The following is a 142,269-nucleotide window of genomic DNA, read 5'->3' as shown; positions in this document are numbered from 1 at the left end:
GCCGTACCTTGATTGTTTTACTGTTGATGATATCTGGAAACGTTCATAGATGACCAGCATGGTCTAATAATAATAATAATCACAGTGGTTGTAGAGGGTGCAACAGGTCAGCACCTCAGGAGTAAATGTCAGTTGGCTTTTCCATAGCCAATCATTCAGAGTTAGAGAGAGAGTCGAAAACAGCCGGTCCGGGACAAGGTAGCACGTTCGGTGAACAGGTCAGTGTTCCATAGCCGCAGGCAGAACAGTTGAAACTGGAGCAGCAGCATGACCAGGTGGACAGGAGGCCAGGTAGTCCTGAGGCATGGTCCTAGGACTCAGGTTCCTCCGAGAGAAGAGGGAGCATACTTAAATTCACACAGGACACTGGATAAGTCAGGAGAAATACTTCAGCTATAACAGACTGACCCTAGCCCCCCGACACAAACTATTGCAGCATAAATACTGGAGGCTGAGACAGAAAGGGTCGGGAGACGCTGTGACCCCGTTCGACGATACCCCCGGACAGGGCCAACCAGGCAGGAAAACCCTCTTAGGCCTCACACCCCCTATCTGAGATATCTACTGCAGCCCTCGTCCTCCACACACAACACCCGTTCTGCCAGTCAGATTCTGTTAAAGGTCCCCAAAGTGCATACACCCCTGGGTCACTCCTCTTTTCAGTTTGCTGCATTGCCCTTGATTCTAAGCAATATTGTGCTGCTATTTTTATTGACTTGGCCTAAGCTTTTGATACGGTAGACCATTCCATTCTTGTGGGCCGACTAAGGAGTATTGGTGTCTCTGAGGGGCCTTTGGGCTGGTTAGCCAACTACCTCTCTCAAAGAGTGCAGTGTATAAAGTCAGAAAATCTGCTGTCTCGGTCAATGACTGTCTCCAAGGGAGTACCCCAAGGCTCGATCCTAGGCCCCACACTCTTCTCAATTTACATCAACTACATAACTCAGGCAGTAGGAAGCTCTCTCATCCATTTATATGCAGATGATACAGTCTTATACTCAGCTGGCCCCTCCCTGAATTTTGTGTTAAATGCTCTACAACAACGCTTTCATAGTGTCCAACAAGCTTTCTCTACCCTTAACCTTGTTCTGAACACCTCCAAAACAAAGGTCATGTGGTTTGGTAAGAAGAATGCCCCTCTACCCACAGGTGTTATTACTACCTCTGAAGGTTTAGAGCTTGAGGTAGTCACCTCATACAAGTACTTGTGAGTATGGCTAGACAGTACACTGTCCTTCTCTCAGCACATATCAAAACTGCAAGCTATTGTTAAATCTAGACTTGGTTTCCTCTATCGTAATCGCTCCTCTTTCACCCCAGCTGCCAAACTAACCCTGATTCAGATGAACATCCTACCCATTCTAGAATACGGAGACATCGTTTATAGATCAGCAGCTAAGGGTGGGTGCTCTCGGGTGCTCTCGAGCGGCTAGATGTTCTTTAACATTCGGCCATCAGATTTGCCACCAATGCCCCTTATAGGACACATCACTGCACTCTATACTCCTCTGGTATCTCTGTTTGGTCATCTCTGTTTACCCATCGCAAGACTCACTGGTTGATGCTTATTTATAAAACCCTCTTAGGCCTCACTCCCCCCTATCTGAGATATCTACTGCAGCCCTCATCCTCCACATACAACACCCGTTCTGCCAGCCACATTCTGTTAAAGGTCCCCAATGCACACACGTCCCTGGGTCGCTCCTCTTTTCAGTTCGCTGCAGCTAGCGACTGGAACGAGCTGCAACAAACACTCAAACTGGACAGTTTATCTCCATCTCTTCATTCAAAGACTCAATCATGGACACTCTTACTGACAGTTGTGGCTGCTTTTTGTGTGATGTATTGTTGTCTCTACCTGCTTGACCTTTGTGCTGTTGACTTTGCCCAATAATGTTTGTACCATGTTTTGTGCTGCTACCATGTTGTGTTGCTACCATGTTGTGTTGTTATGTGTTGTTGTTGTCTTAGGTCTCTCTTTATGTAGTGTTGTCTCTCTTGTTGTGATGTGTGTTTTGTCCTATATTTATATTGTATTTATTTATTTTCAATCCTAGGCCCCCGTCCCCGCAGGAGGCCTTTTGGTAGGCCGTCATTGTAAATAAGAATTTGTTCTTAACTGACTTGCCTAGTTAAATAAAGGTTCAATAAATAAAAAAATGCAAAAAAGTACACCTTCACGCACACACTGTCACGATCGTCGTATAGAACAGACCAAGGTGCAGCGTGTTGAGCGTGGTACATTTTCCTTTATGTCGCCAACAAAACAATAATACAACAAAAACGACCGCGACGCTCCATAAGGCTAAACATGCACAAACGAAGACAACTACCCACAAATAACAAAAGGAAAAAGGCTGCCTATGTATGATTCCCAATCAGAGACAACGATAGACAGCTGTCCCTGATGGAGAACCATACCCGGCCAAAACATAGAAACAAACAACCTAGAATGCCCACCCCAAATTACACCCTGACCCAACCAAATAGAGAAATAAAACTGCTCTCTAAGTTCAGGGCGTGATACACACACACACACACACACACACACACACACACAGACAGGCGCATTTATGCCACACGCACATCACTACTGCTGCTACCAGTCTCTTATTATTATTGCTAAAACTGCACACTTGCCTCCCAATTCCCCTTCCCAGAAAATATTGGACTGTAAATTGTACCTTCTTGTTTTATACTTTATTTTAACATGTTTATTCTACTGAGTCATTTGCTTTATGTACCTATTCTTATGTTTTATTATTTCTTTTTGTTGTTGTTGCAATGTTGAGAATAACCTGCAAGCATTTCATTGGACAATTTACTGTACATTTTATTTACATGTTAGTAATTTATCAGACTCTTTTGTCCAGAGCCACTTACAGGACCAGTTAGGGTTAAGTGCCTTGCTCAGAGGCACATCTACAGATTGTTCACCTAGTCGGCTCTAACATTCAGTTACTGGCCCAATGCTCTTAACCGCTAGACTACTTACATACGACTAATACAACTTTAAACTTGAATTTCACATCAACAATGATCTGATCAGTCAATGCAGGGCTGCATTGCGAATAACCTTTCTCATCTCCACCTGTTGTCTGCAACCTCTCCTCCTCCTGTTGTCTGCAACCTCTCCTCTCCTCCTGTTGTCTGCAACCTCTCCTCCTCCTGTTGTCTGCAACCTCTCTTCTCCTCCTGTTGTCTACAACCTCTCCTCTCCTCCTGTTGTCTGCAACCTCTCCTCTCCTCCTGTTGTCTGCATCCTCCTCTCCTCCTGTTGTCTGCAACCTCTCCTCGCCTCCTGTTGTCTGCAATCTCTCCTCTCCTCCTGTTGTCTGCATCCTTTCCTCTCCTCCTGTTGTCTGCAACCTCTCCTCTCCTCCTGTTGTCTGCATCCTCCTCTCCTCCTGTTGTCTGCAACCTCTCCTCGCCTCCTGTTGTCTGCAACCTCTCCTCTCCTCCTGTTGTCTGCATCGTCCTCTCCTCCTGTTGTCTGCAACCTCTCCTCGCCTCCTGTTGTCTGCAATCTCTCCTCTCCTCCTGTTGTCTGCAACCTCTCCTCTCTTCCTGTTGTCTGCAACCTCTCCTCTCCTCCTGTTGTCTGCAACCTCTCCTCTCCTCCTGTTGTCTGCAACCTCTCCTCTCCTCCTGTTGTCTGCAACCTCTCCTCTCCTCCTCCTGTTGTCTGCAACCTCTCCTCTCCTCCTGTTGTCTGCAACCTCTCCTCGCCTCCTGTTGTCTGCATCCTCTCCTCTCCTCCTGTTGTCTGCAACCTCTCCTCTCCTCCTGTTGTCTGCAACCTCTCCTCTCCTCCTGTTGTCTGCAAACTCTCCTCTCCTCCTGTTGTCTGCAACCTCTCCTCTCCTCCTGTTGTCTGCAACCTCTCCTCTCCTCCTGTTGTCTGCATCCTCTCCTCTCCTCCTGTTGTCTGCATCCTCTCCTCTCCTCCTGTTGTCTGCATCCTCTCCTCTCCTCCTGTTGTCTGCATCCTCTCCTCTCCTCCTGTTGTCTGCAACCTCTCCTCTCCTCCTGTTGTCTGCAACCTCTCCTCTCCTCCTGTTGTCTGCAACCTCTCCTCTCCTCCTCCTGTTGTCTGCAACCTCTCCTCGCCTCCTGTTGTCTGCATCCTCTCCTCTCCTCCTGTTGTCTGCAACCTCTCCTCTCCTCCTGTTGTCTGCAACCTCTCCTCTCCTCCTGTTGTCTGCAACCTCTCCTCTCCTCCTCCTGTTGTCTGCAACCTCTCCTCTCCTCCTGTTGTCTGCAACCTCTCCTCGCCTCCTGTTGTCTGCATCCTCTCCTCTCCTCCTGTTGTCTGCAACCTCTCCTCTCCTCCTGTTGTCTGCAACCTCTCCTCTCCTCCTGTTGTCTGCAACCTCTCCTCTCCTCCTGTTGTCTGCATCCTCTCCTCTCCTCCTGTTGTCTGCATCCTCTCCCCTCCTCCTGTTGTCTGCATCCTCTCCTCTCCTCCTGTTGTCTGCATCCTCTCCTCTCCTCCTGTTGTCTGCAACCTCTCCTCTCTTCCTGTTGTCTGCACCCTCTCCTCTCCTCCTGTTGTCTGCAACCTCTCCTCTCCTCCTGTTGTCTGCATCCTCTCCTTTCCTCCTGTTGTCTGCAACCTCTCCTCTCCTCCTGTTGTCTGCATCCTCCTCTCCTCCTGTTGTCTGCATCCTCCTCTCCTCCTGTTGTCTGCAACCTCTCCTCTCCTCCTGTTGTCTGCAACCTCTCCTTCTGTTGTCTGCAACCTCTCCTCTCCTCCTGTTGTCTACAACCTCTCCTCTCCTCCTGTTGTCTGAAACCTCTCATCTCCTCCTGTTGTCTGCAACCTCTCCTCGCCTCCTGTTGTCTGCATCCTCTCCTCTCCTCCTGTTGTCTGCAACCTCTCTCCTTTCCTCTGTCTTTTGCTCTCCTCTCCTCACCCCTCCTCTTCTCATTTCCTCCCTTCCCCTCTCCTCTCATCTTCCCCTCTCCTCATCTTTCTCTCTCTCCTTCTCTGAGGGGTATTGCCCAGGGGGGGAGGAGGGTATAATTTGAATCCTCACAGCATTAATTAAAACATCAGTCTGGCTACCAGGGATTAAGTGCGCAGAAGTCTGAGTCAGCCAATGAAAAACACACAGAGTCAATCTTTCACTGTGGTTTTCACTGGCTACCTGTCTAAAACCTAATCTCGCTTTCTTTCTACCCCTCCCTCTTGCTCTCTCTTTATCGCTCGTTCTCTTTTCTTCTCTCCATCTCGTTCTCTCTTCTCCCAGGGAATTGATGAAACGTCCAGACAAGACAAGTGAGTTATCTTAATTTGGCCCAGTAGTTGTTAATGGGTTACTCTGTGTGTGTGTGTAGTGTAGTCATTGGCCCAGTATATATTATTGGGTTGCTGACTCTTTCTGTCTGGTCTGGTCTGGTCTGGTCTGTCTTGTCTAGCCGTTGTTCCCAGGAGGCCCTGAACCCTGAGGATGAGGTGGATGAGTTTCTGGGCCGAGCCATTGACGCCCGCAGCATAGACCAACTCCGTAAAGACCACGTCAAGAAGTTCCTCCTCACCTTCCAGACAAAAGACCTGGAGAACAAGGTGGGAGGAGATAGGGTGGTGATTCATTGGCTGTGTCTCAAAGCATTACTGGGTGTTAAATCCTTGTTTCCTCAATTCCAAAACCTCCCACTCAAATCTCATTGGAGGAGGAGGCTCCAATCCAAACCTCCTCAAATGAGCTTTGAAGTAAGGATTTGACAGCTAGAGATGTTTTTGGGACATTATATGCAGAGTGTTGTGTGTTGTGTTGAGTTTGCTGCTCTTCTCCTCATTGTGTTTTTAGTTCTCCAAGAAGGTGGATGATCGTTTCGGAGGCTACGTGGCCTGTGCTCTGTTAGTCTTCTGCTTCATCTGTTTCATTCAGATCATCATCTTCCCACAGTAAGTACTTCTCTTAAACCTCCACCTGTCTGTAACCGTATGGAACTAACCAGGCTGCTAGTTGGTCAGGCTGAACCGACACAGGGTACCCAGCTCCAAGGACCAAATAGGGGACAGCCTTTTTAACCGATCATAGAAAATGTACTGAGTAGTGACCTGTGAGGATTGATTGTGGTGCAGTTGTGACTTGAGTCAGTTCCTCTCCACAGCACACCTCTCATGCTGGGTGTCTACATCATCATCTTCATCATCCTCGTCAACATCCTCTTCATCTGTGCCATTTACTCCTGCGTCAAGGTAAAGGACAGACTCCTCCATCATTTTTGAAATCATACAAGCACCTTTTATAGAGATGTACCCAAAAGTTAACATTTGTTTGAATTTACATTTTCATGTATAACAAAATTAATAATATCCCCTCTCTCTCTCGCTCTCCCCCCTCCCCCTCTCTCTCCTCCTCCCAGCTCTTCCCAGTTGCCTTGCAGACAGTGACTACGAATATAGTCCAGTCTCGTACCAACAGTACCCTGGTGGGAGTTCTCACCATCCTACTTCTCTTCATGTCTGCCTTTGTTAACATGGTAGGCATGACAATTCTCCCAATAGTGCCTGCAAATGCACTACGAAAATGTCTGCACTCACTACTGTAAGAGTGTCTGCTAACTGACTAACACGTGTGTGTGTGTGTGTGTGTGTGTGTGTGTGTGTGTGTGTGTGTGTGTGTGTGTGTGTGTGTGTGTGTGTGTGTGTGTGTGTGTGTGTGTGTGTGTGTGTAGTAGTAGTTCAGTTTGCCATCTGTTCAGTTTGCCATCTGTTCAGTTGGCTTCTCTGTTCAGTTGGCTTCTCTGTTCAGTTGGCTTCTCTGTTCAGTTGGCTTCTCTGTTGGTTGACGTGTGATTTAAGACTGTGTCTCTCTCTAGTTGACCTGTGACAGAGAGGGCCTGGTGGACTGTGTGGTGCGTGAGAGGAACCTGTCCTCCAGCTTGGTGACCCTGTGTCTACTACACAACCTGAGCCAGTCAGCACAGGACGGACTGACCCTGTGCCCCAGCCAGCCCACACCATGCCACTTCCCTGAGGTGAGCCCAGCTGGGACGCTACTGTGTGTGTGGTGTGACTATTGTCTGTGTTTATTAACATTGTTATAACTTGCTATGCCCCCCCTTCCAGTATTTCTGCTACAGTGTTCTCCTGACCCTGCTGGCCTGCAGTGTGTTCCTCCACATCAGCAGTATAGGCAAGCTGGCCCTCATGGTGCTGATCCAGGTCACCTTCCTGCTGCTGGTGGAGTGGCCCCAGGTGGCCCTGTTCGACAACGCTGACCTGCTGCTCACCGCCAGCACCCTGTGAGTTAACACACACAGACACACACCACACACACACACCCTGTGAGTCACTAACTGTAGCCTACTGCCCACCCGCCCACCCTAACCCTAGCCCACCCTAACCCTAGCCCACCCTAACCCTATCCCACCTGAAATAGTATTTGTTCAAGTAGTACTTGTTTTCGTTCAAATACTTAAGCTGTGCAAAGCACAAAGGTCTTGTCAGGTGTTGAAACTATTTGATAAATGTGTGTGTTATTTTTTCCCTAGGATTCCTAGTTTCAATAAAACAACTACAGAGACATGGTACGTTCATTTCTGTCTTTAGGTCTTATAGTGTCAGTGTTCTGAGTCCATCCTCCCTGTCTCCTCTCAACTCAATGTTCTGTTACCATGTCTACTCCTAGACTGAGTCCATCCTCTCCCTGTCTCCTCTCAGCTCAATGTTCTGTTACCATGTCTACTCCTAGACTGAGTCCATCCTCCCTGTCTCCTCTCAACTCAATGTTCTGTTACCATGTCTACTCCTAGACTGAGTCCATCCTCTCCCCGTCTCCTCTCCTCTCAACTCAATGTTCTGTTACCATGTCTACTCCTAGACTGAGTCTATCTTCCCTGTCTCCTCTCAACTCAATGTTCTGTTACCATGTCTACTCCTAGACTGAGTCCATTCTCCCCCTGTCTCCTCTCAGCTCAATGTTCTGTTACCATGTCTACTCCTAGACTGAGTCCATCCTCTCCCTGTCTCCTCTCAGCTCAATGTTCTGTTACCATGTCTACTCCTAGACTGAGTCCATCCTCTCCCTGTCTCCTCTCAGCTCAATGTTCTGTTACCATGTCTACTCCTAGACTGAGTCCATCCTCTCCCTGTCTCCTCTCAACTCAATGTTCTGTTACCATGTCTACTCCTAGACTGAGTCCATCCTCTCCCCATCTCCTCTCCTCTCAACTCAATGTTCTGTTACCATGTCTACTCCTAGACTGAGTCTATCCTCCCTGTCTCCTCTCAACTCAATGTTATGTTACCATGTCTACTCCTAGACTGAGTCCATTCTCCCCGTCTCCTCTCAACTCAATGTGCTGTTACCATGTCTACTCCTAGACTGAGTCCATCCTCTCCCTGTCTCCTCTCAACTCAATGTTCTGTTACCATGTGTACTCCTAGACTGAGTCCATTCTCCCCCTGTCTCCTCTTGGCCAGGAGTGTGATTGGTTGATTGATTGATTGTGGTCCTGTCTCCTCTCAGCCAGGAGTGTGATTGATTGATTGGTTGGTTGGTTGGTTGGTTGGTTGATTGTGGTTCTGTTTCCTCCATCCAGCCAGGAGACTGTGACCAAGGTGTCCCTAAAGGTCATGACCCCTGTCATCCTTACGGTGTTCGTCCTGGCTCTGTACCTACATGCTCAGCAGGTGGAGTCCACCGCACGCCTCGACTTCCTGTGGAAGTTGCAGGTAGGACCCGGCCTCACACACACTGGTCCAGCAGGTGGAGTCCACCTCACGCCCCATTTGTTGTATCTGGTGACATCACTAAGATTGCAGGGCTCATTCTTTCTCCATTTATCAAACGGAGTGACATTACTCTCACCTCTGGTCGAACTTTACTGTACCAAAAACCAATCAGCATTCTGAGTTCCTCTCAAAACCTACAGACAGACAGTGGTTGACCCATTCCCCTGTCTGTCCTCTCCAGGCCACAGGCCTTTTAACAAACCGTATCCCCATTCCCCTGTCTGTCCTCTCCAGGCCACAGGCCTTTTAACAAACCTTATCCCCATTCCCCTGTCTGTCCTCTCCAGGCCACAGGCCTTTTAACAAACCTTATCCCCATTCCCCTGTCTGTCCTCTCCAGGCCACAGGACTTTTAACAAACCTTATCCCCATTCCCCTGTCTGTCCTCTCCAGGCCACAGGCCTTTTAACAAACCTTATCCCCATTCCCCTGTCTGTCCTCTCCAGGCCACAAGCCTTTTAACAAACCGTATCCCCATTCCCCTGTCTGTCCTCTCCAGGCCACAGGCCTTTTAACAAACCGTATCCCCATTCCCCTGTCTGTCCTCTCCAGGCCACAAGCCTTTTAACAAACCTTATCCCCATTCCCCTGTCTGTCCTCTCCAGGCCACAGGACTTTTAACAAACCGTATCCCCATTCCCCTGTCTGTCCTCTCCAGGCCACAGGCCTTTTAACAAACCTTATCCCCATTCCCCTGTCTGTCCTCTCCAGGCCACAGGCCTTTTAACAAACCTTATCCCCATTCCCCTGTCTGTCCTCTCCAGGCCACAGGCCTTTTAACAAACCGTATCCCCATTCCCCTGTCTGTCCTCTCCAGGCCACAGGCCTTTTAACAAACCGTATCCCCATTCCCCTGTCTGTCCTCTCCAGGCCACAGGCCTTTTAACAAACCTTATCCCCATTCCCCTGTCTGTCCTCTCCAGGCCACAGGCCTTTTAACAAACCGTATCCCCATTCCCCTGTCTGTCCTCTCCAGGCCACAGGCCTTTTAACAAACCGTATCCCCATTCCCCTGTCTGTCCTCTCCAGGCCACAGGCCTTTTAACAAACCGTATCCCCATTCCCCTGTCTGTCCTCTCCAGGCCACAGGCCTTTTAACAAACCTTATCCCCATTCCCCTGTCTGTCCTCTCCAGGCCACAGGCCTTTTAACAAACCTTATCCCCATTCCCCTGTCTGTCCTCTCCAGGCCACAGGACTTTTAATAAACCTTATCCCCATTCCCCTGTCTGTCCTCTCCAGGCCACAAGCCTTTTAACAAACCGTATCCCCATTCCCCTGTCTGTCCTCTCCAGGCCACAGGCCTTTTAACAAACCTTATCCCCATTCCCCTGTCTGTCCTCTCCAGGCCACAAGCCTTTTAACAAACCGTATCCCCATTCCCCTGTCTGTCCTCTCCAGGCCACAGAGGAGAAAGAGGAGATGGAGGAGCTTCAGGCCTACAACCGCCGGCTCCTCCACAACATCCTGCCTAAAGACGTGGCCGCCCACTTCCTGACGCGGGAGAGGCGAAACGACGAGCTCTACTACCAGTCCTGTGAGTGTGTGGCCGTCATGTTCGCCTCCATCTCCAACTTCTCTGAGTTCTACGTAGAGCTGGAGGCCAACAACGAGGGAGTGGAGTGTCTCCGGCTGCTCAACGAGATCATTGCAGACTTTGACGAGGTTTGTTTCTCTGAATGTACTTCTTTTAATCACCCAAGAGCCAATGAGGAGGGAGGGGAGGAGGATGGGGAGGACTGAGGGAAGGTGGAGGAGTGGCGGGAGATCGTAAGTCGCTTAGGAATAGTCTGTAATGAAAGCCACAAATCAGCAATGGAGGGAACAGTAACAGTAGTCTATGCATGATGACATGTTCTGTGTCTACGAAAGAAGAAAAAGAAGACTGTAGTTCGTAATGCTCTTCCTTTCCGCTGATGACAATCCTTTAACTACATTTTTACATTACATATTAGTCATTTAGCAGATGCTCTTATCCAGCTAGGTGGGACAACCACATATGTCAGTCATAGGAAGTACATTTTTCCTCAATAAAGTAGCTATGAGCGAAGTCAGTGTGAGTAGGGGGATGGGAGTGTTAGTTCATGAAAGGCTATTTTTTTATTTTTTTGACTTGATTTTCCCTTCTGAAAAATGTATCAACCCCTACAAAAATGTCCATTAATTATAATCCACAGAATAATTGAACTTTCCTGTTGCTGCAGGATTTTTTTTCCCTGCTGTAGCAAACTGTCTCAAATGAAGATCCTACGTCTGTTCCTCCCCCCAGATCATCAGTGAAGACCAGTTCCGCCAGCTGGAAAAGATAAAGACCATCGGTAGCACTTATATGGCAGCCTCTGGCCTCAACGACTCTACCTACGACCGTGAGGGACGATCACACATCCTGGCTCTGGCAGACTACGCTATGAGACTCAAAGAACAGATGAAGTACATCAATGAACACTCCTTCAATAACTTCCAGATGAAAATAGGTGAGTCCCTGGAACTATAGTAGAGATAAGGTAGGGTGGTATAGTAGTAGCAGGAGGAGTAGCAGGAGTCGTAGGTGTCGGAGGAGTAGTAGGAGGAGGAGGAGTAGGAGTCGTAGTAGGGGGAGGAGGAGTATTGGGAGGAGTAGTAGGGGGAGGAGTAGGAGAATTAGGAGGAGGAGGAGTAGCAGCAGCAGGAGGAGTAGCAGGAGGAGGAGGATGAGGAGGAGGAGTAGGAGGATGAGGAGGAGTAGGAGGATGAGGAGGAGTAGTAGTAGGAGGATGAGTAGTAGGAGGAGGAGTAGTAGTAGGAGGAGTAGTAGCAGGAGGAGGAGGAGTAGAAGTAGTAGGAGGAGGAGGCGTAGGAGGAGGAGTAGTAGTAGGAGGAGGAGTATTAGGAGGAGTAGTAGGGGGAGGAGGAGGAGGAGGAGTATTAGGAGTAGGAGTAGCAGCAAGAGGAGGAGTAGCAGCAGCATGAGTAATAGCAGCAGTAGGAGGAGGAGGAGTAGGAGGATGAGTAGTAGTAGTAGTCGGAGGAGGAGGAGCAGGAGGAGTAGGAGGAGGAGTAGCAGTCGCAGGAGGAGTAGCAGCAGGAGGAGGAGGTAGTAGGAGGAGGTAGAGGAGGAGGAGGAGTAGAAGCAGGAGGAGTAGCAGCAGCAGGAGGAGGAGGAGGTAGTAGTAGGAGGAGGAGGTAGTAGTAGTAGAAGGAGGAGTAGCAGGAGGAGTAGTAGGAGTAGTAGCAGGAGTAGTAGTAGTAGGAGGAGGAGTAAGAGGAGTATTAGGAGTAGTAGATGTAGTAGTAGTAGTAGTAGGAAGAGGAGTAGGAGTAGGATGTATGTAGGATGTGTAGGAGTAGTAGTAGGAGGAGGAGGAGTAGGAGGAACAAGAGGAGGAGTAGTAGGAAGAGGATGGGGAGGAGCAGGAGAAGGAGGAGTAGTAGTAGGAGGAGGAGGAGGAGGAGGAGGATGAGTAGGATGAGTAGGAGTAGTAGTAGTAGGAAGAGTAGGAGTAGCAGGAGGAGTAGTAGGAGTAAGAGGATTATTAGGAGTAGTAGATGTAGTAGTATGAAGAGGAGTAGGAGGTGTAGGAGTAGGATGTGTAGGAGTAGTAGTAGGAGGAGAAGGAGTAGGAGGAACAGGAGGAGGAGTAAGAGGAGTATTAGGAGTAGTAGATGTAGTAGTAGTAGTAGTAGTAGGAAGAGGAGTAGGAGTAGGATGTATAGGAGTAGGATGTGTAGGAGTAGTAGTAGGAGGAGGAGGAGTAGGAGGAACAAGAGGAGGAGTAGTAGGAAGAGGATGGGGAGGAGCAGGAGAAGGAGGAGTAGTAGTAGGAGGAGTAGGAGTAGTAGTAGGAGGAGGTGTAGGAGGAGGTGTAGGAGGAGGAGGATGAGTAGGATGAGTAGGAGTAAGAGGAGTATTAGGAGTAGTAGATGTAGAAGTAGTAGAAAGAGGAGTAGGATGTGTAGGAGTAGGGTGTGTAGGAGGAGGAGGAGGAAGAAGAGTAGTAGTAGTAGTAGGAGGAGGAGGAGGAGGAATAGGAGGTGTAGGAGGAACAGTAGTAGTAGGAAGAGGAGGATGAGTAGGATGAGGAGGATGAGGAGGAGGAGTAGTAGTAGGAGGAGGAGTAGGAGGAGTAGTAGGAGTAGTAGGAGGAGGAGGAGTAGTAGGAGTAGTAGTAGTAGGAGTAGTAGTAGGAGGAGGAGTAGTAGTAGGAGGAAGAGGAGTAGTGGCCGTCATGAGACAGAGAACAGATGAAGTACATCAACGAACAGTCTTTCAATAACTTCACGTTTCTGTTGAGGTGTCCCTTTGTGAAGTCTACGCACTGAGAGTGTGGATCAACCCTGGTCTTGGAGGGCGACAGTAGTCAACCATTAGTTGAGGTGTATTAGTGTTGGGCTGGAACAAAAGCCTGCGGGTGTTGCAGCGCTCTAGGACAACATTGGGAATCCCTAGCCATTGATAATGATTATATTACACATAAGAGTCATTGAACGAAGGCGTCTTCTGTACGGGGGAGTTTTGTTAAGAGCCAGTGCTCGGTCTGAACATTAACAGGCATTTCTTGAGGTACGGTTTTATAAGCATGAAGACATTATCTTTCATATCAGCAAGATTTTTTAAGGTGAAATTGATACACACCATATTTCAATGTTACAGCGCTTTTTTTATGGGAAACAGATGGAAGAAAGAGTGCTAATTCGCTATCTGCGTATCCGAACAGTTGTGTGTAAACGAAAGACAGGCACAAAAGTGTCACTGAGAAATACTGTCGGCTGCAGCTAAGTTAAAACAGTGTACAGTAAGTGTGTATTTTGCGTTTGTGAAATAATTTTTGATGTAATATGAAAGTAGAAGGATTTATGTTTCTAGAACCATACTGTAATTAAGAATCCATTCACGTTTAGAAGGAGTATTTGGCTGTCTTGTCTTCCAGAGCCAAATTCACCTGGAAAACATAACGTGTGATGTCCTCGGGACTATAAGAAGTAAGGTTAGGCTCCATTATTGGGCTAGGGTTTAGTTAAGAGGTAGGTAGAGTGACGTGGTGTGAGGCAGGGAGGCAGGTTGACTGTGGTCTCCTCATGCAGGTCTCAACATGGGTCCGGTGGTGGCTGGGGTGATCGGGGCCAGGAAGCCCCAGTATGACATCTGGGGGAACACTGTCAACGTAGCCAGTCGAATGGACAGCACCGGAGTCCCAGACTGCATACAGGTACATACACCTACTTATATATGTCATTGAGTCCTACAGCTTTCACTTTTAACACTTATTGAAATGCAATATTAATTAGTCAATGAATTGAATGGATAATAAACAGATGATGAGCTTGAACTCAATATACAGTAGATTCAGTGTCCCCTGTTCTTCATGACCAGTGCTTCCACCTGCTGTACATAAAACCCTACTGCAGCTCATGAGAAGGGCTCACCAAGAAAAACTTTCCAAAGGGACTAATTTGAGGCAGAAAGGAGTTGGAGCACTTAACAAAAGAGGCAGAGATTCATTTATTTGAATCCATTATTCAGGATGAGTACAGGTGACTGACGTTTAGACGTCAAGCTTGACATCTTCCTTAAGAGTATTTTGCGACCATGAGTTTTTACAAGGAAGGAACAATAGCTGTAACTAGATACCAAGTGTTCCACTTCAACTAGATCTACACTTTCCATCATATACTCTTCCTTCCGCTGTGTAGTGCCTTGAACATTATAGAATAGAACAGAACACAATTGAATTCCAGCCGGTGTCTATTCCACAAGTTACCACCAGCTAAATCTATGACATTAAAATGCCTATTTACTCTGTTCCATCTGACGGCGCAATCCACTATCTCATCAGCCCAGCCAAGCAATTTATAAACGTGATCTCCATTATAAAAATCATCTAGACATTATCTCACATTTCTTTTAGACTAACATTTAGTTTTATACAGCGGAGATTTGTATAAACCTTGCTGTCGGTCTCTCTGACATTTGCAATATTGTTTCAATATTCAAATTCGATCTCCAGCTGTCCCATAGTAATGAATGTGTCAGGAGTCTGGACGAGACAGACCGGCAGGCAGCTTTTCTCAGTCGGTCCAAATCATGAAAGCTGGCATCATTGTTATGGATATATACAAACAAATGTCAATTGGAAAAAGGTCAAACGAAACGTTTGGAGGGTATATTGGCATGGGTGTTGTTTGGCCCGAGACCGTGCCAATATCCTCCAAAACACTGTATCACTTTAATACAACGGGTTACCAACATATTCAAATAATGATTGATATTTTTACATAAAAAACATTATTTTGATGAATTTATTCATACTATTTCTTCCTTCCACAACATATATAGTCCTGACACAAATCTAGGGTTGCTACCCAAGCCGGCTGGTCGTACGTTCTCTCGGTTCAGTTGCCAGAGACGTGACCCAGTCGTTCAGTCTTTTTGTTCTGTATCTATGGACACGACCCAGTCGTTCGTTCTAAATGTGACGTTCTTATCCCTTGCTTGCTAGCTAGTCAACCATGGCTAACTTAGTCACGTCAAACAGTGGAGCCAGAATAACAACAGTAGTTGTATTTGCTTAAGCTGTTTTCTAGTGACATTTATATAGACACATATACCAATGAGCTAATGAGGTGTGATTTAGCCTGGCATAGAAAATGTGCTCTCTCGTCAGGACACTGTTGTTCAGAGGAGCTAGCCAACAACACAGATAACACAATCACTTCAAGCTGGAAAGACTGCAAACAAGCTGCGCTTTGTTCCGTTTTACCTTTTCAGTCAACATTTCTTTGTAAATATCCATAAAATTGTGGGGGCGGCAGGTAGCCTAGTGGTTAGAGTATTGGGTCGGTAACCGAAAGGTTGCAAGATCGAATCAACGAGCTGACAAGGTAAAAATCTGTCGTTCTGCCCCTGAACAAGGCAGTAACCCACTGTTCCTAGGCCATTATTGAAAATAAGAATTTGTTCTTAACTGACTTGCCTAGTTCAATAAAGGTAAAAACATTTTTTAAATAAAATAAATGATGCCAGCTGATTCATGATTTCAACTGACTGAGAAACGCTGCCTCTCTGTCTGTCTCGTCCAGGCTCCCGACACGTTTATTACTATGGGACAGCTGGAGATCCAATTTGAATATTGTCACGATCGTCGTAAGAAGCAGACCAAAGTGCAACGTGGTGTGAATGCATCATTTAATAGATGACGAAAAACACGAAATAAACTGTACAAAAACAATAAACAAATAACGACCGTGAAGCTATCATAAGAACTGTGCTGACACAAGCAACTAACATAGACAATCACCCACAAACAATGAAAACAGTGAAACCCAGGCTACCTAAGTATGATTCTCAATCAGAGACAACTAATGACACCTGCCTCTGATTGAGAACCATACTAGGCCGAAACATAGAAATCCCAAAATCATAGAAAAACAAACATAGACTGCCCACCCCAACTCACGCCCTGACCATACTAAATAATGACAAAAACAACAGAAATAAAGGTCAGAACGTGACAAATATTGACATTTTTTTTGCTGATGTCGGAGAGACAGACAGCAAGGTTTATACAAGTCTCTGCTGTTTAAAACTAAATGTTAGTCTAAAAGAAATGTGAGATAATGTCTAGATGCTTTTTATAATGGAGATCACGTTTATAAATTGCCTGGCTGGGCTGATGAGACAGTGGATTGAGCAGTCAGAAGGAACATAGTAAATTGGCAATGACACACACACACACATACACACACTTAAGTGTTCTTGTGTTGTCTTGTCCCAGGTGACCACAGACCTGTACCACGTCCTGGTACAAAAGGGCTACCAGCTGGACCACAGAGGCCTGGTTAAGGTGAAGGGGAAGGGAGAGATGACCACATACTTTCTTACCAGTGGTCCCAATGGTCCCTAGGGCAGTCAACCACCGACGGTCATGGGATTACCGCTGGCTGCTAATGCATGAAGAAAAGAGAGATGAGAGGGGGGGGGGGGGGGGGGGGGGAGTGAGTTAGTGAAAGAGGGAGAATGGGGGGAAGAAGTTGGAAGAGAGAGGGGGGGGGTGAGTTAGTGAAAGGGGGAGAATGGGGGGAAGAAGTTGGAAGAGAGAGAGGGGGGGTGAGTTAGGGAGAATGGGGGAAGAAGTTGGAAGAGAAGGGGGGAGTGAATGAGTTAAGGAAAGAGGGAGAATGGGGGGGGGACGTGAGTGAGTGAGTGAGTGAGTTAGGGAAAGAGGGAGAGTGGGGGGGAAGAAGTGAGAAGAGAGAGGGGGGAGTGAGTGAGTGAGTGAGTGAGTGAGTTAGGGAAAGAGGGAGAGTGGGGTGGGGGAGGGGGAGTGAGAAGAGAGGGGGAGAGTGAGGCGAGACCGAGAGAGCAAGAAAGAGAGAGAGACAAACGGCTAATGAACACTGGAACAAAATGAAAAAAACAGTTCAGCTCCATGATGGACAGGTGTTTGTGTGTGACCATGTATTCTGCTGCACACAACTTTAGAGTTGCGTCTCAAATGCCACCCTATTCCCTATATAGGGGCCCTGGTCAAAATTTGTGCACTATATAGGGAATAGGGTGTCGTATGGAACGCACCCACATACTTTTTTTTCTTACTTCAACACTTTTTCGACAAAGCTACTTGAAAGATATAAAGAAATAATTATAATGAAGACCTGTTGCCTTAGAGAACAAAAGGCTATATTTGTTTTGTTGTGAGCTACACTACAAGTAGTTCACGTCCGGAGTCATTATTTATTTTTCACTGAAATGGATAGTTTTTTGTTGTCGTGACGACCTTGGAACATAAACTATATATGTATTATATGAAATATGCAAGGACAAGAAGAAAAGGATGAAAACGACCAAAGAACACGTTTGATTACGAGAGACTGACTCTACATACATCTACCAATTTCAGTTTGAAATGAATGCAGAATGAACAACTGAAATGATTGACAACAAAGGCCACAGAAATCAACGTAAAGTTCTTTGATAGCGGCGAACACTTACAGTATATTGATAATATGAAGGAGAACTGAGAAATCTGTCTTTGGTTGTGCACAGCGAATAAAGAGAGAGACCACACACACACACACAGGTTACAGTTACTAGTTACTTGTCCAAAATGTAGATTACCCCAACTCAGTAAAGTAATCGGATTACTTTCCGTTACTTTTGGATTACTTCCCCTTAAGAGGCGTACGAAGAAGACTAAAAGGATCCATCAAACGCATTTGGTGTGACATCACAGTGGTCTCTGACATCATAGTGGTCTCTGACATCATAGTGGTCTCTGACTTGTGGTCAGACTCAGTCAGTTGGAACAAACTTAAATTTGCGCCTTTTTTCAAGGCTGAATTGAATGTCATTGATAATACAGGTGTCGTAATATTTTTTTTTGGTCAAACAGCCTTTCTGAATTTATAAGTAATCCAATAAATAATCTCCTTTTTGAAAAGTTTCTGTAATCTGATTACAATATTTTTGCTGGTAACGTAACTGATTACTGTTCGTTTTTGTGTGTGTGTGTGTAATCCGATTACATATAACGCATTACATGTAACCCTAAACACACACACACACACACACACCAGTCTTTGGTTGGATTTCTGTGTTCTTTTCAGGGCCTCTATTGTGTGCAGGCTAACAAACCCACAGAAGGTTGTTTTCTCTTTGCTAGGTATGATCAATTACTTTCTCTCTAGATGTATTTTTTGGTACAAGCCAAAACAGAAACTTTAGTGAAGGACAAACAAACAACTGCATTGGTGCCATGGTACTGGAGAGAGTTTTAACTGCTCTGAGATGTTTTCTATGGAGTGAGTGTGTGAGTGTGTGTGTGTGTGTGTGTGTGTGTGAGAGGGGGTAACTGTATGTTCTCTTTAAAGGGGCACAACTTTTCACTGTGAGGTTTTTAAAGATACGGTATGACAAATGGAGTGTACCCAAATGGCACCCTATTCCCTATATAGTGTACTACTTTAGACCACAGCCCTATGGACCCTATTCCCTATATAGTGCACTACTTGTGACCAGACACCTATACACCCTATTCCCTATATAGTGTAATACTTTAGACCAGAGCCTTATGCACCCTATTCCCTATATAGTGCACTACTTTAGACCAGAGCCCTATGCACCCTATTCCCAATATAGTGTACTACTTTTGACCTGAGCCCTGTGGGTCCTGGTAGTGCGCTATATATGGAATAGGATGCCATTTGGGATGTAGAAATACTTTCTTGCCAAAATGATTGCATGTGTGTTGTTATTATATCTTTACTTTGGAGTTGTGTTCATTCCTGATTTTATTTGTATTTTTTAAATCACCTTTACTTCATGTATTTCATTAAAATGTTCTGTGATTATGATTGCAATTCCATTCCAACCCTAAATGTATAAAAACACTCATTGATTTTGGATTGTATTAAAACATATGGGCAGGAGGTGGTTGTCTACACATAGTAGGCCTACAGTACAATGTAATCGGAGAATGTTACCTTGAAATAAGGGTTACATCTATAGTAGTATCTGTACTACATAGTATTTAACGCTATCTGATTTGGCAAGTAGAAGACGTTCGCATGACTGTAAATTGGATAAAAATCATCTGCTAAATGGCATATTATTATTATTATTATTATACAGTATAATAGTCTCTTTACCCCCAAAGAAGTACTGTATTTTGAAACTGTTATTTTATGAATGTACGTAAATCACTAAAGATATTGTATGTCTATGGTGACACTACTCCTACTACTACTCATTATTTTCGCAGTACTAACATTCTCTACCTTGTATTGAAAGAAATGACCAGAAAGCCCAATGCGGGCTCCCAGGTCAGGACAGGGATGTGACCTGTTCTTTTGCACCAACATGGCAAAAGGGTTGAGGGAGAGGAAGAGCTACTGCTGTGTTTATACTCTATGCCACTCTCTTCCCTGAGACTCTGAGTCTCACCATACTGTATATCAGGGGAGGAGATTATATAGGGCCTACCATGGTGACTTGGGTTCTCTGTCTATCTATCTTCTCCCTCAACCATTAGACATGAAAGAATAAAGAGTGGAATAAAGAGTGGACATGCCCAATAAGAAATTACTTGTTTTCGTTTTCCAACGCAAAACGTTTAGCTACTGTTTGCCCTAATGAACACGAATGAGCCTGCTGATCCCCTGAGCAGCCTGTGTGTAGGAGGGAATGGATATCTGATTGATTGAAGTTGATTTGTTTCCCCCTTTTATTTGGTCTTTTTTCCCCATTAGTCTCTTATTGTATTTGAGTTGAAAGGTCAACAAAATAATGTTGGTTTGTTTTTCCATTCCAAAAATAACACTATACCAGAATTGAAGAAATGCAATGGTATTCTCGTTTGATTTCCCCTTGATACAAAATCAATAAATGGCTGTTTTGTATTATTGATGATTGTCATTCAGTTATTATTCTGTTATTATTCAATCAATGTCTGCCCCTAATCAATGTGCTATGTTAACCTATGTGTTTTGCTGCGGTTTCATTGCAATGCACATTTTAGTCAAATAATAAGTTAGTGAAGTTATTGGTAATGTTATGTTCATAATAATGGGTAACACGTTACCTTAAGTTTTACATTTTGATCATTTAGCAGATGCTCTGATCCAGAGCGATTTGGGGTTAAGTACCTTGCTCAAGGGCACATCGACAGATTTTTCACCTAGTCGGCTCAGGGATTCGAACCAGCAACCTTTCGGCTCTTAACCGCTGGGCTACCTGCCACTAGTTGCTACTATACCCCCTGTCAACTAAACATTAATAATAACTGTAGTAACAACACTGTAGTCACATAGGAATTGCTACGTAACTACATGGTTTCTAGAATGGGAGTTAGCCTCGTTGCACCATCCTGATCCAGCCAGCTAACATAACATTAGGCGCAGCGGTTTAAGGCACTGCATCTCAGTGCTAGAGGCATCACTACAGACCCTGGTTCGATTCCAGGCTGTATCACAACTGGCCGTGATTGGGAGTCCCATAGGGGCGCCGCACAGTTGGCCCAGCGTCGTCGGGGTAGGCTGTCATTGTAAATAAGAATTTGTTCTTAACTGACTTGACTAGTTAAATAAAGGTTAAATAAAGGTTAAATAAAGGTTACAATTTTTAAAGTCAGTTTTGCTATGCGGATTAAGTGAAACTAAACCAGAGCACAGCGGTAAGGATGGTGGATTAGGATGCGGCTAGCAGGGTTGGGATCAATTCATTTAAATTCCAGTCAATTCAGGAAGTACACTGAAAAGTCCAATTCCAATTCTCTTCAATGCTTGTCAATGAGTGACATTTGTAATTGTAATTAAGAGTTGCTTTTTGAATTGAGCCCAACTCTGGAGGCTAGATGGGAGCAGGTCTGAAGGGAAAGTGTAGGCCTAGGTAGGGTTTTATTTCTCAACACACCACACAGAAAGGAATAGCTAGTACCACTGGAGGGCAATGTAAGACCTCCCATACTTTCACTCTTCTGCCTTATTCACCAGTCAACTGATAGAACTAAATCAGTTTGATTATCCAATAATTGTATTTTGACCAATAAGCAATTAGTTGAACAATTTTATTTACTGCAATAGATGGAATTCCTATGCCGTATCATTCAATCTCAACTCTGGACCTCGAAGCGGGTTCCACTGCATTTTTTCATTGTTCCCCTTTAATCAGGGACTGACTTAGACCTGGGACATCAGGTGTGTGCAATTAATTATCAGCAGGCCCCAGACCTCATAGGGTAAGAATTAAATACCCCTGCCCTATATATAGTGCACAAATGTTGACCAGGGTCCTATGGGGACACACCATGGTTTTGGTAGACTATCGTGTTGGTGGAATGTCAGAGTTGTAACGGTTTTCTTTAGGTGAAGGAGAGGCGGACCAAAATGCAGCGTGGTTGTTATTCATGGTATTTAATGAAGAAAACTATACATGAATAAACTAACAAAACAATAAATGTGAGAAAACCTAAACAGCCTATTTTTTGTTTTTATGATGTTCATAGCATATTTGATTGATGTTCACGCAATATACATTTTACAGCCCTATCTTAAAAATATAATATTATAAAAAATCATTTATTACCTTCAATACCATTCATTCTTTACAACTCATCATTTTCATACATACTCCAACAATGGTATTTTAATTTAACTAAACAAAAACCCCAAACAAAACCTCAGGGGAGCATCTTCCCTCCCCGTCACCCTACAAACTACCTTTCCCTATCTCCCCGTCCCTAATCTATCCCCTTACAAATCTAAATGACACCCAGCCCTAAACCCCCCTTCCACCTCTCCCGGGCAGCATGCTGCCCCCACTTCCTCTCCTCCCTCTTCAACCTCCCCCTCAAATCTCCTTCCACCCTCCTCACTATCCCTTCCACCCCCCAATCTCTCCCTGTCTTCACCATGTTCTGCCTGGCTTCCCACAGCCCCCATTTAAAGCGACTCATGAGAAGCCAGAGCAGAAACCTGTCCCTATCCGTCCCTCTCGCTCTCCCTACACCTCTCTCTAACCTGGCCCATGTCAATACAAAATCCCCCCTTACCAAACCTAACAACACCCGTGCCCTAGCCCATACTACTCCGGCAAAGGCACAGTCCCAAAATACATGGCGCACAGTCTCCTCCCTGCCACAAGAGGATCATGGACAGGTGGGGGATTGCACCAAACTATACCGGTACATGATGGAACGTACCGGCAAGCACTTATGGAGGCTCAACCAATTCAGGTCCTTGAGCCTGTTGTCCAGACCCCGCGCCTGCACTCCCTCCCAGACCACTTCCGAGATGCCCACTACAGGCGCCGGACTCCCTGCCTTTCTGACCTCCTCGTACAGGTGCCTGTGATCTAAACCTACTCGCACCTCAGGGTGCGCACGCAGCCACTTGGCTGCATGACCAAAGTGCCATGGCAGCTGTTCCGCCCGAGAACCCGTGTTAGACCACACCATTACGCTTCTCGCCTGATACGAGAAGAACACCCGTAGGAGGTAACCGGACGGGTGTATCACTGGATGAGCAAGCTCCGTTAACAAGAAAGAAACAAAAATTGCGTCCAGCTTGAGGGGGAAATGTGGTACCCCCCTACCTCCCTCCCCGATGGGACAGAGCATGCGTGCCCTGGCGACCCACTCGCACCTGCCACTCCACATGAACTGAAACACAAGCCTCACTAGAGGCCTCCTCAGACAAGCCGGCAATGGGTACATGTACGCCAAATACAAAAGAGACGGCAACACATCCACCTTTAGGACCAGGACTTTGCCCATAAAAGACAAATACCTAGCCTTCCACATTGCTAGCTTCCTCTGTACCACTGCGATACGCATGTTCCAGTTTAGCGTCGCTGAGCCGGAGGTCTCAAAATGGACCCCGAGAATCCTCAGGGCCCCCTAACAGAGAGATAACCCCCCGGGCACATCCGTTCTACCGCGCCATCTTCCGAAAAACTTGACGGAAGACTTTGCATGGTTCAGAACCGCTGCCGACGCTCGGGTGAAATCCCCAAAGATGGCAAGGGACCTTGTCAGGCACGAGTCCTTGCACAGCAGCAAGGAAGTGTCGTCGGAGTACTGCGTCATCTTAACACGCAGCCCACCACTTCCAGGGATCAACAAGCCTTCCACCCCTGTGTCTGCCCTAATGGCAGCCCCCAGAGGCTCCATGTACAGAATGAAGAGGAGAGCTGAGAGTGGGCACCCCTGCCTGACCCCAGACGATAGGTCAAAAACGTCACCCAAGTGACTATTTACACTAACTCGGCACCCCGCTCCGACATATAATGTACAAATCCATCCTATGAACTTCTCCCCAAATCCTAATCGACCTAACACTCTGAATAAAAAGGATCTATTCACGCGATCAAATGCTTTCGCCTGATCTAGCGCTGCTACCATTAAAGGCAGTCCTCTATCTTCAACCCAAGTGATGGAGTCCCTGATTAACTGTAGGTTCCATCTAATAGAGCGGCCCTCTACCCCGCACGTCTGATCCTCATGGACTACGTAGGGAAGGGCTGTGCGCAACCGGTCTGCTAAAACCTTTGCAAGTAGCTTGTAATCTACACACAGCATGGTCAACGGCCGCCAGTTGCCAAGGTCTGTTACTTCCCCCTTCTTATATAAAAGTGACAGCACACCAACAGCCATTGATGCCCCCGGGATGTAGTAATATGGGGGGAGTTTTATATGTTATAAGTTCTAAACCCATTAGATGGCAATTTGGTGCTGTCTGATTCTCTCCGATCTGCAAACACCAAAGGGTTAAGAGGATGGCCTTCAAGACTTCGAGGACCACTGGTCCAAGTATACCCCAAATCTTGAGATAAAACTCAGCCGGCAGCTCATCCATCCCAGGCACCTTCCCTTTTCCCATCCTCCTAGGAGCGCTCTCAACCTCTTCTAGTGAGATCTGGGCCTCCATCCCTTCTCTAATGTCCTCCGGCAACCGCCTGGACAAGTGTTCTAAAAACACATTTCCCTGCTCTACATCTACTTCCCTTTCCTTAAATAAACCTTGGAAATGATCAGTTGATTAGACCACTAATCTAAATTTACAATCCCTTATCGTGACATCCACCCCTATAACCCTCCCCTGCATCACCACAAAAGAACCCTCCACTTTTATCTCCCTGTGCCCACACAAAATCCCTACCCCCGATGAGTGCACCCCCCCAATACCCCAAACCGACTCCCCCTTGTCCCACTCCCTCTTAAACCTACTAACATCCCATCCATCCCTCAGGTGAACCTCCTGTAAAAAACAAAAATCAAACCCCACACCCTCCAAATAACTAAAAACCGCCCTCCTCTTAACAAAATCCCTTAAACCCCTTACATTTAAACTAACAAAAGTAAAATTAGACCCCATGAAAGAATAAAATAAAAACATGTAATACACTCAAATACTAAACCCAGACAGAAAAAAACAAAAACAGGAGACTCACCCGATGCTCCCCTGCTCCATATCTACTTATGAAAACACCATCCGTACTCCCGACATCCCCCCCTCTTCCTCCATCTCACCAACCCAGGATGCAGGAATAGTGTTTGGCTCCGGGGTGCCCTGCACCCTGGGTCTACCCCCACACTCCTCCCCAGTGCTGCAGCTGGTTTGGAAAAAAATAGGGGAGGCTGAGTCCCCAAACAAAAAACTCCCCACCTCCTCCTGTACCCAGTCCTGAGTCTTGTTAGGTGTGACCCCACCCAACAGAAGTTGAGGGCCTGGGGAAACCAGCAGCAACCAAGAGGTTTCTCCCACCCCCATCACTCTTGACCATCCCCTCCCTCTCACTGTCGGCCAATCGCACCCTCCTCTTCATTCTCTTCTTTGGTGATGGCGGCAGTGGAGAGCTACCACCCTCCCCCCCGCCAGCTCCTCCACCATACCCCTCATCTCTTCCACCAGGGCACTTTCCCCCCACTCCACTTGCTCTTCCACCATCTCCTTCTCCACCACTCCTCCCTCGCTTTCTTCTCTCTCATGCTCCTCCACTTGCTTGCCTTCTTCCGCAGCTTTTCCTGGTTCTCCTACTCCCGTGCCTTCCGTTTCCTTCTCTCTTCCATCCGCCGCTTCTTGCTCCTCCTCCTTCCTTGCGACCCTCCCCTCTGGACCTGTACTCTGGTCATGAGGCATGCTTCCTTCCCCTCCTCTTCTTCCCCCATCCCCCGCTCCTGCTCCCCCCCCCAGCCACAGACATGTATGACCTCTGACGAGCCGGGCACCCCCGCTACAGGTGTGCTAACGAGCCACACCCATGGCACTCCTTAGGCTCGTCACAATCCTTCGCCTCGTGCTCCCCAGATCCACAAAATCTGCATTTTCTTGCGCTGCACGAGGCGAAGATGTGGCCATAGGCCATACAGCGCCTGCAAAATGGAGGCTGACGTGCATAAAACAACATCCCCCTGTCAGCCCCCAGGGAGAACATAGCAGGAGGATGGAGGTAGCCACCATGTCCCTTTGGGTCCTCCCTGAGGAGGGCCTGGAAGCCTCTCCTCCCATTCCAAAACCCAAGGGAGTCTTTGAGGTGCCTTGCTGAGGAGACGTTATCCATGTATCTCCCCAGAAAGGCCCTCACCTCTTCGTCCTTAACGTATGGGTTGTAAATGTTGACAGTTACAACCCTAAAGTTGTTCCTCGCCACGTCGTATGCTCCCTCCAACGAGTTGCCTTGGAAACAAAACACGTCCTTCACCGTCAGCTTTAGAATCCCCATCAATATAGTCCTTCCAAAAGTTTCCCGTCCTAAAGGCTCCAACTCCTTTTCCTTCCAAGCAAACCAAATCGTGTTGGCCAGCCCAATCCCAGGGACCGACCGTGTTGATGGATTTAGCACCATATCCGCAAGGAGAATGGCACACCCGGCTCATCTTCTCTTCTCTTCTCTTCTCTAACAAGGAAAAAATAAAAAAAACAAAGTGACTGAGCCTATCTTGTGACAACAGAGACAGGACCAATCACCCAGGAAACACTCAAAGAATATGGCTGCCTAAATATGGTTCCCAATCAGAGACAATGATAAACACCTGCCTCTGATTGAGAACCACTCCAGACAGCCATAGACTATGCTAGAAACCCCTACTATAATACAAACCCAATACCTAACAAAAACCCCAAGACAAAACACACCACACACACAAAACCCATGTCACACCCTGGCCTGACCAAATTAATAAAGAAAACACAAAATACTAAGACCAGGGCGTGACAAGAGTTCCACAAGCAATGTCAATCAACTGTCTGCGATCAAGATTTAGACCTTGTGCATTAAGCTGAGAGATGGAGGCAAGCAAGTGGCTTCTCAATGTCTGAAGTTAAATCCCAAATGGCATCCTATTACCTATACAGTGCAGTACTTTGAACCAGAACCCTATTGGCCTTGGTCAAAATTAGTGCAATAGGGAATAGGGTGCCATTTGGAACAAAACAGAATAAATCAGTCTACAGTTTCAAGACGGCAGTAGTGGAGATGGTATTTAATAGCTTTGACATGAATAATGTAACTATGTTGAAGTAATGGCTGTGTTAACTTAGACCACAGCTTTCTATGCTGAGCATTAATTAAACAATGTGTCACGCCCTGACCATAGAGAGCCCTCTGTTCTCTATGGTGTTTAGATCAGAACGTGACTGGGGGGGTTATGTAGTTTATAGATTTCTAGGTTGGTGGTTTGTGTGGTTCCCAATTAGAGGCAGCTGGTAATCGTTGCCTCTAATTGGGGATCATATTTAGGTAGGCTTTTTCCCCACCAGCATTTGTGGGATATTGTTTGTGTTAGTGTGTTTGAGCACTACGTCGTCACGGTCTTTGTCAATTTTTGTTTCACTTTGTAATTAAAGATGTGGAACTCAATTCACGCTGCGCCTTGGTCCGATCATTTTCAAGAACGTGACACAATGTGAATTATTTTTCCAGCTGCCAAATGGCTAATCTAATCGTTTTGAAAATCAGAGTGGTTTTGATGTAGAATAAATTCATCTAGGCTTCAGGTGTTTTAAAGTTGTATTCCTGGTTGCAAAGTAACGGTAGACAAGCCCATAGACATGACGGACCGTCACAGTCCGCTCTGTGTCAGTGACGTGGAGTTAGTTTTCTTTAGGACCCTGCAGACGGCAGTTCATCATTTCAACGAATGGCACCTGTTCGGTTCAAAGGGGAAATCGGGAGGCCACGGTGTTGGTGCTAGTGTATCCTTTTCGCGCTGAGTAAAATAAACTTTTAAAATGAATACCTACGTCTATCTTATTTGCAATACTAAATAAAGAGCGTCGCAAAGCTGTCTCTTCAAATTTGTGAACAGTTTCCAAGGTAAGAAAGAAAGCTCTCCGGGAGACAACGCATCATTGCATATGTCTTGTATCGTACTATGAACGGTTTTTTCCCTTATGCACCAGAACGGCTACATTTGTATTGCAATAAAGTTATGTTACTGTATGTAATTTCCTGTGAGACACTTATACAACAAGAAACGATAGGGATAGTGGCTGCTTATGTTATTTTATCCTATGTCATACATTTAGTTATTTTGTTGTTTGTGTAAATCACAAAGGGAAAGCTTACTTTTTAAAACTAGCTCTAGTCATATTTTATACGCTATAGTCAAATACTTCCTGATCATTTTGTCACAACCAATTTCCTGCTTCTAGCATCATCTTACAACGACGAGCTGGAACAGATCTTAGATGAGGCAACGTGTTTAAAAACCACTCAAATTTACTTGGGAATTAAATGAGTTCAGTTTAGGGCTTACAGTGCCTTCAATAATTCTATGGTTATTTACTTTCAAAAGTCTATTTGGTATAGTAGTGTAACAATGTTGCAGTTTCATGTTCACGTGGTGTCTATAGTATCTAGCCGTAGTATGGATGGTATACATCACTCCTCACCGCTGTTGCCAACCCTTTGTACTGTTTCCGGTATGTAAATGACTGGTTAACCAGATTTATGGGTGGTCTTCCTATTCTCACTGCATAGTGCTATTTGGATAATACACAATTTATATAGTGCTTTACAACAGTAGAAACTAAACATAAAAAGGAGATTAAAACAAAACACCAGACTAACATCAGAAAGAAACAGAGAAGATGGAGGGCATGAGTGAATGAGTAGGTGTTGTGTGTCAGAGGGGGAGTGTGTGTGTGGGGGGGGGGGGGTTAAGCTTAGGCCATGGTGAACAGGTGAGGCTTTAAGAGGGACTGGAAGATGGTGATGGTCTCAGTCATGGTTGGAGCAACCCGGGAAAAGGCCCTGTCACCAAAACACTGGACCTTGGACCTGGGAAGCAGCAAGGTGGCCTGCTGTGGTGGAACAGAGCTAGTTGGAGCTTATGGAGGGAGCTTGAGTTGCATTTGTCGAGATGGGAGATGAACGCGTGGATCAGGTTTTCAGCAGCAGGACAGGAAAGGGAGGACCTGACTGCTGAGGTGGAAGAATGAGGTTTTGACAGTCTGTCGGGATATGGTGGACGAAGGAGAGGGTGGAGTCCAGGATTATGCCAAGGTTGCATGTGTGTGGAGAGGGAGAGACAATGGTATCATCAATGGTTTCCAACTTTGCTGAGTGTGGTTTTGGTTCCTATGAGGAAGTTCGGTTTTTGTCACTGTTTAGCTTGAGGAAGTTGTGTTGCATTCAGGTTTGTATTTCAGAGGCAGTATTCAATGTGGGTCAGAGGTGGGTTGAGGAAGGACTTGGTGCTGAGGTAGCTCTGGGTGGCGTTGGCATAACAAAGGAAGTCAAGGTTGAATGGCAGAGGATCTGACCGGGGGGGGGGGGCGACCCAGCACAGAGCCCTGTTACGGCCCTTCCAAACAGTGCAGATTATATCAAAATAATATCAAAATACACGATGAGTAACAATAACTTTATATACACAAAGTACCAGTACAGAGTTGATGTGCAGTGGTACGAGTGCCCCCAACACCCAGGCCCTTCACCAGGTAGTTGAGGTAGATAAACTCAGCAAAAAAAGAAACGTCCCTTTTTCAGGACCCTGTCTTTCAAAGTTAATTTGTAAAAATCCTAATAACTTCAGATCTTCATTGTGAAGGGTTTAAACATTGTTCCCCATGCTTGTTCAATGAACCATAAACAATTAATGAAAATGCACCTGTGGAACGGTCGTGAAGACATTAACAGCGTACAGAAGGTAGGCAATTAAGGTCACAGTTATGAAAACTTAGGACATTGAAGAGGCCTTTCTACTGACTCTGAAAAACACAAAAAGAAAGATGCCCAGGGTCCCTGCTCATCTGCGTGAACTTGCCTTAGGCATGCTGCAAGGAGGCATGAGGACTGCAGATGTGGCCAGGGCAATAAAGTGCTATGTCCGTACTGTGAGGCGCCTAAGACATAGCTACAGGGAGACAGGACGGACAGCTGATCACCCTCGCAGTGGCAGACCACGTGTAACAACATCTGCACAGGATTGGTACATCCGAACATCACACCTGCGGGACAGATACAGGATGACAACAACAACTGCCCGAGTTACACCAGGAACGCACAATCCCTCCATCAGTGCTCAGACTGTCTGCAATAGGCTGAGAGAGGCTGGACTGAGGGCTTGTAAGCCTGGTTTAAGGCACGTCCTCACCAGACTCCACCGGCAACAACGTCGCCTATGGGCACAAACCCACCGTCGCTGGACCAGACAGGACTGGCAGAAAGTGCTCTTCACTGACGAGTCGCGGTTTTGTCTCACCAGGGGTGATGGTCGGATTCGCGTTTATCGTCGAAGGAATGAGCGTTACACCGAGGCCTGTACTCTGGAGCGGGATCGATTTTGGAGGTGGGTCACAGCATCTTCGGACTGAGCTTGTTGTCATTGCAGGCAATCTCAACGCTGTACTCTGGCCTTCTTTAAGATGGGGGTGACTGCAGCTGTTTTGTAGTCTGACGACACAGCTCCATGGGTGAGGGCGAGGTTGATGTACAGTAGGTAAGATCTGGACAGAGAGCAGGCAGGCAGGCTTCAATGAGAACTGTGGGTAGAGGATCCAGGGAGCAGGTTGTAATCTTCGATGGCATGACGAGTTTTGACATCTAGGGAGAGTCAATGGGGGGAGAATGTGGAGAGTCGGTTTCAGAGGTGACTGTTGGGAGGTTGACGGGGAGGGGCAGCAGAGGCAGATTGATCGGTCAGTGATGTTTATTTTGGTGATCTTGACAAACTAAAGGAAGGAGTTGCAGAGTTCAGTGGAGGGAGAAGAGAAAGTGTCATCACGGCCTGAAGTAGTTTGCTTACTTATATTTGGCCTAGCATTCACTGATAGTCATACAATGATGGCTTTGAAGTACAGTATTGTTATAGTACAAATTCAGTTTATTATTTGTTAATAAAAAAGTTGTCCAAGAACTTTGTAACAAAATATTAACATTTTGACATCTGGATTGTTATTTGTTTTACGGTTCAAACATTAATGACATTTTATTGGAAGGGCAAACTTTATATTAGAAGTTGTTCTGAACACATTTTCCATACTACATAGTAGAACTAGAAAGAGTCCTCTTTCTTCACATGGCATGTAACTGACGTCCAGCATAAAAACAAGCCAAACAGACTGTTAACATTCCACATTCGAGTCAGTAGTGCTCTGTGTGGCCAATGTTGGGCACTTGAACCACGAGAGTGTATTGAATCAATGATGGAAGTAGGTTTTCTTTGAGAGGACTGGCTTAAATGAATGAGAGTTTTTAAGAGGTCCTAAGCCGTGTTCACCGAAGCCTGTCATTGTTGTGATTGATAGCCCCTCATAAAGCAGGATGTGTTGAATAGCCTGAGTCCAATATCTGTTTGTGTGGTCTTGCCAGTTCCATTGAATGACTAATGGATTTGTCACGACAGCACAAACCAAGCCATATTCACTAGGAACGATTCAAAATCAAATGTTTTTTGTCACATGCACCGAATACAGCCGTTGTAGACCTTACAGTGAAATGTTTACTTACAAGCCGTTAAACAACAATGCAATTTTAAGAAAAATCATTGCTAAAAGTATTTACTGAAATAAACTGAAGTAAAAAATTACAAATAAAATAGAAAAATAACAAATAATTAATGGCTAGTTGTGGAGCTGAATTTATCCAGGTGTGTTTGTCATTAGTCGTGTGTGCGTGTGTGTGTTATGTGAGGCGTCATTCATTAATGTGTGTGGGAGCTGCTCAGTCAGCCGACAGGTGAAGGCCCACAAGGTGACACGCACATCCGGGAGGGGGAGGGGAGGGTATGACCGGTGTTTACTTGGACAGGTGTGTTCTTGGCTGGAGCAGGTGAGTGCAGGCAGGTATAATTTTGAATTTAAAGTGGACACATTTGAAATACATAGTTGCTTCAGCCAAGTGAAATCAACAATAAAATGGTAAAAATGATTGAAGACAACAGACATATTGTGGTTCTCAGGTGTTAATAAGTCCAGGGGTGTTCTCTGGCTGGAGCAGGTGTTAATAGGTCACTCTCTTCTCTCTACTCACGCCGCGTGTGTGTTGTGTATGTGTGTGTGGCTATTCCTCTGGGACTCCTCGTCCACCCAGGAAAGAGAAAGCGAGAGAGAGAGAGTAGCTATGACAGTGGATGAGTGCTATGAGAGTTGCTAGGTACACGCATAGTACAGGCTGGTTAAGAAGAGCTGACTGGTCCACATCTTTTGACATTTGGCAGGTAGTTATTATAGACATCTGTTTTGGGGTAGAACTACATTTTAAAACTGCAATAGATTCACCTTGGTAATGAAAATATTTAAGAAAATTGCAGATATTCTTGAATAGCTCTTTGCTGCCATTACTAAATAATACCTCCAGTTTTAAATTAACTATCTATTTTCTCCCCCCTCTTTCCAGCAGCGGCCATTTTGCATTGACCCACCACCATGCGTCTGTTCCTGCGTCGGCGCTTGTCCCTCCTGAAGCTGGCCCTGGCTGGGGGGACTCTGTTTATGGTTGTCCTTGTCATCCTCCAGAAAGACGTGGGTATCAGCTCCAACTCTGTCCAGGACCCCTGGTTCCAAGACCTGGTGGAACGCAAGGAGAGAGTGCTGGTGATGGTCCGAGGAGCAGTCAACAACCTGGGCTTCCAGGTACCTTTATGAGTCCTTTTGGTGGGGGGGGCTAGAGTAGTACAGTGGGTGGGCTTTTGTTTTATTTTTCTTGCATTATATAATAATTTAAATAAAATGAAGAAAACAAATAATAACCTGGGCTTCCAGATTGGAGCTCCCCAGCCTCCACCAGTAGAGGAGCAGCAGGCCACCTCAGACCGCAACTGTCCTCCAGGTCACTACAGCCAAGCAGAGTTGAAGCCAGTCCTGGAGAGGCCCCAACAGGACCCCCAGGGGCCCGGGGCAGATGGGACAGGCTATGAGAAAGACAAGATGACACCAGAGGAGGAGAAAGAGAAGGAAGATGGGATGACTGTTAACTGTTTCAACCAGTTCTCCTCCGACAGGATCTCCCTCAGCCGTAGCCTAGGAGACGACACCCGGCCACCAGAGTAAGACTATGTCCCAATTATCTCTCCTTCTTGTTCACTTCCCTTCACTGATTTGGAAGGACATGGCTTGTGTAATAAATGTGGTAGAAGCTCCCATTAGCCCATGTCTCCTCCAATCCAATGCTTTTAGACTGACTGTTTTTTCCTAAAAGCTTTCAAGTTATATTTCAATCACTTTGGTTATACTACCGGTCAAAAGTTTTAGGACACCTACTCATTCAAGGGTTTGTCTTTATTTTTTACTCTTTTCAACATTGTAGAATAATGGTGAAGACATCAAAACTATGAAATAACACATATGGAATCATGTAGTAACCCAAAAAGTGTTAAAAAAATCAAAATATATTTCATATTTGAGATTCTTCAAATGGCCACCCTTTGCCTTGATGACAGCTTTGCACACTCTTGGCATTCTCTCAACCAACTTCATGAGGTAGTCACGTGGAATGCATTTCAATTAACAGGTGTGCCTTTTTTTAAAGTTAATTTGTGGAATGCAAATTAATGCATTTGATGCCAATCAGTGGTGTTGTGACAGGTCTGAAACCAACAGGACCCTAAACAGCTTCTACCCCCAAGCCATAAGACTACAAAGTAGTTTGTTAAATAATTCATCAATAGCTACCCAGACTATCTACAATGACCTATTTTTGACAATAACTCTTTTGACTCATCCCATACGCTGCAGCTACTGTTTTGTCTATCCTGTTGCCTAGTCACTTTACCTAAATCTATATATCTACCTCGTACCACTGCACATCAACTCGGTACTGGTACTCTGTATATATAGCCAAGTTATCGTTACTCATTGTGGATTTATTCCTTGTGTTATTATTTAAAACATGTTCTCTCTAAATTGTAGGGAAGGGCCAATAATTAAGCAGTTCACTGTTAGTCTAAATCTGTTTGCGACGCATGTGACAAATACAATTTGGTTTGATTTGACACAGTCTTGCCCTTTCTTTTCTTCCCAGGTGTGTGGAGCGTAAGTTCCGCCGCTGCCCTCCTCTCCCCACCACCAGTGTAATCATAGTGTTCCACAACGAGGCCTGGTCCACCCTGCTGCGTACAGTCTACAGTGTCCTCCACACCTCCCCTGCTGCCCTGCTCACTGAGATCATCATGGTGGACGACGCCAGCACTGCAGGTTGGAATCTTTCAGGGCTTTACAGTTGCCTAGCTACAGTCCTCTTAATGACATGGGGCAAAACTTAGGGCAGTGATAATTGATCAATTTGTATAATTGATTAGTGGACCATGCCAGCACCACAGGTGGGCATGAGGGCTCAAGAACTGGAGCCTGACACCATGGGTGGACTAAGAGTAGGAGATAGATAGGCCTTGGTTTAGAGCTTGACGCCACTAGGCCTTGCTTGACACCACCGGCTCTTAGAGTAAAACATACTGCGGGGCCTGGGTCGTTCATTAGGACACATCTTATCCAAGCATTTTGCCATAGATAATTAAATTAATTCCTTGTTTCTGAGCGCGTTCTTCGATTTCTTGTCTATGGATCACAACTCCGTTTCAGAGCAAAGCATGTGTGACTTCCTTTACCCAAGCAGCTCAATTCAGATCTTTTTCACTTATTGGTCTTTTGACCAATTGGATCTGAAAAATATCTGATGTGAAAACATCTGATGAGATTGGTCAAAAGACCAATGAGTGGGGAAAATATTGCTGCCTGTGTAAACGCAGCCTACTATTATTATTAGACTGTTAACGTGTCAATGACTGTGATCATCTCATTCTGAAACTGGGTGTTCCCTTATGAACAGGAAGTGACTTTGGCATAGCGTCAGTAATAAAGACTAAAAGAGGAGGGTTGGTTAACTACAGTATAACTGCTCCTGGACCTTGGAACCGCATTCTATCTCCTCCCGTCTGTATCGGTTCAGTTTAATCTCCCTGTTTTAACGACCGTCTTTTCTAAATATGACTGGATGTGGTCGCATGTGGTAACATTCCTATGCCATCACATTTAGACAGCATGTGGTTACAGTCCTATGCCATCACATTTAGACAGCATGTGGTAACATTCCTATGCCATCACATTTAGACAGCATGTGGTAACATTCCTATGCCATCACATTTAGACAGCATGTGGTAACATTCCTATGCCATCACATTTAGACAGCATGTGGTAACATTCCTATGCCATCACATTTAGACAGCATGTGGTAACATTCCTATGCCATCACATTTAGACAGCATGTGGTAACATTCCTATGCCATCACATTTAGACAGCATGTGGTAACATTCCTATGCCATCACATTTAGACAGCATGTGGTAACATTCCTATGCCATCACATTTAGACAGCATGTGGTAACATTCCTATGCCATCACATTTAGACAGCATGTGGTAACATTCCTATGCCATCACATTTAGACAGCATGTGGTTACAGTCCTATGCCATCACATTTAGACAGCATGTGGTAACAGTCCTATGCCATCACATTTAGACAGCATGTGGTTACAGTCCTATGCCATCACATTTAGACAGCATGTGGTAACAGGCCTATGCCATCACATTTAGACAGCATGTGGTAACAGGCCTATGCCATCACATTTAGACAGCATGTGGTAACAGTCCTATGCCATCACATTAAGACAGCATGTGGTTACAGTCCTATGCCATCACATTTAGACAGCATGTGGTAACAGTCCTATGCCATCACATTTAGACAGCATGTGGTTACAGTCCTATGCCATCACATTTAGACAGCATGTGGTTACAGTCCTATGCCATCACATTTAGACAGCATGTGGTTACAGTCCTATGCCATCACATTTAGACAGCATGTGGTTACAGTCCTATGCCATCACATTTTGACAGCATGTGGTTACAGTCCTATGCCATCACATTTAGACAGCATGTGGTTACAGTCCTATGCCATCACATTTAGACAGCATGTGGTTACAGTCCTATGCCATCACATTTAGACAGCATGTGGTAACAGTCCTATGCCATCACATTTAGACAGCATGTGGTTACAGTCCTATGCCATCACATTTAGACAACATGTGGTTACAGTCCTATGCCATCACATTTAGACAGCATGTGGTTACAGTCCTATGCCATCACATTTTGACAGCATGTGGTTACAGTCCTATGCCATCACATTTAGACAGCATGTGGTTACAGTCCTATGCCATCACATTTAGACAGCATGTGGTTACAGTCCTATGCCATCACATTTAGACAGCATGTGGTTACAGTCCTATGCCATCACATTTTGACAGCATGTGGTTACAGTCCTATGCCATCACATTTAGACAGCATGTGGTTACAGTCCTATGCCATCACATTTTGACAGCATGTGGTTACAGTCCTATGCCATCACATTTAGACAGCATGTGGTTACAGTCCTATGCCATCACATTTAGACAGCATGTGGTTACAGTCCTATGAACACACCCCTGCTCTCTGTCAGTTCCCTAGAGATGTTGTTCTAATGCTGTGTTCATAACATCTTGTAAATACAAGTATACGACCGGGAAAATTTCACTTGAATGCCCCTCTAACCCGTGGAAAATACGTCTATCATGGCTGAGCTCAGATTTCTCCCACATGCTGAACTCAGACGTCACATACAGTACTAAGGAAATTACCTCCAAAAGCGTTTTCGGCAATAAACAACAACAAAACATTATAACATGATCTATTAATATGGTTTTTCAACACTATCATTTGTTTACGAGCATGATAGCTGTACTTTTAGTTTATGGTTGACGCAGCTTGCTTGCCATTTCGCCAATAGGCGTTTTATGAACGCAGCATTAACCTTCTGTCATTAAGCCCCATGCTCCAGACCACCTGAAGAAAATAATTTAATATCAGGTATGTGTTTCCTTCTTCCTACCAGAGCACCTAGGGACTCGGCTGGATGAGTATGTGAAACAGCTGAATATAGTGAAGGTGGTGAGACAGCAGGAGAGGAAGGGCCTGATCACAGCCAGGCTCCTGGGGGCCAGAGGGGCACTGGGACAGACACTCACCTTCCTGGACGCACACTGTGAGTAGTGATGGTTGGATGAAAGAATGAATTCTGGGTGGCCCATTGAGAGAGTCTCACCTTCCTGGACGCACACTGTGAGTAGTGATGGGTGGATGAATGAATTAATGAATACTGGCCCAGGGAATGGGAGGCCCAGGGACAGACACTCTCCTTCCTGGATGCACACTGTGACTAGCTACTGTATATGCAAGAGTTGGTATGGTTTCAAATCAAGCCACGACCTCCTCATCCTACCTAGGTGGAGGGGGTAAAATGGAAGGATAGGGGGAGGGGTCAAATGGAAAGATAGGTGGAGGGGTCAAATGGAAGGATAGGTGGAGGGGGTCAAATGGAAGGATAGGTGGAGGGGGTCAAATGGAAGGATTGGTGGAGGGGTCAAATGGTAAGATAGGTGGAGGGGGTCAAATGGAAAGATAGGTGGAGGGGGTCAAATGGAAGGATTGGTGGAGGGGGTCAAATGGAAGGATTGGTGGAGGGGGTCAAATGGAAGGATAGGTAGAGGGGGTCAAATGGAAGGATAGGGGGAGGGGGTCAAATGGAAGGATAGGTGGAGGGGTCAAATGGAAAGATAGGTGGAGGGGGTCAAATGGAAGGATAGGTGGAGGGGGTCAAATGGAAGGATAGGTGGAGGGGGTCAAATGGAAGGATTGGTGGAGGGGGTCAAATGGAAGGATTGGTGGAGGGGGTCAAATGGAAGGATTGGTGGAGGGGGTCAAATGGAAGGATAGGTAGAGGGGGTCAAATGGAAGGATAGGTGGAGGGGTCAAATGGTAAGATAGGTGGAGGGGGTCAAATGGAAAGATAGGTGGAGGGGGTCAAATGGAAGGATTGGTGGAGGGGGTCAAATGGAAGGATTGGTGGAGGGGGTCAAATGGAAGGATTGGTGGAGGGGGTCAAATGGAAGGATAGGTAGAGGGGGTCAAATGGAAGGATAGGTGGAGGGGTCAAATGGTAAGATAGGTGGAGGGGGTCAAATGGAAAGATAGGTGGAGGGGGTCAAATGGAAGGATAGGTGGAGGGGGTCAAATGGAAGGATAGGTGGAGGGGGTCAAATGGAAAGATAGGTGGAGGGGGTCAAATGGAAGGATAGGTGGAGGGGGTCAAATGGAAGGATAGGTGGAGGGGGTCAAATGGAAGGATTGGTGGAGGGGGTCAAATGGAAGGATAGGTAGAGGGGGTCAAATGGAAGGATAGGTGGAGGGGTCAAATGGAAAGATAGGTGGAGGGGGTCAAATGGAAGGATAGGTGGAGGGGGTCAAATGGAAGGATAGGTGGAGGGGGTCAAATCTGGTCCTTCTGCCCCTGAACAGGCAGTTAACCCACTGTTCCTAGGCCGTCATTGAAAATAAGAATGTGTTCTTAACTGAAAAAAAAAATGGAAGGATAGGTGGAGGGGGTCAAATGGTTCCCATGAGATCAATCCATTTACAACCATTGTGCTACATCTGTATTTTTTTATAATGTTTAGTACAGATGAACTACCTATAATCTAATAACTGAGTTTATAAACTACTTTTAAACCCTTTATAAATCATTTTATGTATATATTATTGTAAAGTGTTAAAGGTATGTGGTAGATTTTCTAATGTGTTAATGTTTGTACCAAGAAGTTTCCCTGCTGTCTGCCTGTGATATTTATATTGAGTTCTTTAAAGCAGTGTTTCCTGGTCCTGGTCCTCGGGACTCAAAGGGGTGGACATTAGAGTTGTTGCCCTCGCACCTCATACACCTGATTGAGATCATCAAATTGATGACTTGATTAGTGTAATGAAGTGTGTTAGTGCTAGAGCAAAAGCAGAAATGTTGGAGTCCCAAATACCAATATTGGGAAAAAGACCCAATGCAGCAGTTTTTATATCAAATAATTTGGGCAACAAGGAATTACCTTACTGTAAAAGATTTCCATTAAAATGGTCAAAAATAGCTTTTCAGCAAAAAAGTGGTCTGAGTGGAAGGGGGAAAACTAGCTGTTATTGGCAGAGGTTTGGAACTCTTTTTGTTATTGGTCTATTAACCAATTTACTGCAAAGTGATGTCACTATGGAAAGTTGAAAGTCCCGCCCACACAAACCTTCTGATTTAAAAGGTCCTGTGTAGATGTGTGTTTTCAACCAGAAACTATCAGGAAAGAACACTGATAAAGAAAATAGTGGTTAGTGGCCTTAGGTCAGGACTAGTCGGTTTGTCTCAGTTAGTTGTCCGTTGTAGATTGGGGTTCTCTTGGTAGTCAACAGTTGAAACCTGTTATTCGGGTTACCCTGCTAGAACCTAGATGTGCGACACCATTCCACTCACGTATGCTTAGAGAGATGTCAAGTGGACTATAAATCCAGATACAAGGTGATAAAGGCATTGCATGTCAGTTTATTAGGTAGTACCAGGTCAGACCCCCTAGCAACCCCCGTTGCTCAATTGGTATCAAGGGACCAGGAAAATCTTCCCCACACCATTATACTACCGCCACCAGCCTGTACCGTCGACACCAGGCAGGATGGGGCCATGAACTCATGCTGATTACACCAAATCCTGACTCTGCCATCAGCATGACGCAACAGGAACCGGGATTCTTTGGACCAGGCAAAGTTTTTCCACTCCTCAATTGTCCAGTGTTGGTGATTGCGTGCCCACTGGAGCTGCTGCTTCTTGTTCTTGATAGGGAGTGGAACCCAGTGTGGTCGTCTGCTGCAATAGCCCATCCATGACAAGGAACAACAAGTTGTGCATTCCGGGATGCCGTTCTGCACACCACTGTTTGTGGTCCGCTTGTTAGCTTGACCGATTCTTGCTTTTCTCCTTCGATCTCTCATCAACGAGCTGTTTTCGCCGTTGACTTGATGGATGTTTTGTTTGTCGCAACATTCTCGGAGACGCAGCTTGTGATTGAAGAGCAGTAGACAAGGGACACATTGGAGGATAAAGTAGGTACTGTTTTGTTCTGTGTGAAAAGCCCAGGAGACCGGCTGTTTCTGAGATACTGGAACCGGCGAGCCTGGCACTGACGATCATACAGTACCATGCTCAAAGTTGCTTAGGTCACTTGTTATGCCCATTCTAACGTTCAATCAAATAGTAGCTGAATGGCCCGACGCCTGTCTGCCTGCTTTATATAGCAAGTCGTGGCCACGTGACTCACTGTCTGTAGGAGCGAAACATTTTTGTAAACGTGTACATAATAAAGTGGCCACTGAGTTTATCCTACGAAGCAGGTTTGAGGAGTTAGCATAGGTAACTTAACCTAGCGGTTAGAAAGTTGGGCCAGTAACCGAAAGGTGGCTAGTTTGAGTCACAGAGACGACAAGGTGAAAAATCTGTCAGTGCCCTTTCTATGGCAACGAATCCTTCAGAACTAACCTTCACACCAAGGCCTGCTGAGTTTGCACGATAACTGTCATTTCATTTTGATTTCGGCACAAATGAAAATGTAGCACTGACTCGCCCAATGGATTGGTGTTTCAGCGTTGTCTCAATGACGAGTTCTGCGTTCGACTAGCCATGTGCAACATGCACATGCAACGTTGCACAACATTCAAATAGAAAAGTATTGTGTCGAGAGTGTATATGATGTTCTGTCATGTAGAATTGGAAATGGAGTCAGCTTCATTCATAACATCTCTATCTGCAATGTTCCACAGCGTTTATCAGCTGAACCTCCTTTTTGTACTTTTGTTGTAAAAAAAGAAAAAGAAAAAAAAGAAAGAATCTGAACACTACCCTCCTCTCACCCTCCTCTCCCCTCCTCTCCCCTCCTCTCACCCTCCTCTCACCCTCCCCTCCCCTCCTCTCACCCTCCTCTCCCCTCCTCTCACCCTCCTCTCCCCTCCTCTCCCCTCCTCTCACCCTCCTCTCCCCTCCTCTCCCCTCCTCTCACCCTCCTCTCACCCTCCCCTCCCCTCCTCTCACCCTCCTCTCCCCTCCTCTCACCCTCCTCTCCCCTCCTCTCCCCTCCTCTCCCCTCCTCTCACCCTCCTCTCACCCTCCTCTCCCCTCCTCTCCCCTCCTCTCACCCTCCTCTCACCCTCCTCTCCCCTCCTCTCCCCTCCTCTCCCCTCCTCTCCCCCTCCTCTCACCCTCCTCTCCCCTCCTCTCCCCTCCTCTCACCCTCCCCTCCCCTCCCCTCCCCTCCCCTCCTCTCCCCTCCTCTCCCCTCCTCTCACCCTCCTCTCCCCTCCTCTCCTCTCCCCTCCTCTCCCCTCCTCTCCTCTCCCCTCCTCTCCCCTCCTCTCCCCTCCTCTCACCCTCCTCTCCTCTCCTCTCCCCTCCTCTCCTCTCCCCTCCTCTCCCCTCCTCTCACCTCCTCTCACCCTCCTCTCCTCTCCCCTCCTCTCCCCTCCTCTCACCCTCCTCTCCCCCTCCTCTCACCCTCCTCTCCCCTCCTCTCCCCTCCTCTCCCCTCCTCTCACCCTCCTCTCCCCTCCTCTCCCCTCCTCTCACCCTCCTCTCCTCTCCCCTCCTCTCCCCTCCTCTCACCCTCCTCTCCCCTCCTCTCACCCTCCTCTCACCCTCCTCTCCCCTCCTCTCCCCTCCTCTCCCCTCCTCTCCCCTCCTCTCACCCTCCTCTCACCCTCCTCTCCCCTCCTCTCACCCTCCTCTCACCCTCCTCTCCTCTCCCCTCCTCTCACCCTCCTCTCCCCTCCTCTCCCCTCCTCTCACCCTCCTCTCCCCTCCTCTCACCCTCCTCTCACCCTCCTCTCCCCTCCTCTCCCCTCCTCTCACCCTCCTCTCCTCTCCCCTCCTCTCACCCTCCTCTCCCCTCCTCTCACCCTCCCCTCCCCTCCTCTCCCCTCCTCTCACCCTCCTCTCCTCTCCCCTCCTCTCACCCTCCTCTCCCCTCCTCTCCCCTCCTCTCACCCTCCTCTCCCCTCCTCTCCCCTCCTCTCACCCTCCTCTCACCCTCCTCTCCCCTCCTCTCACCCTCCTCTCCCCTCCTCTCACCCTCCTCTCCCCTCCTCTCACCCTCCTCTCACCTCCTCTCACCTCCTCTCCCCTCCTCTCCCCTCCTCTCCCCTCCTCTCACCCTCCTCTCCCCTCCTCTCCCCTCCTCTCACCCTCCTCTCACCCTCCTCTCACCCTCCTCTCCCCTCCTCTCCCCTCCTCTCACCCTCCTCTCACCCTCCTCTCCCCTCCTCTCACCCTCCTCTCACCCTCCCCTCCCCTCCTCTCCCCTCCTCTCACCCTCCTCTCCCCTCCTCTCCCCTCCTCTCCCCTCCTCTCCCCTCCTCTCACCCTCCTCTCACCCTCCTCTCCCCTCCTCTCCCCTCCTCTCACCCTCCTCTCCCCTCCTCTCCCCTCCTCTCACCCTCCTCTCACCCTCCTCTCCCCTCCTCTCCCCTCTCACCCTCCTCTCACCCTCCTCTCCCCTCCTCTCACCCTCCTCTCACCCTCCCCTCCCCTCCTCTCCCCTCCTCTCACCCTCCTCTCCCCTCCTCTCCCCTCCTCTCACCCTCCTCTCACCCTCCTCTCCCCTCCTCTCCCCTCCTCTCACCCTCCTCTCACCCTCCTCTCACCCTCCTCTCCCCTCCTCTCCCCCTCCTCTCCCCTCCTCTCCCCTCCTCTCACCCTCCTCTCCCCTCCTCTCACCCTCCTCTCCCCTCCTCTCCCCTCCTCTCCCCTCCTCTCCCCTCCTCTCACCCTCCTCTCCCCTCCTTTCCCCTCCTCTCACCCTCCTCTCACCCTCCTCTCACCTCCTCTCCCCTCCTCTCCCCTCCTCTCACCCTCCTCTCCCCTCCTTTCCCCTCCTCTCACCCTCCTCTCCCCTCCTCTCCCCTCCTCTCACCCTCCTCTCCCCTCCTCTCCCCTCCTCTCACCCTCCTCTCCCCTCCTCTCCCCTCCTCTCCCCTCCTCTCACCCTCCTCTCCCCTCCTTTCCCCTCCTCTCACCCTCCTCTCCCCTCCTCTCCCCTCCTCTCCCCTCCTCTCACCCTCCTCTCCCCTCCTTTCCCCTCCTCTCACCCTCCTCTCCCCTCCTCTCCCCTCCTCTCCCCTCCTCTCCCCTCCTCTCCCCTCCTCTCACCCTCCTCTCCCCTCCTCTCACCCTCCTCTCCCCTCCTCTCCCCACCTCTCACCCTCCTCTCCCCTCCTCTCACCCTCCTCTCCCCTCCTCTCCCCTCCTCTCACCCTCCTCTCACCCTCCTCTCACCCTCCTCTCACCCTCCTCTCCCCTCCTCTCACCCTCCCCTCCCCTCCTCTCCCCTCCTCTCACCCTCCTCTCCCCTCCTCTCCCCTCCTTTCCCCTCCTCTCACCCTCCTCTCCCCTCCTTTCCCCTCCTCTCACCCTCCTCTCACCCTCCTCTCCCCTCCTCTCACCCTCCTCTCCCCTCCTTTCACCCTCCTCTCCCCTCCTCTCACCCTCCTCTCACCCTCCTCTCACCCTCCTCTCACCCTCCTCTAACCCTCCTCTCACCCTCCTCTCCCCTCCTCTCACCCTCCTCTCACCCTCCTCTCCCCTCCTCTCACCCTCCTCTCCCCTCCTCTCACCCTCCTCTCCCCTCCTTTCCCCTCCTCTCACCCTCCTCTCCCCTCCTCTCCCCCTCCTCTCCCCTCCTCTCACCCTCCTCTCTCCTCCTTTCCCCTCCTCTCACCCTCCTCTCCCCTCCTCTCACCCTCCTCTCACCCTCCTCTCCCCTCCTCTCACCCTCCTCTCCCCTCCTCTCACCCTCCTCTCCCCTCCTCTCACCCTCCTCTCCCCTCCTCTCCCCTCCTCTCACCCTCCTCTCCCCTCCTCTCACCCTCCTCTCCCCTCCTCTTACCCTCCCCTCCCCTCCTCTCCCCTCCTCTCCCCTCCTCTCACCCTCCTCTCCCCTCCTCTCACCCTCCCCTCCCCTCCTCTCACCCTCCTCTCACCCTCCTCTCACCCTCCTCTCCCCTTCTCTCACCCTCCTCTCCCCTCCTCTCACCCTCCCCTCCCCTCCTCTCCCCTCCTCTCCCCTCCTCTCACCCTCCTCTCCCCTCCTCTCACCCTCCCCTCCCCTCCTCTCACCCTCCTCTCCCCTCCTCTCACCCTCCCCTCCTCTCACCCTCCTCTCACCCTCCTCTCCCCTCCTCTCCCCTCCTCTCACCCTCCCCTCCCCTCCTCTCCCCTCCTCTCACCCTCCTCTCACCCTCCCCTCCCCTCCTCTCCCCTCCTCTCACCCTCCTCTCACCCTCCTCTCCCCTCCTCTCACCCTCCTCTCCCCTCCTCTCACCCTCCTCTCACCCTACTCTCACCCTACTCTCACCCTCCTCTCCCCTCCTCTCCCCTCCTCTCACCCTCCTCTCACCCTCCTCTCACCCTCCTCTCCCCTCCTCTCACCCTCCCCTCCCCTCCTCTCCCCTCCTCTCACCCTCCTCTCACCCTCCTCTCACCCTCCTCTCCCCTCCTCTCACCCTCCTCTCACCCTCCTCTCCCCTCCTCTCACCCTCCTCTCCCCTCCCAGGTGAGTGTTTCCATGGCTGGCTGGAGCCCCTGCTTGCTCGTATCGTAGAGGAGCCGACAGCTGTGGTCAGCCCAGAAATCACCACCATCAACCTGAATAACTTTGCCTTCAACAAGCCTGTAGCCACCTCTAAGGCCCAGAACAGAGGAAACTTTGACTGGAGCCTCACCTTCGGCTGGGAGGGCATTCCCGTGCAGGAGAGGAACAGACGCAAAGACGAGACCTACCCCGTCAAGTAAGGGCTGGGGACCCACCAAACATAATTTACATCATTTATTTAATTTACCCTTTATTTAACCCCCTGCATAGTGATGTTAATGAAAAGCTCACAATTCAGTATGTATAGTAACTTCAATATTACAGTAACACTTTACACAATATTATCTCATGCTTTCAAACAGTGTTAATAAAGTGGAATATATCAAATGCCTAGTCTAAAACAGCCATATACATGGAGTGTACAAAACAATATGAACACCTGCTCTTTCTATGACAGAATGACCAGGTGAAAGCTATGGTCACTTGTTAAATCCACTTCAATCGGTGTAGGTGCATGGAGAAGACGGGTTAAATCAATATTTTTAAGCCTAGGGACAATTGAGACATGGATTGTGTATGTGTGCCATTCAGAGGTTGAATGGGCAAGACAAAAGATATGTTCCTTTTGAACGGGGTATTGTAGTTGGTGCCAGGCGCACCGGTGTGTGTCAAACACTGCAATGCTGCTGAGTTTTTCACGATCCACAGTTTCCCCGTGCGTATCAAGAATGGCCCAGCACCCAAAAGACATCCAGCAAACTTGACACAACTGTGGGAAGCATTGGAGTCAACATGGGCCAGCATCCCTGTGGAACGCTTTCGAGGCCCCCAACGAATTGAGGCTGTTCTGAGGGCAAAAGAGGGGGGGGGTGGGGTGCAACTCAATATTAGGAAGGCGTTCTTAATGTTTTGTACACTCGGTGTAATACAATATTATCTCATGCTTTTGCATTGCATTGACACCATGTGTCACCTCTACGGGTCTGTTCCTTCAGAACTCCAACGTTTGCCGGTGGTCTCTTCTCCATCTCCAAGAAGTATTTTGAACACATCGGAACGTACGATGACAAGATGGAGATCTGGGGGGGTGAGAATGTGGAGATGTCCTTTAGGGTTAGTTTCCCCTCTTTTCTTTCCTCTGACAGCGTTAATGAAGTGGGTTATGGTTAGTTTCCCCTCTTCTCTTTCCTCTAACAGCGTTAATGAAGTGGGTTAGGGTTAGTTTCCCCTCTTTTCTTTCCTCTAACAGCGTTAATGAAGTGGGTTAGGGTTAGTTTCCCCTCTTCTCTTTCCTCTAACAGCGTTAATGAAGTGGGTTATGGTTAGTTTCCCCTCTTTTCTTTCCTCTGACAGCGTTAATGAAGTGGGTTAGGGTTAGTTTCCCCTCTTCTCTTTCCTCTAACAGCGTTAATGAAGTGGGTTAGGGTTAGTTTCCCCTCTTCTCTTTCCTCTAACAGCGTTAATGAAGTGGGTTATGGTTAGTTTCCCCTCTTTTCTTTCCTCTGACAGCGTTAATGAAGTGGGTTAGGGTTAGTTTCCCCTCTTCTCTTTCCTCTGACAGCGTTAATGAAGTGGGTAGGGTTAGTTTCCCCTCTTCTCTTTCCTCTAACAGCGTTAATGAAGTGGGTTAGGGTTAGTTTCCCCTCTTCTCTTTCCTCTGACAGCGTTAATGAAGTGGGTTAGGGTTAGTTTCCCCTCTTCTCTTTCCTCTAACAGCGTTAATGAAGTGGGTTAGGGTTAGTTTCCCCTCTTTTCTTTCCTCTAACAGCGTTAATGAAGTGGGTTAGGGTTAGTTTCCCCTCTTCTCTTTCCTCTAACAGCGTTAATGAAGTGGGTTAGGGTTAGTTTCCCCTCTTTTCTTTCCTCTGACAGCGTTAATGAAGTGGGTTATGGTTAGTTTCCCCTCTTTTCTTTCCTCTAACAGCGTTAATGAAGTGGGTTAGGGTTAGTTTCCCCTCTTCTCTTTCCTCTAACAGCGTTAATGAAGTGGGTTAGGGTTAGTTTCCCCTCTTCTCTTTCCTCTAACAGCGTTAATGAAGTGGGTTAGGGTTAGTTTCCCCTCTTTTCTTTCCTCTAACAGCGTTAATGAAGTGGGTTAGGGTTAGTTTCCCCTCTTCTCTTTCCTCTAACAGCGTTAATGAAGTGGGTTAGGGTTAGTTTCCCCTCTTTTCTTTCCTCTAACAGCGTTAATGAAGTGGGTAGGGTTAGTTTCCCCTCTTCTCTTTCCTCTAACAGCGTTAATGAAGTGGGTTAGGGTTAGTTTCCCCTCTTTTCTTTCCTCTAACAGCGTTAATGAAGTGGGTTATGGTTAGTTTCCCCTCTTCTCTTTCCTCTAACAGCGTTAATGAAGTGGGTTAGGGTTAGTTTCCCCTCTTCTCTTTCCTCTAACAGCGTTAATGAAGTGGGTTAGGGTTAGTTTCCCCTCTTTTCTTTCCTCTAACAGCGTTAATGAAGTGGGTTAGGGTTAGTTTCCCCTCTTTTCTTTCCTCTAACAGCGTTAATGAAGTGGGTTAGGGTTAGTTTCCCCTCTTTTCTTTCCTCTAACAGCGTTAATGAAGTGGGTTAGGGTTAGTTTCCCCTCTTCTCTTTCCTCTAACAGCGTTAATGAAGTGGGTTAGGGTTAGTTTCCCCTCTTCTCTTTCCTCTAACAGCGTTAATGAAGTGGGTTAGGGTTAGTTTCCCCTCTTTTCTTTCCTCTGACAGCGTTAATGAAGTGGGTTAGGGTTAGTTTCCCCTCTTCTCTTTCCTCTAACAGCGTTAATGAAGTGGCTTAGGGTTAGTTTCCCCTCTTCTCTTTCCTCTGACAGCGTTAATGAAGTGGGTTAGGGTTAGTTTCCCCTCTTCTCTTTCCTCTAACAGCGTTAATGAAGTGGGTTAGGGTTAGTTTCCCCTCTTTTCTTTCCTCTAACAGCGTTAATGAAGTGGGTTATGGTTAGTTTCCCCTCTTTTCTTTCCTCTGACAGCGTTAATGAAGTGGGTTAGGGTTAGTTTCCCCTCTTTTCTTTCCTCTGACAGCGTTAATGAAGTGGGTTATGGTTAGTTTCCCCTCTTTTCTTTCCTCTAACAGCGTTAATGAAGTGGGTTATGGTTAGTTTCCCCTCTTTTCTTTCCTCTGACAGCGTTAATGAAGTGGGTTAGGGTTAGTTTCCCCTCTTTTCTTTCCTCTGACAGCGTTAATGAAGTGGGTTATGGTTAGTTTCCCCTCTTCTCTTTCCTCTGACAGCGTTAATGAAGTGGGTTAGGGTTAGTTTCCCCTCTTCTCTTTCCTCTAACAGCGTTAATGAAGTGGGTTAGGGTTAGTTTCCCCTCTTTTCTTTCCTCTAACAGCGTTAATGAAGTGGGTTAGGGTTAGTTTCCCCTCTTTTCTTTCCTCTGACAGCGTTAATGAAGTGGGTTATGGTTAGTTTCCCCTCTTCTCTTTCCTCTAACAGCGTTAATGAAGTGGCTTAGGGTTAGTTTCCCCTCTTCTCTTTCCTCTGACAGCGTTAATGAAGTGGGTTATGGTTAGTTTCCCCTCTTCTCTTTCCTCTAACAGCGTTAATGAAGTGGGTTAGGGTTAGTTTCCCCTCTTCTCTTTCCTCTAACAGCGTTAATGAAGTGGGTTAGGGTTAGTTTCCCCTCTTCTCTTTCCTCTGACAGCGTTAATGAAGTGGGTTAGGGTTAGTTTCCCCTCTTCTCTTTCCTCTAACAGCGTTAATGAAGTGGCTTAGGGTTAGTTTCCCCTCTTCTCTTTCCTCTAACAGCGTTAATGAAGTGGGTTAGGGTTAGTTTCCCCTCTTTTCTTTCCTCTGACAGCGTTAATGAAGTGGGTTAGGGTTAGTTTCCCCTCTTCTCTTTCCTCTAACAGCGTTAATGAAGTGGGTTAGGGTTAGTTTCCCCTCTTTTCTTTCCTCTAACAGCGTTAATGAAGTGGGTTAGGGTTAGTTTCCCCTCTTTTCTTTCCTCTAACAGCGTTAATGAAGTGGGTTAGGGTTAGTTTCCCCTCTTTTCTTTCCTCTAACAGCGTTAATGAAGTGGGTTAGGGTTAGTTTCCCCTCTTCTCTTTCCTCTAACAGCGTTAATGAAGTGGGTTAGGGTTAGTTTCCCCTCTTTTCTTTCCTCTGACAGCGTTAATGAAGTGGGTTATGGTTAGTTTCCCCTCTTTTCTTTCCTCTAACAGCGTTAATGAAGTGGGTTATGGTTAGTTTCCCCTCTTTTCTTTCCTCTAACAGCGTTAATGAAGTGGGTTATGGTTAGTTTCCCCTCTTTTCTTTCCTCTAACAGCGTTAATGAAGTGGGTTAGGGTTAGTTTCCCCTCTTCTCTTTCCTCTAACAGCGTTAATGAAGTGGGTTAGGGTTAGTTTCCCCTCTTCTCTTTCCTCTAACAGCGTTAATGAAGTGGGTTAGGGTTAGTTTCCCCTCTTTTCTTTCCTCTAACAGCGTTAATGAAGTGGGTTAGGGTTAGTTTCCCCTCTTCTCTTTCCTCTAACAGCGTTAATGAAGTGGGTTAGGGTTAGTTTCCCCTCTTTTCTTTCCTCTAACAGCGTTAATGAAGTGGGTAGGGTTAGTTTCCCCTCTTCTCTTTCCTCTAACAGCGTTAATGAAGTGGGTTAGGGTTAGTTTCCCCTCTTTTCTTTCCTCTAACAGCGTTAATGAAGTGGGTTAGGGTTAGTTTCCCCTCTTCTCTTTCCTCTAACAGCGTTATTGAAGTGGGTTAGGGTTAGTTTCCCCTCTTCTCTTTCCTCTGACAGCGTTAATGAAGTGGGTTAGGGTTAGTTTCCCCTCTTTTCTTTCCTCTGACAGCGTTAATGAAGTGGGTTATGGTTAGTTTCCCCTCTTCTCTTTCCTCTAACAGCGTTAATGAAGTGGAATTTATCAAGAACTTTAGCAAGTCTAAAACACTGCGCTATATGTAGAGAGTTGAGGCATTATGCTTTCTCAACAACATTCTGTTTCTGTTGATTATTACCTACAGTTAATTGGTTGAATGGTGTCATGTGACCTCAACGTTGTATATGGCTCTGGTCTTAAATAATCTCCCTTGTTTCTACAAATCTCCCACCTTAATTGCACATGTTGGAGTGATTTGAAATGACATGTGCTGTAACATGTAAATGGTGTGAGCATGTATATCTGCAATGGGAATTTCCAGGTGAAGGAAAAAGGAAGGCAGTCATAGGTAGTCAATCAGTCTGGTTTATTACAAGTTGCAATCAGGAGACACCACCCAGCACAGAAGCAGGAAATGAAAGCAGGAAAGGAAATGTCTAACTGGCCTCTTGGAGACAGGCCCTCAATATCCTAATCAGACATACAGCCCCAAATGTTCTGTAAACACCAGCCCCAGAGGCTTCTGGGAAGTCAAAACAGAAAGACAGTGGCTGCATTCCAAACACTTAACAGACATACCCTCTCCCCTCATCCCTCAAATTAAGTGGACACCTCTGATGATGTATCATGACGTCTGATGAGTATATACTTGCATGGCGAGGGAGGAAGGAAGTCATTTTAAATGGACCGCCCTTGCCCAGAAATTCGTCACTCGTTCATCCTGCGACGATTGTGTTTTCAGCTTGTAGGTGTTTTATATGTGCTACAGTCAATTCTGATTGCATGTCTACTTATATTAACTAAATAATTATTAATATATACCTACTGTATGATAGCTAGCAAATTAATTAGCTAACTAGTGTTAGCCTGACTAGCTACTTCTGAAGAAGGACATTTTTTTTATTTCTACAAGTTCCAAAAGCTAACCAAACAAAAACATTACTTTTACGAGATGTGTTTGTGCATTAGTAGCACAATTTCTAACTTATTTACATTTGTTTTTACTTACACTTGTATGTTGACTCCATATTGACATTGAAGTTTTAAGTTTTGGCTGACTTTTCTTAGCAGATGTACAGTTCTGAGGTGTTTCAGGCCCTGAAGTGAACATAATTGTACACTCTCAAACTCCATTAAAAACAAGGGCTGAGGGGCTTACTTTGCTCCCTTGCTTGGCTAATCATTTGGACCGACAACATATATGGCCGCGGGGATTCCCCCAAGGGCATAGGGCGAGGGTAAGTGGGCGAGGGTAAGTGGGCGAGGGTAAGTGGACGAGGGTGTGTCTTTTATGAGTTTGAAACGCAGCCGATGACTTTGTCAGCTGCTACAGGATCAGTGTTGTCATCAGAATGTCATCAATACAATTAGCAAATAATCGGTGTGTCCTTGGTCATTGTACCTCCAGTGACAAGGCAGGTCACTAAGTTATTCAGCTAACTGTTATCAACTTTCTGACATCACCCCCCTCCCCCAGGTGTGGCAGTGTGGGGGCCAGCTGGAGATCATTCCGTGTTCTGTGGTTGGTCACGTGTTCCGTACCAAGTCCCCCCACACCTTCCCTAAAGGCACCGAGGTCATCACACGGAACCAGGTACGATTAGCCGAGGTCTGGATGGACGACTACAAACGCATCTACTACCGACGCAACAGTAACGCTGCGAAGATGGCCAAAGAGGTATGTGCTCAGTCAACTCCAAGTGTCCTACTGCTAGATAAAGTTAAGCACATTCTGGGTTCAGGGTTCAATTACTCCCAAGTTTCATAATACTATTAGATAATCTTGTTTTGCCAGATTTGGTAATGTCACATTCGCTCTACACAAAAGGAAGATCTTAATCAAGGCTCACTGTAAGCCAACACACTACTGCGCATAATGCGTGTCTGTACATACATCTGGAGCAGGCCCAAATACACTCTAATGAGTGGCTATATATGATATATGTGGTTAAAGTTACTCTCACTCATTTCAACTCCTCTGTCTGTTACAGAAAGGGTTTGGTGACACCTCAGAGTGTGTGAATCTGTGTTTTACAGAAAGGGTTTGGTGATATCTCAGAGTGTGTGAATCTGTGTTTTACAGAAAGGGTTTGGTGACACCTCAGAGTGTGTGAATCTGTGTTTTACAGAAAGGGTTTGGTGACACCTCAGAGTGTGTGAATCTGTGTTTTGCAGAAAGGGTTTGGTGACATCTCAGAGTGTGTGAATCTGTGTTTTACAGAAAGGGTTTGGTGACACCTCAGAGTGTGTGAATCTGTGTTTTACAGAAAGGGTTTGGTGACACCTCAGAGTGTGTGAATCTGTGTTTTACAGAAAGGGTTTGGTGACATCTCAGAGCGTGTGAATCTGTGTTTTGCAGAAAGGGTTTGGTGACATCTCCGAGCGTGTGAATCTGTGTTTTACAGAAAGGGTTTGGTGACACCTCAGAGTGTGTGAATCTGTGTTTTACAGAAAGGGTTTGGTGACACCTCAGAGTGTGTGAATCTGTGTTTTACAGAAAGGGTTTGGTGACACCTCAGAGTGTGTGAATCTGTGTTTTACAGAAAGGGTTTGGTGATATCTCAGAGCGTGTGAATCTGTGTTTTACAGAAAGGGTTTGGTGATATCTCAGAGCGTGTGAATCTGTGTTTTGCAGAAAGGGTTTGGTGATATCTCCGAGCGTGTGAATCTGTGTTTTACAGAAAGGGTTTGGTGACACCTCAGAGTGTGTGAATCTGTGTTTTGCAGAAAGGGTTTGGTGATATCTCCGAGCGTGTGAATCTGTGTTTTACAGAAAGGGTTTGGTGACATCTCCGAGCGTGTGAATCTGTGTTTTACAGAAAGGGTTTGGTGACATCTCAGAGCGTGTGAATCTGTGTTTTACAGAAAGGGTTTGGTGACATCTCAGAGCGTGTGAATCTGTGTTTTACAGAAAGGGTTTGGTGACACCTCAGAGTGTGTGAATCTGTGTTTTGCAGAAAGGGTTTGGTGATATCTCAGAGCGTGTGAATCTGTGTTTTACAGAAAGGGTTTGGTGATATCTCAGAGTGTGTGAATCTGTGTTTTGCAGAAAGGGTTTGGTGATATCTCAGAGCGTGTGAATCTGTGTTTCGCAGAAAGGGTTTGGTGACATCTCAGAGCGTGTGAATCTGTGTTTTGCAGAAAGGGTTTGGTGACATCTCAGAGCGTGTGAATCTGTGTTTCGCAGAAAGGGTTTGGTGACATCTCAGAGCGTGTAAATCTGTGTTTTGCAGAAAGGGTTTGGTGACATCTCCGAGCGTGTGAATCTGAGGGAGAGCCTACATTGTAAGAACTTCACTTGGTATTTGAATAATATCTACCCCGAGATGTTCATACCAGACCTCACCCCGACCAAGTTTGGAGCGGTAAGTCTCGTTCCCAAATCCCTTCAGGTGTACACAAACACACTCACTCAATGTAGTCATTTTCCGTTGTGCCTTAGGGACAACAGTGCATGTTTATTTGCTGTGTTGATATTGTGTTTGTGCAGATTAAGAACTCTGGCACTCAGAGCTGTCTGGATGTAGGAGAAAACAACCAAGGAGGAAAGCCACTGATCATGTACACCTGCCACAACATGGGGGGCAATCAGGTACTGTACTGCCACTGTGGTACATGATGACTCAGTATCGACTCTCATTGAATTGGATGATGTCTCTTTTGGAACAAGTAGGCTTAATGTATTCAAGGCTTAATGTACCCTTACCATAAAGACTTTATACATTCTCTGTAAGCCTTCAGAAGGTTTTAAAAGGGACCCAGTTTTATAAGGAAAGTTCCTCAGTCTTTGTATCTCTTCTCTGTCACCCCAGTTCTTTGAGTATACGTCCCATAAGGAGCTGCGTCACAACATAGGGAAGCAGCTGTGTCTGCAGGCCAACCCCCAGCCAGACCAGGTTAAGATAGAGCTCTGTACACTGAAGGGCCAAGGGACCAGCGTGGTCCCACAACAGGAGTGGCTCTTTACAGAGGTAAGGAAAATGACCTGGACAATCATGCAGACATGCACACTCATACACAGTGCCTTCAAAGTATTATACTTTTATACTAAAAGGGCACTATCATCATTTTCACAAATTCACAGTATTATTCCAATCTCATAGTGTGGAAATATATACACAGTGTCTTCAGAAAGTGTTCACACCCCTTGACTCTTGACCATTCCACAGGTGCATGTTAATTAATTGTTTATGGTTCATTGAACATGCATGGGAAACAGTGTTTAAACCCTTTACAATGAATATCTGTGAAGGTATTTGGATTTTTATGAAATGTCTTTGAAAGACAGGGTCCTGAAAAAGGGACTTTTCTTTTTTTGCTGAGTTTAGTAACCCCAAAAAGTGTTAATCAAATAAAAATGTTTTATATTTGAGATTCTTCAAAGTACCCACCCTCTGCCTTGGTGACAGCTTTACACACTCTTGCCATTCTCTCAACCAGCTTCACCTGGAATGCTTTTCCAACAGTCTTGAAGGAGTTCCCACATATGCTGAGCACTTGTTGGCTGCTTTTCCTTCACTATGCGGTCCAACTCATCCCAAACCATCTCAATTGGGTTGAGGTCGGGTGATTGTGGAGGCCAGGTCATCTGATGCAGCACTCCATCACTCTCCTTGGTCAAATAGCCCTCACACTGCCTGGAGGTGTGTTGGGTAATTTTCTTGTTGAAAAACAAATGATAGTCCCACTAAGCGGGATGGGATGGCGCATCGCTGCAGAATGCTGTGGTAGCCATAAAGGTTAGGTTTACCTTGAATTCTAAATAAATAACCGACAGTGTCACCAGCAAAGCACCCCCACACCATCACACCACCTCCTGCTTCACGTTGGGAACCACACCTGTGGGAATCATCCGTTCACCTACTCTGCGTCTCACAAAGACATGGCGGTTGGAACCAAAAATTTCAAATTTGGTCTAATGTCCATTGCACGTGTTTCTTGGCCCAAGCAAGTCTCTTCTTGTTATTGGTGTCCTTTTAGTTGTGGCTTCTTTGCAGCAATTAGACCATGAAGGCCTGATTGACACAGTTTCCTCTGAGAAGTTGATGTTGAGATGTGTCTGTTACTTGAACTCTGTGAATAATTTATTTTGGCTGCAATTTCTGAGGCTGGTAACTAATGAACTTATCCTTTGCACAGAGGTAACTATGGGTCTTCCTTTCCTGTGGCGGTCGTCATTAGTGCCAGTTTCATCATAGCGCTTGTTGGTTTTTGTGACCGCACTTGAAGAAACTTTCAAAGTTCTTGAAATATTCCATATTGACTGACCTTCATGTCTTAAAGTAATGTTGGACTGTCGTTTCTCTTTGCTTATTTGAGCTGTTCTTGCCATAATATGGACTTGGTCTTTTACCAAGTAGGCCTATCTTCTGTATACCACCCCTACCTTGTCACAACACAACTGATTGGCTCAAACGCATTAAGAAGTATCTCCTGTTAATTAATGAAATGCATTCCAGGTGACAACCTCAAGAAGCTGGTTGAGAGAATGCCAAGAGTGTGCAAAGCTGTCATCACGGCAAAGGGTGGCAAGTAGCCACCCTATTTGATATTTGTTTATCACTTTTTTTTGGTTACTACATGATTCCATATGTGTTATTTAATAGTTTTGATGTCTTCACTATTATTCTACAATGTAGAAAATAGTCAAAGTAAAGAAGAACCCTAGAATGACTAGGTGTGTCCAAACTTTTGACTGGTTCTGTATCTGTCCATAGCTGCAGTACATGGTCTGACTCTGTAGTGTTAACCCTCTGCCCTCTCCAGGAGAATCTCCTCCAGAACCCAGCCAGTGGAAAGTGCTTACTCCTGATAGGGAGCCAGATAGTGATGTACTACTGCAACACAGCTGATCTCAACCAGCACTGGACATTCAGTTGACCTCCCTGAACTTTAACCCCTGACCTTAACCATAACTAAAGCTTGTACTGGACCTTGACCCCTCTACCAGCCCATCTACCCATAGACTCAGGGTCAAGGAGGAAAGGCCAGTACCAGCTGAGGACAACAGGACAGGACCATATGCCGCTGAGAACACAAAATTGCTGACTTGAGAGGAATGAACTGGTAGAACATGGAGTACTGCATACCTATGTGAATGAGCTCAGGATTTAACCTCTGACTCTTTTAACTATATTTATGATGGAGACTCAGGAATGAAGGTGGTCTGGTTCCTTCTTGTGGTGGGGAGGGAACTGAACACTGCAGCCTGGGTTGTGTTCATTAGGGGAAGATATTTCGAAGCAGAGTGAAACTGTGATCTCCACTCCTACCTGAACTTGTCCAATGAGAACACAGATTTAAATTTGTTGCAAAACATTTTGCTACGGTATACCCTACTAAACATGACCCTGAACTGGCAGGCAGCGATATGCTCTACCCAGCTAATATGGTAGGAAGAGGTCCATCACTGACCACTAAAATCTTAAAACCTGTCCGTTCTGCCAGCGGAACCCCTCGCCAACAGCCAATGAAATTGCAGGGCGCCAAATACAAAACAACATCAATCTCATGAATCAAATTTCTCAAACATACAAGTATTACATTTTAAAATATTACATTTTAAAGATACAATTCTTGTTAATCCAGCCACAGTGTCTGATTTCAAAAATGCTTTACAGCGAATGCTCCACAAACGATTATGTTAGATCACCACCAAGCCACAGAATAAACACAGCCATTTTTCCAGCCAAAGAGAGGAGTCACAAAAAGCACAAATAGAGATAAAATGAATCACTAACCTTTGATGATCTTCATCAGATGACACTCATAGGACTTCATGTTATACAATACATGTATGTTTTGTTCGGTAAAGTGCATATTTATATTAAAAAATTTCATTTTACATTGGCGCGTTACGTTCAGTAGTTCTAAAACATGCGATTTAGCTTAGAGACCCATCAAATTACACAAATACTCATAATAAACATTGATAAAGGTACGACTATTATACATGGAATTAGAGAAATACTTCTCCTTAATGCAACCGCTGTGTCAGATTAAAAAAAACTTTACAGAAAAAGCAAACCATGCAATAATCTGAGAACAGCGTTCACACAACAAAGAAGTCAATGCGATATCCACCATATTGGGTCGTCAACATTAGTCATAAATAGCATTAGAAATATTCACTTACCTTTGATGATCTTCATCAGAATGCACTCCCAGGAATCTCAGGTCTACAGTAAATGCTTGATTTGTTCGATAAAGTATATCCTTTTGTTAGGGCGTTTGGTAAGCAAATCCAAACACGCGTGCAGTTCCAGCACAATGTCGGATGAAAAGTTCAAAAAGTGATATAACAGTCCGTAGAAACCTGTCAAACTAATTATAGGATGTTTTTAACATAAATGTTCAGTAATGTTCCAACCGGAGAATTGCTTTGTTTGTAGAAAAGCAATGTAACGAGAGGTAACTCTCTCGAGACCACGCATCATGGGAACCAAGGCACTCTGCCAGACCACTGACTCAAACAGGTCTCGTGAGCCCCTCCTTTATAGTAGAATCCTCAAACAAGTTTCTTAAGACGGTTGACATCTAGTGGAAACCTTAGGAAGTGAAAAATGACCCCATAGACACTGTGTATTCAATAGGCCAAGCTTTGAAAACCTACAAGCCTCAGATTTCCCACTTCCTGGTTGGATTTTTCTCAGGTTTTCACCTGTCATATGAGTTCTGCTATACTCACAGACATAATTCAAACAGTTTTAGAAACTTCAGAGTGTTTTCTATCCAATAATACTAATAATATGCATATATTAGCATCTGGGACAGAGTATCAGGCAGTTTACTCTGGGCACCTTATTCATCCAAGCTACTCAATACTACCCCCCTGTCACCAAGAAGTTATTAACAAAAGATCATTTTCTTTATACTCCAGATTTTAAATAATTGTTTTGTTTGTCTAATTTACACTATGTTTGTCAGGAAATTAATGTAGACATTGTGAATGTTGTTGCTAAGACAATGTAAATATCTGCCAAAGGGAGAGGTGTAAAAAAATGTTTAGCTTATTTGTCATAGTAAACTGACATACTGTATGTTCCTTACAGGATATACCAGAGGTAAAGGGATATTCAAAACATGACAAATATTCCTATAAACATATGAAGGATTGGAATGGAAATTGAATGAGTACTTTTGGGGGATTTTAATTTAGTTTAATTCTTGATTTATTAACATGCATTCAATACGACTTGTGATATCATTTTTATTTTTTTTATTTTACCATCTTTTGGCCACATTAAATGAATAAAAACAAGGAGATTGTGTATTACAGCCAGCATTTGATACCATGTCTTTCCAGCAGCGTCTACCAATGTAATACTTGGTTGGTTTCTAGCTCTTTGTTTTTTAGTTTTTTTTGTTCCTGGTTATGCACTACTTTACATATGGCACAAACTGAAAGTACTGTGTGTTCAAAATACAATGCTATTATGCAATTTGTCTGGCAAGGTAACTAAGGAATGCTGGATATCATTCTCTTGTGTGTGTCTGTTCCTATGTGACTTTCATACTTTTTGATTCCAGACCAACTTTTTCTCGCTGGAGATATGGGCCCTGTTCTTATCAGAACCCACAAGCTGATAATAAGATACTATTATTTTTGTCCCAAATGGTACACCGTTCCCTATAGTGCACTACTTTTGACGAGGGCCCGTAGGGATCTGGTCAATAGTTGTGCACTATGTAGGTAATAGTGTGGTATTTGGGACTTATGAATTCCTACAATAATAAACCTTGTTCCAGGTGAGCTGTTGAATAGGCTAGTTAATGATAAATATATCTTTCTCTCACAATTTGCATTGCACAATATTGTTTATGCAAGGAGTGGTTTCGGACTCTTAAGGTCATTCCTTATTAAATGAATTATAACTTGGACAAGTTCTAAGTTAATGGCGACTATGAACGTGTGTTTGACGGACTAATCTTAAGAAAGACATGTAATTTATTTCTATTTGGAAATGAAAGTTGAGTGTTGTCTCGCCTCGGCTTCAGGCTTCGCAAACGAGGTGAAAGACTGGCTGAGGGTTGTCTAGCCTCGGCTTCAGGCTTCACAAACGAGGTGAAAGACTGTGGCTGAGGGTTGTCTAGCCTCGGCTTCAGGCTTCACAAACGAGGTGAAAGACTGTGGCTGAGGGTTGTCTTGCTTCGGCTTCAGGCTTCACAAACGAGGTGAAAGACTGTGGCTGAGGGTTGTCAAACCAGGGCCCGGTTTACCGATCGCTTACGAGTGTTATTTTAACGATGCATCTTTCCTACAACAGCCGTTTCCCAAAATACCACGCAGAGAGAACGGTCACTAAGTGCGTTGTTGCCGCTGGTGTCGATACTGATAGGATCGAAGGCAGTGCTGCTCTCGGGTCAGCTTTCGCCATTCAATTCTTACCATTGAATGATATTGAAGTCAATTTTCATGCTCATTTAATTGTTTTATTTAGCAATTTGTCTACAACCAAATGTTTTGCCACAATATACACAGTTTACAAAACATTAAAAACACCTAATTGAGTTGTCTCCCGTTTGCCCTCTGAACCGCCTCAATTCATCGGGGCATGGACTCTACAAGGTGTCGAAAGCGTTCCACAGGGATGCTGGCCCATGTTCACTCCCATGCTTCCCACAGTTGTGTTGAGTTGGCTGGATGTTCTTTGGGTGGCGAATCATTCCTAATACACATGGGAAACTGTTGAACCTGGAAAACCCAGCAGCTTTGCAGTTCTTGACACAAACCGGTGCGCCTGGCACCTACTACCATACCCGTTCAAAGCCACTTAAAATCTTTTGTCTTGCCCATTCACCCTTAGAATGGCACACATACACAATCCATGTCTCAATGCTTAAAAATCCTTCTTTAATCGGTCTTCTCCCTTTCATCTCTACACTGATTTGAAGTGGATTGAACAAGTGACATCATTAAGGGATCATAGCTTTCACCTGGTCAGTCTGTCATGGAAAGAGCAGGTATCAATGTTGCGTATACTCAGTATTTCATGTGTATCCTTACGTGTGCAATGTTTCGCCAAATCTTGATTTAGTGCATTATTATAGGGTGAGCAATATAATAAAACGCCTCTATTTGCAGCCATGGGTGATATCTTTCTAGGAGCTGATCCGTCGTCAGTATTGTGGCATAATTCTAATGTTAAGGTCAGATTTGAATGGAGAAAGCTGATCCGAGAGCAGTGCTGCCTTTGGATCCTATCAGTATTGACATCTGCCTTGACATCAATGCACTTAGCGAACGTTCTCTCTGCGTGGTGTTTTGGGAAACGCATGTTACATCTTCGGGCCTTTGTAAGAAAGGTGTAACGTTAAAACACTCTTAAGCCTAAATCCGATCGCTATCGGGAAATCAGGCCCTGGTCTGTTGGAATGTGGAGAGGCAGCTAATGTGGAGCGTTGTCTTTCATGCCTTGCATCTACCCATTTATTTTTGCACTGACTATGCACACTCATCAGGACTCACAGGACTCTACACACTCATCAGGGCTCTACACACTCATCAGGGCTCTACACACTCATCAGGGCTCTGCACACTCACAGGGCTCTACACACTCACTCACATTGACACTCCAACTCACACTCACTTTATTTGTTCACACTTGTATACAATCATCATACTCTGTTTATCATATATCCTGATGCCTAAATCACCGTACCCCTATCCATTTCACATTGAGACATTCTTCCTTTGCAACAATAGGTGGCAGCAATGCCTTGGTGAATATTTCTGCTATGCAACGATGACAGTTACAATTTGAACCTACCTCACACACACACACTCCACTGTTATGTTACTGACTGAGCCAGGAGAGAGCTGGACCTGGACCCTTTGTGAGTGAATGAGACAACACGACACGGAGAGTAAGATCACACACAAAGACTGAGTCCAACATCTTCCTGTTGGTATTGTTGTATGTCTCTTGCTGTCTTTCAGCAGCAGATGGAACCAAGCTTGACACACAGTACAGAGACAACACACCAGATGGAGAAGAGTGGTGTTCCTGAGTGTCTCACCCACTCTGAGGTATTGGGTCAGCTGAGAAGAGAGCTGTCCCATTCATCTGACTTACACATCTTCATCATACTGGGAGCCTCAGTGAGTACTCTAGTAGTTACCCTGTTTGTGCTCTTCCTTTCATGTTTGGCATGACATTGAGTGACAAGGAGTTGGTATGATAGCACAAACTGACAGGCACTCTGACTAAGTAGTAGTTGTCCCTCTATGCATGTGTTTATTTAGGGTAACAGTGAACCTTCTCCCTGTGGTATTTTCTGTTCAGTTCTGTTCTACAAGGGCAGAGACATGGGCTACATAGAGCACAGTCCAATGTGCATACTAGAACACCACGTGTCAGACTGTATGCTACCAGAATACTGCTTCAGTGCTGGAAGTGTTCTAGTGTGATTGTTGGAACACAGCCAATAGCCATAGTTCCACAATATTTAAAAGGAAGTTACTGACTTGTTGCACTGCTTCCACTGTGGGATAAGACTGGGTTCCTTATGAGATTTGCATTAAGATCAACCACATGACCTAACGACTCAGTAGTTAAGCTACCGACTAGGCTGCTGTGTGAGTTGTTACAGAAACGTAGAGTCTTGCTTGTTCTGATTACCCAGCTAGTATATGACTCTCTATATCTAGAGTTCCATCTGGTTTGAAGTCCAAACATGGGGTCAACTAAGTAAGTGTGTGTGTGACTGACTGACTGATGAGAGGTGTGGTGTGTCTGGTGGTGTGCATGTGAGAGAGACTGGGGGAAGAGAGGAGAGGGCTCACACACTGACTGAAATGTGCTGCATCTGGCTTTTCTTTATCTAGCTCTGAAAGAGAGAGATGAGTTTAGGACTTAAAATGTTTGTCCACTTCCGTGAGTTAACTATCTGTCTATCATTATCCCCCTTCGCTACATTTGAGTGTGTTAAAAAGTTACTTTTCAGAATGGCTGTGCTGCAGTGTTTGTCTTCCCTTTTTTCAATGTTGTGTTTAAACATTCATAACAGATTTCACAACACGTGTGTGCCCTTAGGCCCCTACTCCACTACCACATATCTACAACACAAAATCCATGCCTGTGTGTATAGTGCGTATGTTATCGTGTGTGTGCGTAGTGCGTATGTTATCGTGTGTGTATGCATGTGTCTGAGCCTATGTTTGTGTTGCTTAACAGTCCCTGCTGATCCATAAGGTGTGTTTACAAAAAGTTTTTAAAAATCTGATTCTACTGCTTGCATCAGTTACCTGATATGGAATAGAGTTCCATGTAGTCATGGCTCTATGTGGTACTGTGCACCTCGCATAGTCTGTTCTGGACTTGGGGACAGTAGATTGTTACTGTGTAGGTTGGAAGTTGAACTGCCCTGTACTGTGCCATGTGTTCATAGAAACAGGAAACAAATAAAAACAAGAGTAATCAACCATAAGATTCTAGGCACATTTTAGTCTCTCAAATACTTTATTTAACTTTTTATCTATCCATTCAGGGAGATCTTGCCAATAAGAAGATTTATCCTACTCTATGGTGAGTGAGTTTCCTGTTTCCTGTTGTCAGATTATGTGCCTGTCTATCTCCACAGTCCCTGAATCATCAGAATGACTGTCCGTAAACGCTGTTCAAGGTTCAGGTTTGTCATCTCAAGTTTCTACCAATTATGCTAGGAGTTTAGGGGGGGGGGGGGGGGTCAGCTCCTTGACCAGTGTTCTAGGTCATCATGTCTCCAGGGAGCTGACTGAGTGTCCTGTCTTTGTCTCCGTCCCTTTATACTGCATCTCATTGTTCAGTCCGCCTCTTGTAGGTGGCTGTTCAGAGATGAGCTTCTCCCAGAAGAGACCCACTTTGTGGGCTTTGCTCGCTCCAAGCTGACCATGGATGACATCAGGACAGCATGTCTGCCACATATGAAGGTAAGGAGTCTTAGTGTAGGCTGAGTGCAGGCAACTCGGTTCTGCTAACTTTTTTGGATCAAAGCCGTTTAGCTTTTGGTAGCTTCACCATTTAAAGTCCATGTGAAACTGCCTTGACTGGATTCCCTCTTTTATGACACTGGTTTGTCAGTGAGGTTTTGCGGGATGTACATAGGGTGACCACATTTAAAATCTCAGTTGACAAACATTGGCAGTAGACTGGCCCTACTGAAGAGTTCAGTGACATTCAACGGGGCACCTTTCCAACAAGTAAGTTCATCAAATGTCAGACTTGCTAGAGCTACCCCGGGCAACTGTATGTGCTGTTATTGTGAAGTGGAAACATCTAGGAGCAACAGCGGCTCAGCTATGAAGTGGTAGGCCACACAAGCTGATAAACATGGACTTCCAAGTGCTGAAGCGCGTAGAGCGTAAAAATAATTCTCCCTTGGTTGCTACACTCACTACCGAGTTCCAAACTGCCTCTGGAAACAACGTCAGCACGATAACTATTTGTGGGAGCTTAATGAAATGGGTTTCCAAGCAGCCGCACACAAGCCTAAGATCACCATGCACAATGTCAAGCTTCGGCTGGAGTGATGTAAAGCTTGCCGCCATTGAACTCTGGAGCAGTGGAAACATGTTCTCTGGAGTGATGAATCACACTTCACCATCTGGCAGTACGACAGACTAATCTGGGTTTGGCAGATTTCAGGAGAACGCTACCTGCCTGAATGCATAGTGCCATTCTGGAGAGATACGCACCATATATTTTCCACACACAATGACGGGTAGGTCGTCATTGTATATAAGAATTTGTTCTTAACTGACTTGCCTAGTTAAAAAAAACAATACTCAAGACACTATCTTAACCCATTTAGATGCTTTTCACTGACGGCTGCAACTCCATTAGCTAGACCTATTACCAGGTGCACTACCCAAATGGGCTTAGGCCTACACACTTCTGATTGAAAACAATAAGCTTTAAAAAATAATAATAATAATAATAAGCTAATGTTCCTCTGTGGCTATGTAATGCTCCCTGGTGAAGTATTTATAATTATTATTAGACATTTATTTAGGACGGAGTAATTATATAATTTTGGCAAAACATCAATTTACTTTCGGGCAATACAGCATCCTAGCAGGGAACTGTGCACCCCACAACTTTCCTTCCTAATTCGCGAGGAAACCAGAGATCTGTACATAATGATGAGACGCTCATGACTCCGCCCTGACAATGGGAGTCTTTGTCCCAAAGGCAGGAAGGCAGGCGACAAGCTTAGGTCTACATATTATTCCTATAGAATCGTATTGGGCTTATTCTGGGAAGATTTTGGCGAGAGTGAGCCCTCTCACTTTGCGTCTTTCTCTATATCACTGGAGAAAGCATCCGACTGAGCGAAACGGCACCCCTCTATATATAACCCATGTTTCTGATGCTGTCTGGACAGAAATAGTATGACATTACATAGTCTTTTGGTCCAGACAGCATCAGATACATGGTCTACACCTACTGAGACAGAGGGGGCGCTGTTTCACTGTCCAGACAGCATCAGATACATGGTCTACACCTACTGAGACAGAGGGGGCGCTGTTTCACTGTCCAGACTGCATCAGATACATGGTCTACACCTACTGAGACAGAGGGGGCGCTGTTTCACTGTCCAGACAGCATCAGATACATGGTCTACACCTACTGAGACAGAGGGGGCGCTGTTTCACTGTCCAGACTGCATCAGATACATGGTCGATACATACTGAGACAGAGGGGGCGCTGTTTCACTGTCCAGACAGCATCAGATACATGGTCTACACCTACTGAGACAGAGGGGGCGCTGTTTCACTGTCCAGACTGCATCAGATACATGGTTGATACATACTGAGACAGAGGGGGGCTGTTTCACTGTCCAGACAGCATCAGATACATGGTCGATACATACTGAGACAGAGGGGGGCTGTTTCACTGTCCAGACAGCATCAGATACATGGTCTACACCTACTGAGACAGAGGGGTGCTGTTTCACTGTCCAGACTGCATTAGAGACATGGTCTACACCTACTGAGACAGAGGGGCACTGTTTTGCTGCAAGAGACAGGTTGGAATGTCTGACTGAAATCAACCTTTTTTTCCTAAATTAGTGGTGCTGATCAAATGTTGATAAAATGCAGGACATGATTGTTTCTTTGTGGGAAGGGTGACACAGGGGCAAAATGCACGACTGTCCCGCACAATCCAAGAAATGGTTGACCTAGATGTACATGTTCATACTCATTACAACGAAAAGACTGTGGATGGGTATTCTGTTGTAATTCTTCATGTGTGTACGTGTGTTTTCTCAGGTTGGTGATGGTGAGAGTGAGCGCCTCGCTGCGTTCTTCAGTAGGAACTCTTACCTGAGCGGCAGGTATGATGAGGAGGACTCCTTCTCTGAGCTGAATGCCCACCTGAACTCCCTGACCACCAGCAGGGGGGCTGACCATGCTAACTGTGTCTTCTACCTGGCACTGCCCCCCAGCGTCTACCATCATGTTAGCAAGAACATCAGAGCCCACTGCATGTGCCGCAAGTCAGTATCTCAAACACACTTGTCAGATCACTCAAGCATATGCATGAACCCACACAGATTTGTTTTTCTATCATTTTACTATTTTCCCTAACCATTAACCGAACCCCCTTAACCGAACCCCAATCCAATAACCCTAACACCTAACTGTAACCCCTAAGCCTAAAATCAGGGGTGCCACTTTGGTTTTAGAAGTGGGGGGGACATAACCTGGCGAGGGATCTGGTTTATCCATCGAATGCGAATTTCCTGCATTTTTACAAAATCCAATATGCCATCTCTATTTAGAACAAAAAAGTAAGCAAAAATACCCACAGTCATCAAGCTATGTAAGAGATCATTATTAAATATGTTTAAGTGTTTAATAAGACTGAACTAGATCAAAGGAAATTCAATAATAAATATTGTGTTGCTCTTTTAACCAATAGTGTAACAATTGAACAACTCTTGAAAAAATACAGACTTGATTGTTTTTAATAAGACATCCTCTATATAACATTTCAGCCAGACCGACCAGCCAGCCCGAGCCCCCTGCAAGCCCGAACCCCACCAGTCTAGTGAATAACTCAACTCTCTCCCAACACAAGTTAATTCCCAGCTCCCTCTTTTAAAACAATGTTGTTCTCAAGGCAAGGTTTGGGAACAAAAAAACACATACGCCTCAAATGTACATGAACACACAGGAACAGCAAGTCCTCCATGACAAAGGTGTACCTTCATACATTGTCCAATAATGACTATTATTCTCATATCCCAGACTGTAGCTTTACGCTTAAACTGTCCTGTAGCTACTGTAGGTCTACCCATCAATTCAAGATGTAACTTTGTATCATTCACTGATATTGTTAATATACTAAAAAATTGACCTGAGCTCCGTAGACTGGTCTTCCCTGGCTGTCTGACCCTGCTGGGACCCCTGTCACCATCTGACCCTATTGGGACCCCTGTCACCCTCTGACCCTACTGGGACCCCCGTCACCATCTGACCCTGCTAAGTCAATTCCAGTCCTCGGGGGCCTGATTGGTGTCACCGGTTTGTCCCAGCCCCAGCTAACACACCTGACTCCAATAATCACCTAATGATGATCTTCAGTTTAGAATGCAATATGATTAATCAGCTGTATTTGCTGGGATGGAGAAAAAGTGTGACACCAATCAGGCCCTGGAGGACTGGAGTTGCCCTCCCCTGTCTTAAGACACGTTGAGCACAGTGTTGTGTACTGACTGTATACATTCCTGCTGGATGCCTGCAGGTCCAGATCATTGCAGCACGGTCTGTGGGCGGGAGCAGAAGGTCAGACGACTTTTGGATGAAAATATAGTATTTTTGTTGTCCCACAGATGATCTGGAAACGGTCCTCTTTCTGCTTTGTGTTAGTCTACCTATTGTACGCACATATTGTTTTCGCATTATTCACATACTGCTTCACCTTCAGTAGCCTCCCTCTCCTAGTTGGGCGTGAGAGTTCAACTGCGCCTAGTATGTGTGGTCTCATTGAAATAGAGAAGGCTGCCTACATGGGTGGAGAATCACGTGGCAGTTAACTTAAATATGATTAGACTGTAGTTGACTACAGTCTGTAAATAAATATTGATAATGGAAAGAAGTTGAGGGTGCTCAACCAACGAGTCGAAGTGCAATCAAAAAATGTAGTCATCACTGAAAAGGCACAATGTGCACATAGGCTATGCTGCTATGGGGAGCGAGCATTATGCCTTTTTCATTTTCAATAATTGATTACCCATTTATTTGTCTCTGCCTGCAAATGGTCTTCCTAAAAGGTCCTATAGGCTTATGCAAAACATTAAGTGTCGCTGTCATCATTCTTGCTGCTTCAAATTCAGTAGCCATACTTGTGCGATTAGGCTCATGTGTGGTCTCAATTAAAGAGTAGAGCAGGCTACAGCCTATGCATGGGTGCAGAAGCACAGGGCAGTTCTTTCCAAGGAAATATACTTCCTAAATAGGCCTATGATTAGGCTATAGTTTACTACATTGCCTACAAAGGCCTAAATATTGATCACCCATATTTCTCTGTCTGAAAACCCTTCCACTCCCAAACGTAGGCTATAAAAATGGCGCAAGAGAAAGTAAAAGTCTCTCCAACTCTGCTCTCTTCAATCTACATCTAGCATATTGGCTGATATAGCCCAGTAATACAGATAGTCTAATATAAGGGCCATGTCAGAATCTCTGGTAATTGAACCTATTTCTAAAGTTCTTTTTGCACATTTGATATTGCCTATAGTGCTCAACATTTCTGGGACCATGGCTGGCAAGTGAGCTGCGTCACATACGCCTAAAAACAAACTTTGCGGAACTGTGGTTGGGTTTTGGGATCAGTTCTTGTGGGAGTCAGACAGAAAGCCAGCAGGTGCGGTATGAAAAGCTGCAGGTGCTGGCAGGAGTGGGATGAAGAAATCGGTCCTGTGCAGACCTCTACTGTGCACAATGACAGTGAAGCCTGTAATGTTAGTGCTGTTTAATACTGTGTCAGTGTGAAAAGTAGGGAATTAGCAAGGGAAACAAATCAATAACGTTACATTGCTATACTGGCTAATAAAAACTCACATTGTACTGAAAAAACATCACAATATCAATCTTCAATTGTTTGGTCGATGGTTTCATCATTTGATTCAGGTCTAGTGTGATTGAGGCAAAAAAGAATAGCTTTTTGCAGCTGTCTTGCCAACTGTACATCAACTGACGAAAGCTACCCAAGTTCATTTACCTCTGTTGAAATGGGACAAAACAATGGCTACAAAAGGTGTCCATACAAACAACTGCTGTCAGATAGTGATATGAGGTGGCTATTAGTACTATCTGACAGATAACTAGAGACTAGAGCTGAACTGACTGTGGTAGCTGCTCACTAGCGTAGCTTATTCAATTCACCTTGGTCGAGAGTGGATAAAACATTAGCTAAAGTTAACAATTCAGTCACAATACTAGCTCAGCACTGCGAATAAATATTGGTCCGTCCCCCCCACCATTAAGTTAAACAGCAGTTACCTTGCCAACTACATCAGTCTACTAAAGAGTAGCCCATTTCTGTTCTGCTTTCTTTTACAACTCGGTTAAAGAGCACAACATGTACACACTGAACTATGCTCAACTCTCCCGTGTTGTTCCAGCCAGCCTTCCAGAACCTTTGCCTTCACACAGCCTGTCAGCCCCATCTGTGGCGTCTGCGCGGTCCTAAATCCAGCCGACTGTTCACCCACAACAGCCTACCCTACAGCTCTGAGGCATCCGCATTGTACTAAAGCACCATTTTTCTTCTTTTTGTATCACATTTTAATGATAAAACGGGGGGAATACAATTTCAGAATGCCCCCCAGTCCCCAGTGAAAGCTGCGCCCCTGCCTAAAATAGCCTTCTTCCTTGTGGGGAATGGCGTAATGTTCCCACTAGTCTGAATTTCTGGTACCCGCAAGGATAGAAAACCCATAAACACACATGCGCAAACACACTCACACATCCCTGTACCACACTGTAAAGTGGTCTCTGTCTCTGTGTGTTAGAGGTTGGAGCAGGGTGATAGTGGAGAAGCCATTTGGTCGTGACTTGCAGAGTTCTCAGGAGCTGTCGTCCCACTTCTCCTCCCTGTTCAAAGAAGACCAGATCTACCGCATAGACCACTACCTGGGCAAGGAGATGGTGCAGAATCTCATGGTCCTCAGGTACAGAGATGGTGTTAGAACCTCATCGTCCTCAGATACAGAGATGGTGTTAGAACCTCATGGTCTTCAGGTACACAGATGGTGTTAGAACCTCATGGTCCTCAGGTACAGAGATGATGTTAGAACCTCATGGTCCTCAGGTACAGAGATGGTGTTAGAACCTCATCGTCCTCAGGTACAGAGATGGTGATAGAACCTCATAGTCCTCAGGTACAGAGATGGTGTTAGAACCTCATCGTCCTCAGGTACAGAGATGGTGTTAGAACCTCATCGTCCTCAGGTACAGAGATGGTGTTAGAACCTCATTGTCCTCAGGTACAGAGATGGTGTTAGAACCTCATCGTCCTCAGGTACAGAGATGGTGTTAGAACCTCATGGTCCTCAGGTACAGAGATGGTGTTAGAACCTCATCGTCCTCAGGTACAGCTTGAGTCCTGATCCCAGGAGACAGTACATTTACAGATTTGAAATCTTCCTTGTTCATGAAGTACTGTACAGTATCAATCAAAATGAAGTTGATGCTTTTGTCCAAAGCGATTTACAATGAAGTGTGTTCATACAGGTTAGGTATCCCTGTGGGAACTGAAAGAACCTTGGCTTGCTATGTTCTTACCAACACATAAACTGTTTACCATTGTGTTTTGATCCTGTCCTCTGTCTGTCCATCAGGTTTGGGAACCGTATCTTTGGTCCTATCTGGAACAGGAACAGCGTGGCCTGTGTGGTTCTAACCTTTAAAGAACCATTCGGTACACAGGGACGCGGAGGATACTTTGATAACTTTGGCATCATCCGGTGAGGAGGAGCGGCATTTGCAACAGGCTGTCATGTCATGTCAAAGTATAAATCACTGGAAAACTTTGATCAACTGTTTTCAGATGTTCATGTGGTTCTCTTATTCTATGGCAATGTAGTGGAATATAGCTTTTTCTATTATTTATCTTTCTTGTCGCATTGTGGGAAGGGCCCATAAGTAAGAATTGTATTCTAAGTCTACACCTGTAATTTGCAAAGCATGTGACAAATAATTGAGTTGTTCAGTTCCATGGGTTTGTGATATTTCCTGCTTTAGTGATGTCATGCAGAACCACCTCCTCCAGATGCTCTCTCTGGTTGCCATGGAGAAGCCTGCCTCCACCAGCCCTGATGACGTGAGAGATGAGAAGGTAGCATCACCAACCAGTGTTCCACTTTGATCAGTGTTCCACTTAGGGTCAGGAGTTATCCCATGGACATGCTGACCAGGACAAACTCTGGGCACACTTTTTACACATGTGACATAAAACTATATGACCATTCCCTCTGTCTTCTAAATGTGTGTGTGTGAACCCTAGGTGAAGGTGTTGAAATGCATCGCCCCAGTGCCTCGGTCTGATGTGGTGCTGGGTCAGTACATAGGGGACCCTGAGGGGGAGGGCCATGCCAGACTGGGTTACCTAGATGACCCCACCGTGCCCAACGGCTCCCAGACGCCTACCTTCGCCACCTCTGTGCTCTACGTACAGAATGAGAGATGGGATGGTGAGGACCGACGGCCATCTTGGATTCTGGCAAACTCTTTTCCTCCTATGTCCCTTAACTAGACATGTTGACAGATTTCGACATATCTTCCAGACTCATCCGCTCATATTGTCAGCCTGATACTCTGCATTCCTCACAATCCTGAACTCTCCCTCTCTTATCTAGTTATTCTGTTACTTCCCAACTCCTCTTGTTTGACTCCAGCTGCTCGACAACGTCGATCATTACTCTCATACACACTCACTCTCCTCCCTTCTCATGCACACTCTCTCTCCTCCCTTCTCATCTACCCTCTCTCTCTCCTCCCTTCTCATCTACCCTCTCTCTCTCTCCTCCCTTCTCATCTACCCTCTCTCTCCTCCCTTCTCATCTACCCTCTCTCTCTCCTCCCTTCTCATCTACCCTCTCTCTATTCTTTATCGCGCTCCCATCCACCCACCAATCCCTCTCTCCCCTCATCCATAGGTGTTCCGTTCGTCCTGCGTTGCGGTAAGGCACTCAACGAGCGTAAGGCAGAAGTGCGTCTCCAGTTCACGGAAGTTCCAGGGGACATCTTTAATGAGCAGTGCCAGAGGAATGAGCTGGTGGTGAGGGTACAGCCTGATGAGGCCATCTACCTCAAGATGATGACCAAGAAGCCTGGCGCCTACTTCAGCCCTGAGGAGACTGAACTGGACCTTACCTACAGGAGCAGATACAAGGTAAGAGACACACTCACACGTGTATATGTATGTAAGTATGTATATAATGTGTGTGTGTGTGTGTGTGTGTGTGTGTACACAACCATTCAAAAGTTTGGGATCACTTAGAAATGTCCTTCTTAGAAATGCCCTTTTTTGTCCATTAAAATAACAAATTGATCAGAAATACAGTGTAGACATTGTCAATGTTGTAAATGAATATTAGAGCTGGAATTTGCTGATTTTTAATGGACTATCTACATAGGCGTACAGAGGCCCATTATCAGCAACCATCACTCCTGTGTTCCAATGGCACGTTGTGTTAGCTAATCCAAGTTTATCATTTTAAAAGGCTAATTGATCATTAGAAAACCCTTTTGCAATTATGTTAGCACAGCTGAAAACTGTTGTTCTGATTGAAGAAGCAATAAAACTGGCCTTTACACTTGTTGAGTATCTGGAGCGTCAGCATTTGTGGGTTTGATTACAGTCTCAAAATGGCCAGAAACAAATACCTTTCCTGTGAGAAATAGACTTTCTCTTCACAACTTTCTTGTGAGAACCAGGTGCCTCACAAGTCCTCAACTGGCAGCTTCATTAAATAGTACTCGCAAAACACCAGTCTTAACGTCAACAGGGAAGAGGCGACTTAGAAGGCCAGCATCCCGGAGTCGCCTCTTCACTGTTGACGTTGAGACGGGTGTTTTGCGGATACTATTTAATGAAGCTGCCAGTTGAGGACTTGTGAGGTGTATGTTTCTCAAACTAGAAACTCTAATGTACTTGTCCTCTTGCTCAGTTGTGCACCGGGACCTCCCACTCCTCTTTCTATTCTGGTTAGAGACAGTTTGCTAGGTTCTGTGAAGGGAGTAACACACAGTGTTGTACGAGATCTTCAGTTTCTTGGTAATTTCTCGCATGGAATAGCATTAATTTCTCAGAACATGAATAGACTGGCGAGTTTCAGAAGAAAGGTCTTTGTTTCTGGCCATTCTGAGCCTGTAATCGAACCCACAAATGCTGATGCTCCAGATACTCAACTAGTCTAAAGAAGGCCAGTTTTATTGCTTCTTTAATCAGAACAACAGTTTTTAGCTGTGCTAACATAATTGTAAAAGTGTATTCTAATGACCAATTAGCTTTTTAAAATGATAAACTTCGATTAGCTAACACAACGTGCCATTGGAACACAGAAGTGATGGTTGCTGATAATGGGCCTCTGTATGCCTATGTAGATAGTTCATTCAAATTCAGCAGTTTCCAGCTACAATAGTCATTTATAACATTAACAATGTTTACACTGCATTTCTGATCAATTTGATGTTATTTTAATGGAAAACAAATGTGCTTTTCTTTCAAAAACAAGGACATTTCTAAGTGACCCCAAACTCTGTGTGTGTGTGTGTGTGTGTGTGTGTGTGTGTGTGTGTGTGTGTGTGTGTGTGTGTGTGTGTGTGTGTGTGTGTGTGTGTGTGTGTGTGTGTGTGTGTGTAGAATAAATAACAACTCGTCTTGTGTTCTCGCTACAGGACGTGAAGCTCCCTGATGCATATGAGCGTCTGATTCTGGATGTGTTCTGTGGGAATCCGATGCACTTTGTCCGCAGGTCTGTCTTTGACTGCCACTATCCCACCCTCTTAAATTGAACATTTCAAATGTCATTTTCATATCAGCAGTTGTCACAAAGTGCTTATGCAGGACCCCAGCCTAAAACCCCAGTGCAAATGTATGTAGAAGCATGTTGGCTAGGAAAAACTCCCTAGAAAGGCAGGAACCTAGGAAGAAAACTAGAGAGCAACCAGGCTCCGAGGGGTGGCGATGTGCCCACTGACATGTCTGCCTCTGTCTCTTACCCTGTCTGTCACCACACTATTTCTGACCCGTATCTATGGGCTGAGAAACCCTATGTAATCTACACAGATAATCTGTCATGTATGGAAGGAACATTTCTATCCGACCTGATTTATGTGACAATATATATGAGGGATAAACGTCCAGTTCATTTTTCCAAGGTTAAATGTACACAACGGAGGCGTTTATACCACAGTTGCCAAAGAAAACAATAGTAAAGCACACATTTTAATGTCCATTCTAGAACGCCCTTCTAGCCAATCAGAAACAAATATTCACCAACGCTGTGGTATAAATCATAACATTGCTCCTGTTTCCTGGTCCTTTTCCTCTCCCAGTGATGAGCTGCGAGAAGCCTGGAGGATCTTCACTCCCCTCCTCCATCACATAGAGGGAGAGAAAACACCTCCTATCCCTTACACCTATGGAAGGTAAGTAATACTACTAATCCTACCTTACTTTCATCACATCGCATGTCCACCTAACCCTCCTCCACCCCCTATCTGTCCCTGTTCCTCCTCCTTCACCCTCTATCTGTCCCTGTTGCTCCTCCTCCACCCTCTATCTGTCCTTGTTGCTCCTCCTCCACCCTCTATCTGTCCTTGTTGCTCCTCCCCCCTCTCTGTCCCTGTTGCTCCTCCTCCACCCTCTATCTGTCCCTGTTGCTCCTCCTCCACCCTCTATCTGTCCTTGTTGCTCCTCCTCCACCCTCTCTGTCCCTGTTGCTCCTCCACCCTCTTTGTCCCTGTTGCTCCTCCTCCACCCTCTATATGTCCCTGTTCCTCCTCCGCCCTCTATCTGTCCCTGTCCCTCCTCCACCCTCTATCTGTCCCTGTTCCTCAGTCGTGGACCAAATGAAGCGGATGAGCTCGTGAGGAGGGTGGGATTCCGCTACGAGGGAACATACAAGTGGGTCAATCCCCACACTGCATGACACAAGAAACACACACCAATTACACTGTGTGAAAGTTCCCTTGTGTTTGCTACTCTCGACTCTTTCGAGATGCTTATTTAAGTCACACTGCATGAAAGAAAACGTTATATTCTGCATTTCTCACAATCCTGATATTCCCTCGTCTCCTATTTGAGTTGGCATGGTATCATACTGTACTGTATGTGCCGTAGCCAACTTGTCATTTGGGCATGTGTTTGGCATGACAACGACCACAGTGGAGTTGGTTAAAACACAAACCGTTCTGAACCACCAGGCGACAAATCAGTATTATGAACAACAACTTGATTAATGCACTGTTTGATTACAGCATCACGATCCAGATTGATTGTGACAAAATAAATCATGTTAATTTATTGACTTCACTGTTTGATTGATTGATTGACGATGTCACTTCCTGTGAGACTGTCGTCTATAAGGCATTGAGCACCCTGAAGGCAGGAGGTAAGGTAAGAAGCTCTTTACTATCTTCTTAAATCTAAGCTTGTGAAAATCACTGACTTACAAAAGAAAAATCCTACTGGGATAATCAACTAAAAACCTCCAAAATATTATCAACTTTCTCAACCTGACTAATTATATTTCCATCTACATCAGCACATTCCTGTGTATCACTCAGTCCTGGTCTGGTCTGATCTGGGCCTAATTTAAGTTGCTCCGCTAGACTGGCTGTTGACTGATGTTTCCTGTTTCTCTCCCTCCAGGTATATGTCCCAGTTCTGAGCATGCTGTCACTCCATAGCCCACAGACTGTTACTGCTGGGAGGAAGCAGAATGAATGAAATATCAAAAATGTGTCTCTGTATACATTGGGTGTGCTCATTTTACATCGCCTGGTTCCCCGGGTGGGTGAAAATGCCAGGACAAATGGAATCGTCTAAAATGTACAACGGGTGACGCAAAACAAATGTCCCCAATGACAATAGCTGATTCATAAAATTGCACTGTATGCTTGGATCAACTCTGTCACTGTGGTTTTGAGAAGAGTTTGAGAATGGTCTCAATGTTCAAGAACAACAGGTTTGTCCTACTCTTCTATACTCACGAGATAAAAGTGTGTCTCTTGCTCTCTGTGAGGAAACGTCAGTTCTGTCATAAATAATAAATGATGTATAAGCTCAAAATTCTGCAATAATAAGGTGTCTGTTTATTATGTGCAACATTTTCACAAATGCAAATCAGTAGCTGAAATAAACATACACATTTACAGGTGAAAATACCATAAGCTACTGACATCAAGTCATATCAAGCTGTATCATTGTTTGTAGAAAATGATATATTGGGTGTAAAAAAAAACACATTAAGAACACCTTCCTAATATTGAGTTGCGCACCCCCCCCCCCCCCCCCTTTCCCTCAGAACAGCCTCAATTGGTCGGGGCATGGACTCTACAAGGTGGCTAAAGCGTTCCACAGGGATGCTGGCCCATGTTGACTCCAATGCTTCCCACAGTTGTGTCAAGTTGGCTGGATGTCCTTTGGGTGGTGGACCATTCTTTATACACTCGGGAAACTGCGTGAAAAACCCAGCAGCATTGCCGTTCTTGACACAAACCGGTGCGCCTAGGGCCTACCACCATACCCCGTTCAAAGGCACTTACATATTTTGTCTTGCCCATTCACCCTCTGAATGGCACACAGACAATCCATGTCTCATTTGTCTCAAGGCTTAAAAATCCTTCTTTAACCGGACTCCTCCCCTTCATCTACACTGATTTTAAGTGGATTTAACAAGTGACATCAATAAGGGGATCATAACTTTCACCTGGATTCACCTGTCATGAAAAGTGCAGGTGTTCTTAATGTATTGAACACTCAGTGTACATTCCTTGAATTACCTCAAACCTCCATCTAAAGACTTGTCAAAATAGTCAGGAATGATTTGGTTAAGAGAGAAAGCAGATGAAGTGAAATGGAAGGCTCTTTTGGGTAGTGTGTTACGTTCAGTCACACCTACTTCCAAAGTCATTCATGACCGTTGTCCCACTAACTTGTATGCTAACCCTACTGTTAGTTACAGTAGCCATTTCATCAGGTATGTAAAATGTAAGGCTCTGTTGGTTATTCTGTTGATAGTCACAGGTCAGAAAAATTTTGTCATTGAGCCTACATGAGGTTCGTACAGTAATACAGCCTTCTTCAGTTGTGATACATCTCAGTATCACAGTAAGGCTCCGTTCACTCTATAAAAAAAACTACACCAGAGAGAGAGCCATTTCATTGGTCCTAGCTGGCAGAATTATTGATTAGAATCATGTTTTCTTTTCTGGCATTATTTTTCTCTGAAAGTAGTGTGAACGGACCCTACCTCCGCCTCCCTCGGTCAGTAGTGTGAACGGACCCTACCTCCGCCTCCCTCGGTCAGTAGTGTGAACGGACCCTACCACCACCTCCCTCAGTCAGTAGTGTGAACGGACCCTACCACCGCCTCCCTAAGTCAGTAGTGTGAACGGACCCTACCTCCGCCTCCCTCAGTCAGTAGTGTGAACGGACCCTACCACGGCCTCCCTCAGTCAGTAGTGTGAACGGACCCTACCACGGCCTCCCTCAGTCAGTAGTGTGAACGGACCCTACCACGGCCTCCCTCAGTCAGTAGTGTGATGGACCCTACCACGGCCTCCCTCAGTCAGTAGTGTGAACGGACCCTACCATGGCCTCCCTCAGTCAGTAGTGTGAACGGACCCTACCACGGCCTCCCTCAGTCAGTAGTGTGATGGACCCTACCACCGCCTCCCTCAGTCAGTAGTGTGAACGGACCCTACCTCCGCCTCCCTCAGTCAGTAGTGTGAACGGACCCTACCACCGCCTCCCTCAGTCAGTAGTGTGAACGGACCCTACCTCCCTCAGTCAGTAGTGTGAACGGACCCTACCTCCGCCTCCCTCAGTCAGTAGTGTGAACGGACCCTACCACGGCCTCCTTCAGTCAGTAGTGTGATGGACCCTACCACGGCCTCCCTCAGTCAGTAGTGTGAACGGACCCTACCACGGCCTCCCTCAGTCAGTAGTGTGAACGGACCCTACCTCCGCCTCCCTCAGTCAGTAGTGTGAACGGACCCTACCACGGCCTCCCTCAGTCAGTAGTGTGATGGACCCTACCACGGCCTCCCTCAGTCAGTAGTGTGAACGGACTCTACCACGGCCTCCCTCAGTCAGTAGTGTGAACGGACCCTACCACGGCCTCCCTCAGTCAGTAGTGTGATGGACCCTAACACAGTTCACTTCCTGGTGGGCGTGGCTGATCCGTCCTCCATGCCCCGGGCATACAAACGCACCAGCTGACCATGAACCCTGGGAGGGAGGGAAGAATGGAGGGAGGGACAGGACAACAAGGCAGATGAGGACAGGGTAGGAAAATGCAGCATTGACACGTCATACATCTAACTCCTGTGCTGGCTCAAATATTTTATTTCTCCTTATTTCTCCTTTCCAGCACGATTTCAGCAATGATGGTGAATGCATAACCAGGCTAGAGCAGCACAGCTTGGCTCAGCTCAATAGTATGAAAAGATTATTAGAGGCTTCAGGTTGGGCCTGAAGCAGAGCACTAAATGTACACTGAAACTCTGTCAGGTAAGTATTGATTTCCATCATGTGATAAGATGTCTCTTACCTGCAGAGGATCTCAGTGTGAGGAAGTATTTCTCCGTCACAGTTCCACACAGACACTGAAGGAGGCTTACTGCAGCACAGGCCACACAAGTCTTTCTTCCTCCTGTCATTCGCCGTCCCTTGCTCCTCTCCTCTTTCTACCAGGTGATGTTGGGAACCGCTCCGGCTTGTTCTCTCTCCCTCTTCCGCCATCCTGCCACCATTTACTGTCTCCCTCTCTTCATCCTCATCCTCCTTTTCTCCAGGTGGGAGAGAGAAACGTACTGCCTTCACGCGGTGGACATCCACGAAGGGCAGGTCAAACTTAGAAGGGAAGATGCATTAAGTGACTATCGAAAAACTATCAATCAAATACAGTAGCAACTTTTTCCTTTCATCACAATATGTTTCTTTTAGGCCTTTTAGTGCTGCAGCTAGATGTTACTCCCTCAGCAAGTGTTCCTGTCTTTCTCAGACCACAGATATTTCCATACTGTTATGTGGCATGCCAGTCCACATGGTACGATAGCGATCTAACAAGCAATATGGCTTCAGAATTTGGCCTTTTATCCAGGCTACAGTACTTGTGGAGGTTGTACCTACATAGTCCTAGGTTCAGGTTGGTTAGAATTAAAATGACCTGGCACCAGGTTAGAGTTACCTGGCACTGGGTTAGTTACCTGGCACTGGGTTAGAGTTACCTGGCACCGGGTTAGTTACCTGGCACCGGGTTAGTTACCTGGCACTGGGTTAGTTACCTGGCACCGGGTTAGTTACCTGGCACCGGGTTAGTTACCTGGCACTGGGTTAGTTACCTGGCACTGGGTTAGTTACCTGGCACCGGGTTAGTTACCTGGCACCGGGTTAGAGTTACCTGGCACTGGGTTAGGGTTACCTGGCACTGGGTTAGGGTTACCTGGCACTGGGTTAGGGTTACCTGGCACTGGGTTAGGGTTACCTGGCACTGGGTTAGGGTTACCTGGTCCTGTGTGCTGGTGTGTCTGTGTAGGAAGGTGAGGAACCCTAGGGGGTGTGTGTCCCGTACAATGATGAGGTCACCTGTCCCATCGGCCAGATGTGCAGAGGGGGACAGGCCCAGGGGACTGCGAGGACAGGAGCTGGACATACAGGTGAGGGACACAGCCTTGAACCGGCCCTCCACACTCACCCAATCACCTGCAGCACGAGGCAGAGAGAGCAGAGGAAGTTCTGTGACCGACCAGGGTTTGAACCCTGTTCTCCTGTATGCCACAATAGTTAGCCCACTGAGCTAAAGCCCAGTCATTAACTCTAGGAGCAAACATAAGTCTTCCAGTCTCAGGCAAAGTTACTCTTCACCTAAGCGCGGTTCATGGAATTGCGTTACATAGGATGTGTATAGACTTTTGCATAGACTGCATGTTTTTATAGACTTACCCTCTGAGTCGCTGCTGAACTGACTGAAGTGGGAGATGTAGTTGGAACTAGCATCTGGAGAGTGGGGGAACAGTCTCTCTGTGCTCTTAGAACACACACTGCACCTGGAACACCACACACACACACACACACATTACCAATGATTGCTCTTTTTTTTTTACAAGTGACATAGGTATAGCATACTGATAAATTCCAGTGGTGTAACAACAGCACCTGTTCCTGATAGCCATGCATTCCATTCATATGTGTATCGTCATCTTACTCTCCCTCACAGACCCTTGGGCTGGCTATCGATCACAGACTAAAGACAGGTACAGTCTTTCAAAGATACCGGTGTCCTTTTATATGTAGCATCTCCCAGTTCCTACCCTCCCTTACAGACCGGGGGGCAGTTCTTAGTCATGTCAGACTAAATAGATTGGGTACAGTCTTTCACCCAGGTAGGCTACAGTCTGCTTTCACAGACCAGGAGGTGCTGTCTCTCCTTTCGTCCAGATCAGGTTGCCCTAGGTTGGCATGGAATCCGCCCTCCTTAAGATACAGGACTACACCCGACACCTGGGTCTCTGTTGCAGGAGGAAGTGACTGAGGCTGAGGTTCTTCCCCAGGAGAAATTGAGGTCATGTCACTATAGCCTTCTGATGACGTAAAGTAGCCAGAACACTTTCTCCCAATGGAACAGTTGAGGTGATGATATCTAGGGCAACTGTTCCTATCAGGTCCTTACATTTGAGACAGGTAATGGTATCAGAAGTCCCTCTGTTAGCTTCAGTGAGTTGTTAATGCTGAGCTTATCATTATGTGGTTAAGAAGACACTCTGTCAATCACAACATTTAGAGGAGCATGTGCTAGTACGTATGTATTAGTTCCTATCTGTAACAAGGAAAGAGGAGGACCATCCTTCTTTTCTTCCCTGGGTAAGCCTTGTTTTGGATCAGTGTACCAGGCAGTGAGTGAGCGTTTTTATTCTCTGAGAAATATATATAGTTAGTTGCTACCCAGAGAGGCAGCGTGTGTTGTCCCTGGGGTTGGAGAGTTGGGGGTCTGCTGGTAGGTACTGAACTAGGCCTGCATAGCTCCTGTTACTCAGGTACACCATAGCACCTGGGGGAAGAGAGGGCGGGAGAGGGTTAGCAACCATCCTACAGATGTATGATCATACTTTGAGCCAATTTGCTTTACCAGGAAAATAATCCTGCAGCAACAGGAAATGTTAATTATTATGTGGATTATAATTCATTTACATTTTTCTAGGGGTTGATACATTTTTTTAGAAGGGAAAATAAAATCATGAAATGTCAGTGGAAATTACAAACTTCAGAAGCTACAAGTTTAAAGTTATCCTGCGGTGTACAAATTAAGATCCTACATCTGTATGGCTCTGATTCATACTGTAAACACAGAGAAACTCTATCCTCACTACCTCTCACTCTAACTGGTATGCAACACTATATATGAATGTTCTGTCATTATGCATGTTGTCATTATAGACATGATTTTCCTTTTACAGCTTGTGATATGTAGTGAATGACACAACGGTGTGTCACCCAGGTCCAAGTCATCCAGGTTCTGAGGCAGCAAAGCCTCCCCACACCATCATACCACCATGCTGACCATTGGTGTGAGGTTCTTACTGTGGAATGCAGTGTTTGGTTTTTGCCAGACATAATGAGACCCATTTCGTCCAGCAAGTTGACTCAAGTTTGCCAAAAAGCACCTGGATGATCATCAAGACTCCTGGAAGAATGTTCTATGGACAGATGAGTCAAAAGTATAACTTTTTGGACTACATGGATCCCATTATGCCTGGCGAAAACCAAACACTGCATTCCACAGTAAGACCCTTATCCCAACAGTAAAGCATGGTAGTGGTGGTAGTGTGATGGTGATGCTTTTCAGCCTCAGTCAGGACCTGGATGACTGAGAGGGGGCAAATACTTTTTCACAGATCTCTAGATATATATGTAGCTACAGTGGGGCAAAAAAGTATTTAGTCAGCCACCAATTGTGCAAGTTCTCCCACTTAAAAAGATGAGAGAGGCCTGTAATTTTCATCATAGGTACATTTCAACTATGACAGACAAAATGAGGGGAAAAAAATCCAGAAAATCACATTGTAGGATTTTTAATGAATTTATTTGCAAATTATGGTGGAAAATGAGTATTTGGTCAATAACAAAAGTTTATCTCAATGCTTTGTTATATACCCTTTGTTGTCAATGACTGAGGTCAAACGTTTTCTGTAAGTTTTCTGTAATTCCTCCATGCAGATCTCCTCTAGAGCAGTGATGTTTTGGCGCTGTTGCTGGGCAACACGGACTTTCAACTCCCTCCAAAGATTTTCTATGGGGTTGAGATCTGGAGACTGGCTAGGCCACTCCAGGACCTTGAAATGCTTCTTACGAAGCCACTCCTTTGTTGCCCGGGCTGTGTGTTTGGGATCATTGTCATGCTGAAAGACCAAGCCACGTTTCATCTTCAATGCCCTTGCTGATGGAAGGAGGTTTTCACTCAAAATCTCACGATACATGGCCCCATTCAATTTTTCCTTTACACGGGTCAGTCGTCCTGGTCCCTTTGCAGAAAAACAGCCCCAAAGCATGATGTTTCCACCCCCATGCTTCACAGTAGGTATGGTGTTCTTTGGATGCAACTCAGCATTCTTTGTCCTCCAAACACGACGAGTTGAGTTTTTACCAAAAAGTTATATTTTGGTTTCATCTGACCATATGACATTCTCCCAATCTTCTTCTGGATCATCCAAATGCTCTCTAGCAAACTTCAGACGGGCCTGGACATGTACTGGCTTAAGCAGGGGGACACGGCTGGCACTGCAGGATTTGAGTCCCTGGCGGCGTAGTGTGTTACTGATGGTAGGCTTTGTTACTTTGGTGCCAGCTCTCTGCAGGTCATTCACTAGGTCCCCCCGTGTGGTTCTGGGATTTTTGCTCACTGTTCTTGTGATCATTTTGACCCCACGGGGTGAGATCTTGCGTGGAGCCCCAGATCGAGGGAGATTATCAGTGGTCTTGTATGTCTTCCATTGATTTCTTCAAACCAAGCTGCTTATCTATTGCAGATTCAGTCTTCCCAGCCTGGTGCAGGTCTACAATTTTGTTTCTGGTGTCCTTTGACAGCTCTTTGGTCTTGGCCATAGTGGAGTTTGGAGTGTGACTGTTTGAGGTTGTGGACAGGTGTCTTTTATACTGATAACAAGTTCAAACAGGTGCCATTAAAACAGGTAACAAGTGGAGGACAGAGGAGCCTCTTAAAGAAGAAATTACAGGTCTGTTAGAGCCAGAAATATTGCTTGTTTGTAGGTGACCAAATACTAATTTTCCACCATAATTTGCAAATAATTTCATTAAAAATCCTACAATGTGATTTTCTGGATTTTTTTTTCTAATTTTGCCTGTCATAGTTGAAGTGACCTGTGATGAAAATTACAGGCCTCTCTCATCTTTTTAAGTGGGAAAACTTGCACAATTGGTGGCTGACTAAATACTTTTTTGACCCAATGTGTATACAGTACCAGTCAAAAGTTTGGACACACCTACTCATTCAAGGGTTTTCTTTATTTGTACTATTTTTAGAGGAGCATGTGCTAGTAAGTATGTATTAGTTCCTCTCTGTAACAAGTAAAGACGAGGATTTTCTACATTGTAGAATAATAATGAAGACATCAAAACTATAAAATAACACAGAATCATGTAGTAACCAAAAAAGTTAAACAAATCAAAATAGATTTTAGATTTTAGATTCTTCAAAGTAGCCAACATATGCCTTGATGACAGCTTTGCACACTCTTGGCATTCTCTCAACCAGCTTCAACACTGGAGACCCCCAGGGGTGCATGCTCAGTCCCCTCCTGTTCTCCCTGTTCACCCACGACTGCATGGCCAGGCACAACTCCAACACCATCATTACGTTTGCAGACGACACAACAGTGGTAGGCCTGATCACTGACAACGACGAGACAGCCTATAGGGAGGAGGTCAGAGACCTGGCCGGGTGGTGCCAGAATAACAACCTATCCCTCAACGTAACCAAGACTAAGAAGATGATTGTGGACTGCAGGAAAAGGAGGACACGCCCCCATTCTCATCGACGGGGCTGTATGGAGCAGGTTGAAAGCTTCAAGTTCCTTGGTATCCACATCACCAACAAACTAGAATGGTCCAAATACACCAAGACAGTCGTGAAGAGGGCACGACAAAACCTATTCCCCCTCAGGAAACTAAAAAGATTTGGCATGGGTCTGGAGATCCTCAAAAGGTTCTACAGCTGCAACATCGAGAGCATCACTGCCTGGTACGGCAATTGCTCGGCCTCCGACCGCAAGGCACTACAAAGGGTAGTGCGTACGGCCCATTACATCACTGGGGCTAAGCTGCCTGCCATCCAGGACCTCTACACCAGGCGGTGTTAGAGGAAGGCCCTAAAAATTGTCCCCAGCCAACCCAGTCATAAACTGTTCTCTCTACTACCACATGGCAAGCGGTACCGGAGTGCCAAGTCTAGGACAAAAAGGCTTCTCAACAGTTTTTACCCTCAAGCCATAAGACTCCTGAACAGGTAATCAAATGGCTACCCTGACTATTTGCTTTGTGTGCCCCCCCAGCCCCTCTTTAACGCTGCTGCTACTCTCTGTTTATTGTATATGCATAGTCACTTTATATAAATGAATGTACATATGTACATGGCTACTTTGAAGAATCTCAAATCTAAAATATATTTTTATTTGTTTAACACATTTTTGGTTACTACATGATTTCATATGTGTTATTTCATAGTTTTGATGTCTCCACTATTATTCTACAATGTAGTAAATGTAGTAATAAAACAATTAATAAGAAAAACCCTTGAATGAGTAGCTGTGTCCAAACATTTGACTGGTACTGTATGTCTGCAATATTAGACCATGTGAAGCTGATGGTACTCAGCATCGCCTCATACATAGTGACTGCATCACATTATGCCAATAATCACAATAATGCACACCTCCTCGTCTATGATTGCTTGAATTTTTCGTTCCATACCTGAATAGTCATATCGGAGAGGCCCCATCCAGCGGTGTCTCTCACTTTCAGCCAGCACGTCTCCATAGAACCCGTATCCTACCAGAGACACAGAGTAACGCACCAGAGACGAGCGGTGGTGGACGGAACACACGTCCAGAGGCTGAGAGTCTCCTGCAATGGGTTGTCGGAATGTGGAGGACAAGGTAGATCATGATTTAGATCATGATTTTGAATATTGACATTAACGTCACAATTCTGCTGCTCTTGTTAAATAATGATGCTGCTTATGACTAAAGTTGCTGCTTGTGGCTCCTCTAAATTGATGCTTTTCACATCTTATGCAGTGCGACTAACAGGAGCAATTAAGGTTAAGTACCTTGCTTATGGGCACATCGATAGATTTTTCAACTAGTCTGCTCAGGGACTCGAACCTGCAACCTCCCGGTTACTTAAAATGTTTTATTTCACCTTTATTTAACCAGGTAAGCTAGTTGAGAACAAGTTCTCATTTACAACTGTGACCTGGCCAAGATAAAGCAAAGTAGTGCGACAGAAACAACAACACAGAGTTACATATGGAATAAATAAGTGTACAGTCAATAACACAATAGAAAAAAAAGAAAGTATATATACAGTCTGTGCAAATGGCATGAGGTGGTAAGGCAATAAATAGGCCATAGTAGCAAAGTAATTACAATTTAGCAGATTAACACTGGAGTGATAGATGATCAGATGATGGTGTGTAAGTAGTGATACTGGTGTGCAAAAGAGCAGCAAAGTAAATAAAAACAATATGGGGATGAGGTAGGTAGATTGGGTGGGCTATTTACAGATGGACTATGTACAGCTGCAGCGATCGGTTAGCTGCTCAGATAGCTGATGTTTAAAGTTAGTGAGGGAAATGTAAGTCTCCAGCTTCGGCCATTTTTTTTTTTTCAATTCGTTCCAGTCACTGGCAGCAGAGAACTGGAAGGAAAGGCGACCAAAGGAGGTGTTGGCTTTGGGGATGACCAATGAAATATACCTGCTGGAGCGCATGCTACGGGTGGGTGTTATCGTGACCAGTGAGCTGAGATAAGGCAGAGCTTTACCTAGCATAGACTTATAGATGACCTGTAGCCAATGGGTCTGGCGACGAATATATAGCAAGGGCCAGCCAACTTGAACATACAGGTCGCAGTGGTGGGTGGTATACTGGCTCAATGATTAAACACTAGGCTACCTGCTTCCTCAGTGGCTAAAGATATTGGCTAAATATGAGTTTAAGCTACACAAGATAACAAAGTCAAGTATAATGTAATCTAAAATGTGTTATTTGTTATTAAATGTGTTTTTAATTTATATTTATGTCTCACCAATGATAATGTGCAGTGCAGAGGTCACTGGGTCATTGACTCCCACAGTGGCAAAACACACGCAGTCTGTGGAGCCTGAGGAGAGAACACACAGACTCATATCAGTCTCATATCAGATGCAACTATATAGTCAGGGTGAATCTTTAAGTGTTTTCTCGATTCCTTGTCTCCTCCCTCGTCAAAATTTCAGAAGGGCGCGAAGAGCACATCAGGGAACGTTCACTTTCTTTGCGGAAGGACTTCTGAGATCAACCAAATGCATTTAATTCTTTATCAATGATGTCTCTCACCTGCAGGAATGATGCCAATGTGAAGGTCACATGACTGTAGGGAGGGGTCATGCTCCGATAACCCCGCCTCCTGCTGTGTTCGGCCAATCACACCGTGCAGCAGCTCACTGAACATTCCATCCCCGCCCACACATACCACACTGAGGTAGGGACAAACATAAACAAACAGTGATGTGGTGAAACCCAATCCCAGGCTAAACCTGAAATGTAATGCACTACTCAATACTCCCTATATAGTGCACTTCTTTTGAACAGAGTCCTAAGGGCCTTACTACTTTTGACCAGAGCCCTCATCAAAAGGGGTGAATAGGATAGCATTTCGTGATTGGCTGCCATAGTGTTGCTGTTAACATGACAACATTGAAATGTCTGACATACCCATCGAAACCAGTCAGGTCTTTCTTCAGTATGTGGTCTCTCGCCTGGTTGGCCCGCTCTGTCACTGAATGACAAAAACAAAGCAGAATTTGTTTTACTATTAGAAATACAGCAATATACCATGTTATAATACAGCAATATACCATGTTATAATACAGCAATATACCATGTTATAATACAGCAATATACCATGTTATAATACAGCAATAGACCATGTTATTATATAGCAATAGACCATGTATTTATGAGCATAATCACCACACAATGATAATTAGCCTGCTACTGACAAACCCCGAAACAAACTTAACTACCAGTTCTATCGGTTTGTCAATAAGTCACAGGATTTTCTGCATCACTATTGTTTCACACGGGTCTCACCTACAACATGAGAGCTGACCCCTGCCAGCTCAAATAGTGGGGCCACTAGAGAGTGATAGATCTCCCTCCCTTGTTTCTTTCCTCCGAACGGGTTGATGAACACCAACAACCTGTGAGGACGAGAGGGGCCTGAGAGAGGAGAGGAAGATGGACCGATCAAAAGAGCATATCAAAAGAAGAGTGGAGACAGAGTGGATCCATGGAAAACAGGCAGATGGGGGGGGGGGGGGGTTAGAATTGCACTACTTTTGTGATTTAAAAAAAATATTCTAAAAACAATACTGGAGGATGTGTTTTTGCATTGCCTTTTGACCCTAACAGGATAAATACATTTAATCTTATCATAAATCTTATCTCAGGACAAGTGAAGTTATCCTTACTGTGTGTTTTGAGGGCAATCCTCAGCTGGGTCATCCATTGGTCTCTGAGGTCCCTGCTGGAACAGCTGAACTGGGTCCTGCCCAGGCGCCATAGCAACCCATAGGAACTACCGTTGCTGCTACGCTTCACATAGAACACTGCAAAACAGGGAGGGAGGGAGGGGGAGGGAGGGAGGGAGGGGGAGAGAAGGAGGGAGGGAGGGACACCAGGAAATTGCTTTTGTTTGATTTTGTGTTGTGTCTAATCTCGGCTCCCAGAACTAAATATCTTGCTGTGTCTGTTACCAGAGACTGTGTGCCTGACCTTGGGGCAGTAACATAACTCACCTGTGAAGTCTCTGTCTGTGTCTTCAGAAACTGACCTCTGGGGCAGAACCTCCACATGCCCCTCCTCCACAGCAACAATCTCCGACACTGGTACTGAAACTAGGATCCCACAGGCACAGTATGACATTGAAACTTGTATTACATAAGCCCTGCTTATACCTGGTGATAACATGCGTCCGTTGTCCTGATCTTGTCCACATTCTGATTGTGCTCACATTTTTAGACAGACGTAGATGATTAAAAGACACATTGTGATCTGATCTTCCTTACCACCTCCAGAAGTAGTTAGGCACACATTTTGTCTGGATATCAATCAACAGATTGCATACAGGGAGGAACCATCTAATATGGTCACAATGCGGACACAGTGGACATGTAAGAGACACATTTTAATACAATGTGTAGATGCTACAAACCTTAGTCAGATAGTGATTGGGTCATATTGATCAGCTCACCAAACTCACATGTTATAGCAAGGTGTTAACGAGGCTACACGCACACACACAAACTGGTAAATATTTTGCTTATATTGAGCTCATGTGGCTATTAATTAAAGGACACATTGGATAGTGTGTGTGTGTGTGTGTGTGTGTGTGTGTGTGTGTGTGTGTGTGTGTGTGTGTGTGTGTGTTTTCTAGTGTTTCATGTTAGTGCTGTATAACTTGTTGTTCACCTTTACAGGAAAAGGGACATTCTTCATGAGTGAAATACAGAGTACCTATAATATTTTGTTTTTTTTATACCAATTTCTCTGAAACACACACTAATTACTAGCCTACTAATTTTACAGAATGGATAGAATTCATTTCATTTTACCACTAGCATGTAGCCTATTTACATCATTTTCCACTTACATGCCGTCTCCAAGACAGGTTTGGTGACTTTCTATTAGTGATACATAGCACACATTCACTCTACTCAAAACAACATGCATGCTGTGTGATGCCAGTGTGATTGAAGGATTACCATATGAGGCTAGTCAAGTCTTCTTTTTATTTACTCTATTTTAAGAGTGAATGAGATTGTTATGCAGTTATTACTAGGCAACCTAAGATAAAATCCTATCTAAATCCTATATGAGCCTACATCAAAGTGTATTTAAAAGTAATGTATATAATGAAATGTCTACAATTAGAATGAGATGCCATGCACGGCGAAAGTGATGGATAAAATTATACAAAGGACTCACCGGTCTTGTCACGGTTCTTCTTATCGAGCTCAGTCCAGTTGAGGTGCCATTCGGTAAGGGCTGCCCGGTAACGTTTCTTACCAACCCATAGACTGGACTCCAACTGTACTAGATCTACATCCATACTATATGTATCTCTACAAACGACGTCTATAGTATAGATAGACAGGATTGTAGTTCTCTATCTCACTATCACAGAAGAATGTAGGCAACCGAAGAACAATTTATTTTAGAAATGATTCAAATAATTCAATATTACCGCATATTAAAATTATACACTCTCCAGATACAAGCTCCACTCTGAAAACAAGATCTTAAAGTGTTGTTTAAATACCATAAAGGTCTGATAAGATTAATGAGAAACTTTTTTGTATCTGTAAAGTCCAGGTCTTTAGGTTAACGCGCTTGTCAGTGACAGATAGGCTTCATCTCTAAAAATATTTTGGTTTCCTTATATCCCTCTCCCACCTGTCGTTAATATTTGCATGCTACTCTCTGATTGGCTGCTACTACTCACGTTGCAGGTAATTAGCATAAGATCCTGTCATGCCAAAATATTGGATTTCTTTGACTCTTTGAACTGCTCTGTATGAAATATCTTACATTTCAAAAGCCTGTTTCATTTTTTTTTTGCCAACTCTACTCTTTATAGACCAAACGGAATGAACTTGAATTGAACTGAGAAGTTGCCTAATCATGTTGACTTAAATTACCATTAAAACAATTTGATTGATTTATGGTAGCTCATCCTGCGTGTGCCAGGTAACACAGTTGTCCCGGCGCACCGAGCAAACTAATCAAGTGTGCCTTCTCTGATATGTCCGTCAAAATGCTTTCCTGTCCACATTGGGTGTTGGAGGTTCTATTTCATTATTTCTGCCGTAGCCAGTCCAATCCCATGCAACTAGATGCGGGACTCACCTCTGAACCCCTTCCGGTTTATCGCATGCTTCCCCTTCAATTTAGCTAGCTAACATATCTGAAACATAATATATAGACAACGTTAGGAGTTCATAAAACACTTTGGTTCCATAATTTATAAATTTCATCATCTGAAATTGTGACGGTCGAAGAAAACATGAATATTCGCAACGCGAGGGTAAGTGAACCGCCGAGTCGACCATGCAACACTGTGTTAGCATGCTAACAAACGTTACCCAGCTACCTAGCCACCCATCCCTAATAATAACAATGCAAGGCTCTGTGATAGCTCCACGTTTGCTTGTCAAGTCAAACTGCTGCTAGCTTATTTAGCTAATACGTAAATGGATTGATACTATGGTAGCTAGCAGGATACACAGTGAACAAGAGTAGCTAGTTCAACTTCAAGTGTAGTTCCGTTCAAATCAAATCAAATGTATTTGTCACATACACATGCTTAGCAGATGTTAATGCGAGTGTAGCGAAATGCTTGTACTTCTAGTTCCGACAATGCAGCAATAACCAACGAGTAATCTAAACTAACAATTCCAAAACTACTACCTTATACACACAAGTGTAAAGGGAAAAATAATATGTACATAAAGATATATGAATGAGTGATGGTACAGAACGGCATAGGCAAGATGGTATCGAGTACAGTATATACATATGAGACGAGTAATGTAGGGTATGTAAACATTATATTAAGTAGCATTGTTTAAATGGCTAGTGATATATTTTTACATCAATTTCCATTATTAAAGTGGCTGGAGTTGAGTCAGTGTGTTGGCAGCAGCCACTCAATGTTAGTGGTGGCTGTTTAACAGTCTGATGGCCTTGAGATAGAAGCTGTTTTTCAGTCTCTCGGTCCCTGCTTTGATGCACCTGTACTGACCTCGCCTTCTGGATGATAGCAGGGTGAACAGGCAGTGGCTCTGGTGGTTGTTGTCCTTGATGATCTTTATGTCCTTCCTGTGACATTGGGTGGTGGAGGTGTCCTGGAGGGCAGGTGGTTTGCCCCCGGTGATGCGTTGTGCAGACCTCCCTACCCTTTGGAGAGACTTACGGTTGTGGGCGAAGCAGTTGCCATACCAGGCGGTGATACAGCCCGTCAGGATGCTCTCAATTGTGCATCTGTAGAAGTTTGTGAGTGCTTTTGGTGACAAGCCAAATTTCTTCAGCCTCCTGAGGTTGAAGAGGCGCTGCTGCGCCTTCTTCACGACGCTGTCTGTGTGGATGGGCCAATTCAGGTTGTCCGTGATGTGTACGCCGAGGAACTTAACTTACTATCCTCTCCACTACTGTCCCGTCGATGTGGATAGGGGGGTGCTCCCTCTGCTGTTTCCTGAACAATCATCTCCTTTGTTTTGTTGATGTTGAGTGTGAGGTTATTTTCCTGACACCACACTCCGAGGGCCCTCACCTCCTCCCTGCAGGCCGTCTCGTCGTTGTTGGTAATCAAGCCTACCACTGTAGTGTTGTCCGCAAACTTGATGATTGATTTGGAGGCGTGCATGGCCACGCAGTCGTGGGTGAACAGGGAGTACAGGAGAGGGCTCAGAACGCACCCTTGTGGGGCCCCAGTGTTGAGGATCAGCGTGGTGGAGATGTTGTTACCTACCCTCACCTCACAGGGGCGGCCCGTTAGGAAGTCCAGTACCCAGTTGCACAGGGCGGGGTTGAGAAAACAGAACGGGAACTGTGGAGTCATATTCCCTACTGATACATCCAAATGATGGTCTCTGCTGCAGAATTCAAATGTATCCAGAGGTTGTTTATTTTATTTATTTTTACCTTATTTAACCAGGGATTGTTTGCAGTGCTACAATCGCAATCAATGTCCATGTATAATGTGTTGATCCTATTCCCCGCTCGTTAGCTAGCTAGTAAATTTAGTGACTTTTGGATTGAATCCGTGTCCAGACATGACATCTCTTCTAGTTGTACCTTTTCTCACGTGTAGTAGTGCCATTGTTTCAATCAGTGTCCAAACCATTGACATGTCTTGTTCTGTTTTCTCAGCCGGAGGACCTTATGAACATGCAGCACTGCAACCTGCTGTGTCTCCCAGAGAACTACCAGATGAAATACTACTTCTACCATGGACTGTCCTGGCCACAGGTTAATATGGCTTCCTCTTCATCATCACACATCTCCATCGCCACCTCATTCATATCTCTTGAGTCAAGTCATTGTTCTTGCATTCAATCAGTCAAAAATGTCATCTAACTCATCAAGAGGAATGAGAAACATTTGATTTAGGTCTAGCTAGTTGTTACTAGATGTCTGTGCATCTAACATCACCTTTTTGTTCGTCTTTCAGCTCTCCTACATCGCTGAGGATGAGAATGGCAAAATAGTGGGATATGTTTTGGCCAAGATGTGAGTATACCTGAACTACAGAGCTTATCTCATGCCATTGTTTATCAGTGTCTATCAAGCTCTCACTCTTTGTGTGGCATGCAGGGAGGAGGATCCAGATGATGTCCCCCATGGTCACATCACATCCCTGGTGAGTCTTGGTTCTGTACTGTTCATTGTAGTGCTTTGTAGCTTCAACATGGGATAGGCAGTAGGCTATGGAGGAGCTTGGAGAAGGACGAGGGGACCTCTCATCTGCAGCACTTGTCAGGTTGTTTAGTGGTTGTTGAGTGACAGGAAGGATTGTTAACAAATGTTTGGATTGTGTCTGTCCGTCTCTCAGGCTGTCAAGCGCTCACACAGACGTCTGGGTCTGGCTCAGAAGCTGATGGATCAAGCCAGCCGAGCTATGATTGAAAACTTCAACGCCAAATATGTCTCACTTCATGTCCGGAAAAGGTAGTGCAGTGTGCTGGATGTCTGTGTTGGACTTCAATAAGATGGTTCCATTTGTAGTCATTTGTATATTGCTCTTCGATAAGAATTTCCAGATTAGTTGTTGTAATGGAATGCTAAATACGCATCACTCTCCTGTTGTCAAGAGAAGTATAGACAAAATAATTTGAATACAGTGAGACATTGTTTTTCAGACCATTCTTAATGTGACTTGTGTGGTTTTATCCTGTTGATCTGTATCTGTAGTTTTTTGGTTCACAAAGCACTTGAATTGCATCCATTTCATGTTCTCCTACTGCAGTAACCGAGCAGCCTTGCACCTGTACTCCAACACACTGAAATTCCAGTAAGTAACATGAAGCTCCTCCTAACTTGTTTAAACGAACCCTCCTAAAGCAAGTGCTTATGTAAAGGTAGACGTTGCTTGTCAGCCTCGTAGTCAAAGTGAGGTTGTCTCGGGAACTGTGGAGTCATATTCCCTACTGATACATCCAAATGATGGTCTCTGCTGCAGAATTCAAATGTATCCAGAGGTTGTTTATTTTATTTATTTTTCCCTTATTTAACCAGGGATTGTTTGCAGTGCTACAATCGCAATCAATGTCCATGTATCATGTGTTGATCCTATTCCCCACTCACATTCTAATCATTTTCATTCATCTCCAAAGGATTAGTGAAATAGAGCCCAAGTACTATGCAGATGGGGAGGATGCCTATGCCATGAAGAGAGACCTAGCTCACATGGCTGATGAGGTGAGTTTTAACTCCTATCCTTCTTTCCAGCAGCATGGCTTGATAGTGTTTTGAATACATTGGATCCTCTCTGCCGTAAGGGTAAGGTCAACCTTTCACCAAACCCTTAAGAGAGACACCCCCACACACTGCAGTCTTTTCTGTCTATAGGTCCCACAGTTGAGGAAGCCAGGAGTGAAGGCACTGGGTCAGGAGACCCTTACTGCCACGACCACACCCGGTGACCAGGAGAAAGAGGGAGAGAGGGACAGTGGCGGAGAGAGCAAAGAACTCAGTGAAGTTAGCGAAGCAACAGAGAGCACAGACGTCAAAGATTCATCCTCCGATTCACAATGACTCTGACCTCTTTAGTAGCCATTTTTAAATTTCACCATGAAAGTTACTTATTACACTTTTTATCTCTTTCCAAATAGGAAAAAACTGATTTGACTTCAGTCTTCACCCGGTGTTCATCTTCAACTATTCACCTCAGTTACTTTGTATATTTTACCTTCACACCGTACAGGAACATATTTGACCTTTACACCGTACAGGAACATATTTTACCTTCACACCGTACAGGAACATATTTGACCTTTACACCGTACAGGAACATATTTGACCTTTACACCGTACAGGAACATATTTGACCTTTACACCGTACAGGAACATATTTGACCTTTACACCGTACAGGAACATATTTGACCTTTACACCGTACAGGAACATATTTGACCTTTACACCGTACAGGAACATATTTGACCTTTACACCGTACAGGAACATATTTTACCTTTACACCGTACAGGAACATATTTTACCTTTACACCGTACAGGAACATATTTTACCTTTACACCGTACAGGAACATATTTTATCTTCACACCGTACAGGAACATATTTGACCTTTACACCGTACAGGAACATATTTGACCTTTACACCGTACAGGAACATATTTTACCTTTACACCGTACAGGAACATATTTGACCTTTACACCGTACAGGAACATATTTGACCTTTACACCGTACAGGAACATATTTGACCTTTACACCGTACAGGAACATATTTTACCTTCACACCGTACAGGAACATTTTTTACCTTCAGTGTACATAGAGTAATATATTATACCTTTACAGTGTACACCATACAGTAATATATTTGACCTTTACAGTGTACACTCTACAGTAATATATTATCTTTACGGTGTACACCGCACCGTAATATTTTACTTTACACTGTACAGTAATATATTTTACCTTTAGAGCATACACCGTACAGTAATAGTTTTTTTCCCATAACTTTCTCTGTTGTCATTAGTGACAAACAAAGCAAATTGAGAATTGGTTGAAAGGAATGTTTTTGGAACTGGAATGAAAATGGATTTTGAGCTAAAATTCACGACTGGTTCCATAAGTTTAAAAAATATATATATATATTTGATGTTGTCACTAGTACTTCATGGTCGGCCACCCCACCCATGAAATCATAACCAGTGTTTTTGGATGTGTCTAAATCAGGTCTGTTAAGTATTCTTCAAAATAAAAGTTTCAAGTAATACATTTTGTAGTGTATTTCTTTGCGTACTAGATGCCCAGTAAAATGTAACAAAATATTTTGAGAAATTCTTAGTGACCAATAGATAATAGCGTTTTTGCAACCAGCACTCATAAACGAGTCTTACATTTTGATTGCTGCCGGTAGAAATGTAATGAATAGAGCTGACAAAGTCCATATTTTACTTGACTGAGAAGCATGTGTTGCACAGAACAAACTAAGCATGCAGGTCTGTTCCTTTCTTCAATAGAACTGACCAAACAGACAGAGATATGATAGGAACAAACCCAGAGCATCTATCACCTTCACACACGTGTATTTAGCCTGCCTTGTGGTGCTATCTTTCTCACACACATTTTAAGCTCTCTAGGCTAGATGGGACGCTACCGTCACACCTGACCAACATCTGGTGAAATGGCAGAGTGCCAAATTCAAATGAAATTACTATAAATATTAACCTCTTCATCCTACCCCCTCCTTTTTCGAACATTCTGTTAAAAATCGCGCAACATTTCAGCGTCCTGCTACTCATGCCAGGAATATAGTATATGCATATGATTAGTATGTGTGGATAGAAAACACTCTGAAGTTTCTAAAACTGGTTAAATCACGGCTGTGACTATAACAGAGCGTGTGTTTCATCGAAAAGCGCAAGAAAAACTTGTCACTGAAAGCTGAAAAAAGTATCCATGCGCCCCTTTCATGGATTGTTTAAAGGAAACCAAATTTAATATGGACACGGATGCAATTCCTACATATTCCACACGATGTCGCCAAAAACGTCATTTTCATTGACAAAAATCCTTTGAGACATTACCAATAGATCCGTCATTCCATCCAGCCTACCTCAATCGATTTTGGAAGATTGAAAAATGGACATTGTTTTCTTGAGTAGCTGCTATTGAATACAGATCGCCCAGTGATCAATTTGATCGCTTATTAACGTTTACAAATACCTAAAGTTGGGTTACAAAAGTAGGTTGAAGTGTTTTGTCAAAGAATATAGGCAACTTATATCATTTTTAAAAATGACGTTGCGTGTTGGAAGAGAGCTTTTTTCGTGAAGCAGACAGGCTATACAAATGGATATTTTGGGCATTCATGGACGGATTTAATCGGGAAAAAGACCAATTTGTGATGTTTATGGGACATATAGGAGTGCCAACAAAGAATATCATCAAAGGTAATGAATGTTTTATATTTTATTTCTGCGTTTTTGTGTAGCGCCGGCTATGCTAATTATTTTGTTTACGTCGCCTTCAGGCATTTTGGGGTGTTGCATGCTATCAGATAATAGCTTCTCATGCTTTCGCCGAAAAGCATTTTAAAAATCTGACTTGTTGGCTAGATTCACACACGTCTGCGTCTCAAGTAGGATCAAGAAGTTAAACTTTCATGAAATCACACATGCAATACACCAAATTAAAGCTACACTTGTTGTTAATCCAGCCAACGTGTCAGATTTCAAAAAGGCTTTACAGCGAAAGCAAACCATGCTATTATCTGAGGATAACACCCCATGAAACAAACACAGACAATCATATTTCAACCCTTCAGGTGCGACACGAAACTCAGAAATAAAGATATAATTCATACCTTTGACAAGCTTTTTCTGTTGGCACTCCAACATTTAGAGCTATAGACATCCCAAATGGTCCTTTGGTTCAATTAATTCCGTCGTTATATATCCAAAATGTCCATTTATTTGGCGCGTTTGATCCAGAAAAAACACTCGTTCCAACTCGCGCAACATGACTACAAAATATTTCATAAATTACCTGTAATCTTTGTCCAAAAATTTCAAACAACTTTTCTAACACAACTTTAGGTATTTTTTAACGTAAATAATCAATCAAATTTAAGACGGGATAAACTGTGTTCAATACCAGAGGAAAACAAAGTCAGGTCATGCGCCTCTAACAAACAGCACACTTCACTCGACCCTCGTTCCGAACAGGGCTACGTCTTCATTTCTCAAAGGAAAAACATCAACCAATTTCTAAAGACTGTTTATCTAGTGGAAGCGATAGGAACTGCAAGCAAGTGCCTTAGAATTATAGATTTCCATTGAAAATGAGAGAGAGACCTCAAAAAAAACAATCCTGGATGGTTTGTCCTCAGGGTTTCGCCTGCCAAATAAGTTCTGTTATACTCCTCACAGACATCATTCAAACGGTTTTAGAAACTTCAGAGTGTTTTCTATCCAAATGCTATCCTACTAATAATATGCATATCCTAGCTTCTGGGCCTGAGTAGCAGGCAGTTTACTTTGGGCACGCTTTTCATCCGGACGTGAAAATACTGCCCCCTACCCCGATGAAGTTTTAAGAGGTGTTGAAGTACATATAATGCTGTCTTTAGCAGGACGTCCAGATTTAAAACGAAACATTTTATTTTCTCTTAAATGATCGAAGTATAAGAATGAGACCTCCCCTCTCAAATAAAATGCATTTACTGATTGTTAGCACACTAAGTAAAATGTGGTTTCATTTTGCAGAGTTTACGGTGTCAGAATTAAACACAAAAGGAAGCACTTCTCCAGAATGTTGAAGAAACAAACTACGACATTTATCTAAACCATCAGTTAAAAAGTCAAAAGCTAAGGACCTTACAGAATACAAGACAAGCCTTTATCAAGTAACATTCATGAAATTAGTTTGCAATTAGTTTGCATTTTATTTACAGTTGAGTAAATCACTCAGTCACTGTCTCATGATACAGATCAGTTAAGCCACTTAACTTTAGGTTTAGGGTCAGTTATTTAAGGTCCTTCAGATGGAGAGGAAGGAAACGGAGGAAGTTAGAAGTGAGACGAGTTTTTGAGAGTTTGCTGGTATTGCAAAGAGGAATGGAAATACATTTTTAGAAAGTGGAAATCTCTGTTAGCCAGAAGCAGTGCTGTTTTCACAACTTCTCTGGCTTCTTTACACCTTGCAAGGGCATGATAACACTCACTTCACTCACAGTATTCTACACCAATGTTTCTGGTTAACAACATTCGCTTCAACAGCAAACAAACTACTGCTCTCTAGTCATGCATAGTAACAGGATTATATTATGTTATATTATCTATTTTGTCATGACTTGTTCTGATTTTTGTAACTATTTTTATTTTTGTAATTTTTTTTGGGGGGGGGGGGGGGTGGATCAGCTTAATATTGCGGAAAGATTGTTGCTTCCATCAATGTAATTGTCTGCATCATTACCAATCTCCCATATATTTGGGGGTAAATATATATATCCATATACATACATGTACATATGCATACATAAACATTCATACATATACACATATATACATACAGTTGAATTCGGAAGTTTACATACACTTAGGTTGGAATTATTAATTAAAACTAGTTTTTCAACTACTGCACAAATTTCTTGTTAACAAACTATAGTTTTGGCAAATCGCTTAGGACATCTGCTTTGTGCATGACACAAGTCATTTTTCCAAAAATTGTTTACAGACAGATTATTTTAATTATAATTCACTGTATCACAATTTCAGTGGGTCAGAAGTTTACATACACTAAGTTGACTGTGCCTTTAAACAGCTTGGAAAATTCCAGAAAATTATGTAATGGCGTTAGAAGCTTCTGATGGGCTAATTGACATAATTTGTGTCAATTGGAGGTGTACCTCAAGGCCTACCTTCAAACTCAGTGCCTCTTTGCTTGACATCATGGGAAAATCAAAAGAAATCAGCCAAGACCTCAGGAAAAAAATTGTAGACCTCCACAAGCCTTGTTCAATCCTGGGAGCAATTTCCAAACGCCTGAGGGTACCACGTTCATCTGTACAAACAATAGTAGGCAAGTATAAACAACATGGGATCATTCAGCCGTCATACCGCTCAGGAAGGAGACGCGTTCTGTCTCCTACAGATGAACGTACTTTGGTGCGAAAAGTGTAAATCTATCCCAGAACAACAGCAAAGGACCTTGTGAACATGCTGGAGGAAACAGGTACAAAGTATCTATACCAACAGTAAAACCAGTCCCATATCGACATAACCTGAAAGGCCGCTCAGCAAGGAAGAAGTCACTACTCCAAAACAGCCATATAAAAGCCAGACTACGGTTTGCAACTGCACATGGGGACAAAGATCGTACTTTTTGGAGAAATGTCCTCTGGTCTGACGAAACAAAAATATAACTGTTTGGCAATAATGATCATCGTTATGTTTGGAGGAAAAAGGGGGAGGCTTGCAAGCCGAAGAACACGATCCCAAACGTGAAGCACGGGGTGGCAGCATCATGTTGTGGGGGTGCTTTGCTCCATTAGGAACTGTTGCACTTCACAAAATAGGTGGCATCATGAGGAGGGGCAATTATGTGGATATATTGAAAGAACATCTCAAGACATCAGTCAGGAAGTTTGGTCACAAATGGACAATGACCCCAAGCATACTTCCAAAGTTGTGGCAAAATGGCTTAAGGACAAGAAAGTCAAGGTATTGGAGTGGCCATCACAAAGCCCTAACCTCAATCCTATAGAAAATGTGTGGGCAGAACTTAAAAAGCGTGTGTGAGAAAGGAGGCCTACAAACCTGACTCAGTTACACCAGCTCTGTCAGGAGGAATGGGCCATAATTGACCCAATTTATTGTGGGAAGCTTGTGGAAGGCTACCTGAAACATTTGACCCATGTTAAACAACTTAAAGGCAATGCTACCAAATACTAATTGAGTGTATGTAAACTTCTGACCCACTGGGAATGTGATGAAATAATTTAAAGCTGAAATAAATAATTCTTAAATGTTTTTCTGAGGTCTTGGCTGATTTCTTTTGATTTCCCCATGATGTCAAGCAAAGAGGCACTGAGTTTGAAGGTAGGCCTTGAAATACATCCACAGGTACACCTCCAATTGACTCAAATGATGTCAATTAGCCTATCAGAAGCTTCTAAAGACATGACATCATTTTCTGGAATCTTCCAAGCTGTTCAAAGGCAGTCAACATAGTGTGTCAACTTCTGACCCACTGAAATTGTGATGCAGTGAATTAATTATAAGTGAAATAATCTGTTTGTAAACAATTATTGGAAAAATTACTTGTGTGAAGCACAAAGTAGATGTCCTAACCGACTTGCCAAAACTATAGTTTGTTAACAAGATATTTGTGGAGAGGTTGAAAACGAGTTTTAATGACTCCAACCTAAGTGTATGTGTAAGTGTATACTTCCGACTTCAACTGTACATACAGTTACATACACATACCTACATAGATATACATACTTTTAAAAATAATATACCTTTATTATTCCCCACAAACCCTACCACCCTTCCCCCAATTGGAGTAAACTAATAAACAATAACACTTACGCTTCTACCTTCAGTTTATACATCTTATACACATTTTACAGACACAATCTATTTTACAATAGTTATTTTTTTGTTTGTTTTTAGTCTGTTTGTTTTTAGTTTGTTTTTAGTCCTTCCTCTATTTCTGATGTCCATCCAGTTTGATTTCTATTTGTAACTGTGCAATTTCACAACATTTCTGAATCTATATACATTGTACATTGTACATTGTATGTTTTACATTGGTTATCTTGTTATTAGTCCCACCCTTCAGCTCCATTCAACCCCTCCCATCTATCTCTTAACATCATCCATTTTGGATTTCTATTTGCCATTTATTTTTCAACTGTGCTGTGATACTTCACAAAAGTACTGAACCTTTCTATTCTCATAGCTTCTACAGAATGACTTGTTCTGATTCATGTCATGACTTGTTCTGATTAATGTAATGACTTGTTCTGATTAATGTCATGACTTTTGGGTGTGTTACACAAGTGCAATGCTCCCATAATATATATTCTTTACTCAATAAGTTTATTATAGATGCAGACAGCCCTTACTCAGCTTAAGTGTTACTACATAGGGGAGAGAGGGAGGAGGAGGGGGTGTGTCTTGAATTAGAAGAATGACTCTCCACCACTCTTGCACAACCCGGCACTGGGTGTTTTAGAAAGTGTGTCAGGGAGCGACAGAATAGAGAGGGAGAGAAGAGGGTCGTGACATTCACCCAGGTTTATGTGTTTAATGTGAAAAGGAGGAAGGGAGAAGTCATCTTTGGGAGATAAACGTTACTCAGTGTGGAAAGAAGACGGTTAAAAACAATCTCAGTCAGGTATGAATCTAATTTTCATAACAGAATAACTAGGACATTCATTTCACAATATTTAAGAATGTTGTGTGGCATGTCATGTCTTGTTTGAATTAGACAATGTCTGTTGTGTGTTGCTATACACGTTTAGGAGTACTGTAATTACCTGGATGTTAGACAGGGGTTCTGCTTTCTCTACTTGCTCTGAATGTAGTTTATCTGCTGTTTGACAGCAATAACTACAGTATATCTTGATGTGTATCTCAGACTCACCCCACTGTGAAGTATGTGGTTGTGGCTGGACGATAAACCGAAATACACCACATTAGTACAGCTGTATAGGAAAGACATGTACAGTACCTTATAACAGTTCAAACTGACCAGCGGATATCAGTTGAGATATACTGGTAGTGAGTGCCCTGTATCCTGATAATGATGGCAAGAATCTCCAATTCCTGTTGCATGATTCAATGATGATCACGCAGTGAAGGAATGGAGAAGGGGAGATGGAAAGGATGACGAATAGTGTAAAAAGAAGATGCTGTGCAACAGCTACGTTCTACAAGGCATATTAGAAAGTTACATGAGATTTGTTACACATTTCAAAGGGAAATGCAATGGATCTAAACGTAAACTATAGGCAGATATACAGATTTACCTATACCTATCTATAGATGGATAGACGAAATCACAGGGAACGTTTATCTTTTGAAAAATAAATGAAAGGAACTGAAATTGGGAACAGTTTAAAACAGCTGTGTGAAATTGAGTTTTGATGGGTGAAATTTGGTTTTTGAAAAGAAAAGAGGAAGTTAATTGGCAGTGAAGAGTGAGAGAGCGATGGAGAAAGAGGGGGGAGCGAAGGAAGGAAAGTGAGTTCGTGACTCATGGTTAGTGATTCCTGCTTTGCTCTTCAGTGCGTGTGTATGTGTGTGCGTGCTTAAGTGTTTGGGCGTGTGTGTGTGTGCGTGAATCATGAGTGTGTGTGTGTTTGTGATGCGCGAGTTGACTCATCATAACCCGCCGAACCGCGGGGCAGGCGGGGTTAGGGTCATTAAATGTTGTGTGGATGAAGGGCGGGAGGGTTGAATAAAGATAAAACAATACCTTATACGGGTTTATACTTTGTCTATCGACATGTCTGTAGACAATTAGAATGCGACAAGTGTAGCTGGTCAAAACAAAACTTTAATGTATATTCGGGTGGAATGTCTGTAGACCTTCGCTGCAACTGTCTGTTTCATTGTCTATAACAGATGAAAAAAGTTCAACTTTGACCCTGTCGCTGAGTCCGTTGTCATGGTTACCCGACGAGCTCGCAATGAAGGTTCTAAAATTCTCTGGTATAATGCACTGCTTTATTTCGTCACACTCACAACCGTAAGCTATTTTCTGTCATTAGCTCACCATTAACTTGTAAATAATGATATTGTTGTGAGTTTATTTTCCTGTAATGATGAATAAAAAATTATCTAAAGTTAAGAGAGTGTCATCTATGATATGGTCATTATTTGAACTGGCTAGCCAGCTAACGTTACAAGGTGTATAGAAGGGGGGTTGCGGATGGGTTACTAGCAATTGCAGCTAGCTAACATAGCATCCCTCTGTTTGAGGCGGGGCGGCAGGGAGCCTAGTGGTTAGAGCGTTGGACTAGTAACTGAAAGGTTGCAAGATTGAATCCTTGAGCTGACAAGGTAAAACATCTGTCGTTCAGCCCCTTGACAAGGCAGTTAACTCACTGTTCCTAGGCTGTCATAAGAATTTGTTCATAACTGACTTGCCTAGTTAAATAAAGGTAAAATAACAATTGAGCTGGTGTTTGAGTAGGCTAAACTAGCTAGCTAGCTGCATCTCTTGCTTTTTTATTTTTTAATACATATATTTGTTCAAAACTGTTCAACTATTGTCTTTCTATCTCTTTGAGTCTACTACTCACCACATGTTATGTACTGCGGTGCTAGCTAGCAGTAGCTTATGCTTTCAGGAGTAGATTCATTATCTGATCCTTTGATTGGGTGGACAACATATCAGTTCATGCTGCAAGAGCTCTGATAGGTTGGAGGACGTCCTCCTGAAGTTGTCATAACTACTGTAAGTCTATGGAAAGAGGTGAGAACCATGAGCCTCCTACGTGTATTGAAGTCAATGTACCCAGAGGAGGACAGAAGCTTTCTGTCCTCCAGCTACATCATGGTGCTACCCTTATAGAGTGCTGTTGAGGCTGCTGTAGGAAGGGGTTACTAAGGTTTGGTATACCCAGTGTATAGTCAGGTGGTTGCTGATGGGTTACTAGCAATTGCAGGTGGGTACGGTTGAACAAACAGCTGACCTGCGCACCACTAGTGTGTGCCCTCGCCCCCGACACAGGAAGCACCACACCTGTCTTCCTCTTTTTAAAGATCACGAGAGGTCTCTGTGGGAGGATTAGTGACAGCATAGAAAGAGAGAGACACCAATAATATGAACTATTAATTTCATGAAAGGCAATTTGAATGCAGTTCAGAACCAACATCTCAGGCACTAATCCTATAGTGACTGCTTGAGCTCTCAGTTAATAAATAAGGGTATGAATAAAGCTTTGTCATATTGTATTGTTAAATGCCAACAGAGAAGGAGGAAAGACAGCGATTCTAACTGCACAAGCATAAAGGAGTTAAACTGCATTTAAATGGTCAAGGGGGTTATCAACCCCTCAGGCCTTTAGCAGTCAGTATCTAAGGAACATTATAAACTGGGTAGTTCGAGCCCTGAATGCTGATTGGCTGACAGCCGTGGTATATCAGACTGTATACCACAGGTATGACAAAACATTTATTTTTAGTGCTCTATTTACGTTGGTAACCAGTTTATAATAACAATAAGGCACCTCAGGGGTTATGGTATATGGCCAATATACCACAGCCAAGGGCTGTATCCAGGCACTCTGCATTGCGTCGTGTGTAAGAACAGCCCTTAGCCATGGTATATTGGCCACATACCACACCCCCTCGTGCCTTATTGCTTAAACAGACAACAGCAATGCAGCAAATCCATAAAGACATATTTTCTCTCCTTTATTTGGCATGCTAACCACTCCAGATCCAACCTAGAGAGAGGAAGAAAGAGACATGATGTCCCATCACCATATTGTGCTCAACTAAACCAGGCCTAGGCTATTGAAACAAAATAAGTACTGACTGGCTTGCTCAGTCATAACCAATACATTCAAACTTCTGATTTAAATTGAGTTTAGTTTCTATTAATCAATATAATCTACAAAATATGTAAACTACAATTGAAGGATTGTGTGAGCTGTCAGTACTGTTGATTCTCTCCCAACACATACATAAGTTACATATTGTCACGCAAAGTTACTCTATTAGTGAGCGTGTTATACAAACATTCGCTCTGTGGCAGTGTTGTGTGCCTTGTGGTGGTGGTATAGTACTATTTATAAGGCAGCTGAAATGTTGCTGCTGCTCTTTCTGTATGCTACAGGTGTGCAGCAGCATGAGCAGAGTGGTGCGTTACATACCAGCTGGCTTTCTCAGAGGCAGGCTGGGTTCAACTAGGAAATGTGTAAAAGACAATACTGTTTTCTCTCTATCAATAAAATGTATTTATAAGGCATTTTCACATCAGCCGATGTCACAAAGTGCTGTACAGAAACCCAGCCTAAAACCCCAAACAGCAAGCAATGCAGATGTAGAAGCACGGTGGCTAGGAAAAACTCTCTAGAAAGGCCAGAACCTAGGAAAAAACCTAGAGAGGAACCAGGCTCTGAGGGGTGGCCAGTCCTCTTCTGGCTGTGCCGGGTGGAGATTATAACAGAACATGGCCAAGATGTTCAAACATTCATAGAAGACCAGCAGAGTCAGATAATAATAATCACAGTGGTTGAAGAGGGTGCAACAGGTCAGCACCTCAGGGGTAAATGTCAGTTGGCTTTTCATAGCCGATCATTCAGAGTTAGAGACAGCAGGTGTGGATCACAGACAGTATCTGATACTATGGATAGGAGTGTAGTAGTGAATACAGGGAGAGTGTCACAGAGCGAGGGAAGTAATGAGTGTCATAGAGCGTTGTTGACAAAGTCATTGGAGGGACCAGCAAGTGTAGCATACAGTACATGACAGATTGGTTTTCAAGTGTTAGAAATCAATTGAACTTGGGCCTCAATGTAGGGTCATTAACTTCACACACTTAGACTATACTCCAATAAGCATGGGTACGGTGAGTAATGATTCACTTACACCAGGGGTCTCCAACCTTTTCTAGCATGAGAGCTACTTTAAAAAAATAGTAACATGTCGCAAGCTACTATTTTTCTTCTAGTTATCAAATAGCACATTATTCTCTTCTCCTCTACCCTGCAACTCTTTCCCGGGTCCTTAGTGTACAAGAGAAAATAGTGCACTATGTGTTCTGTGAATCTCCCTGGTAAAATAATGGTTCATAAACTAAGAGGGGCCCTATAACATCTGTGATTTTCCCCCCAAATTCTGTTTGACATTTTCCCAAATTATGTTCTCACTTATTTTTCACTCTTAAAATTAAAATTGTTAATAGAAAAACAAGGAAATTGCATGTTCTGAGTCGATGTCAATGCTTAAATCACATCAAAATACATATTTGTTCAGGTCTGGAAAAATTGTGATTTTCTTTGTGTATTCCACTTTTTGTGCATCTGGCCCTTTAATTGTGCATCTAGTGAGTGAGGAATCTACCATCTAATGTGACGGTTTAGCGATGGTTCTGTACTGCTACTGCTCATTTCATGGCAAAGTATGCAAATAATAGATACAAATTATATACTTACTCGTGATATACTTCTGCCAGGTAAGACTACTTTACAGTTAACATTTAATTGAGAAGGTTTTGCGGAAAGTACTTCTGTCAAACCACAAGTTGATTATCACAACTGGCTACACACGGTGATAAACAAACGCGCGCATCACAAAGACAGACGGGTATAATATTGCTGGAAATTAATTGGCAGATATTGTGGGATAATGTCAATGTTGTTGTGTTGATTAGATAGTAGCTGGGAGTTTACGGTATCTCATAGTTGTGAGATTTGTGTATGACAGTTTGCGACGGAACAAGTGAAAATTGTACTTTCAGAATCGTTTGGCGAGCTACTCATAGGTGGGCTGCGAGCTCGCGATCAACCTGTTGGAGACTATAACGTTATACTGTAAAACAAAACAAAAATATTGTTTGATTCAATTTACAAAAGTGTATTACCAAGATTCCTTAACATTTGTATGTCAAATCCAATCTGGATTTCGTGTGGTTAATTTAATCTCAAATTACTTCAACCTAGTAAAGTAAATGGAACTCAAATTAAATCAAATTGTATTTGTCACATACACGTGTTTAGCAGATGTTATTGCGGGTGTAGCGAAATGCTTGTGCTTCTAGTTCTGATTTCACAAATACCTAATACACACATATCTAAGTAAAGGAATGGAATTAAGAATATATAAATATATGGATGAGCAATTTCAGAGCAGCATAGACTGAGATACGGTAGATACATATGAGATGAGTAATGCAAAATGTGTAAACATTATTAAAGTGACATTATTAAAGTCACTAGTGTTCCATTTATTAAAGTGGCCAATTATTTCAAGTCTCTCTATGTAGGCAACATAGACAGACTGTGCTAGTGATGGCTGTTTTAACAGTCTGATGGCCTTGAGATAGAAGCTGTTTTTCAGTCTCTCGGTACCAGCTTTGATGCAACTGTACAGACCTCACCTTCTGGATGATAGTGGGGTGAACAGACAGTTCCTTGGGTGGTTGTCCTGATGATCTTTTTGGCCTTTCCTGTGACATCGGGTGCCATAGGTGTCCTGGAAGGCAGGTAGTTTGCCCCCGATGATGTGTTGTGCAGACCTCACCACCCTCTGGAGAGCCCTGCGGTTGTGGGCGGTGCAGTTGCCGTACCAAGCGGTGATACAGCCCGACAGGATGCTCTCAATTGTGCACCTGTAAAAGTTTGAGGGTTTTTGGTGACGAGCAAATTTTCTTCAGCCTCTTGAGGTTGAAGAGGCGCTTTTGCACCTTCTTCACTGCTCTGTCTGTCTGGGTGGACCATTTCAGTTTGTCTGTGATGTGTATACCGAGGAACTTAAAACTTTCCACCTCCTCCACTGGTGTCCCATCGATGTGGATCAGGGGGGTGCACCCTCTGCTGTTTCCTGAAGTCCACGATCATCTCCTTTGTTTTGTTGATATTGGGTGAGAGGTTATTTTCCTGGCACCACACTCCCAGAGCACTCACCTCCCCCTGGAGGCTGACTCATTGTTGTTGGTAATCAAGCTTACTACTGTTGTGTTGTCTGCAAACTTAATGATTGAGTTGGAGGCGTGCATGGCCACGCAGTCATGGGTGAACAGGGAGTACAGGAGGGGACTGAGCACGCACCCTTTTGGAGCCCCAGTTTTGAGGATCAACGAAGTGGAGGTGTTGATTCCTATATTCACCACATGGGGGCGGCCGTCAGGAAGTCCAGGACCCAGTTGTACAGGGCAGGATTTAGACCCAGGTCCTCAAGCTTAATGATGAGCTTGGAGGGTACTATGGTGTTGAATGCTGAGCTATAGTCAATGAACAGCATTCTTGCATAGGTATTCGTCTTGTCCAGATGGGATAGGGCAGTATGCAATGTGGGTGTGATTGCATCATCTGTGGATCTATTGGAGCGGTAAGCAAATTGGAGTAGGTCTTGGGTGACGGGTAGGATGGAGGTGATATGATCCTTGACTAGTCTCTCAAAAGTACTTCATGATGACATAAGTGAGTGCAACGGGGCGATAGTCATTTAGTTCAGTTACCTTTGCATTCTTGGGAACAGGGACAATGGTGGCCATCTTGAAGCATGTGGGGACAGCAGACTGGGATAGGGAGAAATTGAATATGTCCATAAACACATCAGCCAGCTGGTCTGTGCATGCTCTAAGGACGCAGCTAGGGATGCCGTCTGAGCCAGCAGCCTAGCGAGTGTCGGTGGCACTGTGTTATCATCAAAGTGGGCAAAGAACATGTTTAGCTTGTCTGGGAGCAAGGCGTCATGGCTGGTTTTCCTTTTGTAGTTCGTAATTGTCTGTAGACCCTGCCACATACACTCAGCAAAAAAAGAAACGTCCTCTCACCGTCAACTGCGTTTATTTTCAGCAAACTTAACATGTGTAAATATTTGTATGAACATAACAAGATTGACAAATGAGACATAAACTGAACAAATTCCACAGACAGGGACCCTGAACAAAGGGGGGTCAAAATCAAAAGTAACATTCAGTATCTGGTGTGGCCACCAGCTGCGTTAAGTACTGCAGTGCATCTCCTCCTCATGGACTGCACCAGATTTGCCAATAACGACCTATCCCTCACCCTCCGATCCAACAAGTCCCAGACGTGCTCAATGGGATTGAGATCCGGGCTCTTCGCTGGCCATGGCAGAACACTGACATTCCTGTCTTGCAGGAAATCATGCACAGAACGAGCAGTACGGCTAGTGGCATTGTCATGCTGGAGGGTCATGTCAGGATGAGCCTGCAGGAAGGGTACCGCATGAGGGAGGAGGATGTCTCTCCTGTAACGCACAGCATTGAGATTGCCTGCAATGACAACGAGCTCCGTCCAAGGATGCTGTGACACTCTTCCCCAGACCATGACGGACCCTCCACCTCCAAATCAATCCCGCTCCAGAGTACAGGCCTCGGTGTAATGCTCATTCCTTCGACGATAAACGCAAATCCGACCATCACCCCATGTGAGACAAAACTGCGACTCGTCAGTAAAGAGCACTTTTTGCTGGTCCAGCGACGGTGGGTTTGTGCCCATAGTCGACGTTGTTGCCGGTGATGTCTGGTGAGGACCTGCCTTACAACAGGCCTACAAGCCCACAGTCCAGCCTCTCTCAGCCTATTGCGAACAGTCTGAGCACTGAGCAGGAATTGTGTGTTCCTGGTGTAACTCGGGCAGTTGTTGTTGCCATCCTGTACCTGTCCCGCAGGTGTGATGTTCGGATGTACCGATCCTGTGCAGGTGTTGTTACACGGTCTGCCACTGCAGAGACGATCAGCTGTCCGTCCTGTCTCCCTGTAGCGCTGTCTTAGGCGTCTCACAGTACGGACATTGCAATTTATTTCCCTGGCCACATCTGCAGTCCTCATGCCTCCTTGCAACTTGCCTAAGGCACGTTCACGCAGATGAGCGGGGACCCTGGGCATCTTTTTTTGTTTATGGTTCATTGAACAAAAATGGGAAACAGTATTTAAACCCTTTTACAATGAAGATCTGTGAAGTTATTTGAATTTTTACGAATTATCGTTTTTACGAACGTTTCTTTTTTTGCTGAGTTTACGTCTTGTGTCTGAGCTGTTTTGCAACTCCACTTTGTCTCTATACTGATGTTTCACCTGTTTGATTGTCTTACAGAGAGAATGTTTATATTCTGCCATATTCCCAGTCACCTTGCCATGGTTAAATGTGGTGGTCCGCGCTTTCAGTTTAATGCGAATGCTGCCATCTATCCACGGTTTCTGGTTAGGGTAGGTTTCAATAGTCACAGTGGGTACAGCATCTCCTATACACTTCTTGATGAACTCAGTAACCGTCTCGGTGTACACATCAATATTATTCTCTGAAGCTACCCGGGACACATCTCAATTCGCGTGATCAAAACAATCTTGAAGCATGGATTCCGATTGGTCATACCAGCGTTGAATATTCCTCAGCACTGGTACTACTTATTTGAGTTTATAAGAAGGGAGGAGCAAAATGGAGTCGTGGTCAGATTTGCCGAAAGGAGGGCGGGAGAGGGCCTTACATGCATCCCGGAAATTTGAGTTACAATGTTCGAGTGTTTTTCCAGCGCGAGTGCTACAGTCCATATGCTGATAGAATTTAGCTAGCCTTTTCCTCAGATTTGCTTTGTTAAAATTGAAATCAATGTGCTTAAACTGATTGTTTTAGTTATGCTAACAAAGCTACTCAATTTGTTTTGACAAGTTTTTGAGTGGAGAGGACACATATTTGCTAGTCAGAAAAACAAAACTATTTGTTGTTTGAATTGAACAACGTTATACAGTTGAAACAACTACCGGTACTTTGAAAATTACACATTTCAGAACTGACACATTTTTTGAAATTATATAATAGAGATTTAAGTAGGGAACATTATGCTCCCATCAGTCTCTTGCTCTTGTGTGAGCTTTTTCGCCAGTTTCAAAACCGGCAGCGCACTCCGTAATTTCAACCCATTAACGGACCACTTTAGCTACAATGACATTCTCAGTCATGGTTACATAAGCTTTTTACTTGTTACTTTTTACATGTAGTTGTTTACCGTCCTTCTTTAAATGCACTAGCTAAAGTCGCTCTGGATAAAAGTGTCTGACCAAAATGTCAATGTAAAAATTAACTGTTGCAAATACTGAGTATTATTCTAATGAGCTCCACCCCCCCCAAAAATAAGTTGAAGTCATCTTGATATTTTCAGTTAACTCTACTGTTATGTTGCTTCAGTTGATTTGACTTGAGTAAACAAGTCGTTCTTAGCTGATTTAATTTCATAAGTTAAGACAAGATAACTACAACGTATCAAATTAACTTGATATTTTTGTCAACGCAACTGTTATGTTGGTTCAATTGATTTGACTTCATGGTTGTGATTATTCATCTCATATGCATACGTATATACTGTACTCTATATCATCGACTGTATCCTTATGTAATACATGTATCACTAGCCATTTTAAACTATGCCACTTTGTTTACATACTCATCTCATTTGTACATACTGTACTCGATACCATCTACTGTATCTTGCCTATGCTGCTCTGTACCATCACTTATTCATATATCCTTATGTACATATTCTTTATCCCCTTACACTGTGTACAAGACAGTAGTTTTGGAATTGTTAGTTAGATTACTTATTACTGCATTGTCGGAACTAGAAGCACAAGCATTTCGCTACACTCGCATTAACATCTGCTAACCATGTGTATGTGACAAATAAAATTTGATTTGATTTGATTTTTGAATTTCTAAGTTGAGTAAGCGCATTGTTTTTGCTAACTCAATTTGAATTTATATCTTTAGAATTTTTGAGTGAGTTGAAGTCAACTCACGCATATAGGGAAGGACACTCAACAAGCACAGCTCTTACACAAATGACTGAAGATTGGCTGAGAGAAGTTGATGATAAAATTATTGTGGGAGCTTGTTAGACTTCAGTGCACCTTTTGACATTATCGATCATTGTCTGCTGCTGGAAAAATGTGAGTGTTATGGCTTTACACTAGAGGTCGACTGATTAATCGGAATGGCCGATTTTATTTTTGCGCCGATTTGCCGATTTTATTATTATTTTTTACACCTTTTATTTAATCTTTATTTAACTAGGCAAGTCAGTTAAGAACACATTCTTATTTTCAATGACGGCCTAGGAACGGTGGGTTAACTGCCTCGTTCAGGGGCAGAAAGACTGATTTTCACCTTGTCAGCCCGGAGGATCCAATCTTGCAACCTTACAGTTAATGAGTCCAACGCAATAACGACCTGCCTCTCTCTCGTTGCACTCCACAAGGAGACTGCCTGTTACGCAAACGCAGTAAGCCAAGGTAAATTAAACTTATCTTATAAAAAACAATCAATCATAATCACTAGTTAACTACACATGGTCGATGATATTACTAGCGTGTCCTGTTTTGCATATAATCTGACTGAGCATACAAGTATCTAAGTATCTGACTGAGCGGTGGTTGGCAGAAGCAGGCGAGTAAACATTCATTCAAACAGCACTTTCGTGCGTTTTGCCAGCAGCTCTTTGTTGTGCGTCAAGCATTGCGCTGTTTATGACTTCAAACCTATCAACTCCAGATATGAGGCTGGTGTGACCGAAGTGAAATGGCTGGCTAGTTAGCGCCCGCTAATAGAGTTTCAAACTTCACTCGCTCTGAGCCTTGGGGTGGTTGTTTCCCTTGCTCAGCATGGGTAACGCTGATTTGATGTTGTGGCTGTTGTTGTGTTGCTGGTTCGAGCCCAGGGAGGAGAGGGACGGAAGCTATACTGTTACACTGGCAATACTAAAGTGCTTATAAGAACATCCAATAGTCAAAGGTTAATGAAATACAAATGGTATAGAGGGAAATAGTCCTATAATAACTACAACCTAAAACTTCTTACCTGGGAATATTGAAGACTCATGTTAAAAGGAACCACCAGCTTTCATATGTTCTCATGTTCTGAACTGATACGTTAGCTTTCTTACATAGCACATATTGCACTTTTACGTTCTTCTCCAACACTTTGTTTTTGCATTATTTAAACCAAATTGAACATGTTTCATTATTTACTTGAAGCTAACTTGATTTTATTGATGTGTTATACAGTGCCTTGCGAAAGTATTCGGCCCCCTTGAACTTTGCGACCTTTTGCCACATTTCAGGCTTCAAACATAAAGATATAAAACTGTATTTTTTTGTGAAGAATCAACAACAAGTGGGACACAATCATGAAGTGGAACGACATTTATTGGATATTTCAAACTTTCTTAACAAATCAAAAACTGAAAAATTGGGCGTGCAAAATTATTCAGCCCCTTTACTTTCAGTGCAGCAAACTCTCTCCAGAAGTTCAGTGAGGATCTCTGAATGATCCAATGTTGACCTAAATGACTAATGATGATAAATACAATCCACCTGTGTGTAATCAAGTCTCCGTATGAATGCACCTGCACTGTGATAGTCTCAGAGGTCTGTTAAAAGCGCAGAGAGCATCATGAAGAACAAGGAACACACCAGGCAGGTCCGAGATACTGTTGTGAAGAAGTTTAAAGCCGGATTTGGATACAAAAAGATTTCCCAAGCTTTAAACATCCCAAGGAGCACTGTGCAAGCGATAATATTGAAATGGAAGGAGTATCAGACCACTGCAAATCTACCAAGACCTGGCCGTCCCTCTAAACTTTCAGCTCATACAAGGAGAAGACTGATCAGAGATGCAGCCAAGAGGCCCATGATCACTCTGGATGAACCGCAGAGATCTACAGCTGAGGTGGGAGACTCTGTCCATAGGGCAACAATCAGTCGTATATTGCACAAATCTGGCCTTTATGGAAGAGTGGCAAGAAGAAAGCCATTTCTTAAAGATATCCATAAAAAGTGTCGTTTAAAGTTTGCCACAAGCCACCTGGGAGACACACCAAACATGTGGAAAAAGGTGCTCTGGTCAGATGAAACCAAAATTGAACTTTTTGGCAACAATGCAAAACATTATGTTTGGCGTAAAAGCAACACAGCTCATCACCCTGAACACACCATCCCCACTGTCAAACATGGTGGTGGCAGCATCATGGTTTGGGCCTGCTTTTCTTCAGCAGGGACAGGGAAGGTGGTTAAAATTGATGGGAAGATGGATGGAGCCAAATACAGGACCATTCTGGAAGAAAACCTGATGGAGTCTGCAAAAGACCTGAGACTGGGACGGAGATTTGTCTTCCAACAAGACAATGATCCAAAACATAAAGCAAAATCTACAATGGAATGGTTCAAAAATAAACATATCCAGGTGTTGCCAAGTCAAAGTCCAGACCTGAATCCAATCGAGAATCTGTGGAAAGAACTGAAAACTGCTGTTCACAAATGCTCTCCATCCAACCTCACTGAGCTCGAGCTGTTTTGCAAGGAGGAATGGGAAAAAATGTCAGTCTCTCGATGTGCAAAACTGATAGAGACATACCCCAAGCGACTTACAGCTGCAATCGCAGCAAAAGGTGGCGCTACAAAGTATTAACTTAAGGGGGCTGAATAATTTTGCACGCCCAATTTTTCAGTTTTTGATTTGTTAAAAAAGTTTGAAATATCCAATAAATGTCATTCCACTTCATGATTGTATCCCACTTGTTGTTGATTCTTCACAAAAAAATACAGTTTTATATCTTTATGTTTGAAGCCTGAAATGTGGCAAAAGGTCGCAAAGTTCAAGGGGGCCGAATACTTTCGCAAGGCACTGTATTAAGTTAAAATAAGTGTTAATTCAGTATTGTTGTAATTATCATTATTCCAAATACATTTTTGTTTTTGTTTTGTTTTAATTGGCCGATTAATCGGTATCTGCTTTTTTGGTCCTCCAATAATCGGTATCGGTATCGGCGTTGAAAAATCATAATCGATCGACCTCTACTTTACTCCCCCTGCTATAATGTGGATAAAGAGTTACTTGTCTAACAGAACACAGAGAGTGTTCTTTAATGGAAGCCTCAAACATAATCCAGATAGAATCAGGAATTCCCCAGGGTAGCTGTTTAGGCCCTTGCTATTTTCCATCTTTACTAACAACATGCCACTGGCTTTGAGTAAGGCCAGTGTGTCTATGTAGGTGGATGACTCAACGCTATACATGTCAGCTACTACAAAGACTGAAATGACTGCAACACTTAACAAAGAGCTGCAGTTAGTTTCAGAATAGGTAGCAAGGAATGTTAGTTCTAAATATTTCCAGAACTAAAAGCATTGTATTTGGGACAAATCATTCACTGAACCCTAAACCTCAATTACATCTAGTAATGCATAATGTGGAAGTTGAGCAGGTTGAGGTGACTAAACTGCTTGGAGTAACCCTGGATTGTAAACTGTCATGGTCAAAACATTTTGATTCAACAGTTGCTAAGATGGGGAGAAGTCTGGCCATAATAAAGCACTACTCTGCCTTCTTAACAACACTATCAACAAGGCAGGTCCCACAAGCCCTGGTTTTGTCGCACCTAGACTACTGTTCAGTAGTCTGGTCAGGTGCCACAAAGAGGGACTTGGAAAAATTGCAGTTGTCTCAGAACAGGGCAGCACGGCTGGCCCTTAAAAGTACACGGAGAGCTAACATTATTGACATGCATGTCAATCTCTCCTGGCTCAAAGTGGAAGAGAGATTGACTTCATCATTACTTGTTTTTCTAAGAGGTGTTGACAAGCTGAATGTACCGAGCTGTCCGTTTAAAATACTAGCGCACAGCTCGGACACCCATGCATACGCCACAAGACATGCCACCAGAGGTCTCTTCACAGTCTCCAAGTCCAGAACAGACTATGGGAGGCGCACAGTACTACATTGACCCATGACTACATGGAACTCTATTCCACATCAGGTAACTAATGCAAGCAGTAAAAAGCAGGTAGAAATGCACCTTATGGAACAACGGGGACTGTGAAGAGACACACACACACAGGTACAGACACATGCATACGCACACATTGGGATATTGTTGTATGGTGGGATTGAACATTTTGTGTTGTGGATATGTGGTGGTGTAGGTATGTTATATGATGTACTGTTTTATCTTTAGCTCATTCAGTACAAACAGTTCACTGTTTTATCTGTTGTTTTATATGTAATGTGCGTCCTTTGGTGTTTTTGGACCCCAGGAAGAGTATCTGCTGCCTTGGCAGCAGCTAATGGGGATCCCTAATAAATACAAATAGAAAACGTAACATTTATTTAGCACATTTAGTTGACTTGACTAGATAAAACGAGTAATTTTGACTGGATCTCAATATATATATATTTTTAGTGTACTCCAATAAGCAAGAGTACAGTGAATAAGGCTTTTGTCAGGAACTAGGTGATAAGCTGCAGTAACGTTTCAGGTCAAACTATTGTAGAAAACCTTGTGAAATTATTGATATCTCTTCTTTGCAACAGAGTTTCACCCTGTCGGAGCAACAATGACATCACATGTGAAGCTCAGAAAAGAGAGAGTTGGAGCTGTGGACTATGACACACAAATCAAAGGTAGGGGAAGTCCTTGATGTTTTTATCCTCTTACATTACTTTACTGCACAGCCAGCGATGATTTTAGCATGTAAATCTTTTTTTTTTTGATGCATGCCAGCAATGCCACTACACAATAGAACACTAAACAATACATTAATTGTACTTAAAACCTCTTAAGTCTACCCCTTCCTTTTTCAAACATTCTGTTAAAAATCGCGCAACTTTTCAGCGTCCTGCTACTCATGCCAGGAATATAGTATATGCATATGATTAGTATGTGTGGATAGAAAACACTCTGAAGTTTCTAAAACTGGTTAAATCACGGCTGTGACTATAACAGATCGTGTGTTTCATTGAAAAACGCAAGAAAAACTGCTCTCTGAAAGCTAAAAATAATTTCCATAAGTCACTTTCATGGGTTGTTAAAAGAGCACAAAATGTAATATCGACCTGCATGCAATTCATACAGATTCCACACGATGTCGCCATTGTCGTCATTTTCAATGGAGTTTTTTGTTGGAAAATCCAACTAACTGGATTCCGTTTCTTCCGGTCTCCACCAGGATGTTTTCAATGTGCACATTGGCAGCCATTGATTTGCAGACGAGGAGCTATTGAATATACATCGCCCTGTAATCATTTTGATAGATTATAAATGTTTACTAATACCTAAAGTTGGATTACAAAAGTATTTCGAAGTGTTTTGTGAAAGTTTATCGTCGACTTTTTTAATTTAAAAAAATGACGCAGCGTTTAAAAACGATGTTTTTTTCTGAATGACACAGCTTCCATAGAAAGCTATTTTGGGTATATATGGACCGATTTAAACGAAAAAAAGACCCAATAGTGATGTTTATGGGGCATATAGGAGTGCCAAGAAAGAAGCTCGTCAAAGGTAATGAATGTTTTATATTTTATTTCTGCGTTTTGTGTAGCGCCGGATAAGCAAAGTCTTTGTTTACGTCGCATTCAGGCATTTTGAGGTGTTGCATGCTATCAGATAATAGCTTCTCATGCTTTCGCCGAAAAGCATTTTAAAAATCTGACTTGTTGGCTAGGTTCACAACGAGTGTAGCTTTAATTCAATACCCTGCATGTGAATTTTGATTAAGGTTTGAGTTTTAACGAGTACATTTAGCATTTAGCGTAGCGCATTTGCATTTCCAGGTGTCTACTTGAGACATCTGCGTCTCAAGTAGGAGCAAGAAGTTAAACAAATGTGGTTTCTACTGACAATTGAGGAAACGATGAGCGGATAAGAGGCATTCCGTCATTTCGATTAAGACATTAATGAGCGAGCTAAGACAGACGTAGTCAATATAACTATGTGTTCAGCAGTTTTGAAATGTACAGCGACAGAATGCAGAACATGCTGCTCTTACAGTATTTTCCCTGTACACCAAGTCAGAACTGTAGAATAAATAAAGGGGGCTTATAAGCAGACAATGAAACCTCTTAACAATATTAGATGATGACATTTCTCAAAAACAGGTTATAGGCTACATGATTCCAAGATGGCGTAGCAGTCAGACGTCTTTGTCTTGTATATCTTTTATACATTTTTCTTCGCATTCTTTTTAATATTTTTCCTAAACCTCTGCCATGCTGCCAAACACACCCTCGTAAAACTGACCATCCTACTGATCCTTGACTTCGGCGATGTCATTTACAAAATAGCCTCCAACACTCTACTCAACAAATTGGATGCAGTCTATCACAGTGCCATCATACTACCCACCACTGCGACCTGTACGATCTCGTTGGCTGGCCCTCGCTTCATACTCATCACCAAAGCTACTGGCTCCAGGTCATCTACAAGTCTCTGCTAGGTAAAGCCCAGCCTTATCTCAGCTCACTGGTCACCATAGCAGCACCCACCCATAGCACGCGCTCCAGCAGATATATCTCACTGGTCAGCTGTCAGAGCAGCTCACAGATCACTGGACCTGTACATAGCTCATCTGTAAATAGCCCATCCAATCTACCTCATCCCCATACTGTATAGGTGCCAGGTGCACTGGTTTGAGTGTGTCAAGAACTGCAACGCTGCTGGGTTTTTCATGCTCAACAGTTTCTTGTGTTTATCAAGAATGGTCCACCACCCAAAGGACATCCAGCCAACTTGACACAACTGGAAGCATTGGAATCAACATGGGCCAACATCCGTGTGGAACGCTTTCAACACCTTGTAGAGTCCATGCCATGTTTGCCTTCAGGTGTTTTTGAGGGCAAAATGGGTGCAACACAATATTAGTAAGGTGTTCCTCGTGTTTTTTACGCTTGGTGTAGATCCAAGAAGAAACGCTGGAGTGGCAAGCAAAGAGTCAAGATCTGAACCACATCCAAAACCTATGGCAAGATCTGAAAACAAGAAGGCCCGCGCACTGTTAAAGCTCCCAATTCACAACTTTATTGACAACGTTTCCATCCCAAACGGATCTTCGTCAGGTCGAACAGAAAAATAACTGAAAACAGCAGTTGGTGGAGGGCACCCCTCACACATTGAATAATTAGAGTGGTTTGCTTCTGATGAGGGGCCAAAATGTCAGTAGAAAGGTGCAGTAAGCTCATTGATGGCTACAAGAAGAGTTTATCTGCAGATATCTTGGCCAAAGGCCATGCAACCAAGTACTAGCTCTGGGGTTGCAATAATTTTGTCCATGGCATTTGTCTTTATTTTCTAAATTACTTATAAAATTAGTTCTGCAATGTTGAAAATCCAATAACAAGGTTATTTTAACTTATTTTAGAAGAAATAGTGAATAATTCACGAAAAGTGCCAATATATTTGGCTGCAACTGCATACATCTATCTCCTTACCAATTTTTCTTTCCCTTTCTCTCTCTCCCATCTCTCTTTCTCTTTCTCTCTCCATCTCTCCCTCTCTTTCCCTTTATCTCCCTCTCTCTCCCTCTCCCTCTTTCCTTCTCTCTCTTCCTCCCCCCTCTTTCCTTTCTCTCTCTCTCTCTCTCTCTCTCTCTCGCTCTCTCTCCCTCCCCCTCTCGCTTTCTTCTCTCTCTCTCTCACTCTCTGTCTGTATCTCTCTCTCCGCTCCCACCCCCAGAGGTGCGTTGTCAGTTGGTGGACCAGTTGAAGGTTTTGGATCTGCAGTTGGAGCAGAAATCTCAGCAGCTTCAGGATCTGACAGACTACCTGCGTAGACGCAGTGAGATAGAAGGAGAGTACGCACGCTCGCTGGACAAATTGGCCGAGAGGTTTACCTCCAAAATCAAAAGGTAAGTTGCTCACATATGTTTGTGCTATTTCTGTTACTGTTATTCCAACTCATTGAGTTGGCAGGACAGCACAAACAGATATGGGACCAGGCTAGAGTTGATATGGCTTTGTGTCTCTGAAACTACTCTCATGCATGCTAGCAATTACATAGGGCTGGTTTCCCAGACACAGATTAAGCCTATTCCTGAACTAAAAAAAGTGTTTTTACATTTCCCATTCTAGTATTTTCCATTCTAGTAACTAGAGTGGTTCATTTCTATGGTTAAAACATGTCCCTTCCCTGTGCCTCTATCTTTTAGGAAGGAGCCTGGCAGTGGTCAGTCTGTGGCCCAGTGTTGGCTGGTCCTGCTGGCTCAGACCAGACAGGAGAGCAAAGACCACAGTGCTGTGAGTGACAGCTGTAGCACCACCCTCACCCAGCCCCTTACACACTCTCTGGAGATCACACAGCGCCTGGCCAAGAGGGTACTGCTCTATCTTCATTTGATTCATTTAGCTAGGATAGTCCACTCAGTTACACTTGCAACTGTTTTCCAGTGAGTCCTGGGGAATCCTATCTATCTCTATTCTGTCTCTCTCTATTCTGTCTCTTCTATCTCTCTATTGTCTCTTTCTATTCTGTCTCTGTCTCTTCTAGAATAGAATATGTCTATTCTATCTCTGTCTCTATTCTATCTGTCTTTATTATCTCTATTCTATCTCTACCTCTATTCTATCTATGTCTCTAGTCTAGCTCTCTCTTCTATCTACAGTTGAAGTCGAAAGATTACATACATCTTAACCAAATACATTTAAACTCAGTTTTTCACAATTCCTGACATTTAATCCTAGTAAAAAAAAAAAAACGTTTTAGGACAGTTAGGATCACCACTTTATTTTAAGAATGTAAAATGTCAGAATTATAGTAGAGAGTGATTTATTTCAGCTTGTATTTCTTTCATCACATTCCCAGTGGGTCAGAAGTTTACACATACTCAATTAGTATTTGGTAGCATTGTCTTTAAATTGTTTAACTTGGGTAAAACGTTTCAGGTAGCCTTCCCCAAGCTTCCCACAATAAGTTGAATTTTGGCCCATTACTCCTGACAGAGCTGGTGTAACTGAGTTAACTGCTCGCACACGCTTTTTCAGTTCTGCCCACAAATGTTCTATAGGATTGAGGTCAGGGCTTTGTGATGGCCACTCCAATACCTTGACTTTGTTGTCCTTAAGCCATTTTGCCACAACTTTGAAAGTATGCTTGGGGTCATTGTCCATTTGGAAGACCCATTTGTGGCCAAGCTTTAACTTCCTGACTGATTTCTTGAGATGTTGCTTCAATTTATCCACATAATTGTACCCTCCTCATGATGCCATCTATTTTGTGAAGTGCACCAGTCCCTCCTGCAGCAAATTACCCCCACAGCATGATGCTTCATGTTTGGGATGGTGTTCTTCAGCTTGCAAGCCTCCCCCTTTTTCCTCCATACATAACGATGGTCATTATGGCCAAACAGTTCTATTTTTGTTTCATCAGACCAGAGGACATTTCCCCAAAAAGTACGATCTTTGTCCCCGTGTGCAGTTGCAAACCGTAGTCTGGCTTTTTTATGGTGGGTTTGGAGCAGTGGCTTCTTCCTTGCTGAGCGGCCTTTCAGGTTATGTCTATATAGGACTCGTTTTACTGTGGATATAGATACGTTTGTACCTGTTTCCTCCAGCATCTTCACAAGGTCCTTTGCTGTTGTTCTGGGATTGATTTGTACTTTTCGCACAAAAGTACGTTCATCTCTAGGAGACAGAACGCGTCTCTTTCCTGAGCGGTATGACGGCTGTGTGGTCCCATGGTGTTTATACTTGCGTACTATTGTTTGTACAGATGAACGTGGTACCTTCAGGCGTTTGGAAATTGCTCCCAAGAATGAACCAGACTTGTGGAGGTCTACAATTGTTTTTCTGAGGTCTTGGCTGATTTATTTTGATTTTCCCATGATGTCAGGTACACCTCCAATTGACACAAATTATGTCAATTAGCCCATCAAACGCCATTACATCATTTTCTGGAATTTTCCAAGCTGTTTAAAGGCACAGTCAACTTAGTGTATGTAAACTTCTGACCCACTGGAATTGTGATACAGTGAATTATAAGTGAAATAATCTGTCTGTAAACAATTGTTGGAAAAATTACTTGTGTCCTTCACAAAGTAGATGTCCTAACTGACTTGCCAAAACTATAGTTTGTTAACGAGAAATTTGTGGAGAGGTTGAAAACGAGTTTTAATGACTCCAACCTAAGTGTATGTAAACTTCCGACTTCAACTGTATGTCCCTTCTATATATGCCTCTGTTCTGTCTCTATTCTGTCTCTGTCTCTTCTATCTATGCCTCTATACTCCTATGGCTCTATTCTTCAATGCCTCTATTCTATCTCTGTCTCTTCTCTCTGTCTCTATTCTATCTCTGTCTCCGTTGTCTATATTCTGTCTCTGTCTCTATTGTCTTTATTATATATATATATATATATATATATGTCTCTATTCTGTCTCGGTCTCTATTCTATCTCTGTCTCTGTTCTATATCTATTGTCTCGATTCGCTGTCTTTATTCTGTCTGTTTTGCCTCTTATATCCCTGTCTCTATTGTCTATTCTGTATCTGTCTCTATTCTATATGTGTCTCTATTCTCTCTGTCTCTATTATATTTCTGTCTCTATTCTATATGTATTCTCTATTCTATGTCTCTTTATATTTATGTCTCTATTCTATCTCTGTCTCTATTCTGTCTCTGTCTTTATTCTGTCTCTATTATATCTCTCTCTGTTTGATCTCTGTTCTATCTCTTTCTCAATTCTGTCTCTATTCTATCTCTGTCTCAATTCTCTCTTTCTCTATTCTATATCTATTGTCTCAATTCTGTCTTGATTCTGTCTCTTCTGTCTATTGTCTCTATTATGTCTCTCTATTTTGTCTCTATTCTGTCTCTATTCTATTCTGTCTCTAATGTCTCTATTATATCTCTGTCTCTATTGTCTCCATTCTATCGCTGTCTATATTAGAGGTCGACCGATTAAGATTTTTCAACCGCGATACCGATTATTGGAGGACCAAAAAGCCGATACCGGTTAATCAGCCGATTTTCTTTTTATTTATTTTTTTAAATATATATATATATATATTTATTTTTTTATTTAAAAAAAAATGTATTTGTAATAATGACAATTACAACAATACTGAATGAACACTTATTTTAACTTCATATAATACATCAATAAAATCAATTTAGCCTCAAGTAAATAATGAAACATGTTCAATTTGGTTTAAATAATGCAAAAACAAAGTGTTGTAGAAGAAAGTAAAAGTGCATTATGTGCTATGTAAGAAAGCTAACGTTTAAGTCCCTTGCTCAGAACATGAGAACATATGAAAGCTAGTGGTTCCTTTTAACATGAGTCTTCAATATTCCCAGGTAAGAAGTTTTAGGTTGTAGTTATTATAGGACTATTTCCCTCTATACCATTTGTAATTCATTTACCTTTGACTATTGGATGTTCTTATAGGCACTTTAGTATTGCCAGTGTAACAGTTAGCTTCCGTCCCTCTCCTCGCTCCTCCCTGGGCTCGAACCAGCAACACAACGACAATTAGTGCGCGCTAACTAGCTAGCCATTTCACTTCGGTTACACAAGCCTCATCTCGGGAGTTGATAAGCTTGAAGTCATAAACAGCGCAATGCTTGACGCACAGCGAAGAGCTGCTGTCAAAACGCACGAAAGTGCTGTTTGAATGAATGTTTACGCGCCTGCTTCTGCCTACCACCGCTCTGTCAGATACTTAGATACTTGTATGCTTGTATGCTCAGTCAGATTATATGTAACGCAGGACACGCTAGATAATATCTAGTAATATCATCAACCATGTGTAGTTAACTAGTGATTATGATTGATTGTTTTTTATAAAATAAGTTTAATGCTAGCTAGCAACTTACCTTGGCTTACTGCATAAGCGTAACAGGCAGTCTCCTTGTGGAGTGCAACGAGAGAGAGGCAGGTCGTTATTGCGTTGGACTACTTAACTGTAAGGCTGCAAGATTGTATCCTCCGAGCTGACAATGTGAAAATCTGTCATTCTGCCCCTGAACAAGGCAGTTAACCCACCGTTCCTAGACCGTCATTGAAAATAAGAATGTGATCTTAACTGACTTGCCAAGTTAAATAAAGGTATTAAAAAAATAATCATTGGCAAATCGGCGCCCAAAAATACTGATTTTCGATTATGAAAACTAGAAATTGGCCCTAAATGAATCGGCCATTCCGATTAATCGATCGACCTCTAGTCTATATTCTATAACTGTCTCTACTGTCTCTATTCTATATCTATTGCCTCTATTCTGTCTCTTATGTCTCTGTTTGATCTCTGTTCTATCGCTTTCTCAATTCTGGCTCTATTCTATATCTATCTGTCTGTCTCTTCTATATGTCTCCATTCTATCTCTGTCTCTATTCTCTCTTTCTCTATTCTATATCTATTGTCTCTATTATATCTGTCTCTAATGTCTACTCTATCTGTCTCTAGTCTATGTCTCTATTGTCTTTATTATATATATATGTCTATTCTGTCTCAGTCTCTATTCTATCTCTGTCTCTGTTCTATATCTATTGTCTCAATTCGCTGTCTTTATTCTGTCTGTTTTGTCTCTATTATATCCCTGTCTCTATTGTCTATTCTGTATCTGTCTCTATTCTATATCTGTCTCTATTATATATTTGTCTCTATTGTCTTTATTCTATTTATCTCTATCTCTGTCTCTATTCTGTCTCTTCTATGTCTCTTGTCTCTTTATATATACATACGTCTCTATTCTATCTCAGTCTCTATTCTGTCTCTATTATATCTCTGTCTCTATTATATCTCTGTCTCTATTCTATCTCTGTCTCTATTCTGTCTCTTCTATGTCTCTTGTCTCTTTATATATACATACGTCTCTATTATATCTCAGTCTCTATTCTGTCTCTATTATATCTCTGTCTCTATTCTGTCTCTTCTATGTCTCTTGTCTCTTTATATATACATACGTCTCTATTCTATCTCAGTCTCTATTCTGTCTCTATTATATCTCTGTCTCTATTATATCTCTGTCTCTATTATATCTCTGTCTCTATTCTCTCTTCTATGTCTCTTGTCTCTTTATATATACATACGTCTCTATTCTATCTCAGTCTCTATTCTGTCTCTATTCTATCTCTGTCTCTATTATATCTCTGTCTCTATATCTCTGTCTCTATTCTGTCTCTTCTATGTCTCTTGTCTCTTTATATATACATACGTCTCTATTCTATCTCAGTCTCTATTGTCTCTATTCTATCTCTGTCTCTATTCTGTCTCTTCTATGTCTCTTGTCTCTTTATATATACATACGTCTCTATTCTATCTCAGTCTCTATTCTGTCTCTATTATATCTCTGTCTCTATTCTATCTCTGTCTCTATTCTGTCTCTTCTATGTCTCTTGTCTCTTTATATATACATATGTCTCTATTCTATCTCAGTCTCTATTGTCTCTATTCTATCTCTGTCTCTATTCTATCTCTGTCTCTATTCTGTTTCTCTTTTTTCTGTCTCTATTATATCTCTGTCTCTATTGTCTCTATTCTATAGCTGTCTATTTTATATCTGTCTATTCTATCTCTGTCTCTATTATATATTTGTCTCTGTCTTTATTCTCTTTATGTCGCTTTTCTATTTGTCTCTATTCTCTCTCTCTATTCTATATCTATTGTTTCAACTCTGTCTCTATTTTTTCTGTTCTGTCTCTATTCTGTACACATTGCCTCTTTTCTATATCTGTCTCTATTATATTTTTGTCTCTTGTCTTTATTATGTCTCTATTCTATTTCTGTCTATTATATTTATCTCTATTCTATCTCTGTCTCTATTATGTCCCTGTCTCTATTCTGTATCTATCTCTCTTCTATATCTGTTGTCGCTGTTCTATCTCTGTCTCTATTGTCTCTATTATATCTATCTAACTTATTGGTTGGTCTCTATATTTCCAGACTAAAGATGTCTGTAGCCAGTTACAGGATGGGCTGTTGAAGGTCACCACAGAGCTACAGACAGTAAGTCCGACATGTTTGACAAGTTCAGGAAACGGACACCATGCTAGAAAACTAAATATGGCATTTTAAAAATAAAAGGATATGGTGGTATGTAAAATAGTCTTGGTATTTGCGTGATGTGTTGATGGATGTTCTCTCTCTTTGTGTGTGTGTGTGTGTGTGTGTGTGTGTGTGTGTGTCTAAAGGCGTGGCGGACCTACTATCAGTACCACTCAGAGTATGAGTCTGCAGAGGGAAAGCTGAAGGAAGCAGAGAAACAGAAGCAAGGAGCTTCTAAAAAGATTGAGAAAGTAAACTCTTCTCCTCTGAAAAACACTCCTCGCATCCCTTTTTCTAGTCTAAATGAGTTCAAGTATGGAGATATGTGTGTATGTGTACATGTGTTTACTGTATGTGTCCTACCTCATTCCTATGTGTTTACAGAGACAGTGTAAAGTGCAGGAGATCCAGCTGAAGTGCACTAAGGCTCGTAATGACTACCTTCTCAATCTGGCTGCTGCCAACGCTTCCATGAACAAGTACTATCTCCAAGACCTCTCCTCACTCATGGACGTAAGTGCTGCTTCACAGCCACTGACTGTGTGTCAACTGTGTCTCTGTCTCTGGAAGTGTCTAACACAGTCACCATTGTCTTAATAACCTTTCACTGCAGTGGGCTAAATCATGGTCACATAGTTTGTTAAACAAAAGTATACACCTCACACAAATGGTTATGGGCTTAAGAAATGAACACACCTGTACCATGTCAGATATAGAGTTGAAATGTACCACATTTTAAGTTTGCATCCCATTATAACACTTTATATACACAGTAAATGTGGAAAGTATTCAGACCATTTGACCTTTTTCCACATTTTGATATGTTAGCCTTTTTCAAAAACATATTATATTGTTTTTCCTCATCAATCTACATACAATACATGATGACAAAGCAAAAACATATTTTTAGAAATTTTACAAAAATAAATTAAAAAAACTGAAGTGTCACATTTACATACGTATTCAGACCCTTTACTCAGTACTTTGTTGAAGAACGTTTGGCAGCAATTACAGCCTCAAGTCTTCTTGGGTATGGCACTACAAGCTTGGCACACCTGTATTTGGGGAGTTTCTCCCGTTCTTCTCTGCAGATCCTCTCAAGCTCTGTCAGGTTGGATGTGGAGAGTCGCTGCACAGTTATTTTCAGGTCTCTCCAGAGATGTTCTATCAGGTTCAAGTCCGGGCTCTGGCTGGGCCACTCAAGGACATTTAGAGACTTGAAGCCAATCCTGCACTGTCTTTGCTGTGTGCTTATGGTCGTTGTCCTGTTGGAAGGTGAAACTTCACCCCAGTCTGAGATCCTGAGCGCTCTGGAGCAGAGATCAAGGAACTCTCTGTACTTTGCTCTGTTCATCTTTCCATCGATCCTGACTAGTCTCCTAGTCCCTGCCACCGAAAAAGATCCCCACTGCACGATGCAGGCACCACCATGCTTCACCGTAGGGATGGTGCCCGGTTTCTTCAAGACGGGACGCTTGACATTCAGGTCAAAGAGTTCAAACTTGGTTTCATCAGACCAGAGAATCTTGTTTCTCATGGTCAAGAGTCTTTAGGTGCCTTTTGGCAAACTCCAACGGGCTGGCATTTGCCTTTTACTGAGGAGTGACTTCCATCTGGCCCCTTTACCATAAAAGCCTGAATGGTAGAGTGCTGCAGAGATGGTTGTCCTTCTGGAAGGTTCTCCCATCTCACAGAGGAACTTTGGAGCTCTGTTAGAGTGACCATTGGATTCTTGGTCACGTCCCTGACAAGAGTACTACCCTGTGTAAATTGTCTATTGTCTTAACCTGTGTAACTGAACTTAACATTGGTAGAATAAGGAAGACACTTAAAACTAAAGCCAAACATTTAATTACATGGAACTCACAACTATACACTGTAACGGAAAACTGTCAATTATACAGTAATTTGGAGTATTATCAATAGTAAAATACAGTAACATTTTACTGCAGCATACTGTACATTTTGGTGCATTGTGGGAAAAGGTTGTGGTCGGTGAAAGAATTTCTGTATTTAGAATGGTACTGTAATTCCACCCCACAGAATGCAGTACCGTACTTACTGTATCTTTGTAGTGCCAATTCTGACTCCCTGAGTCAGAATGCTGTACCAATTTAAGTCCTATGTGGTTATAGAGCCTCATCAATTTAAAATGTATAGGGGGCAGATTGGAATGGCAACAAGTCTTAAACCTAATGGTTGAGCATTTTACCATGTTCTTCTGGTCTGTTTTGCCCTGTTGTCGCTGCCTGTGCTGAAGCCTTTGTTAAGCCCTCTGGAAGTGAAAGTGATATAAAACACCAAATATTCATTAATATGCTGTAATGTGTTAACATGTCACCTAGCAGCCAACCTGCTTGCACCAATCCCTTGTAATTACAGTAAAATACTGTGAAATACAAACCCCTCCCCCCAAATAAATGTTATTCATTCATCCAAATCAAATCAAATTTTATTGGTCACATACGTGTGATTAGCAGATGTTATTGCAGGTGTAGCGAAATGCTTGTGCTTCTAGCTCCGACAGTGCAGTAATAAGTCATATCTAACAATTACACAAAATATACCCAATACACACACATCTAAGTAGGTATGAATTAATACTATATACATATATGAAGGAGCAATGTCAGAGCAGAACGGACTAAGATACAGTAGTATAGAATACAGTATATACATAATGAGATGACTAATGCCAGATATGTAAACATTATTAAAGTGACTAGTGTTCCATTTCTTAAAGTGGCCCGTGATATCTAGTCTATGCCTATAGGCAGCAGCCTCTAATGTGCTAGTGGTGGCTGTTTAACAGTCTGATGGCCTTGAGATAGAAGCTGTTTTTCAGTCTCTCAGCTGGGACCGATTCATTCCGATTATGGTAGCATTTACTTTTTTACAGAATAATACAGTACATTTTACAGTATTGTACTGTGTGATTATTAGACAGTACTTGCTTTGATACTGTATTTATATTACAGTATTACGTGTTATGAAATACAGACTTTTACTTGCCACAGCTGCCTGTAAATTACTGTCAAATTCATGGCAACATTACATTTGACATTGTCATTTAGCAGACGGTCTGATCCAGAGCGACTTACAGGAGTAATTAGGGTTAAGTGCCTTTCTCAAGGGCACATTGACAAATGTTTCACCTAGACTGCTCGGGGATTCAAACCAGCAACCTTTCGGTTACTGGCCCAACGCTCTTAACCGCCAGGCTACCTGTCGCCGGCAACCCCTTTACAGTGTTCACATAACATGGTTGGAACAGAATCAATACAGTACAACCCCTTTACAGTGTTCACATAACATGGTTGGAACAGAATCAATACAGTACAACCCCTTTACAGTGTTCACATAACATGGTTGGAACATAATCAATACAGTACAACCCCTTTACAGTGTTCACATAACATGGTTGGAACATAATCAATACAGTACAACCCCCGCAACAGTTCCATCTCTCCCTCAGTGTTCAGACATTGGCTACCACCTTTCTCTGTCCCGTGTGCTACGCTCCTACCTGTCCAGCCGCTCCCGGGCCCAGCAGAACCTGAGTGGAGGGCTGCAGCAGCTCCACACTGCTGTGTCTGGACTGGACCAGATTCAGGACAGAGACTACCTGCTACAGACTCACACCAACACCTTCTGTCTTCCCCTCCGCTTCCACTACCAGCCACGCGATGGAGACCAGGTAGACTGGGTGGGGTGGAGTGCTGTCATGTGGGGTGGGGAGTGTCTGTGTGCTTTTATTTTCTGCAACTATGTTTAAGAATGTGTGGGTTGTGTATCTGGATGTCATGTGTCTTTGCTTCCACCTGTCCGATATCACCTGATTCGCCTCTGTCCCTCTGTCTGTCTCTGTGCCTGTCCCTCTGTCTGCCCCTGTGCCTGCCCCTGTTAGGTGTGTGAGGTGAGTGCAGAACAGGAGATTAGGTGTGAGATGGAGACCAGGTTCCAACAGCTGCAGTCAAAGCTCACCGGGTTCACTCAGGAAACAGAGGAGGTACAGTCCAGTCCAATCAATCAATCACATTTATAAAGACTTTTTTCATCAACAGTCATATTGGAACATAATTGATTGGATTAAGTTGACACTCCATCCTCCCAGGCAGGTAAGAAGCTCCAGACGGCCCGCTCTGCCCTGTTAGAAGGTATCAGTGATGATGACCTGGATCCTCCACCCTCCAGCAACCAGACCCAGGGCTCCCAGGTCCATCTCCAGTTCCTGCCTCAGAGCCAAGGTCAAGGGGGAAGCAATGAAAGCCTGGCCAGCAGCAGTAGCAGACCCAGTCTGGCCAGACGCAGAGCCAACCTGCAGGAGACTGAGACACTCTACTGTGCTGTGAGTCATTATTACACTGACCTACACATAAGGGTCAGGCCAACAGTAGTTCACTATAATAGTGGTGATGATGGTATTAATGATGAGAATGAAATACAAGTAGATGATGATGATGATGAACATTTTCATCATCATGAAGAGTTGTGTTTTATATCTTCCCTCAGAACGTGAAGGAGTATCTCTGTAAAAGCTCTCTGGTATCTAAACTACAGGCGAAACATGATCTGCTTAAAGTGGCGGTTGAGAAAGGTACAGCACTAACTACTTCTGTAATAAACACAACTGTTCAACATGACTTATAGCCCCATCAGGGCAGTACCCAGGCTTGGAGTTTTAGTAAGATCTGGAAGGGGGTAGCTGTGGAGTCATTCTCCGAGTCGTTTCTTTGTTTGTTTGGGGGATGTCTGTAGACACGGCAGGCGTCGTGGGATGTTTTAAAAATTGCCTTTTTCAAACACACTGTCAGCAGCGTGTCTAGTAGACTAGTTGAGTCCGGAGCCGACTCAGAGCTGGGCTAGTTCATGTCACGTCTCAGGCCCTCATCCTGTTCACCGAGAGGGCGGAGATATCCGTTTGAGAGGGGGGTGAATGTGCTGCTAAAAAGGCAAATCCAGGGGAGGCAGGTGAACATAACGAACAAACCACTGTTCATGATTCCACTCGTTCACAAAGAGGCAGGTGAACATAACGAACAAACCACTGTTCATGATCCCACTCGTTCACAAAGAGGCAGGCGAACATAACGAACAAACCACTGTTCATGATTCCACTCGTTCACAAAGAGGCAGGCTCGATTACAACCCAAGTGTCATTGTGGCCATTTATTTTCTAAAATATAGCTGTTATTATCTTAATCATTGCTTCTTCTTCCCTTCCTAGCTGAACCAACCAATGGTCATCAGACCAGGTACAGTTACAGTCTTCTGTAAGGCCTTTATAACTGCCTCATAAGAGTGACATAACAGTTTAGTGCACTGTGCTATACTCATCTGACTAGAGGTGTCTCCACCCCCTCCAGGAAGTTATTGCGTGTGAGGAGTAAGAGTCAACCCAGTGTCCAGTACACCCACAAACTCTTCACCGGAGACATGCTCTCCTTCATACAGGCATCAGGACAGGAGATACCTGTAGTGGTGGAAAGCTGCATTCGCTTCATCAACCTTAACGGTGAGGCATTGAAACAGCCCAGCAGAACATACCTTATCATCTTAGCTTGATACATATCCATCCTGATACTGTGTGGAACATGTTCCGGCCAGAACATGCACCTGGAACAAGACGCTCTGCTGTTGCACTGTAGTGTACATTACAAACAACAAATGTACTGTGTATTTGTCAATGTCTTCATGTCAATCCATCCCATACTGTAGGTCTCCACCATGAGGGTATCTTCAGAGTACCAGGGTCTCAGGGGAAGGTCAACAGTCTGAGAGATGCCTTTGAGCGAGGTAGGCCTGTCTCCTGTCTGCTGTCTCCTGTCTGCTGTCCCTGTCTGCTCTCCCTGTCTCCTGTCTGCTCTCCCTGTCTCCTGTCTGCTGTCCCTGTCTGCTCTCCCTGTCTCCTGTCTGCTGTCTCTGTCTGCTGTCCCTGTCTGCTAACCCTGTTTCCTGTCTGCTGTTTCCTGTCTGCTGTTTCCTGTCTGCTGTTTCCTGTCTGCCTGCTGTTTCCTGTCTGCTGTCCCAGTCTGCTGTCCCTGTCTCTCTTTTTATCTCCGGTCTGCTGTCTCCGTTCTGCTGTCTGCTGTCTCCGTTCTGCTGTCCCATGTCTCCTGTCTGCTGTCCCGGTCTTCTGTCACTGTCTCCTGTCTTCCGTCACTGTCTCTGGTCTACTGTCCCTGTCTTCTGTCCCTGTCTCTGGTCTACTGTCCCTGTCTTCTGTCCCTGTCTCCGGTCTACTGTCCCTGTCTTCTGTCCCTGTCTCCGGTCTGCTGTCCCTGTCTCCTGCCTATTGTCCCTGTCTCCTGCCTGTTGTCCCTGTCTCTGTTTGCTGCCTGCTGTCCCTGCCTGCTGTCCATGTCTCCTGTTTTTGTCTTCTGTCCCTGTCTCCTGTCAGCTGTCTCCTGTCTGCTGCTCTAGCTTCATCTAGTGCAGACCTGGGTTCAACAAGTTGCTCTTCTCTTTCAAATACTTTATTATATTGTATTGTGTACATATTCTACCACAACCAGTTATTACTATGCACTTTTTTTTGTTGTACTTACTTATTTTTGAATTGACGTTTGATTATTATTGATATTAATACTGAACTGTTGAGGAGAACTTGCAAGTAAGCGTTTCTCTGCACCGTTCATACCTGCTGTATCCTGTGTATGGGATGAATAAACTTTTTGTTTTGATTTAGCTGGCCTGGCACAATGGAACCAATGTTATAGCCCCAAAAATGCAAACCCAGGCAGGCTCAATTGAACACACAAAGTATTTGAAAGAAAACAAATCAAGTACTATTTGAACCCAGGTCTGGTATCTATCTAGTGAAGCCATAGTCCTGTGTTGTAGTGTTGATCATTAATAATGGTGGGCAGTGTGCCCTGGGCGTTCCCTGTAGGAGAGGACCCTGTGGCAGACAGCAGGTGTGACTTGGACTCGGTAGCAGGAGTATTGAAACTCTACTTTAGAACCCTGGAAAACCCTCTCTTTCCTCAGGACAGCACCGCTCAGCTCCTGGAGTACGCACGTAAGTCTGTGCATGTGTATGTTTATGTGTATATTGTGTAGGTTTTCATATGCTTTTCCTGTTCATCTCTTTCTTTGTTGTACCCTTCCAGAGATTGACAACGAGACGGAGAGAGCAGCTAAACTCAAATCAGTCATCTCCTCCTATCCACCACCTGTCAGCACCGTCATGAGATACCTCTTTGCATTCCTCCATCAGTGAGTATCTCTGCTCAAACACTTTGGTTTGGGGCACATATACTGCACTGTATGTCCAAGTCAAGTGCTTTGTCCATGTCATTGTCAATGGGAACTAACCATGAACTTACCAGAAAGCTGTCTGTTCAGAGAAGAGGAAGTCAAGGAACCTCCGAGAGAACCAGATGTTTTCTTTCCTAAAACAAAGTTTGTGTGCGTCCCAAATAGCACCCTGTTCCCGATATAGTGCACTACTTTTGACAAGGCTGTGTCTGAGTCCAGCAGTAAACTGTCAAATTTCAGCTCTGATTATTTTGTTTTTATCCCCCCCCCCCCCCCTCTCCCACAGTGTGTCTCAGTACAGCGATGAGAACATGATGCAGCCCTATAACCTGGCTGTGTGCTTCGGCCCCAGTCTGCTACGAGGGGCGCAGGATGATGATGTCGTTACCTTGCAGCCTCAGATCAACTCCCTGGTGAAGAGCATCATCTTGCAGCACGAGAGCATCTTCCCAAGCCTGGCCGAGCTACAGGGACCAATGTATGAGAAATGCATGACGCTGCAGCAAGACGACTGGTGAGAGACAACACGCGGATAGATGGACAGCGATTTAGACACACACACATGATGGTGATGGTCTGTGTTTATTTTGCAGTGAGGAGGGAGAAGGGGATTCAGAACACCACAGTAAAGAAGGTAAAAGGGGACCCTGTTATCTTCATCGTTGTGTGTTTTGAGAATCAATCATTTGACTCTGAGATATTGTTTGTCCCATCTATGCTTTATGAGAAACATTTTTCAACTATGGATGGAAACTATCCAGCTGGCTAAATCTGACACATTTACAGAAATGTTGATTGATGTGCATTGTCTCAGTCAAATAAATGTAATAACTCTTGATCCAGAGCCCGAGTCAAAGGGGGAGCGATTTCGAGCCAACAGCAGCTACAGTTCAAGACAGTCACCAGTAGGGGGCACTGTGACCCCTGGAGGAAAGTTCACCTTACAGTCCCCCATAACCCCACAGGGATGGCCCCTCTCCCCCGGATACATAAGCAAAGAGTAAGTACCATCAAAGATACTTCGGTAACACTTCATTTTAAATGGTCCTTATTAAATAAGTAATTACACTGTAACAAGTATTGTAATTTATTGTAATAATTCATAGTACCCTGTACTAACAACATGCAACTGGTGGTAATTGTAACAACGAATTCTTGTTACCATGTTTGTTTCCGATAGCATACCAACGCACCATTTTTCAGCCTGCGCTAACCATGTTAGAAGTGGTAGCCAATTGAAAACAAACCACTTTGCTGTAAAGGGCTCTGGAGTTTGATGCCCAGGTCCAGCTTTTGTTTGAAATGCATGGAAGCTTATCAGTGTCATGGCAAAAATAAGGGGTTTACATCCAAAATGTGTTTAAATTGTTATAACATTTAACGGTGCATTTGACCTGGATAGCAACAGTAGCTAAGGACGACCGGGCTTGACAATGGGTGAATTACTTTGTTAAGCGTCAATCAAACATCTTTAACACATGAATAAATAAATTACGGCTAAAATTGTGAGATGGTCAGTCAGTGCTTGCCAAATTGTGAGCGTTCTTGGTTGAATAATGGTTTATAAATTCACTTAAAATGGTCAACCTCTTATTTCATCATGTAACCTAGCAAGGTTTTTTTTTTACGGTTTAAGAATTTTCTTTTGGATGGGATGCATTGGAGCACTTATTTATTTATTCTAGAAATTAAATTAAGGCATCACATCAAGATCTCCACAACGTGCTCGAAATAACGATTCCAAACTCATACTGACAGTGTGCAAAGAACCCGGATCAAGTAGAAGGTTATGTGCATAAGATGATTGCCGCAAAAGAAACAAAGTGTTGTGGAGGAGACAAAAACGTCCACAGAGGAGAGATAAGGTAGGTTTTCAATGCCATTTGTTTTGCTTTTTTGGATACAGAAATTGTGCTGGTGTAACAGTATAACTTTAGACCGTCCCCTCGCCCATACCCGGGCACATCCGTTACACTCACCCCCCTTTTGACCTCCTCCTTTTCCGCAGCAACCAGTGATCCGGGTCACGGCACCAATGTAACAGTATAACTTTAGACCGTCCCCTCGCCCATACCCGGGCGCGAACCAGGGACCCCCTGCACACATCAACAACAGTCACCCACAAAGCATCGTTACCCATCGCTCCACAAAAGCCGAGGCTCTTGCAGAGCAAGGGGAACTACTACTTCAAGGACTCAGAGCAAGTGACGTCACCGGTTGAAACGCTATTTAGCACGCACCACCGCTAACTAAGCTAGCCGTTTCACATCCGTTACACTGGACAATTTAGTATAGGTAGTTAACTAGCTAGCCTATTGTTGGCTAGCTAGCTGGCAAACATTAGCTGCCATTTTTGGTAGGCCTACCAACTCGGGCGGCAGGGAGCCTAGTGGTTAGAGCATTGGACTAGTAAGCAAAAGATTGAATCCCTGAGCTGACAAGGTAAAACATCTGTTGTTCTGCCCCAGGCCAAGACAGTTAACCCACTATTCCTAGGCTGTCATTGAAAATAAGAATTTGTTCTTAACTAAAGGTTAAATAAATAAATAAATAAATAAATAGGCTAGCTAGCTAACTTTGTTAACATACAGAATAGACTTTCCATGCCTTGACAGATAACTTTATCTAGCTAGCTAGCTGAGCTCAAATATCTTATCTTCCCTGAACCTTGTTCTCAGGGTATGCGTACGGAACCCAATGCGTGATATTGAGAAGGAGAGATGTCGTGTGGGAAAATGGCTTTTTTTCACTTGATCTGTCCAACTTATCACGTTATCGCCTCTAAAATGTAAATAAAACACTATAAAGAGTTGATATAATGTGTCATTACATACCTATTTGAAGGTTTGTGTCGAATTTGAATCAGGTTTTTAGGGCGGTGCTAAAGTGATCTTACAAGTAAACAGTGGCTTTGAGAATGATGATCGCATGCAATGATGATGCAAAAAATGACTAGGTATCCCCCCTTACCCCCGTCACTGTCCATTTCTTGTTTTTAAAGGATGAGTGCTACACCCGGTGGAGAGATTGTAAGACAGAAATAGTTTCTTTATGCGTGCTGTACGTTACGACATGACACGTCACGATGTAACGGAGGGTCCGTTTTTTCAACTTTTCTCCAATACTATAGAGCCATTACCATGTCGATCAACGCTTGAAGAGAAACCTAGTTCACGCCCCAGATTTTGACGTCAACACATTCGCTACAGTCCCATTAGTTTTTTTTGTAGCCTCGTTTGAATGTTGCGGTTGCACACATTTGTACGGAATGGGTTGAGTTCACGTTAGCTAGCTAGCTTATTAGTGTTAGCATTCATCATTATTAGTAGCTTCTTTTCAATGTAAACACTAGCTAGCTTATTAGTGTTAGCAAACACCATTATTAGTATAATGCTAGCTGGATAACACAACAACTGGATAACACAACATGCCTACCTATAGCCTAAACCCTAATTGATAGAAACAGGTTACTGATGACAGCAGAGATATTGGAAGATGGTCTGTGATGATAGCTAGCTAGCTAGCTAGCAGGCTAATTGTACAGTGTCTTTGCTAAATTGTCATACATTCTTCCTCTCTACTAGCAACAGATTGTAGGCCAGCTAATGTGATGTACAGTGCATTCGGAAAGTATTCAGACCCGTTGACTTTTTCCAAATATTGTTACTTTACAGCTTTATTTTAAATTGATTAAATAATTATTTTCCCCCATCAATCTACACACAATACCCCATAATGACAAAGCAAAAACAGGTTTTTAGAAATGTTTGTTAATTGATTAAAAATGGATACCTTATTTACATAAGTATTCAGACCTTTTTTTATGAGACCTCACTATACACTTCATTTGAGTACCCCTCACTATACACTTCATTTGAGTACCCCTCACTATACACTTCACTTCATTAATTTTAACACCTAGTAATATCTGTGTTCTAGTGGGTTTATCCTCCCACTTGGATGGTAAGGAGGTTCAGGTTGTCATAATAGGCAACATACACAGTCATTTTGAAGAGTGTGCATTCACAGGTAGGTAGAGCCTATTGAGCCTCCAACATTTCTAATCTCGGACACCCAGATTAGTTCTATCCAGGAGAGATTACAACCGCGTGACAGTTGTTACTGGATCGGATGAGAAGAAACAAACACTAAATTGGTGCATTTAGTGGAGAACTTGTCCATATCTAACAAGCATGGTTACAAGCATTTGTTTCACCTCTGTAATCACAGCCTGAAATTACCACCAGTTGCGTGTTATTACAGTTTAACCATGAGTTATTACAGTAAACTACAATACATGTTAGTGTAATTACACTGTAATTAGGACACATTTCACCTATTACTGAAGTACCGTGTACCACCAAGTCTTTAACCCATACTGGAACTGTGACTTAGATAGTAACATCTACTCTGCTATTCACAGGGTATATTGACTTGTTATGCTAGTAGTTTTTTAGCTTTCATTGTCATAAATTGTAGTGATCTAAATAAACCAAAGCGTTTGACCTGAAATCTCTGTTTTTCACAGAGCCCAGGACCTGTCGTCCAGTGAAGATATAACAGTTCAGGTTGACGAGGTCTGACATGTTTTTCATTAAACTCATATTTAAACAATTTCTCTAATTTACCAGCAGCAGATGTAGCAATTACTGTTCTCACTATTGAACTCACTAAGCGTACACTAATAAGATGTAAGCTGCCACTCTAGAGGGAGTCCACTCAAGAAAAATGTCTCTGTCCTCTTCTCTTCATCATTGTCCCCTTCTCCCTCTTCTCTTCCCTTCATCATTGTCCCCTCCTCCCTCATTCCCTCTTCTCTTCCCTTCATTGTTGTCCCCTCCTCCCTCATTCCCTCTTCTCTTCCCTTCATTGTTGTCCCCTCTTCCCTCATTCCCTCTTCTCTTCCCTTCATCATTGTCCCCTCCTCCCTCATTCCCTCTTCTCTTCCCTTCATTGTTGTCCCCTCTTCCCTCATTCCCTCTACTCTTCCATTCATCTTTGTCCCCTCTTCTCTCATTCCCTCTACTCTTCCATTCATCATTGTCCCCCTCCTGCCTTTATTCATTTCATAGGAGGTCTGCCGTCAGATGAACTCTGTCTTCAAGGAGCTTCTCTCTCGAAAATCCCTCCCTCCCTACTCCTCCACCTCCTCGGTCACCTCTTCCCACCCTCCACCACAGCAGAAGAAAGGAGGGATTGGGTGGAGAAGGGAAAAGCCTGTTTAGATCAGGCCAATTGGACTGACAGAAAGTGAGAGGGGACCAGAATAGATGGATGGAGGAATTAATATATTAATGAGGAAATGAACGGGGGAGAGACGAGACTTGGACGAGAAGACACACAGAGGGGGGCGATGGAGAGTGACTCAGAAAACACAGAGGGGGGCGATGGAGAGTGACTTGGGCTGATTGAATGATTGTAGGTGTGTGATGACAGGTTGTGACAGCAGCCTAAGTGTGATTACAGATGGCTGGATTAAATTAACCAAAGTCAGTTCACTGTACTGTACGTGTCTGCTGTGCTGCTCAGACAGCAGCCTCCATTGTGGAGCCTGTGAATAGACAGTCACAGACAGACAAGGTTTGAATCGTACTGTGAAGCCTTTTGTTAGTGTGTTTGATACAACACAACCCTAACCCCCACTGATTTTTCACTCAACGGCTGTGCCTATATTCTCCACATGCCCACCCATGAATTTAAAAGCGTTGGATTGTTGGAAGCATTAGCTGGTGTGTGTACAAGGGCACACTTTAGGAAAAATTTTGAGAATAAGGACCCAGGACAATGTTAACTAATCAACAGAATGAGTAGATCTATCATAAGTTATTTTACCCACAATAACTTGGAATGTGCACTGCTGTATTCTCATGCATGTGGATGAATAAACAATACTACTGTTATTTTTATAGAATCAGTGATGTACATCATATACTTGTCAAAAATGTGTGCAAGGATAAACTATATGCTCCAAGAAAAGTGCTTGCCATAAATGTTGAAATTTCAAAAACCATGCGTCTGTCTATATTTATGGTCACATCCAAACGCAAATTCTTTATTAACAGATGAAAAGCCCATTCTACCTGTGCCAGTGAGATGTCCTGTCTGTGATTGAGTCTCTAAGAAACTGATAACAATCCACTGTGAATTCTAACTCGGATTAGTTTCATTCTCTCAGGGATAAACCGTTTCGAGAGTTCTATTACTATTATACTTTATATAGTTTTAATATGACCATTGTTTTAATTAAACTTTTATTTTGAATTTGTTCAAAATGTCATGTGTTACTGTAGGTATGTCTCTTACATGTTACAGGGCAAGGAGAAGCCTGTTGCAGTTAGACATTGTCTCACTAGATGGCAGCATCAACACAGAGGATGTTGTACGCGTGTCATATTCTTGGATAATGTATGTTCTAATGAGATAAACAAAGGGTCTTGGCTGATGTGCAAACTGATTTTTTAATTTCTGAGTTGGTTAAAATGAGGTTATGGAAAGGGTTTTGGTTAACGTTAGGGAAGATTGGGTTTTTAGATTTGGGCTGGTCAGGCTGGCAATGGGATTCTGGTCAGAAAAGTCAATTTAGTCTCTCCCGTTCTTGAAATGTCTTTAGTACACTGCTCCAACAACATATGCATCCCATTATTAACTCTTTGACCAGGAAAATGACATAGTGTAATCACTGTGACTGTTACACTGTAATTAGCTGTTTGGGCTTAGGAAACGAAACAGGCTTGAATCACTTTGAGGTGCAGAAAAAGTGTGAAAAGGAAGTCTTCGTCAAGACAAGGCATGGGGTAAACCAAATTTTTAGAACATTATGTTCTAGTTCGCTAATCGTTCAGGATACACACACAAAGACAAGCACGCACATGCACACACAAATACATACACACATGTGCATACACACACACAAAGAAGAAGAAGACGAGGCACTGATAAATGTTGCTCTGTCTCAAATCAACCACAATCCCCTTCGCCCTATGCCCTTGTGGAGATCTGAGAGGATATGATAGGTATCAACATGACAATATGGATTTGTCATCAAATCAATCAAATTGTGTTCTTCACATTCTTCGTTAACAACGGGTGTAGACTAACAGTGAAATGTTTGCTTACGGATCCTTCCCAACACTGCTGAGAGAAAAATAGAAATAATAGAAAAATGCATAGGACGTATTGTAGGGTCTAGGGGTCAACCCAAGGGATAGGACTTACTGTAGGGTCTAGGGGTCAACCCAAGGGAAAGGACGTACTGTAGGGTCTAGGGGTCAACCCAAGGGCATATGACTTACTGTAGGGTCTAGTGGTCAACCCAAGGGATAGGACGTACTGTAGGGTCTAGGGGTCAACCCAAGGGATAGGACTTACTGTAGGGTCTAGGGGTCAACCCAAGGGCATAGGACATACTGTAGGGTCTAGGGGTCAACCCAAGGGCATAGGTCAACGGGAGGATAAGGGATAGGGTCTAGGGGTCGACCCAAGGGCATAGGTCAACGGGAGGATAAGGGATAGGGTCTAGGGGTCGACCCAAGGGCATAGGTCAACGGGAGGATAAGGGACAGGGTCAGGGGTCGACCCAAGGGCATAGGTCAACGGGAGGATAAGGGATAGGGTCTAGGGGTCGACCCAAGGGCATAGGTCAACGGGAGGATAGGGTCTAGGGAGGGGTCGAATTGGGAAACAAGTAATAGACTTCACACCGCATCAGGGATTACAGATGACAGTTTTCAGGCTGCTACATCTTGCTCATTAACAGAAATATTGATCAATGTGCATTTCAATGAAATGAAATCATAGTGACCCCTGACCCCTACACTCAGGTACTGTCTAAACCATCACGGTCACTCTGCCCCTCTGGTTCCTTCATCTCCTCAGTCCGAGAGGACTGATACCCCTAGCCAATATAACAGATTGTACAACTGATGTACAACAAATTTGACAATGGTTGCGATTCAACTAAGAATTTTTCTGCACAAAAATGAATACAGATTTTTTTGCGCAGGCAAACTCTTCGTTGTATCACAAAAACATCAGCTGTATCACAACGGTTATGTGAAATGTGCTGTAGGCTACATCAGTTGTACAACCTGAGTGTGTACTGGGCCAGAGATACTGATCAAACCCTTTGGTCTTTCTATTCCCCTACGGTCAGAACGGACAGAAATCCACTGACCTCTGCTGTCCATTTAATAATCACAATGTCACTGTTGGTTAATTCCCCAACTGTTTAGATTCTGTGGGAAAGTGATGAGTTGTTCCCTGTGATTTATCATTTATATACTGAATATCAAACAGTGTGTTTATAAAGAGATTTCATGTAAGAATTGAATGTACGTAGGGAGTGGAGCGACAAAGGAGCTTGATGAGTGATGTATGGTGTGTGAAGAGTGCTGGGAATTACGCTCCAGTGTATTTTGGCTTCGGACTATTTTGGCTTTCTGTCTCTTTGACTCCCTCTGTCTCCATCAGTTGTTTGGTCCGCAGAGACCCTGAAGTTGGCGTGTACACATCTCTTTTTCTCTTTTGTTTGTGTATTGTTTAAAATCAATGTTTCTGAGTTCACCCTCTCCAGGCCAATTTGCTCAAACACTCTTTTACCACACTCAATTTGCTTATGTATGAGTGTGCGTATGTGTGCTCAATTCCCTCTCTCTCTCTCCCCCCCTCTGACTGTTCACACCAACATGTTCCTCATGTTCTCCATCAAGCTCTTAATAAATGCCTTGTGCTTCCCCAGCTCTTTCCCCCGGCCCCCTCTCTCCTTCATCTCTCCTCTATCTTTCTCTCCTCCATACCTCTCTCATCATCTCCCGTAATGCTGGTCCGTGCTCCCTGCACTAAGCTGTATCCCCTGTCCCCTCTCCTTCATCTCTCCTCTATCTTTCTCTCCTCCATACCTCTCTCATCATCTCCCCTAATGCTGGTCCGTGCTCCCTGCTCTATGCTCTTTCCCCCGGCCCCCTCTTTCTCCCTTCCATACCTCCACTACATCTCCCTCCATCTCCCCCATACCTCGCTGAGCTCTTTCCCCCGGTCCCCCATACCTCCTCCTCCTCTCCATCATACCTCCTCCATCTCCTCCCCCTTTCTCCCATACCCCCTTCACCTCCCCCCACCTCTCTCCATACCTCCTCCACGTCCTTCACCTCTCCTCCATACCTCCTCCACGTCCCCCACCTCTCTCCATACCTCCTCCACGTCCTTCACCTCTCCTCCATACCTCACTTGTTCTCTTCCCTAATGCTGTTCCGGGCTCCCCGCGCTGAGCTCTTTTCCCCAGTCCCCACCCTCTCCCATTACCTCGATCTTTCCCCCATATCTTTCCCCCATATCTCTCTCCCTCTGAGCCCCATATCGCTCTCCCACTAACCCTCTGTCCCCCATTACTCTCTCCCACTAACCCTCTGTCCCCCATTACTCTCTCCCCCCCTAACCCTCTCTCCCCATACCTCTTTCCCTCTAACCCTCTGGGCCCCATATCTCTCTCCCCCTAACCCTCTCTCCCCCATATCTCTCTCCCCCTAACCCTCTCTCCCCCATATCTCTCTCCCCCTAACCCTCTCTCCCCATATCTCTCTCCCCCTAAGAGAACATACACCTGATGGAAAGGTTGCGACCGCTTCATATTATTATGTGATCATCCAATAGGCCATCAGTGATTGGACCCATAACCCCTGCAGCATAGCCACTGGAGTTGCCTGGAAACCAAATCAAACAGGTTAGTGTGGATTTCACTTCAGCCATTTTATTAAACACAAACAGATGCCCTTACTCTTTCCCTCCTCTTCATCACTCTCTTTATCTCTCTCTGCCATCCATCTCTCTTTCTCTTTCATACTCTTACTCTCTTATCTGTCACTCTCTCACATTACTCATCTCCTTGGTCTGACCAGATGCCTAGATGTCCTTCGTTGTCCTCTCCCACCCCTGTGGCAACTTTATATCCTCTATCTCTCTCTCCGCAGGATGTTGGTGGCACCTTACTTGGGGAGGATGGGCTTGTGGTAATGTCTGGAGCGGAATAGGTGGAATGGTATCAAATACATCAAAAGCATGGTTTCCACAACACAATAGTTTTCCATGTGTTTGAAGCCATTCCAGTCGCTCCGTTCCAGCCATTATTATGAGCCGTCCTCCCTTCAGCAGCCTCCACTGATCTCTATCTCTCTCCATCTCCCTCAGTCCTCTCTCCTCCTCATATCTCTCAATCCCGTATTTTCCGTCCTCCTGTGTATGAAAACTGACTCCTTTCTACTATGAAAAATTAGGTTTTAGAGGTTGACCCTAACAGTGAGATACGGAAATGAACATGATAATGTGAGTTGCCATAACTCTTGCTTTCTTGTGGATGCCTCTGGCTCAATTTCCTAATTTCTCTCTCCCCCACTATTTATTTCTCTCTCCAAGTTCTTATAAGTCATGTCCCTTTTATTCAGGCCATAAGTTAATGTGTGTGTGTGTCTTTGTACGTGGCTGCTTGTGTGCATGCATGTGTGTGCATGTGTTCCTTCCCTTCCTGTGTGTATCTCCAGGTGATAGTAATCAATCAGACTGTCTGAACAGGCCTCTGCCCACCACAGCTGGCTCCAATCACTCTGTTAGTAGGCCATTTCAGAGCCACATGGCTAAGCTACATTACAATATGTCAGGGTATAGCTATTGCCTCCATCAATTAACACAAAGTATCTTCTCTCAGTGCTACGAGATAGTTTTAGGTTTTCATTATATCCACTTCTACTCAACAGTAACTGAGAGAGAAAGAGAGAGTGAATATCCAAGGCCTGAAGTCCTGCCTTTGGCCTAAAGAGAAGGAACCTGGATTTCAAAGAAATCAGAAATACTGACGTTGTCATCCTACAAGAAACATGGTATAGAGGAGATGGACCCACTGGTTGCCCTCTAGGTTACAGAGAGCTAGAAGTCCCATCCACCAAACTACCAAGTGTGAAACAGGGAAGAGAGTCAGGGGATATGCTAATTTGGTAAAGAGCAGACATAACTCACTCTATTAAATAAATGTGTGCGCACACACACACAGAAATTCTAAAGGAAATTATCTCAACAGAGAAAAATGTCCTCCTGTGTGCTACCTATATCCCCCCACCAGAATCCCCATACTTTAATGGAGACAGCTTCTCCATCCTGGAGGGGGAAATTAATCATTTCCAGGCCAAGGGACATGTACTAGTCTGTGGCGACCCACATGCCAGAACTGGACAAGAACCTGACACCCTCAGCACACAGGGAGACAAACACCTGCCT

The 142,269-nt window shown here is 44.0% G+C and overlaps 6 protein-coding genes across 17 annotated transcripts in view; 5 read left to right on the top strand and 1 right to left on the bottom strand.

Moving 5' to 3' along the window:
- The window catches only part of LOC139416845 (adenylate cyclase type 6-like), a 117,819-nt gene extending 101,086 nt beyond the window's left edge, over positions 1-16,733 (top strand). Inside the window, exons 11-23 of one of the 2 annotated variants that reach the window (XM_071165956.1) lie at positions 5,253-5,281; positions 5,422-5,569; positions 5,814-5,911; positions 6,121-6,208; positions 6,376-6,492; positions 6,832-6,990; positions 7,082-7,257; positions 7,507-7,542; positions 8,557-8,689; positions 10,150-10,413; positions 11,018-11,222; positions 13,810-13,934; positions 16,500-16,733. In XM_071165956.1, the coding sequence (XP_071022057.1) occupies positions 5,253-5,281; positions 5,422-5,569; positions 5,814-5,911; positions 6,121-6,208; positions 6,376-6,492; positions 6,832-6,990; positions 7,082-7,257; positions 7,507-7,542; positions 8,557-8,689; positions 10,150-10,413; positions 11,018-11,222; positions 13,810-13,934; positions 16,500-16,628 (1,707 nt within the window). In that variant the 3' untranslated portion in view covers positions 16,629-16,733. The remainder of the gene's footprint in view (positions 1-5,252; positions 5,282-5,421; positions 5,570-5,813; positions 5,912-6,120; positions 6,209-6,375; positions 6,493-6,831; positions 6,991-7,081; positions 7,258-7,506; positions 7,543-8,556; positions 8,690-10,149; positions 10,414-11,017; positions 11,223-13,809; positions 13,935-16,499) is intronic. The other variant, XM_071165955.1, reaches the window with a different exon arrangement.
- Positions 16,734-27,377: 10,644 nt separating this feature from the next.
- Positions 27,378-57,434, top strand: LOC139416861 (polypeptide N-acetylgalactosaminyltransferase 6-like). Its single transcript, XM_071166005.1, has 12 exons — positions 27,378-27,535; positions 32,063-32,298; positions 32,428-32,711; positions 33,686-33,858; positions 36,582-36,731; positions 44,146-44,380; positions 45,180-45,297; positions 50,471-50,671; positions 52,227-52,358; positions 52,484-52,585; positions 52,806-52,964; positions 54,760-57,434. Exons 2-12 carry the CDS (start codon positions 32,092-32,094, stop codon positions 54,871-54,873), a joined length of 1,875 nt encoding a protein of 624 aa, XP_071022106.1. The 5' UTR covers positions 27,378-27,535; positions 32,063-32,091; the 3' UTR covers positions 54,874-57,434.
- Positions 57,435-59,745: 2,311 nt separating this feature from the next.
- Positions 59,746-74,293, top strand: LOC139416843 (glucose-6-phosphate 1-dehydrogenase-like). Of its 8 annotated transcripts, none has more exons than XM_071165952.1 (14): positions 59,746-59,829; positions 59,936-60,094; positions 61,483-61,520; positions 61,795-61,903; positions 64,247-64,473; positions 67,996-68,154; positions 68,824-68,949; positions 69,227-69,320; positions 69,489-69,675; positions 70,141-70,376; positions 71,885-71,961; positions 72,545-72,637; positions 73,050-73,115; positions 73,863-74,290. In XM_071165952.1, the coding sequence occupies exons 2-14, from the start codon at positions 59,939-59,941 to the stop codon at positions 73,879-73,881; spliced, it is 1,587 nt and encodes a 528-aa protein (XP_071022053.1). In that variant the 5' UTR covers positions 59,746-59,829; positions 59,936-59,938; the 3' UTR covers positions 73,882-74,290. The 8 variants fall into 8 exon arrangements, with proteins under 8 accessions (XP_071022053.1, XP_071022055.1, XP_071022051.1 ...); XM_071165954.1 differs by having other exon boundaries at positions 61,781-61,903; XM_071165951.1 differs by having other exon boundaries at positions 59,772-59,829; positions 59,933-60,094; positions 73,863-74,293.
- Positions 74,294-75,257: 964 nt separating this feature from the next.
- On the bottom strand, positions 75,258-87,851 carry LOC139417380 (ceramide kinase-like). Its single transcript, XM_071166649.1, has 14 exons — positions 87,481-87,851; positions 86,292-86,390; positions 85,965-86,102; positions 85,585-85,713; positions 85,207-85,270; positions 84,829-84,968; positions 84,539-84,613; positions 83,202-83,354; positions 79,161-79,266; positions 78,162-78,265; positions 77,725-77,921; positions 76,768-77,069; positions 75,807-76,445; positions 75,258-75,465 (listed from the first exon to the last, which is right to left on the bottom strand). The coding sequence occupies exons 1-13, from the start codon at positions 87,602-87,604 to the stop codon at positions 76,373-76,375; spliced, it is 1,704 nt and encodes a 567-aa protein (XP_071022750.1). The 5' UTR covers positions 87,605-87,851; the 3' UTR covers positions 75,258-75,465; positions 75,807-76,372.
- A 526-nt stretch (positions 87,852-88,377) lies between these two features.
- LOC139417379 (N-alpha-acetyltransferase 10-like) lies at positions 88,378-93,508 on the top strand. Its single transcript, XM_071166648.1, has 8 exons — positions 88,378-88,579; positions 90,424-90,522; positions 90,725-90,783; positions 90,868-90,913; positions 91,106-91,221; positions 91,520-91,564; positions 91,887-91,971; positions 92,122-93,508. The coding sequence occupies exons 1-8, from the start codon at positions 88,559-88,561 to the stop codon at positions 92,305-92,307; spliced, it is 657 nt and encodes a 218-aa protein (XP_071022749.1). The 5' UTR covers positions 88,378-88,558; the 3' UTR covers positions 92,308-93,508.
- Positions 93,509-99,452: 5,944 nt separating this feature from the next.
- On the top strand, positions 99,453-137,015 carry LOC139416842 (rho GTPase-activating protein 4-like). Of its 4 annotated transcripts, XR_011635135.1 has the most exons (22): positions 99,458-99,639; positions 114,308-114,397; positions 117,444-117,615; positions 117,916-118,081; positions 123,646-123,708; positions 123,894-123,998; positions 124,132-124,260; positions 127,223-127,444; positions 127,655-127,756; positions 127,862-128,095; positions 128,260-128,344; positions 128,975-129,002; positions 129,114-129,262; positions 129,466-129,543; positions 130,640-130,768; positions 130,860-130,965; positions 131,294-131,521; positions 131,601-131,641; positions 131,851-132,007; positions 135,536-135,584; positions 136,080-136,373; positions 136,408-136,442. XR_011635135.1 is itself a non-coding variant. In XM_071165944.1 (21 exons), the coding sequence occupies exons 2-21, from the start codon at positions 114,331-114,333 to the stop codon at positions 136,230-136,232; spliced, it is 2,463 nt and encodes an 820-aa protein (XP_071022045.1). In that variant the 5' UTR covers positions 99,453-99,639; positions 114,308-114,330; the 3' UTR covers positions 136,233-137,015. The 4 variants fall into 4 exon arrangements, 3 of the variants coding, with proteins under 3 accessions (XP_071022045.1, XP_071022047.1, XP_071022046.1); XM_071165944.1 differs by having other exon boundaries at positions 99,453-99,639; positions 136,080-137,015; XM_071165946.1 differs by having other exon boundaries at positions 117,916-118,003; positions 136,080-137,015.
- Positions 137,016-142,269: the final 5,254 nt, after the last annotated feature.

Source organism: Oncorhynchus clarkii, chromosome 9, assembly GCF_045791955.1.
Source record: "Oncorhynchus clarkii lewisi isolate Uvic-CL-2024 chromosome 9, UVic_Ocla_1.0, whole genome shotgun sequence".
Lineage (NCBI taxonomy): Eukaryota > Metazoa > Chordata > Actinopteri > Salmoniformes > Salmonidae > Oncorhynchus > Oncorhynchus clarkii.
The sequence above is the reverse complement of the archived record's forward strand: the minus strand, read 5'-3'. Positions and strand labels throughout refer to the sequence as shown.

Bases quoted from the DNA above. Each gene is read 5' to 3' on its own strand.
- LOC139417379 (XM_071166648.1), top strand. From the start codon at position 88,559: ATGAATATTCGCAACGCGAGG. The intron at 90,523-90,724 runs GTTAATATGGCT...TTCGTCTTTCAG, and splicing joins ATGGACTGTCCTGGCCACAG to CTCTCCTACATCGCTGAGGA. The intron at 91,222-91,519 runs GTAGTGCAGTGT...CTCCTACTGCAG, and splicing joins TCACTTCATGTCCGGAAAAG to TAACCGAGCAGCCTTGCACC.
- LOC139417380 (XM_071166649.1), bottom strand. From the start codon at position 87,604: ATGGATGTAGATCTAGTACAGTTGGAGTCCAGTCTATGGGTTGGTAAG. The intron at 85,714-85,964 runs GTAAGGATAACT...CTCCTCTCTCAG, and splicing joins GATTGCCCTCAAAACACACA to GCCCCTCTCGTCCTCACAGG. The intron at 84,614-84,828 runs GTGAGAGACATC...TTCTCTCCTCAG, and splicing joins CATTGGCATCATTCCTGCAG to GCTCCACAGACTGCGTGTGT.
- LOC139416861 (XM_071166005.1), top strand. From the start codon at position 32,092: ATGCGTCTGTTCCTGCGTCGGCGCTTGTCCCTCCTGAAGCTGGCCCTG. The intron at 32,299-32,427 runs GTACCTTTATGA...CTGGGCTTCCAG, and splicing joins TCAACAACCTGGGCTTCCAG to ATTGGAGCTCCCCAGCCTCC. The intron at 36,732-44,145 runs GTGAGTAGTGAT...CTCCCCTCCCAG, and splicing joins CACCTTCCTGGACGCACACT to GTGAGTGTTTCCATGGCTGG.
- LOC139416843 (XM_071165947.1), top strand. From the start codon at position 59,912: ATGTCTCTTGCTGTCTTTCAGCAGCAGATGGAACCAAGCTTGACACAC. The intron at 69,676-70,140 runs GTGAGGACCGAC...CCTCATCCATAG, and splicing joins ACAGAATGAGAGATGGGATG to GTGTTCCGTTCGTCCTGCGT. The intron at 70,377-71,884 runs GTAAGAGACACA...TTCTCGCTACAG, and splicing joins CCTACAGGAGCAGATACAAG to GACGTGAAGCTCCCTGATGC.
- LOC139416842 (XM_071165944.1), top strand. From the start codon at position 114,331: ATGACATCACATGTGAAGCTCAGAAAAGAGAGAGTTGGAGCTGTGGAC. The intron at 128,345-128,974 runs GTACAGCACTAA...TTCCCTTCCTAG, and splicing joins TAAAGTGGCGGTTGAGAAAG to CTGAACCAACCAATGGTCAT. The intron at 131,522-131,600 runs GTGAGAGACAAC...TTTATTTTGCAG, and splicing joins ACGCTGCAGCAAGACGACTG to TGAGGAGGGAGAAGGGGATT.